The following is a 144,179-nucleotide window of genomic DNA, read 5'->3' on the forward strand; positions in this document are numbered from 1 at the left end:
TGCAGTTACTGTCCCGAGCTCTGAGATGTCCCGAACGCGGTGCCTGTGAAGGACACGCTGGCACCGAGAAAGCTTTATAAACATTGTTTTAAAATAAAAAGGAACACACACATTTGTCGGTTACTCTTATATTTTACAGTTTATTACTCGGATAACGGACAGGGCAAGGGTCACCTATGGTTTGGTATCTCCGTGGGGCAGTCAAGTTTGCAATCCGCGCAAACGCCACGTGCTCGGCGCGCGCGGGCAGCGAACGGGGGACCGGAGGGGCGGCTACAGTCCTCGGGAGAGGGCCGGCGGGGGTCCATGCAGGCAAGGAGAAAGGCACACTAGTCTCCAGGAGCACCGGCTGTGTGGCCAAAGGCCTCGGGAGCCTCGGCTAGGATTGGACTTCTTTCTAGAAAGAGACGTAGACGCGCCGGAACGCTGGGTTGCCGGCGCCGGGAGCTGGGCCAGGCCGGTGGCTAGACGCACACGAAGGAGGTGCGCGGGACCTGCGGGGGGCAGCGGCCAGCATAGGCCTGGCAGGCGGGAGGGCGCGGCGCGCGCTCCCCGCACCGCGCGCACACTCGAGCGCGCACACCGTGCACACCACACACACACACACACACACACACACACACACACACACACACACCGCGCACACTCGAGCGCGCACATTACACACACACACACACACACACACACACACCTGGAGCTCGTCCCAGGAGGGGTGTGGGGAGGAGAGCCAAAGCGAGTGTCTTAAAATAGAGAAGCAGGCGGAGGAGCGTGAGAAGCCGACAGGCGGGAGGAGGCGAGGAGAGCGGCGGGCACGCGGCGCGCAGGCTCCCGTCCGGGTGGTACTGGCGGGCTGGGCGCCGACGCCCCTCGGCGCGACTCCGCACCCGGCCCTGCAGGAAGCGCACGCTGATTGACAGTTGCGGTGTCCCAAAAAGGCGCGGCGAAGATGCAGATCTGCGGGTGGGTCTAGACGCGCGGCCGGCGCGCCGAGTGCCGGCTCCCCTCCGCGCCCCACGAGGGCTCCGCCGCCTCTTGGCTGTCGAGGTGCGGGGCAGAGACCCCGCTGGCGCGCCAACCCCGCGGCCCGGCTCACCATGCACTGCCACGCGGAGCTGAGGCTGAGCTCGCCCGGCCAACTCAAAGCAGCCAGGCGGCGCTACAAGACTTTCATGATCGACGAGATACTCTCCAAGGAGACCTGCGACTACTTTGAGAAACTTTCCCTCTACTCTGTGTGCCCATCGCTGGTCGTGCGACCCAAGCCTCTGCATTCTTGTACTGGTAAGACGCCCCGCTGGGGGACTGGTGGGGTGCGGTAACTCTCATTACCCTCTCTGTCCGCCCGCCCGAGGGCGAGAGGAAGGTCCCCGGGGTGTCCTCTCCCGTGCCCTAGCAGTGGACTAGATTTGTCAGCGGCGGGCATTGTATAGACGTCTGCAGCCCGGGAAGGGTTTGTCAAGGAATCGAGCACTAGGTTGGAAATGAAGGGAAGGCAGCGTACCCTAGGAGCGGGCCGCTGGAGCGGGAGGGCGCTTCCTCTTTCCCAGCGCCGCCTTGGTTCTCAGAAAGGTCAAACTCTTAATCGGGTTCAGCGCCTAAATCGTTGTTTCAGGAAGTGGTGTTGCTTCTCACCTTGAGTTAACTCCAACCTCCTGTCTTCACTGGGAATTTTCCAAGTAAATCGGTACCCCGAAGGCTCGCAACAAAATCGCCTTTGGGGGAAATAGTTCTGGAATATGTCGCACTGCGATGCACACTGAGAAGTTAGTTATAAGTGCCAACTCAACTAAACTAAACTACAATAATTGTAATAATAAAAAATTTCTCAAATCTGGGTTCCTTTCTTTACAAGAGGGGAGACCATTAACGATTATAAAGAGCACTTAATAAATATACTGAAAAAATTGTAGCTTTATGTAGAAAATACACCCAAAGGTATTTATTGAAGACTTTGAATGTGTTAAGGGAGGATTTAGACCATCCAGACGTTGGTGGAGTAAAACAAAACACACACACACACACAAACAAAAAGTTGAAGCAATTTTTATTTAAAAGTTATTGACTGTGCTTTCAACTCAAGGTAAAAATATGGTATTTCCAAACCAAAAGAACCTTTGAAGTTATGTTTGAATGGATGAAATAAATTAATTTAATTATACTTATATTGAAATAGTAAAGTAAAGCACTAGCAGTGTTTTTGAGAGACATTTTTGGAACGTTCAGGCCAAGAGCTGATAGGGCACAAAGCTTGAAATTCTTTATTTTCTCTTCGTTTCATCCCAGGGGGACAATCAATAAATACACACAGTTCTTTTAAAACCAAGTTGTTTTTTACATGTATGTAATTATAACATGAATACTATGTCCAATTACACTTTTATAAAATAAATTTGTCTGTAAGGTGGAATTAAGCCTAAGAGTCCATAATAAGACTAGTGATATTGAACCAGGAAATACACAAAACAAGAAACAAATATGAAATTTTAGAACAAGGTGGGTATCCTTGATATTTTTACATTTGTGTGACTTTCATGTGTAAACCCTGGGTGAGTAGTCTACATAGATATTGGATAGGGGAGGTAGGCTGAATCTTGTTTTAAACATAAATAATCACTTACTACAATAACTGAAATCCTTTTAAGGCAAAAGAGAGGATCTGTTTTAGTCAGAAATCTCAATGCACCCTGCAAGATTGTATACCTGAGGTCTGTAGGACAAAACAGAACAATTTCTAAACACCCAGGTAGAACATAGTACCGGCAATATTTTTAGTGACTTCATGCCACACATTAATTTGAAGACAGCTTTTCCTGGCTTTTAGCAGTAACAGAATTGGATCATAGAAGAAAACATGCCAGAAAGCAAGTAATAAATAGTGTCTGAAAACAAGGATCCAGTCATCAGTTGAGGCTAAGTTCTGCGTTTTATTGAACCTTGTGTGGGAAATAAATTAGAGGAAAATAAAATGATTCATGTGATGCTTTGTGAGTGTTAAAAGTGAGCTGCACAAACATCATGAACGAAAAGTTTTGCTCAGTTTTGTGCTTTTGATGTTCATTGACGGTTTGTGGGAAAGGGTTGCTGTTGGCAGTGGTTTTCTTGCCCTGTCATTCCAGCGCTTGCTTTCTTTACATTGTTCTTTTGAAAATGTGTTATAATTTTGCTCTAGTTGAGATTTAACATATAGAACCTGGGATTTGCCAGTGGAATTAAACCCATAAAAACTGGCTACAAAAGTCCACACTTTCAGCTCCAAATCTTGCAGTGGGTTTACGATTACAGCTAAAGCCTTACATGTATTAGATCATGGGAATCCCATTAGTGACTTCGCAAAGGTTTTGCAAATACCTACTTTCAAAGCATTCTTGTTGCTTTTAACCGTTATGTTCAGGATCAAAACCTCAGATTGGATGAACTTCATCTTTTCTTATTAATTAAAAGAAAAAAACAGTAAGTTCCTGGCACCACCCATCATCCATAATGAAACTATAATTTGTTTCTTTCTGCGTAGAGATAACTAGCCCTTTTGGTGGAACCAATGCATTAAATGTTCACATCAAGTGAAAGGAATAAATTGGAATTAAAGTTACTTAACTTTCCATCCTTTGGTTTTCTAAGATTTAAATAACTAACAGAAGTGAACTTTGTCAGATAAAATAATGAAAACTAAGATAAAAAAGTTATTGCTCTGCACTATAAGTACACACAATTAAGGTAGAAAGAAAGCTATAGCATTTAAAAAGCCTTTACATAACTAAGCAGTCCATATTGTTTGGATTTAGTAATTACAATGTCAATTCATAATCCTGAATCTCCTAGGGCAGAAGAACATGAATTCAGGTAAGCTAAAAAATGGAAACATTTGACATCAGGCAGATGGTCACCTGACAGTAATTTTTATTAGGCAGTCTAACCTTAGTGAAATATTTATCTTCAAAGAACTTATTCTTTATTCTTTCTGCAGGCCCTTATTATAAATGTGGCAATTTTAGCCTTAGAAAACTCTTTCTAAATCACAACAGATCTCTTAAATCACAGTATAATCATTGAGAAAAGGAATCCTTTCTTTCCAAGCCAATCTAAAGGACCATTTATTATTAAATTTAAAATAAAATTTAAAACACTTAAGTGTGATGAGAGTGAGCCACCATTTGAAAACAGGTTTGTTATTCAGACCATTGTTGAGATGTGAAATGTGTTTAGAATTAATTTAGTGTGTAACATAGTGGTCTTCTTTTTTAATTTGATATTAGTAACCTCATTCAGAGTGGAAATATATTGCCCCTTGAAAATCAGTAACGATCACGCATAAACATCAGCACATTGACAGTGATTGAAGGCCAAAAATGAGGTGCAGTTTATGGTATCATACATACTGTTTAACTCTCGAGTATATTGTTTGATTTTTCTATTGTGGTTTATGTATTTTGGTGGAAGAGGACCTTGAAGAAACCCGACTTCCCAGGGTGGAATAGGCTACAGGGGTATGGGCACAGGAAATTTTGGAGGATCTCTCCGTTGGATCTTTAGAAACAGAATTTCTAAATTTGGGGAGTGTTTCGGAAAAAAATGAATAACTTGCTTCACAAAAACAAGGATGTAACAGTTTACCCTAAGAGTTTTCATATGAGGATACTGAGAAATTAACCTACTGCAAATTATTTATGATTTATTATAATTATTTATATTATAACCAAGAATTACCCTAGATTTGCCCACACAAGTTTGGGGGGAGGTGAATGTCGCTGTTTGGACAGTTTTACAACCCATGACCAGTACATGACTTAATTACTCTGTTAAAGCCATGGACTAATGCCTTTCCCCTTCTCGGGCAGAATGGTTCTGTTGAATCTCCTTGTGGCCTTCTTCGGCCAGTCTTATTATATAGCTGACTGGAGGTAGAGAACTGGAAGGGACCAGAGACCAATCTCTCAAAAGAGAAGATACTTTTTTTTTTTCAGAGTCCTAGGGTCACATCAGTGCTTAAACAATTTCAGTCCACACTGCACACTGCTGTCCTCCTTGTTAGGGTACTCAGAAATCAGGAAGACTTTTCCAACTTGGTTACACACCCGCGATAAATTTGTGCAGTCACACCCAAGGGACATTCAACCAGCCAATTAAAAGGGGCATTTGGGGAAGGGTGTTTATCTTAGGAGGTGGCATTGAGAACATTTTATCCTTTGGTGGGTCCAAGAGAAACAAGTTCTTTGGGGTGGTGTCCTTGGGTTCATTTTTATCAGAGATTGGGTGTCATTGCAGTGAAAAATGAAATGAAATGTGGACATATATAATGATTTCTTTGGGAGGTAGGGAGCCAGCTACTGCTTCATGGAGTTGGCCCCAGTGGTTCCCCAAACTCAGCTCTGTCTTATCAGAAACCAAACCTGTAGGAGCTTGGGAACAGGGAGTTGGGCACTGGAATGTTAATGGAGAAATGTAAACTGGGGTTTGGGAAAATGATCATTATGAACAAGCATTTGCATTTCTGCCAGAGGCAAACAGGCTTTTATTAGCAATTACTCATAACTGCTTCTCCTGTTCCCATTGTAAGGGTAAATAAATCGAGGGATACACAAGATTCAGGACTCATCCAGGGTCAGACTATATTTGGGGCTGAGTTCTTTTGAGATCCTCAGCTGTTGTTTCATTACGCCTTAAATTTTGTAACTCCTTTGTTGAATAGAGAAGCTGAGGAGTTAGTTCTTTAACGACTCGGTTTTAACTCGTGAATAAGTTGATGAGCAGTTTCTTCTCTGGTTCTGATTTCTCTAATTAGCAGATTTAAAAATGATTAAAATTTAGTTCACAAGTTAAAATACCTCTCCAAATGCTGGTAATCTTCAGTTTCATTGAATTCGATAATTTAATTCAACAAATATTTATACTTGCTTGGTGATGGCCCTGCTATGAGTCATTATTTTCAAGTTTGTAAGTCTTGATTACATTTTTCTCAACTACTTGTGGAACTACTTCCAAGCCCTTCTGGGTTGTTCTGTCAACTATATGATGGGCAGTTTGGAATTGAAATAGGGGAACGTTATGACAATTTAATACTTTTGCTTACTATATGGAATTTTTCTTTGAACTCCACCTAAAGGGCGTTATCACCAGCAAAATTGTCATATCAATCTCGTTAAATACAACTCAAATGACAATGTATACATAGTAAACCTCTTTTACGAAACCAGTTTCCTACAGATATGCTAGTCAGTGTGTGTTTTGGTTGTACCTTTAGACTGAAAACAGAATTTGTGATACCAGCATGGACAGTGTAAAGTTGCTAGCTTTAACACAGTATACTTCAGGAATCCAAATGAAAAGGTCGTTGGGTTTAATATCTCCCAGGACTCTATATGAAAAACAATTAAGTATTGTAAAAGGCTGTTTATATTGTAAAGAGAAGTTAAAAGGAAGAAAGAGAGAGAGAGAGGGAGAAAGAAAAAAGGGAAAGAAAGAAAGAAAGAAAAGAATAAGGAAGGAGAAAGAGTGTGTTTTTTAAAAATTTTTTATTGATTGATTTTAGGGAGAGAGAAAGGGAGAGAGAGGGAGACAGACAGGAACATCGATCTGCTCCTGTATGTGCGGTGATCAGGGATCCAGCCAGTAACCTCTGTGCTTTGGGATCATACAAACTATGCAGCCGAGGTGAAAGAGTGGATTTTTTTTTAAACTCTTGAAGCTACTGGATCCAGCCTTATATGTGGCACAGTGTCCTTCAGAGTGGCTGTTGAGGCAAGACAAAGGTGGCTCCTGAAACTCTCCTGTCAGTGTGTAGACTGTATGTGGCTGGAGTTGATTTCACTGACACACATGCTGGGGTCCCTTAAGGGAGGAGGCCCAGGGCCTGAGTGCAGCCCAGCATGTAGCATTCACTGTAGAGGACTGAACAAATGGTAGCCCAGGAGCATTGTTAGGTACTATTTGCACTTTGTTTTGCGGTCAGGGAGGAAGAGGAGCAGAGACAGAGCTAGTTAGGTCACCGAATCTGAGGCCCCTTCATTTGTGTTAGGCCTGTAAACATCTGTGGGTGTTGTGAGTCTGCCCCCCCTCCCCGCTGGCCACTTGTCCTGCGGAGTGAAATAACCTACAGCTAAGTCTGTTGAGGAGCTCTTAGCTGGAATATGATTAGAGGGCTACAGTGATTTGGATGAGATATTTGGATCGAAACTTCACATAGCATTCTCTTTTAGGGAATACTATGTTGCATACCAGCATAGTGTGGATTTGGGGTTTTTAGTGTGGGGAGACGGACCCCACACTCACAGTGGGGCCAGCCTTCTAACCAAGAACTTCCACAGAGCCATGATGACCCACTCTGCTGCAAATGGCACATTTCTCTTGGAGGCACTATGACAAAGAGGAAAGGAAGAGAAGGACTGAGAATACTCAGGTGAAGACTTTTATGTGTGGGGGCGACCTTCTTTCCTGCCTGGCCGGTGTCTGCCTCCATTTTAGCTGCTCAGGAGGTTGGTGTGGTTGTCTTCCTCCACAGCATGGGTGACAGGATTAGAAATGACATTAGAATTTATTAGTAATGGGGTTCAAACCAAGGGCCTTGTACAAACTTGGTGGTATTAACAAACTAAATACTCTGGTTTAAAAAAATTTTTTTAACCAGAAAAACCTTTGTAAACTCTCAGGATTTAATTTATTTTTATTGCAGCTTCATAACAGTTAGAAAAAGAAATGTCTTGTTAAAATTAATGCTCTAAATAAAAAAAACACAGTTAATTTTCCATTACAGTGTCTAATTACTCATCATCACCATGGCGTTTTTATATGGCAATTTAACTTCTTGAAAGTGGAAACTTGGCACACGTTTAAGGAACAAAGCAGTGCACCTAGATAGATATCAGAAGATGGTCTAATTATATTTGGGCTCGGGTTGACTCTTACACATGACTGCTCTGAAGAAGACAGGCGGGTAGAGGGCCTCTCTCTTTAGTCGCTAAGGAAAGTCTCTGCTTTCTTTAGTGCCAGTTGAAATTGAATACGGAGGGAGATAATTCTGAACGTTAGATGATGTACAAGTACATGTGAAAAGGGACCCTGCCAGTCACCGACTGAAGCTGATGTCAGGACTACTTGATAGGCCTGGAGGACAGCTATATACGCTTTCTGGTTCCACTGGCAGAGTTCATAAGGATGAATGAACACAGCCTTTCTCCAAGGAAAGGTCAAGTTGCAACAGAATAGGAGCCAATGTGGGCCTATCTCAATGCCAGACTAAATATGTTAGGAGCACAAGCAGAGAAGCTGACGTGATTCCTTTTTATTGGGTCTCTCTGGCTTACCAACATATCCTTAGGAACTTGTTCTTCTAGATACTGGGGATAGATAAGTATTTTCACAGTATTCATTGAATAAGATTGGCTGCCACTTGGGTAATGTCAGTGTACTTTGGTCATTATTACAAAAAAACTTATATATGTGGTAAGTGATATACACGATGATTGTCCTTTAGCTTTTCTTATTCAAAGATCATGTATGACATGTGGGAAAATGGACTGGCCTTGGGCCTGGTGGAATCTCATGAAGTCATGGATGTACTTCCATTTTAAGAATACCTGACAGGTCCCTAAAACGAATTCACCTGCCAACCTCTCATCTTTCTCTTCCCAGGATTCTTTTCATTCTTCAACTTAACCAGTTCAGGCTCACGATCATTTCACAGAGTAGGTCACAGCACCCTGTGGATGGAAGGAAGTATAACTCCAGGGTTTAGTTTAAGCAATATCTAGGGCAGGAGTCGGGAACCTTTGTGGCTGAGAGAGCCATGAATGCCACATATTTTAAAATGTAATTTCGTGAGAGCCATACAACAGCCCGTGTACGTTACGCATTATTCAATAAAAATTTGGTGTTGTCCCAGAGGACAGCTGTGATTGGCTCCAGCCACCCGCAACCATGAACATAAGCGGTAGGAAATGAATGGATTATAATACATTAGAATGTTTTATATTTTAATGTTATTATTATTTTTATTAAAGATATGTCTGTGAGCCAGCTGCAGCCATCAAAAGAGCCACATCTGGCTCGCGAGCCATAGGTTCCCGACCCCTGATCTAGGAGAATTTACTCCACATTTCCCTAATGGTAATTTGCAAACAACTAAGAACTGATATGATGTCTTTGTGTCATGGGGACATAGTGTGGACAGGAAGAACTGCTGAGATGGCTCTTCCTGAGCCCAGCAATCCTTACTCCAAAGGGAACTAGTGCTAGAAATATGATACACCCTGAACCTTATTCATACTCATAACAATGACACAGATATTGACTTTTTTAGCGTCTAACATGTAATAGGCACTGAACTAGGTGCTTTATGATCAGCTTCAAATCATCCCTAAGAGATAGATATTATTATCTTCACTTTACTAATGGGAAGCTGAGATGTTAAGCAACATTCTCAAAGTCACGGAACATAGAAAATCTCTTACAAGCAATAAGAAAGAAGGCAAGTAGGAAAATGGGCAGTTTATAGAAATGAAGATCTAAATGGCCAGTAAACATGAAAGGATGTTCTGCCTCACTGGTAACCAGGAAAACACAAACTAATGTGAGATACCATTTCATACTCATCAGCTGGGCAAAAATGAAAGACCCCGACAATATTGATTAATGACAAGGTTGTGGAGCAATAGACATTCTCATAAACTGATAGTGGGAGTATTATTTGCTACAATTACTTTGGACAGGGGTGTGGCATTACCAGTAAACCTACAGATGCACACATATCCTGTAGCCCAGCACTTCACTTCTGTGTGTACACCTTGAGCAATCATTGTGTGTGCAAAAGCACATGTGTGTAAGAACGCTCATTTCCATGTTGTTTATGATATGAAAAACTAAAACAGTCTAACTTCTTTTCAGAAGGAAAAAAAGATAAATTGTGCTATATTTTTCATGCAGCAATGAAAATGAATGAATCAGATCTATTTGTGTTTGTATGGATCAATTTTAGAAATGTAATGCTGAGAAAAAAACCCGGTGTAGATTGACACAGTCTGATACCATTTATATAATGCTTGGAAACAGGCAAACTAATACTGTATATACTGTATATTATTTAGGGAGGCAAAGGCAGGGGATTGGAGAGGGCTACCCACTGGTTTTTATTTTCCTGGGTAATTATTAATTAAGGAAAAGACCTAATGTAAATATGGCCAAGCATTAAGATTTAACAAAGCTTGGTCATGGGTACACAGATGTTCATTACATTATTCTTTGTACTTTCCTGTATGTTTGAAATTTTCTATAATATAAACATTGAAAAATGATAGTATGGGAGAACCCCATATCCATGAAACCCTTGATCTTGTGGAACTTTTGATGGCTTTCTTAATAGCTTTTCTATCCTGAAACAGAAGCTTTTCAGTCTCACAGAGGGGAAATAAGAACACTTTATAGTTAGACACGCGTACAGCTCACACTAGAACGGCCACTGTGGCTTCTGAAATTAGTGTTTGGAGCTTACTTGTCTTCTCTGGCTGGGTGGGGGCATTATTTATCACCAAGATAACTGCTATTCCCCAGTAATGCTTCGGCATATAAGTAAACAGTTTCTGAATTGGGCACTAGGGCTAGAAAGAATTGCTGGGGAGTGTGTGTTTGTTTTTTTCCAAATATCTGTCAATAATCATGCAGGCAAGAGTCATTTGGTCCCCCTCCCCAGTTCCGAATGATATTTAAAACCACAATAAATTGTCTTTGATTGCAGCTTGCTTTTAAAAACCTCACCTGGCTTTTGAGACTGGTCCATTGCTATTGACAATTTAACTTTAAAAAGTTGTTAGGGACAGTTGTGAATACCAGAGATCTAAAAATGTTAAAACATAGCTTTCGAGCAGGGAAGAATGATGTTGAAATGGGTTTATAAACTGGTTGAGTTAATATTTTGTAACCACGATTGGATGTTAAACTTGGATGGGTGGCACCAGGGATTGTTAGGAAAGGATGAGAACCGTCACCATGGTAATCACACAGAGAGCTGTCTGTTCAGGGTAATAAATGGGTGTCCTGTGCTTTGGAAAAGTTCACCTAGGCCACATTACAGTGACAACTGAGGTGGCACATGGTTTGTTCAGCCTATCCTAACAGCTAAGACATTTTTTTTCTTCTCTGCAAAATACATAGTGCCAATTTAGAAATATTCCTTTAAGACATTTTGCAAAAAAAAAAAAAAAAAAAAAAAAAAAATACGGCCCTGTAGGAGCTCTGCCTTCCTGTGTCCCTTCGGAGGGAAAATATCCGTAGTGTGGTTGAAAGTTTGTACAGTCAAGCGTTTGCCACAGGGTTTCCCCCTCCCAGACCAGTCCTCTGCCTAAGTACACACGCAGGCCGGGAAGAAAGTGCTCAGTCAAAGCCCTTGAGGGCCCTCGGCAGACCTTTTATAGCAGTGTCGCTGTACTCTGGCGCTTGGCAGTGCACCACGCTCAGCAGGAATTGGTGACCACATCCAGGGGACTGTGGCCAAATTGGACATAGCTGAAAGGATGGTGGATCTATCAGATTTGTTGCCAGCGCACAAGCGTTCCTGGGTGGCAGGAGAGAGCCCTCTGAGCACGACGTGCAGGACGGCTAGGCTCAGTCCGTGCACTGAACCTTTCCTTGTGTCGCTCAGCCTCCCGAGTCCGTTCAGTGGAATCTTATTCCTCATAAAGCCAGGACGCTAGCAATGCTTGGGGCTGTGAGAGGAGGAAATCTTACCAAGAAAGACATCCAAAAGAGCCGTCGCGCGGCTGCCTAAGGAAGACAAAATGCAGAAGGACTGCTTCTGCCACCCAGGAACATCTTTCTGTTTGCGGGCAGCCTACCTTACGGCTTCTCTATGGGGCTACTTGGGAAAAGACAAGTGAGGATTTTGGATACTTATGGCAGCTTTTAGCAAGTTTCATTGAGGGAGGAAGAAAGACAGAGAATATATTTTTAAAAAATTCCTATCCAAGTCCTTTCTTTTTCATGACTGAAAATTTTATTGAATTAGTTGATAGCTCACCCCAGAGGAGACTTTTTTTGGGATGCTGTTGTTAATTTGGTAACTCATTATTGCTATTAGCACGTTAGACAGCTGTGTATTTTGGAAGCTTGTTTTCAACCCTCAATTTACAGGACAGTGTAAGGACCATCCTAGTGGAGTGCTTAAAAATAATTTTTTTTTAACTGGGACACTGAGCTTTGGCAGTGAGAACAATTAGCTGCATAAAGAGGATGTTTCACTTTTTAGGGAACTGAAGGTGGAAATGACAATCATTGTAAATGGTAGCTGTGTACCAGGCACAAGGTGCTTGTCCACATTGAGGCATTTAAACTAAGTGGAGACCCTAAATGAAGTAGAGCTATCACTGCTTTTCAGGTGAGGGAAGTGGAACTCAGGGAAGTTAAGCAATATCAACGAGCTTTGGCTGATACTCGATTGGTTAGAGCAGGGGTCCCCAAACTACCGCGCGAGAGCCACATGTGGCCCCCTGAGGCCATTTATCCACCCCCCGCCACATTTCCAGAAGGGGCACCACCATCTCATTAGCCAAAAGCAGGCCCATAGTTCCCATTGAAATACTGGTCAGTTTGTTGATTTAAATTTACTTGTCTTTATTTTAAATACTGTATTTGTTCCCATTTTGTTTTTTTACTTTAAAATAAGATATGTGCAGTGTGCATAGGGATTTGTTCATAGTTTTTTTATAGTCCGGCCCTCCAGTGGTCTGAGGGACAGTGAACTGGCCCCCTGTGTAAAAAGTTTGGAGACCCCTGGGTTAGAGCATCGTTTGAAAGCACAAATATTGCCAGTTCAATCCCTGGTCAGGGCACATACAGGAACAGATCAATATTTCTGTCTTTCTCTCTCTTCCTCTCTTTCTCTTTCCCTAAAATCAAACAGTAATAAAAATAAAAATAAAACAAAATAGCAATAAGGTCACATGAGTAAGTGGCAGAGTTGAAGTTGGAACTCAGGCCCGTCTCTTTCAACATACAGTTCCAGACTACCTAGAATCCCCACGGAAGTATGTCAGCCAGCACTCACGCCTGTCCCTTTTCCTGGTGGCTCCCTGCTATACGTAAAGCAAGGTCCACTGAAAGTGCCCACTTCATAGAATTAATTGGAACCTATTAACTCCTTTATACATATTTATAATCATTTAACGTGTGCAGGTTGGTCTTCCATTTCCTGTGCTGATTTGGATTTCTGAGTGATTCTAGAATAATTCTAACAATCAGCCCAGTCTTTGGAGGAGGTGAGGCAGTTGGGAGATTACAGACTTGAGGCTGTTTGGCTGTGTGACACTGAACTCATCTCATTGGCTAAGGATGTGTGCCCTTTACTGTGATGTTCCTGAGGCTCCTTAAGTCACAGTGCTCCCATGAACTGTGGTTCTCTGAATTAAAGCTTTTCCAGGGTAGTCAAAGGGAATTCCCATTTATTTATTCATTTATTGCTGTGAACCAGAGAGAAAAGGCTTAACAACCACAAGACAAATGCCTTGAGAATTAAGACTTGGGATATTTTTAATAAGATACTTGTTACTAAGTTTAGTGGGGGGGGGGGAGTCTAGCCAAGTGGTTTGGCATCACTTAAAGTATAAGATTAATTTTTCACATGATATCTAGTTGGCCTAGGGTGCTAATGAGAATCTCTATTTTTAAAAACCTTTTTCTATAATTGTAATGAAAAGTCAGGTTTGGGAACTACTAGAGTGTAGATATCCACTTAAAGATGAGACTGGTGTAATTTACACACCATGACTCAAGTGTATGAAGCCATTTCATGGAGTGATCCTAGTGTGTGGATTTTGAGTCAGATGGTCCCAGGTTTGTTTGCATTTTTTTTTTACCTGTGTGACCTTAGGTAAGTCATTTAATCTCTCTGACACTCAATTTCCTCATCTGTAAAAGGAAGATAATAACAACTACCTAATAGGGTTAGTCATGTAGGTTACATGAGATAATGTATGTAAAGCTTTTTAGCACAGTTCCTGGTGTATAAGTGCTCAGTAATTGATAGTCTCTATTGAAAATAATTATCTTATAATAATAACCTTATCTTGGTTGACTGAAGCACAGCCCTTCAGGGACAGATGACTATAATGGTGAAGTAATCTCAAGAAAAGTTAAATATTCTGGAAAAACCACTTTACTCTAGAGCAGTCTTGTGGGTTATGTCATTGCATTAGCTGCCGGTTAAGGCCGCTTGCATCCTGGGTGGTCTGTGAGCTGTTTAAGTTCAAGTGTCCATGAATATGTATGTTTTAGTCTCTCCACCTTTCTGCGTTAGAATGTGAATTCAGAATTTTTGTAAATTTGTAAATGAGTGGCATAAACAGGTCAGCACTGCAGCATCACAAAATATGCTTTGTTACTTTTTTTTTTATAAGAGTTGCTTAGAATTAATTACCCCTAAGAAACATTCCATTGTGCACCTGTGCATTTCAAGAACTTTTTAAGAAAAGTAACAGCATTTCTCGACAAGTTTAATTTCTTCTTTGAAGAGCAGAGTTAGGGATAGTCTTTCTTTTAGAAGAGAATATGGTGTGGAAAAGGGTAGCAGTTTGGGAGCTAATCATGTCTTACTATATTACTGGGTCTGTGATTCAGAAGGAATTGTAGATGAAGCTCTTATTTTCCGGCTTTCAAGTTGCTGTTAGGGCTAGTTTAGGACTGCATTGCTATTATTATTTTTAATTTAGAAATTATATTTAGTGGGGTGACATTGATCAATAAGAGTACATAGGTTTCAGGTGAACATCTCTATAGCACTTTTTTTAAGTGAGAGGAGGGGAGGTAGCGAGACAGATTCCCACATGTGCCCTGATGGGGATCCACGATCCCCAGCAACCCCCCTCTGGCGCAGATGCTCAAATCAACTGAGCTGTGCTTGGCACCTGAGGCTGATGCACTTGGACCAACCGAGCTATCCTCCGCACCCCGAGCCATGCTCGAATCAATCGAGCCACTGGCTGTGGGAGGTGATGGGGGAGAGAAGGGAAAGAGAGGGGGAGAGAGAAGAAGATAGTTGCTTCTCTTGTGTACCTTGACTGGAATTGAACCCAGGATGTCCATATGCTGGGCCGACGCTCTATCCACTGAGCCAACCGGTCAGGGCCTCTATAATGTTTGAATTGTTGATTGTGTTGTGTGCCTATTACCCAAAGTCAAATCATATTCTATCATTGTATATTTGTCCCTCTTTATTCCCCTTCCCCTGTCCCCTCCCCCTGGTAACCACTTCTTTCAATGTCCTTGAGTCTCAATTTCATATCCCACCTATGTGTGAAATCATATAGTTCTTAGCTTTTTCTGATTTACTTATTTCACTTAGTATAATGTTCTTAAGGTCCACCCATGTTGTTGTAAATGGCAATATATCATCATTTCTTATGGCTGAGTAGTATTCCATTGTATATATGTAACACATTTTCTTTATCCAGTCCTCTTATCTAGGAACACTTTGGTTGTTTCCATGTCTTGGCCACTGTGAATAATGCTGCAATAAATACAGCAGTGCATGTGTCTTTATGTACCAATGTTTTCAAGTTCTTTGGGTAGATACCCAGTAGAGAGATTGCTGGGTCATATGGTAGTTCTATTCTTAATTTTTTTGAGGAACCACCATACTGTCTTCCATAATGGCTGTACCAGTTTACATTCCCACCAGCAGTGAATGAGGGTTAGGATTGCATTCTAAGTGGTAATGATGACCATTCCGTGGAAGGGGCTGCACGGACAAGGGTTCTGCATGGACTTTTTTCCCAGGAATTCTGTTTCTCAACTAGTCATTGTGTCTTAGAAAGTCAAGTATCTGCTGATGTGATACTTTAATTGGTGAATCCGCTCCACAGAGTGAGAAAAATTCTCTCAATGAGACGTTCTCCCTTTACATGGTGTGAAGGGAGCCCCAATAAGTAGGGTGTTTCCTCTGCCCATTTATAGTGAAGATTCTGTAGGCAATCTCTAGTGACCTCAGCCAGTTTCCGTGGTAGGTGGGGGCTGGAGGAAGCAGGTGGGATTGGACATGTGGATGGGTCCTCATGGCTGCCCTGGAGCCATACTGATTTGGGTAGGGAGGACTGACTTGGTCCCCGAGTTCCTCAGAGCCATTGTTCAAATAGGACTCAGTTGGAGATATGGGCCTTTGGCAGCTTGTTGAGATTATTCTGTTAAACCTATGAATTCAGAGAAGCAAAGATGTTTATGTTCCAGTGGGGAGGGGATAGGCAGCATTGGGGGGTGGGAGGTGGGAGGTGGGAGATGAGAAGGAATGCTGGCAATGGGGAAAGAAGAGTCAGGTGAGGAAGCGACTCATTCTGCTGAAGCCCGGGCCTTTACATGCCGACTCAGCATTCCCTGTCCCTAGTAGGAAAACAGATTTTAAAATGAGAATGGAATATTTCATTCTGGAGGTTGTCCTGTGAGTACGTGCTAATTATCAGAGGCGTTCCTCACAAGTGACAGCAGTCAGTGACTTCTGATTGAGCAATGGCCTGCCCAGCCACACATGTAGCCCAATTATCATATATATTAATGGTGCAGTAAAGAATTTCATCATCCTGGGTAACAAAAGATCATTATTATTATATTGTAATACAGTAATCGTATTCATGGGTGCCATGTAGGCAGCTGCCTGTCCTTGATGTCAGGAAGCAGTATGGGAACAGAGGTCACGTGTAAATCTTGTCCGAAAAGCTCTCTTCGCGGGACCTCCCCTGACTCATTCCGTGCCCTTTCTGTGCCAATGTTCCTGCTATGGTGAAGCAGACCCACCTCCCTACTGTGTTGGGAAAGAGTGACTGATTAAGGAGTTTTAATTCAATGCTCTGAAAAGATAAAAGTGAGATGAACCATATGCAAAGACTTACATAAGGGAGGCTGGCATTGCCAGGGGAATGACACGTTGTGGGGTTTTTCTAATAACTAGACCAGAGGTAGGACAAAACAGGCTGCCACCTGTTTTTCTGCTGCCACAAGCTAAGAATGGTTTTTACATTTGTAAATGGTTGAAAAGAAGTCAGAAGAATAATATTTTGTGACATGAAAATTAAATGAAACCCAAACAGTGTTCATACAGCTCTGTAGGAGCCCAGCCACACCCGTGCATTCGTGTACTGTCCCTGGTGGTTCTTGTGCCACAACAGCAGAGGTGAGTGGTTTCAGTAGGAACAGTGTGGCTCACAAGCCTGACATAAATATTTCCTCTCTGGCCATAGGCAGGAACAGTTTGATGGCCCTTGAACTAGACAGACCATTGGAAACAGGGTTCCTCAGCTGTGAAATAAGGTTGTTAGTGACCCACAACAGAGGATGTCATTCTAGGCTACAAAAATACCTCCTTTGAATCTTCACAGACCAGGGTTCTGTTGTCATCCTGTGTGTCAAAGGCCTGAAAATGGGAGTATAGTGGGGAATTTTGCAAGGACTCTCTTAAAATGAGACCACGCTCTTAGTGCTGAGGATAAATTTCCAAGCCTTTCTAGAAATAACACAGGATTTCTCTGCAATGAGGGAGGGGTCAAAATATTTACAATAAAGCATTTGGGATTTAACTGAATTTGGGGGATTTTTTCTTTGCTGTTTTAAGCCTCGCTGGTGTGTTTTCCCAGAAAATGTGAGGATGACAACTTATGGGACCTTGGGAGTATCAAAGTGACCGACCTTTCATTTTAATATATTGATTTTACAGAGGGGGGAAGAACGAGAAGTAGTTACTTCACTATAGCTGTCCATTGGTTGCTTGTGTTGTGTGTGCCTTGACTGGGGTTTTGAACCGATGACCTCAGTGTTCCAGGCCGGCGCTCTATCAACCGTGCCACCACAGGCCAGGCCAAAGTGACTGACATTTTGCAGTTTGAGGTTTGAATGACATTTTATGTGCTTATTTCCCTTTAATGTGTTTCCTAAACCTTGAAATAATAGTAATAATAACTATGAGAGTTGTACAATCACATTCACAGCCCCACCCGGAGGGCTTGAATAGCTGGGTAGAGCACTTAATTGCTAGGGGATGTTCTGCTGGAGAAAGACATGTCTATTATGTGCCTGTTGGAATTTGTAGCTCTTCAGGGTCAGGGGCTACCAGACCTTTTGGGAAGGATGAAGCACGATTCTCTAGGTGCCTCAGTTGCGCTCTTGTTTTCATTGAGGCACTTGTGTCAGGGTGAGGCTTCAAGGATCTGGGGCAGCTTTTGAGCCAGTGAAACCCATTGGGGCGTGGGGATGTGAAATTAACTGGGTTCAGTATAACTTCGTATCGCTGTCGGATTTATCCAGACAGTATGCTGGGGTGAGCATCTTTTCAGATTAAGCCCTTACCACTAAAACAGAATTGGAGAGGAGTGTGCATATGTGGAAAGCAGGTTAACTTCAGGGGGAGAAATTATTGGTGTGCTAGGTAAGGTTCTACTTCAAAGAGAAGTGTGTGTGGTACATACTATGACAGATTTTCTTACTCCACTTATACTTATTATGTAACAGGAACTTTTCTGAATGTTACATTAATTAACTTACTGATCATATGAGATGCTATTATTTCAATCAATGAGGAAAGAGGTAGAGAGAAGTAGAGACCTCTTCTTGGGTGGGATAATATGGAAGAGGAGAAGAAAAATAACATTCTAGGCTGTAGAAAGATTCACTACATTAAGGAATAATCTCCAATTTTTATAGTGCTAACAACAACAACAAAAACTAAAAAATCCAGGTGTAGGAGCAGGAGAGAAATCCAAACTTTGTCACGCGTAGGGAACTCAGCTGCCTAATTTGGAGCTGAAACTCCTGAATAATGTCTTATCCTTAAAAGCATGGTGCTGAGTAAAGATGAGATCTGCCGCAATATTTTGTTGTTGTTGTTGTTAAGACTCATTAGATTTTCCTTACTTAGTTTTTTATTTCCAGGCTATTTGTCAAACCACCCACTCCTAGAATGATTAGGACAATAAAGTTCTCACATAGCTGAAGTCCTAGGGAATGTATTAGTGTCCAGATTTGCCATGAGAGTTAAGGGTGGACATAGTTCAGCACTTTATTATGCTTCCCTGTCTTAGGTACTGTTCTAGGACAGATGTCATTGAAATTTTTTTTATCTTAATATTTAAAAATTTTGTCAAATGAATAAAAATATTTATAAAGTCTATGTAAGCTGTAAAGAAGGATAATACAGTGGACATAGACACTGCTTCTGAAGTTGTTGTGTGCCTTCCCTGACACGGCCCTTTCCTCTCCCCATCGGAGAACCAGGGTCGCGGTTCTGTGTTCAGACTTGCTTTTCTCTGCAGCTTTACCATGTTTGTATCCCTGCCTCACATAAGGCTTAGCTTTGCTGGGTTTTGACTTTATGTAAATGATATCACACTGCATGTGTTTTTGTGACTTGTTTTTTTCACGTAACACTGCATTTTCAAGAAGCATCTGTGTTATGTGTAGCTGCGGTTCACTCATTCTCACTGCTGCATAGTAAGTGTCCAGTGTGTAAATATATCACAATATATGTACCCATTTCATTGATGGACTTCTGGGTTGTTTCCAGTTCTTCTTATAGATATTGCTGCTTTGAACATTCTTGATAAATTCCTTTTTAAAAAACCAACGATTGCCTGGCCTGTGGTGGCGCAGTGGATAGAGCGTCAACCTGTAACACTGAGGTTGATGGTTCGAAACTATGTGCTTGCTCAGTCAAGGCACATACGGCAAGCAATCAATGAACAACTAAAGTGAAGCAACTATGAATTGATACTTCTTTCTTCCCCCATCCTCTCTGTCCTCGCTGTAAAATCAATAAATAAAATCTTTAAAAAAAATCAATGATGAGGTTTCATTTAATTAATTTTTCTATGAAAAGGACAGTCTTACACTTTAATGAAAATTATAACATGTATTCCTTGCATAGGTAAATGTGGTTTTTATTTTGGAATACATACCACATATTAAATGGGCTTTTAAAAAAATTGTTTTAGTGGTGAATTTTCCCCCCAGAATTGACAGTAATGTGTTTATTTTCTAAATGAATCAAGGCATTTATTGTAAAAATCAATGGAAAATAAGCCTGCCTAAATAACGTTAAAGGTTTCATAAATATTTTAATAAAATAAACAAGTTAGAAAATACTAAATAATTTTAATTAGTATGTGAAGTATTTTCTTCTCTAAACTAAACATTAAGTAAGCTTTTCTCATCCAAAGCAACAAAATGAAAAATATTGTATTGTATCTGTAAGATGGTCTAGAGAAATTTACTAGTGAATAGTCACTTAATACACATAACTTGCCCCACTCTTGTTTATTTGTAGACTAGAGGAGAAATTTTAATTTTTATCATTTTTCAACTTAAAAAGATAGACCTTAAAAACCTTTTGAAATAATTTATGGAGTTGTGCAAAGGCACAGAGGTTTAGAACAGATAACAATCTATTGGCCACTAGCTCTTTTGACTGGGAAGAACACCATAGCCCAGAGTTACTAAATTATTTAACCAAGATCACAGTGAAGCCTGCTGGGCCTTTTATATACCATTTCTCTAAAACTGCTAGATAAATCTATAGTTTCATTTCTAAATTAGAAGACACAAGCTTCTTTTCTATTTTTGCTTCAATGCAGCTGAAACTTAGCATCATTTGAAAAATAAAGTCATTAAAATAATCTATCCTGACAGTTGGAGGTTTGATTTTGAAAATTGCTTTTCTCCACCCAGTCAGTTGTGCTGACCCTGAAGAGATTTTATTTAGTTCCCAGATCCTGGTTCCTGGCATTGCCAATATTTCCACTTGTCTTATGGCTGGCTGTCACCAGCTATGTTGGAAGATAGCACTGAGCTCGAAGGGTCCTGCTGTAGTGTCCATAAGGAGGAGGAGCACAGGCATCTTTTTCACACACCGCCCTGGGCTTTCCCTCCGAGGAAGCAGCAGCTTTGCAAAGATGTTAATGAGGCCATTTGGATTAGACTAGGTTAGTGGGCAGTGGGTTCCCTGCATTTAGCATTGCTTGTGAGGCTTTTAACATTCTTTGAATCTCCTCTGGTACTCTCATCACATCCCTGCAGTGCCACATCCAGCCCCCTCCCACGGCCCCCATCCTGAAATAGCCACGGCTCCGCAGAAGAAATTTACTTCCCTAATCCTCAGGAGCTGGGAAGCTCTGCCTTTGCCCAGGGTTGGGTTTTGACTTTGTTTCCCCAAAGGAGAATCTCTAAAAGTTTACAGTCTGTTTTGAAAACTTAGTGGGAGCGCAGGCGGACTTGAATTGCACCGTGTAGATTGAGTTTCCAGCTCTGCCACTTGCTGGGTGACTTCGGGCTAGCTGCTCCGCTTTTCTGGGTCTCTCTTCTTTAATTGTGGAATAGATAGACCAGCACTGATGCTCTGGGTTTGCTGTGGAGATGGCATGAACTGCTGCTCCTGAATTTCACTTGGACAAAAGGTTTCACCTCTGAAATCAATTGAAGAAAAAAGTATATATTCGACATGTTTCCATATGCTTCTACTTCAGAAAGCCAGGGGATATATTTGCAGGAAGCCAGAGTGATAATAGTTGCTAGATTTATAGCATGCAGAGCAATGCTGCACACCAGCTGCCCTCCCCTGTGCTCTGGCCCCACCAGGCCTAAGCAAGAGAGCATATTGTAACTTTTTGTTTGACTCTCTCTCCTGTGGAGCTCTGGGCTTATATCAGGCAAGATTTCTGCCTTATTTATTTATTTATTTTTGTGCTTCTAGCATCTAGCCTATTTTTGGCATATACTAGGTGTTAAAAACAGTAAAACAGTATGGTTTTCAAACACTGATCTGTTGAGAATTGTTTTTACCTGGTGTTTGTTTCCTAGGGACTATCCTGATCTTATACCTGCAGTTTTCAAATGTTGCTGCCCCTCTCCCCACCCACATACCCACCCACTTTTTTTTTTTTGTCTAAGAATTTATAATATGTGGCTTGCTACACTGTGTTAATGGACTTTATTATTTGGAATGGTGCTCAAGGGTTATAATCTTTAAATTTAAGGCCTTACTTATTTGTAGCAAAATGTCTGCTATTTTTTTTTTATTCCTTAAGTTTATATTGATTCTACTGCATCATACAAGATAATGGTTCATTTCAAGTTCATCTACAAGTTTAAAGAGTAACCTTATTTGGGTGGGGGATAGGAGTTAAACAGCAGCTGTTAAATAGTGCATAGCAACTCCTCACAATGGCTTAAACATGAAAAAAGAATCAGAGTAACAGAATATGCTGGAATTTGATGAGGACACTCAGTGCTATAGGCCATGGGATTTGAACTTGCAGTCGTAGACAATGACTACATCTCTTAAGGCCAGAGCACTTGAGTGTGTAGCCCCATGATGCCCAAGAGAAAGGGTGGTGGAGTTACTAGCAAGGTTCCAGTGCAGCTCCTGGACCTTTCTGTTCGCTTGTCACATAACAGTTGTTCTTTCTTCCTTTTACTTCCCTGTGATAGAGACATATACTCCTGCCACCTTCATGAACCTTCATGAAGTTGATGATCGGAATGATTGCAAGACCTTTTATAACTTTCAAAGATGAAAAATGCTGAGAAACTGAAGTCAGTCAGTCACCTAAGACATGTACCGGTATTACCCATCTTTTCATGAAAGAATGTGGCCTAAGTTAGTAGGGATTGAAAAATGCCCTAAAAATGTTTATAGCATCAATTGAGAGTGCTGACCTGTTGGAAATAAAATTATTAATGAACTCACTAGTCATTTTTGTGTACGAGAAATTGAACAGATGACTCTGATTATTTTGGATTTCATAAGCAACCAGATTCTAAACAAGTTTATCAGACACTTACAATGTCTACATTAAACACCTCAGTGAATTAAATGTAACCCTTAAATGATGGAGCGATCCACACTAAACTTTCTGATTAAGGCAAACAGAAGCTAATAACCCTATTGTTTCAGTTAGAGCTCATTAATAAAAAAATTATTGTGCATTTACCCCCTCCCCCATGTTGTGCTAAGACTAGAGACATGGTGGTGACTGAGCTGCAAAGTTCCTGCCCTCATTCTTGTGGGAGATGCAGATGCGTAAATGCAAAGTCACCAGTACAGCGTCACATGACAAATTCTGTGATCCAGAAGGTTGATGTGCTGAGGGACACCTGACCCCTACTGGGACTTGGGGTTGCAGTTAGGGAGGGAGACCTCTAACCTGGACTGCAGGATGAACCGGCAAGCTGAGCGATGCTCTAGTAGAGGCAGAATGTTGCTAAAACAAGTTCCTTATCCTGAAAGCTATAATGAACATAATGGAACATTTTTTTGATAGTTGAAGAACTCATGACCTTCAGGTAATTATTTTTATTACCAGTTTTATATAGTGTTATAGGTGTGGTTGAATGAAATTAGTAGAGTTGTGTTTCAAAAGCAAACCTGCATAAGGTCAACCCAGTACTTGTGTATTAGAAGGGCAGAGCAGACCATTCGGCTGAATTGTGTTTTTGAATCATGACTTATTGTGGTTTCATAAATCCATTCTCTTTTTCTCCCCTCTTTCATCATTGTTGTTTGAGAGGGTCAGGATATTATCTATATCTCTGGATGAAAGTAGGGCTTTGAGTTCTACCAAGAATGAAGGCTCATTTGATACATGGAGTTTACTTTTAATTTTACAATAAGCCCCTTGAGTGGCATGTGTAAGTTGTTTCATTTCTTTTGAACTTTTTATTTTGAACACAGTTATTATGCTCACTGGTGAAATATATGGAGGCTCTTAAGCAGGCGTCCCCAAACTACGGCCCGCAGGCTACACACAGCCCCCTGAGTCCATTAATCCGGCCCCTGCCACACTTCCGGAAGGGGCACCTCTTTCATTGGTGGTCAGTGAGAGGAGCACTGTATGTGGCTGCCCTCCAACGGTTTGAGGGACAGTGAACTGGCCCCCTGTGTAAAAAGTTTGGGGACCCCTGCTCTTAAGTATCAAAAAGGAAACTTAGGAAAATGCAGATATGATTTTGTACATAAAGATGTTTGCCTGTTCCAAGTAGATGCTCAATAAATGTTTGCTGAAGTAAATTTAATTGAGAGGTTAGCCATTCACAATTATTGTAAAGTGTTAGTATACTAGTTGCAACAGGTGATTATGTCATTGCTGCTTCCATTGGAATTAACATCAGGTGTCAGTGTTTTTGATTCTGGTTCATTTGTCATTTGTTAGGCAACTTCATCAGAATCCGCAGGGGAGGTTGGGTAGTGTGCTGGTTCACTTTGTGCAGGACACAGTGCAGCACCATTGGCAAAAGTTAAGTTCAATTTCAGTTCTGATACTTAAGAAATCTCAAGAGAGCCAAGTGACATGATAGATTGTGAGAGAAGGGGCTTATGCAGCCATGAGTTTTCTTGACCTTAACAGGCTGGGGATAACTGTGTTTGTTCCTTCCTAACACAATGGCTCAGAGAAAAATCACACTGGAAGACTTTACTTCCCTAACCTACCATTATGGGATTTCAGTTCAACTCTAAGGATATTTTCAGAAAGAGAGAAAACGTAGCCAGTTTTGTCAATAGCTTTTCAAGGAACATCATGAGAGACCTGTATGATGGTCCGTGAACCAGCTCATGTTCATCCAGTAGATGAGCTCATCAGTATTGCAATTGCAGCATCCAGGGCCTTGGCTCTGTAGGCCCTCCCGGAGTGTAGTTAGCTTAGTATTGTTAGTTTATTACTCTCCTGGAGAGACTGTCAGATTGACCTACAGGGGCAAAGGACATGTGGTTCTTTGAGCCAAGAGAACAAATTCAACTCTAAGCCAGCTGTTGCTTCTCTCAAATCTAGAGAGCTGGTGCTTTGATTAGAACCATAGAGATGAAGAGCACTTTCATTTGGCAGAGGAGAAATAGATGTTTAGGTCAGCTTAGAAAACATTCACTGAGCGCCCACTCCTTGCCATGTTGAGGGAGCAGCTACAAAGATGAGTTGTTAAAGGGCTTCCTGAGTAGTAAAAGGATGCTAACATAAGTCAACTTGAGGGTCCATGGAAAGCACTGTGGAAGGTAGGCCAGGTGGCACTGTAGGAACACATAGGGAGGGATTTAGCCCACTCTGCATAGGAGGTGGCAGGAAAAGGCTGGGGAAGCTTTTATGAGAAAACCCGAGCTGACTCTTAAAGTATGAATGGGGATTAGCTGTGGGAATGAGACTCGTGGGGATGAAGCTGCAGGCATTTGGGAAAGAGTGGAGAATATGACTCAAGGTAAAGGGGCTGGAGACAGCATGGTGTGTGTCTGGGGACATGGGCAGGTTGACAGTAGTAGAACGTGGAGCATGAATAGAAAGTGCTGCGAGGTAAGGCTGGAACGGGAGGGAGTTTTATTCTGTAAATTCTACAGAATCACGGCATGCATTTAAGCAAGGGAATAACAATCGGATTTGGGCTTGGAGAGAAGAATTTTGAAAGATGACTTCGACCAGGACAAGACTGAAGGCAGGAGGCCATCACCATCTATAGTGCCCGGTGGCCGAGGCCAGGCAGGTCCACACGGGATTCTGGCAGATGGTAGAGAAACTGCGGAGCCAGAAAGTGTTGGGCCATTCCTGTTTAATATAGTCTCACAACAGAAGAGGAGCAAACAGGCAGGGAAAACTACCTCTCATGGCCACAGGTGAAGGAACAGCAAAATCCCCCCGCACAGTGGTAGGCAGGCAATCCACCATCTGCCACCCTGCGGGCAAGCACCTGTACCCTTATATAGACTATACACATGTGGCCCTGCCTCATGCTCATGCACTGATCAGGTGAAGTACAAGCGAGCAAGCCTGACACAGCCATTTCCCCAACATTCCACCCCTTTAGGGTTCATCGTCTCACAGTCTACATGACAAATATCTTCCCTATGCAAGGAGTGAGGTACATTACAAAAATGAACAGACTATAGCAACAGCAGAAGTTTTACAATAATTTCAGAGGTGATCTTCCACATTGTCTCCTTGAGCACTCTGCCCAGGGAGTTAACTGGAAGCCCACCTCTAGCCCCCTACCCCATGGTAGGTGGGAGGCCCTGTATAGTCCAGGGCTATGTCCATTGAAGAAAATGCCCTTGGTGCATTTTCCTGGTGCAGATGGGAGCAGCTTCCTGGTGCAGGTGGGCCTCCACAGACACCACAATCCCCCCATCAAGGTCTCTTATAATACTGTCCACAAGCAGCATATCCATCCAGCAAGGGAGCCAGTGCCCTCCTCTGGTCGCAGTCCAACAGTTCATTACACCAATGGTCAGTCCACTATAGACAGTGTCTGTGCAAATCACCCAAGGTGAAAGTCCATTACAAGCAACTAGCCATACAGCTCTTTGATAACGGGCCTCAGCGACTTTCCATAAGCTCTCTGTTCGTTACCACAAGCCTCATACAAACCCCTTAACAAGCTTATGGGGCCTGGCAGGGTCAAACACATTCAAGGCCTGTGCTGCCTTGACAGTTTTCTTTGCTGCTGCCTCTGCTGCAAAAAAGCACCTACTATTTTCTGAGTCCAGTACCTCTGCACATTAGAAGGGGACCAGTGGATTGCTAATTTCACATGGGGCCTCTGGCCCCTGCCTGCCCCTGTTAGACAGGTCCCTTGGCCTTCCCCCATTCAAATGGGAACAATGGGTTTTGTGGATCCTCCTATCCCACAGTTGTCTCCATCATATAATCCTGCAATCATGCAACCCAAATGCCAGCCATTTTTTTGGCAGTTGCTGGGCTGCCTGTTTTTCCTGCTTTTTCAGCAGCTGGAACCTCTGTTCTGGCTTAAGCTGCCGCCAAAAAGTTAACAGAATTTTATTAGACTTGCCATCTAATTTCTCCTTATCTGCTTTAGCCGTAATCAAATTTACCCACATCTGTGTTCGGGTAACCTTTACAGACCTGTTTCTCTTGTTAGTCGGGGTGGGGGGGCAGCAGTGTTCATAACCTTATGGTCCCATGCTGTCTGCAGCTCCTCAAAATCAGCCACCATCCGTGTAAACACATTGATAGGCTGCCCCACATAAGGAATCAAGATAGCCACTAATGATCCAAAAAGGGCTGACAGGGTGCTACAGAGAATAAGGTCCCTCATCCCTGCCATAAGCACCTTCTCATCTGGCTCACAGGACCTTGGGTTGAAAGCAGCATTCCTCATACCTAGTTCCTGAGGGACCCGGGGCAGCTCACTATAGGACTGCCACTGACTCACTGCCCCTGGCAAGTCCCTAGCATTCTTCCAGACTGTACGAATGGCAGCCATCACCCACTCTAATAGGGCATGGTTTCCTGGGTTGTCGTGGCAGTTCTGAAGATGCTGCTTCAGGGAGTAGTGCATAGTAATGGCATCTAATATCTCTATCTCTGTTTCAATAACACGATGCCATCCACTGCTAGGACTCACAACTGCAGCAACTAGGCTGCCAGGGACTCAGAGGGTGTCTGCCTGAATTTCGCCCTCAACTGCATCTGCTCTGTCTGGGTGTAGGGCCAGACCACAGAGTGCTTCACTACCTGTGGAGGAGGTTGTTTCTGCCCCTGAGGGACTCTTGGCTGCTGGGTTTTTAACTTCTGGGTAACCACCATCCAGGTTCTGAGTCTGTGAAGGCAGTTTCAGCCTGAACCTCCCCCGAGAAGAGGAGGAATTGGAAACACGTGCTACCACCAACTCAGAGCCACTCCGCTGGCACGGATGCAGCTCCGTCTTCAGTGCCTGCTTTGGCTCCTGTGGCTACTGGCTCTTGGCCTGAAGCTCAAGCTCAAGCTCTTGAACCCACAGTTATTTTCTCTAATAACTATCGCTGTCAGCATTCAGATTCTAGGACAAATTGCAGCTTGTGAACCCATAATTCCTTCTCCAGTGATCACTCCAGTTCCAGATGCCATTGGTGTTCAGCCTGCATTTCATACCGCAGCTCTCAAACCCCATCAGCCTCCTTCTCCAGCACTTGTTCCAGTTCAGGTTTTCGCTGTTTCTCAGCCTGCAACCTGACATGAAGTTCTTGAATCTGCAACTCTTTCTCCAGTGACCATTCGAGCTGATGGTGTTGTTGACACTCAGTCTGCAGCTCATCCTGGAGCTTTTGACCTCAGGCAGCCTCTTGCATAGAGCTCTCGGTTTCTTCTCGCAGAACTATAAAAAACACCCAACCCACAGCCCCCAAAAGGACAGCCACAGGGAACCATATGCTACCCTTCAAGGGTGTTGGCAGCTCCATACCAGCCTGATCCAAATCCTGCCCACTATGCCAGATGTGATGCCGGTGGCCAAAACCAAGTAGGTTCACATTGGATTCGGGCAGACGGTAGAGAGAATGCAGAGCCAAAACACAGTGGGCCATACCCATTTAATAGAGTCTCACATCGGTGGACAAGCAAGCAGGCAGGAGAAAACCACTTCTCAGGGCCACAGGAAAATGAACAGCAAAATCACCCCTCACAGTGGCGACAGGCAATCCGCAATGCACCACCCGCCATCCCCATCTGTGCTGAGGGAAGGCATCCATAGCATTACATAAACTATACACATGTGGTGCTGCCACGTGCTCATGCACTAATCAGGCATAAGTACAAGTGAGCAAGCCTGACAACAGCTGTTTTCCCAACACCATCATCCGGATAAAAGCTGCTGAAGTAGGGTTGTGGTAGGAGTGGCCAAGGACAGCACTGTAGGGATCCCAGCATTTAATGGACAAGAGAGAATTAGGACCCTACTCAAAGCCCCAGTCAGAGAGGTAAAAAACAAAACAAAACAAATCCAGAAGAGTGTCAAGAAAAGGATTTCAGAAGGATGAAATGATCAACAGTGTTAAATGTAGCTGAGGGATGCAATTGACCTAAGACTGAACAGCAGTGCCCAGGGTGTGTTCTGTGGGCCAGCAACCCCAGCAGTGTCTGAATTTGTTAGGGACACAGACTCATGACCCACACCTGAGAGATAAGGCCTGGATGTGGAACTGTTTTTTGATGACCTGGACATGTTTGCATTGGAATGGAATCAATATTGCAGTAAATCTGGAAGTGAGTGATAAGTGAGAAAGTGGAGATAATGTAGTCTTGCCAGAGACTTGGTAAGGAAAGAAATTGTTGGAGGTGGATAAAAGTCACAGAAACATACTTTTAGCATGGCAGAGACTTCAGCATCTGTTTGTTAGCTTAAAAGAAAGTAGAAAGATGGAAGTTTATGATAAAGAAGGTGGATAAAGAAAAAACAAATATGTAGAAGACCTTAGTATCCTTACGTGGAAGAGTGTAAGTAGATGTGAATGATTGTACCATGGACGCAGTGAGCTGATTGCTGCCCTGGGGTCACCAGGCGTTGCTTTCAGTCCTGGCTCTGTTTCTCAGGGTTTCTTTGAGAGATATCTTTGTGCACTGATCTTAGTCTACTGCTTTCTAAGGCACAGACTTGGTTTGCATTCTCAGTCCCTTACCATTAAGTGTGTAAATTTGGACAATTTATTTAGATATCCTGAGCTTTGTATCTTAATCTCTGAAAAAGGCGTAATAGTACCTGCCACATAGCCTTGCAGATGAGAAAGTGTGTGTACTTAAGCACTTGGGTGTTCCATACTAGTACAGTTGACCTTTGTACAACATGGGTTTGAATTGTGTGGCTCCAGATATATATATATACATGGACTTTTTTTCTGGTTTTATTTTTTTTTAATTTATTGAATTTATTGAGGTGACATTGTTAATAAAATTATACAGGTTCCAGGTGTACAATTCTGCAATACATCATCTGTATATTGATGCATAGATTTTTTTCACCAAGAACCTATATACTCTTTTCAGTCTGCGGCTGGGAGTTCACAGATGCAGAAGGCCAGCTGTGTGCATTGATGTATACCATTTTATGTAGGGGACTTGAGCATCTGTGGAATTTGGTATCTGGGGGGGGGCAGGTCCTAGAACTAATCCCCTGATGATACTAATGTGACAGCTAAGTTTTGGAGAAGTCAAAAGTTGTACATGGATTTTTGAGTGCATGAGTGGTGGGGGTGGTGTGCTCCTAACCACATATGTGTTTGTTCTTCAAGGGTCTACTACATGTACAGACATGATAAGTGCTCAGCAAATGTTTGAACTAATGATTGGGTTGATGTAAAAATTAGTGCATGACTAGGTAGGTCCTTTTAATATTGGAATGTTGCATTTCCCCATCTGTGAAAAAGGCTATTAATAGTACCTTCTCATTTATAGGATTTTATAAAGACAAAAATGAGCTATTTATGAAACACTTTTATGAAATTTAATGTCTGAGAAGATAAAGGAGACATTTCAATACGTGTGTAAATATCGATACTTCAGCAGTCAGAGGATTAACTGATTGGTTAAACCCTTTTGGTTCTTAGTAGATCCTGTAAAGGAGTAATCAATCAGTTAATTGATACATCAACACCTGCTAACTGAATGTCTAAAGTATGTAAGATAGCATTCTAGAAACTGAAGGAGATCCAAACAAACACTGATGAGAAGTTTACAGTCAATCCGTAGATAAGATATTCCAGGAAGGAAGTGATTCTGCCAAGTGAGGAGCTCAAACAATACAGAGTAAAGAAGTTGTTCAGAGGAAGGGGACAGCATTTGCCAATCACTTCTTTATGCAAACACACGCTATTTGGAGAAATTGGCATATACTAAGACCAGTGGCAGGATGCTAATGGGGTTTTTGGAATAAGGTGTCACAGTCCTGGTGCTGAAATGGCCCCACCTGTAACTCCGCTGCTTTACATACAGAGCTCTGGGTTCCAGCGGCTTCCTTGGCTTCTTTAGGCTTCTCAGCCAGGACTTAGCTGTTTGGAATGGTAGTCACAGTCAGTTGTTTACTTTGAAATGTTTCTTCATCTCCTCTACTTCTTTTTTTTTTTTTTTTTTTTGTATTTTTCTGAAGCTGGAAACGGGGAGAGACAGTCAGACAGACTCCCGCATGCGCCCGACCAGGATCCACCCGGCACGCCCACCAGGGGCGACGCTCTGCCCACCAGGGGGCGATGCTCTGCCCCTCCGGGGCGTCGCTCTGCCCCGACCAGAGCCACTCTAGCGCCTGGGGCAGAGGCCAAGGAGCCATCCCCAGTGCCCGGGCCATCTTTGCTCCAATGGAGCCTTGTCTGGGGGAGGGGAAGAGAGAGACAGAGAGGAAGGAGGGGGGTGGGGGGGTGGAGAAGCAAATGGCGCCTCTCCTGTGTGCCCTGGCCGGAAATCGAACCCGGGTCCCCCGCACGCCAGGCTGACGCTCTACCGCTGAGCCAACCGGCCAGGGCCATCTCCTCTACTTCTTGCCTACAGAATAGGAGGAAGAAATGGAAGTGGACAGAGCAGGGCAATGCCAAAGACTTCACTTTAATCATAGGAATTGTAGACTGAGCCCTGCATTGTCTTCTTGGAAGGAGTGGTGGTTAAGGGCTGTCTGAAATCTGGGTCGGCCTCTGCATGCCATCCCAGTCCATCCAGGAGGCTGCCACTGGCTTCTCGACCTTCAGCCATTTAGTGGCAGCCTCCGTTCTTAGATCACTGTTTCCCAGCATGCCTTTGGCCACAGTGCTCACTCAGCATGGGTGCTCCCCAGGCCAGCGGTGATTGTGCAAGGCGTATCCCCACTATCACATGTGGCCGTTCATTTTCTGTTACCATTTCACTGACTGGCATTTCCTGCTGTAGTTCTGATGTGGAACTGTGGGTACCTAGATGTGAAAGCAGTAGCCTAGCCTCCACTCTGGTTCGCTGAAATAGCTCTTGATTGCTTTCCCTGCAACTGAACTTTGGATCAGATGGTACTTTTCCGAGGGCACACAGAGGTCTGTAGAGGTAAGGATAGCACCAGAACAGGCTTAGGATGGTACCAGGAACCCACTCTAAGAAAATGTTTGACCAGAGTTTCCATGAGAGATAACCTAGTATCCATTTCACCTGAGATTTCTGAAGGAGAACAGTTGAGACCCATAGCTTCACACGTTGCCATTTTTGTTATAGTTTTGACGGCTGTTGCCACATCCTTACATAAACCCCAGTGAGACTGGAGAGGGCACGGGAGAGATTGCAGACTGAGTGGTGAACAATGCTCCATTCACAGGTTACAAGGGCAGTCCTGTCTCATGTGCCAATCAAAATGGTGCTGGGAATAGATGTCACTTGTATATCTGGCTTCAGGTGATTAGAACCAATTAAGAGGGTGACACATAGGAGAGACGTGGAAAGAAAACACAGAGGGCGCCAGTTTGTTTTCTCTTGTCCCAAGAGAGAAAACGAGGGTTTGTCATCTGCTCCCCTGGGTCACTTACAAAGTTGGTGGATAACTTTAGTTTGTCAGTTGACCTTTCCGGGCTCTTCTCCCCCTTTGCTCATACAACAGTGGTGATGCTGCCTGCTCTGTGAGAGGAGCGTTGCCTTCATAGCCAGGTGGGAGATGCTTTTCTCTTTGCAGAGCCTAGCTGTTATTTCATGTCTCAGTCGCGGGAAAACACAAAGCCCGTCCATTTGGTGTGAGCAGTGAAAGGAGGATTTTAACAGGTGCCATTGTAAGCTTGCTGGTGGATGAGCCATTCCGAGGGCACCAGTCTCGTTTTGATCTCTGCTCAAATGGGAGGCTTTAGTGGAATACCCTCTCAGGCTGGGAAGGGGACTCTTTGATCTCCTTTGCCTAATAGGCAGAACTCTCTTCTCTGTTTCCTCTAAGGACAAAAATAAACAGAGAAGCTAAGTTTGTGAACAGCTGCATAAACAATGCAATTTGGAAGTATGCAAAAAAAATATGTGGGTTATATATACATTTATACATATATCCTCTTGATCCATGTTTTGCATCCTTGTGACCATCACTTGATCTGAGAGAGATTTCCATCGGTGCAGTGAAATCCAGACCCTTAATGCTCGGAGGGGTTTAAGGCCTCAGATCATTTGGGCAGAAGCATTTCTCTCTCCTGGATGGGGAGCAGTTCTGAGATGTTTCAGAGATAGTATAATACAACAGCCCTCCTTAATATCCTTAATATGCAGAGTAGGCTGCCCACACTCTGGAGGGGATATAACTTGAGTAGGTAATTTAGTGGAGGTGATGGGTTTACACTTAGATGTTAGAGTCTGTAAATCTAAAACCCGATTCCTCTTCTTTCCTGTGCCTTTCTCTCACAAGGAGAACTCTCTTCTGACATCTATCATTTATTTAATGGGACCACCACCCTCCTTCTCACAAGCACGACATTCTAGAGGAGTCTTGATTTGCCTCCTTACATTATATTCTCCACCTCATATCAGTCTTCATAGCAGTGTATTGTATTTCCCCATGTATAAGACACTCCCATGTATAAGACGCACCTTAATTTTGGGGCCTGAAATTTGAAAAAAAAAAGTATTACATAAAGTTATTGAACTCAAATTTTATTCATCATAAAATTCCTACAACTCCTCATCACAGTCAAAACTCCATCAGCTTGTCCTCATCTGTGTCAGATGACAAATCACTGTCTTCATATATTGCCTCGTCCTCAGTTCCATCTATGGCATTTGAAATGCCACAACCATTGTATAAGACGCACCCAATTTTTAGACCCCAAATTTTTTTAAAGAGGGTGCGTCTTATACATGGGGAAATACGGTGGTTTCTCTTTCATTGTCTGTCTCTTCGTGGGCACTCTTAGTTCAGACCATTATTACCAGGGCTCATGTGACAGTTTCCTAACTGATAATAAAACTACACTTAAAGATGATAAGTGAAAATTGTCTTGGTAATGCATATGATATAGAATGGAAGGCTCAGACATCCCCTTTAGGCTCTTGGGAGAACACAGAAGAAACAATGACTTTCGAAAGACAACTAAGATTTAAAAAAGTACAGAGAACTCTTTTTCACATTGCATGCTAGGGTCTGGTTGTAGTCCGTGACTTTTACCCCCAGTTTGTCTCGCATGTTTCGTCTCCACACCTCTGCATGTGTTCCCTCTGCCTAGCAGGCTGCTGTGCCTCCCCTGCCACGGAGTCCTCTGTCATGCAGAGAGCAGCACATCGCCACCCCCCACCTCCCCCAGCATTCCGGGCGGAAGTCTTCACTTCTTCACTCCCGCTGCTGAGTTTCTAGTCTTTATTCCCATTTAATTGAATGCCTTGCTCTATAGGTATGTATGTATATTACTTTCTATCTCTTTACTAAATTATGAACTGGACAAAAGGTGTTTTTAAAGTTTGTTACAGTGTATAGCATAGTGCCTCGTGTATGCCAACTCCTAAATAACTACTTAAAAAAATAAAATGGATGGTATAAAACTGTGATAATCACACATTCATCTAATATCCCTTGTACCCATTATTTTTTTCCTGCTTTACTGAGGTAAAATTGACAAATAAAATTGTAAGACCTTTAAGGTGTACAATGTGGTGATTTTATGTACGTATACACTGTCGGAGGATTTCCCCATCAAATTAATTAACACGTCCATCTCTCACATGCCTACCTTTTCGTGTGTGGGGGAACATGTAAGTTCTCTCTGAGCGAATTTCAGTTATGCAATACAGTGTTCTCAACTATAGTCACCACGCTTTCCTTCAGACCTCCAGACCTTGCTCATTTTATGGCTGAAAGCTGCTACCCTTTTAGAAACCTCTCCCTATCCCCCCCAACTCCTGGCAAACATTTGTCTGCTCTCTTTTTCTATGTGTTTAACGTTTATTTTTGGATTCCACATAGAAATGATACTATGCAGTATATGTCTTTGTTTGTTTCTTTGTTTTGTGTGTGCGCCCATTATTTTAAACAACCATTTAAGGAGCTCTTCATTAATAAAAATCACCAAAAGATAATTTAGTTATCACAACAATCCTCTGGCATAATTATTACTTTTGCTCTCATTTCACAGTGTAGAAAAATGGGGCTCCAAGAAATTAAATAATTCCTCCAGGGCTATCCAGCTTGTTCGCGGCAGAGTCTGAACCGAAATTCAGATCCAACTCCAAAACTCACACTCACATTCCTGGGCCGATTGTTCCTCAGGCGTCCTACCTGGAGGTACAGGTACAGGTACAGGTCCTGTTCCCACAGCTGTCAGGCTTGTTAGGCGGGGACTGAGTCTAAGCAACAGCCGCAAGGCAGTGAGATGACTGAGGAGCGATACCTTGATACCTTTCGTCAGAGCACTGTGGGGCTCTGGGGGAGGGGATGCTGGGAAGCGCGCCTCACAGCGATCAGTGGACTGTGTCTGAGAGGGGGCTGTGAAGAGAGTGAACACGTGTTTTTCTCTGTGCTGTGCAGCCTCATCGGAGAGTGAATCCATAATTGTTCTTTCTTTCTTTTTTTTTAATTTGGAAAATTAAATTTAACGGAGTGACCATTGATCAATAAGAGTATAGTATAAGGTCCTAATTCAGGTTAGCCTGCATTTCATGGTAATCAAATGCATTTACCCTGTTTTTCATTTTTATGGCTTCTGAGGTAATAAGTATTCTGTAATATGCATGAAATTGACGATAATGATGATGATGAAGCGAGAGGTGACCGTAAAGTCAAAGTCACCTATACAACACTGTCATTCCCCACTCTGGAATCACAGATTCTAAATCCAATTTTCCAGGCAAAGGCCCCTCCAATATTCGATGGCAGCTTCTTATCCCCCTGCTAAGCCACATCAGACCAAACTCCTCTGTCTTCATTTAACACATTTGATGAACCTACCTGGACTGTCTATTTTGCACAGGGACACAAAGATAAAGAAGGCACTGCTTTTAACCTCCTCTGTCCCCAGAAGCTCATAGGCTAGTTCTATCAGCAGTTCATGAGGTAACAATGTTTCTGACTACCCTGTTCTCATGACCCTCTCCTGGAGACTCACATCTCACTTAAAGGAAGGTTTTAACAATTTAACCCAGCACTGTATGCACAGTTTGTGTTTGGTACTTGTATTAATGAAGCCTTGGCTTGGATTGGCTCTCTTTGAACTGTGATCAATTGAAATCCCACCTTTTACCTATCCTTTTCCCACAAACAGCTTTTAAAACAGATGATTCCTGTGTTATTTATTTCATGTGTTTATTCAGTAAATTTTGAGTATCTGCTACATATTCAGCACTCTACTAGGTGCTATTTCTAAGATACATTTCTGGACTAAGAAGCAGTTTGGAGTCCAGCTCAGCCTAGTGGGAAAGAAAGAAATAAACAGAAATGACTACTATAGTGTGATAAATGTGATGGTAAAAATGTATGCAAGATGCTGTACAATCACAAAGGAGGGGCATTTAGCTCTCTCTTGGAGTGGAAGGTGGAGGAGAGGGTCAGAGATGAATACCTGTAGGATTTGTTATCTCTATTAAACCTTGGAGCACAAATAAAAATAAAACATGTGAAGAAGGAAAACCAGACAGACCAACGTTTACAGGAGTGTGTGTATGTTTGTGAGGGGAGGTGACTAGAACAATAGGTTCTATGATAAGAGAGAGGAAGGCAGGTGTAAGGGTTTGCATGCCATGTTATAGAGATTCGTTTTGTCCTGAGAGCCATTGAAGGATAGATCCTAGTCCCCTTTATCCATAGGGTATATGTTCTGAGACCCCCTGTGGATGCCTGAAACCAGAGATAATACCAAACCTTATATGATGTTTTTTCTTATACATACATACCCACAATAAAGTTTAGTTGATAAATTAGGCACAATAAGAGATGAACAACAACTAATAATAAAATAGAACAATTATAACAGTATATATACAGTTGACCCTTGAACAACATGGGTTCTAACTGTGTTAGTCCACATATAAGCAGATTTTATATATATACAGTGGTCTCTCCGTATCCCCAGGTTTCACATCCCTAGGTTCAACCAGACACGATTGAGACATTCATGGTAGGGAATCTAAGGATGTGGAGGGCCAAACTGTATATATTTTGCTATACCATTTTATATAGTGGACTTGAACATTAGCGGTGATCCTAGATTGAATTCCCCATGGATACCAAGGGATGAGTGAGTTTAGTGGGTATTAAAAGTTATAAGTGGATTTTTTACTCTGTCCACTCTCTGATATATACCCCTAACCCCACATTGTTTAAGGGTCAACTGTGCTGTAATAAAAATTATGTGAATGTGTTATGTCTCTTTCAACAAACTAGCCTGAATTTCTTTTCTTCACAATTTCAGGAATATTTGTTCTTACTATGGCAACCTCAGCATACAATATCTTTTCTTTCCTTATTAAGTCCAGAACTTTTACTTTTCACTTAAAAGAAGCACTTTCTGGCTTCTTTGGCATACCTGAATTGCTAACATCATTACTCCTGCTCTTAAGGACAGTAAAATAAAGGTGACTTGAGCTCATGTCACTGTGATACCAGGACTGTTGATCTGATAACTGAGAGGGCACCCGAGGGACTAACGGGCAGGTGGTAACATACAGCTTGGAGGGCTGGGCGGAGGGATGCTTCACATCCCGGCGGGACGGAGCGGAACAGTGTGAGATTCCATCACACTTCTTAAAACAGCACACAATTTCAAACTTACGAAGTGTTTATTTCTACAACTTGCAATTTTATATTTTCAGACCATGGTTCACCGTGGGTAACTGAAACCACAGACAGTGAAGCCATAGATAAGGGGGTCTACTGTATTTATAATGTATTGATTTAGCCATTCCAAGCTTTAAAAACTCCCTGTTATGTCAGGCAACCTATCCCTTTTTTGTGACGTAAGAAAATTGGAAAAGAATACCTCTTCTACTTTCTGGACAAACTTTAGATGAAAATATTTTAAAAAGGAATTATGAAAACAAGGACTGAGGTCTTTAACTTGCCCTGGAAGGTAGCCATTAAACAACACTGAGTGTGGATGGTTTTGCAAAGCCTGCTTCAGCCTGCCTGACCTGGCTCTTGCCTGCTCTCCAAACTCCTGTTGTGTTTCAGACACATCCTCTTTGCTCTTCTTGGAACATATTAAGCCTTCCTGTTTCTGGTCCTTTACATATGCTGTTCCACTACCTGGAAAATTCTTTCTATGTCTGTTTTTTTTCTTGACCTTCACATTTTTTTCTAAAAGGTCTCTTCTTCAGGGACTCCATGGACTATATCTCAGTCTCCTCACCTCTCAAACCTCAACCTGTCTTTCAGAGTATTTTTAAAAAATGTTTATTTTATTGATATGAGAGAGTAAGAGAGAGATCAGGAGAGAGACAGGAACATCTGTTTCTGTGTGTGCCCTGACCAGGAATTGAACCAGCAACTTCTGTGCTTTGGGACAATGCTCAAATCAACTGAGCCATCCAGCCAAGGCTCAAAATATTTACAAGTTGTGATTCTATATTTGTTTGCTTGTTTATTGTATTATTTGTTTATGTAAGCTCTCTGAGAGGAGAGACTATGTCGATTTTGTCTACCACAGGTGCTGTTAAATAAAAAGACTTCTATATAAATACTCATTGAATATGGTTGAACATGAACCCTAAGAGATGGGCAGTGACCTTTATTCTCTCAAGCTTATAAAAGGAGAGTCTAAACACTATTCAGAATCCAGAGTGATGACTATGTTTTCAGCAAGCCAGAGTTAAAACAAAAATTTTTTTTCCAGGTACTTTCTTGGACAGGCTGAGATAGGTCTGTAATACAGCAGATGTCACAGTCTCTCTGGTTGTGCTATGTAACCCTTCATGTTAAGCCAGGAGTCCATCAAGAATATCAGAGAGTGAACATAAATGAGAATAATACGGACACGATGAAGTTATGCAGCAAATAGCCCTCCGTGTCTTTGGGGGAGCTGTACTTATGTGGGCTATGGGCAAGGTGGAATCAAAACAGTGAGAATTGGGATGAGGCTCATGGAAGGCAAAGTTCTCCGACAAAATGGATTTATTCACTTAGATTAGAGACAGGAAGACTGCAAACTATCATGGTCCATAAGCATGTCAATCAGCAGATTGAGAAGGACTTGGTGACTTGTAGTTTGTGCTTGGTTATGAGTTACAGCAACTCTGGCTGCACAGTAGAGTCACCAGGCCCCACCATAGGCCAGTCCCGTCAGAACTTCAGGGGGTGGGCCTGGGAATTAATCTACCTTAAGAGCTCTCAAGGTCATTTTAATTTACAGCTGGGATTGAGTCTCACAGGCATGGAGTGTCTGTGGAAGATAATCAGATATAGGGCAGGACTCTTGCCCTTAAGGTGCTTGATTGGAACTTGAAATTTAATTCTGAAAACTTAAGTGATAAGATGAGGTATGCCATATAAGTAGTTTATAAAATATATGTAGACAAGCTTGAAATAGAGAGTTGTCATGCTTGGGGTGGTTAGGGACTATTGAGTGCCAATTCCGTGCCCAGCCCTAAAATAAGTTCTGAAGGAGTCTTAGAGGACAAAACAAGAAACTTCTATTTTAGATAGAGGAATACATGACAAGCTTGGAAAAAAAACAATTATTTGCTGCTAAGTTATGATTGGAAATGCAAGTGCACTAAGAATTTGAAGAGGTATCCTTAGATATACATATTTGGAAAAAGTATCTAGTTTCAGGTGGAATTTGAGTTTTGCCTTAAAGAATTAATTTTATACTTGAAAAGGCAAACAGCAAGGACATCCTCCCCCCAAGGCGCCATGCTAAACACTTTGTGTGGATTATCTCATTTAGTTCTTGTGGTATCCTTATGTCTAAGCTATGTGTTGTTATTATCTATGCTCGGCAGGTGGCAAAACCAAGGCTTATCAAGGTTAAAGAAATTTGTCAAAGGTCACATAAGTTATTAAGTGGTGGAAACCAGGGCTGTGTGGCTCTTGAGCTGGGCTTGTAACCACCACTGACCAGTGTAAGCAAAGGAGGAAGGCCTAAGTGGACAGAGTGTGTGTCTTATACATTGAGTACGCAGCAGGCTAGGTTGAGTAGGTGTTTGTTTGGAAAGGTGAGTTGAGGCCCAGTTGAATTTGTCAGGGGTTTTGATTGCTGTTTCATGGAACTGAACTTGATTTTCTAGACAATGAGGAGTCCTTTAAGCTTTTGGAGGCAGGGTGTGCAAGGATGAAAAGTATTTTTTAGGAAGACTATAAAGTCTGAAAACATGGAGACAAGTTAAAAAGATGGTCAAACTATAAAAGCTGAAGAGCCTGATGAGGTCAGTGACAGTGGACCGGGGAAAAGAGGAGACAGGTGTAGGGCACTGTGGAGAACAACTGTGCTTCATGCCAAGATAGCAGGGAATGTTGGAATGGACAGTATATTCCTCAGGGGTATTTCGGTTTAATATCTGTTTGAATTTCCTTACATTATATTATGGTAGGGAGGTGTGGGGTGTTGAGAAGGTATATTCCTCTTTTAAGAAAAAGACAATTGGCCCTGGCAGGTTGGCTCAGCGGTAGAGCGTCGGCCTGGCGTGTGGGGGACCCGAGTTCGATTCCCGGCCAGGGCACACAGGAGAAGCGCCCATTTGCTTCTCCACCCCCACCCCCTCCTTCCTCTCTGTCTCTCTCTTCCCCTCCCGCAGCCGAGGCTCCATTGGAGCAAAGATGGCCCGGGCGCTGGGGATGGCTCCTTGGCCTCTGCCCCAGGCGCTGGAGTGGCTCTGGTCGCGGCGGGGCGACGCCCCGGAGGGGCAGAGCATCGCCCCCTGGTGGGCAGAGCATCGCCCCTGGTGGGCGTGCCGGGTGGATCCCGGTCGGGCGCATGCGGGAGTCTGTCTGACTGTCTCTCCCCGTTTCCAGCTTCAGAAAAATACAAAATTAAAAAAAAAAAAAATTAAAAAAAAAAAAAAAAAAAAAGACAATTGATGATTTTTCTGAAATTGTTTAAGTTCTAAATTAGATCTAAGCTTGTAAAGACCCTATGACCTTTAATTTAATTCACTTCTGGATATTCAATTTAGGTCCTGTGACTAAGCTATTTTGTATGGCTCATCTAAGTGCTTCTGAGATAAAGGAAGTATGTAAGCACAATCTTTGAGCCTTTTTTTTTTATTCAGCGAGAAGAAGGGAGGCACGGACTCCTGCACGCTCCCTGACCAGAATCCACCTGGAAAGCCCACTAGGGGGTGATGCTCTGCCCATCTGGGGCATTGCTCTGTTTGTTGCTCAGCAACCAAGCTCTTCTTAGTGCCTGAGGCAGAGGCCATGGAGCCATCCTCAGCACCTGGGGCCAACTCACTCCAATCCAGCCATGGCTGCAGAGGGGCGGGGTGGGGGAAGGGAGAGAGAGAGAGAGAGAGAAGCAAGATGGAGAGGGGTGGAGAAACAGATGTGTGCTTCTCCTGTGTGCCCTGACCAGGAATCTTACATAGGACATTCACATGTCAGCTTGATGCTATACCACTGAGCCAACCAGCCAGAGCCAATCTTTGATTCTTTTTTTTTTTTTTTTTTTACAGAGACAGAGAGAGAGTCAGAGAGAGAGATAGATAGGGACAGACAGACAGGAATGGAGAGAGATAAGAAGCATCAATCATCAGTTTTTCGTTGCATGTTGCAACACCTTAGTTGTTCATTGATTGCTTTCTCATATGTGCCTTGACCATGGGCCTTCAGCAGACCAAGTAACCCCTTGCTCGAGCCAGTGACCTTGGGTCCAAGCTAGTGAGCTTTGCTCAAACCAGATGAGCCCACGTTCAAGCTGGTGACCTCAGGGTCTCAAACCTGGGTCCTCCGCATCCCAGTCTGACGCTCTATCCACTGCGCCACTGCCTGGTCAGGCCAATCTTTGATTCTAATGTGAGACTATGGTAATATTTCTCAGCATGCTGGGAAACTATTTCTCATTCCCCTGCTTTCTTTTCTGTGGTGTTAATTACAGCTGCTAGCTTGGGTCTAGATCTTCCTTTAACAACGTGGGGTCTTTCTCTACTGAAGATCTCCAAGTTCTGGATGGGAAATTTCCACTAATCCTTTTATTAGGCTTGCACATGCTGTATTGATAACTGGATCTTCCAGTCGCATGTGATCCCTACGTGAGGATGACAGCAGTGGGGAGAAGCAGGCAATGAGTCAGTGTCTTCTTGTAACTCCACTGTAACTATTATCATGTGCTAGCTAAAGAAAGACCCTGCACCTTGATTACAGGCATCCTAGACATGTGAAAATCCTACTTGAGCTTGGTATGAGAAATTCAGATGCATTATTACTAATGATTTTCATAATGGCTAAAGACTCGAGGCCAAAAATAATTAGAATGAACAATAGAGCTGTCAGTGTAGTTCCCAAATGATCAGAAGGCTATTAATAAATGGGCTTATTGTTCTTTTTTGGCTCCAGGGCATTAAACATTTCATTTCATAAGGCATGATAAGTAGGACAATATTACTCATTCATACCTTTATTTAACACTGTAATTTTAATTTATTTTACTTTTACTTTGATATTACATCTTTTATTTTTTAATTTAAAAATTAGATAATCTCTCTCTCCCCCATGAACTTTATGAACAGAAATGGTTTTGGTGCTTTGTAAATTTCTCAGTTCATTCCTTAGGGTAAGCCCCATCATTAAGCTCTTAATAAATAGTGAATGGTGCTAATGATGGCAATGACAAGTTTCAAGTGTGAGGCAGACTGATGCCTTCTGTGACTTCACTGTGTGGGGCTGGGCCAACCATTTATTTTCCCCACAGACTTTTTCCTCTTTTAGACCCAAAAGCATCAGGAAAAGCTTTTCACCTTATTTTTTTAATTAATTAATTAATTAATTAATTAATTTATAACAAAACCTGAACAATGTCATGGGAAATGCTCTCTTAAAGCTATTCCAGGCAGCAAGCTTTTCTTCCTACAGCTGTCCAGAGATTTTGGATAAGCAATGTTGGTTGCTTTGCTGAGCCCATTGTTATAACTTGTATATTAAATGCACCTCCCATCACCTTCAGCATACCTTCCTTCTTCTCAGGAAAGACTCTATGGTTGCAAACTGTTTTCCAGATCACAGAGCACGGGGTTAGCAATGTTTGGGCTCCTTCCTAAAACTAGATTGTTCAGAGTCGTAAGCTGATGAATGAACACATCCTTCATTGCACAAGATATCTTTAGACAAGGCATTTATGAAGACTTGGTTTAATAAACTCCTCTTCTCTTAGCTCAACTTGCCTTTGTACCTGTAGGATGCTGGCATACCATTTTAAATCCTGTCCGAAGCCATAGATGACCCTAGATGTTTTTGAAAATAATAGGTGGTTTAAGTTCCTACTAACTTCTTTAAATATTTCCATGATACTCTTCTTTGAGACTACTTATTATGGTGTCTGACATCACCTGGGCTTTCAGCTCCCATCTTAGGCTTCTCAGAGTCCATACCCAGAAAGACCCACCAGTTTCAGAGATGTGGACCCTTTTAGGACCTGCTGCCCACTATCTATCTTTGTCTTTAATAGGTAGTGTTGCATTAGATGGTCTGGCTGTGCTCCATGTGGGCACCTGAAACGCAAAGCCTTCTGTTTGGTCTGCAGGTGAGTTCAGGGCCAGGGGCTGGCATGGAGGAAAAGGCCAAATGTGCTTTCTAACTCTTGAGGCTGTGATTCTGGGGGTTCTGCCACTTCACCTCTATGTTTGGGAATCATGCTGCAGTGTCTGCACCCTGGATTGTTTACCAGCCTTGACAGATGGGTGATGCTCAGTGGTTTTTGTGGAGAGAGCAGGGTGTCATTAGGGGTGGAGGAGGGAATGTTGGTCAAGAAAGATGAGCAAATGTTAGTGTGCAGAGAAGTGGAAGAAGGGTGCTGGGGCTCGGAGCTTTGGTGGACAACATCCTGCAGAACCTTTGCCAGAATTACTCAGGAAAAGTGAGATAGCTGTATTACTGATTGATTTTCTTGGTCTGGGAAACCCAAAGGATTTTGAAATTATGAATTGTACAGATCCTTGGTAGTTAAAAATATTGAGAAGGGTTCTGGTCAAGGTGGCGGTATAGGTAAATGCAGTACTCACCTCCTTCCAGAACCATGTCAGAATTATAGCTAAACTACAGAACAACCATCATTCAGAAACACCTGAAGTCTGGCTGAACAGCAGTCCTATAAATAAGGATATAGAGAAGAAGCTACATCGAGACTGATAGGAGTGGAATGGGCCGGTCTCACACCCACGTGTGACTGATGAAAATCAGGAGGCATTATCTGAGCTGAGGAGGTCCCCTTTGAGGAGTGAGGGTACCAGCCCCACACCTGGCCCCCCGCCAAGGGTTTCTGTGCCGGAAAGAGAAGTCTCTATAACTTCTAGCTGTAACCAGCAGGGATTGATGCTGAATGAGACAGAGGCTGCTGGAGTCCCAGGAATTTCTTTTAAAGGGCCCATGCATGGACTTGACTCTGACTGTCTCACTCTGAGCTCCATCCAGCACTAGGGCAGTAGTTCCAAAGGCACTGGGGACATACAGGGAAAAACTGGATTGTCTGGCATCAGTGTGAAAGCTAGTGGGGGGAGGCAGCTTTCTCCCAGACAGAAATGCTGGCATAAACCATTGTTCCTTTTCTAAGCCCTGCCACACTGAGCCAGCAGGAGGGTGCCATATCTGAGGCTTCATCAACCTGGCTAACACAGTTCTCTCTGCTCTGATGATTCCCTGAGACCTCACCCATTTCAACCTGCAGACACACAACTTGTTTCCAGTAGCTTTTCAGTAGAAACAGCTTGTCTTGACTCATGCTGCAGACTTTCTCCTAAAATCTGCAACATCTGGCCTCCATCTGCCCTGTACATCTTGTTAAGTGGCCCCCGCATGGCACTACTGGCAGTTGACCTTGGTTAACAACTTGGCCTCTCATGAGCATTTCCACACTCAACCTGAGTAGAAGAAATCTGAAGATCACTTTGTACCTCATGCTGGGTGGCCTCAGGCATTTGCACCTCCCAGGAGGTCCCAGAGTCAGAATACCTCATGGACAGCTTCAGATCACATCAAAGCATAACCCAACCACCTTTACCAGTGACACAGTCAAGGGACAGACTCTGGGCACCAGAACCATGCTGTAGTAAATCCTGCTTCATGAGGTAGACCCCTGCAAAGCTGATTGTTCTACAGTGGTTTTAGCCAGTATTTGAAGCCGGCTGGCCTGTTGATAAATTCCTTCAATTGAAGTACCAACAGTGATTAAGGCTCATCTATAGCAGGAGGATGTACACAGTCCATACGAGAGATGCACCTGGAGTGCTCAGCTTGGGTGATCAGAGAGGCAGTGCCACTGGGCCCTGCAGGACACCTGCTACACAAGGCCACTCTGCCAAGAACAGGAGGTGTAGCAGCTCTACTTAATACATAGAAACAAACACAAGGAAGCAGCCAAAACGAGGAGGCAAGGAAACATGTCCTAAATAAAGGAATAGAAGAAAACTCCAGAAAAGAACTAAACAAAATGGAGACAGTCTACCAGATGCAGAGTTTAAAACATGGGTTGTAAGGATGCTCAATAAATTTAGGGGAAAGAATAAATGAATTTAGTGAACAAAGAGATAGAAAACATAAAAATGGAGATAGAAAGCAAACAAAACCAGTTGGGAATGAAGAATACACCAACTGAAATGAATATACTATAGGTAACCTCCAGTGCAGTGGATGAGGCAAAAGATCAAATTATAGATTTGGAAGATAAGGAAGCAGAAAAAACCCAATCAGAACAGCAAAAAGATAAAAGAATCCCCCCCCAAGAGCCAAGATGGTATAATGAGCCTCTAGGACAACTTCAAGCACACCAACATTCACATCATGGGGGTGCCAGAAGGAGAAGAGAGACAGCAAGAAATTGAAATTTTATTTGAAAAAATAATGACAGAAATATTTCCTAATCTGATGAAGGAAATAGACATACAAGTTTGAGAAGTGCAGAAAGTCCTAAACAAGGTGAACCCAAAGAGGCCGACACCAAGACACATCTCAATAAAAAAAGGTTAAAGACAAAAGAGAATGTTAAAACAGTAAGAGAAAAGCAGTTATTTAAAAGGGAGCTCTCATAAGACTGATACTTGATTTCTAAGAGAAACTTTGCAGGCCAGAAGGGACTGGCATGAAATATTTAAAGTGATGAAAATCAAAGACCTACAACCAAGATTACTCTCCCCAGCAAAGCTATCATTTAGAATCAAAGTACAGATGAAGCACTTCCCAGACAAGAAAAAGCTAAAGGAGTTCATCATCACCAAACCGGTATTACAAGAAATGTTAAAGGGTCTTCTTTAAGAAGAATAAATCAAAAATATTAATAATAATAAAATGGCAATACATACATATCTATCAACAATTACTTTAAATGATGAAGCCTTGCCATCTGCAACAACATGGATAGACCCAGAGGATATTGTGCTGAGTGAAATAAGTCAGAAGAAGACAAATGCCATTGATTTCACTTGTGTGTGGACTCTAAAAACAAAATAAACAAGCAGAAGAAAAACAGACTCATAGATACAGAGAATATTTTGATGGTTGCCACGTGGGAGTGGGTTTGGAGGATAGGTGAAAGAAGTGAGGGGTGTAAGAAGTGTAAATTGGTAGTTACAGAATAGTCATGGAGATATAAAGTACAGCCTAGGGAATACAGTCAATAACACTGTAATAACTATGTATGGTGTCATGTGGGTACTAGATTTATCAGGGCAATCACTTAGTAAGTTACATAATGTCTAATCATTGGGTTGTACACCTGAAACTAATATAATATTGTATGTCAACTGTAATTGAAAACTAAAAATTATTTAAAGCCAAAAAATAAAAACTGTAGAGTCCATCAGTTATACTTGGAGTTGATACGTTGAGACTGATTATATCCCCTTGAACTCTGACCAGGTAGAGGCCCTAATCAGTAAGTGAGTGGGTTAACAAGGTGTCACCACTAGTTTATATTTGATTACTACCTTCGAAAAGTAACTACTTGATCCTGACCTCTATTAACTTCATTATTAGCCTAAAAATGTAAAAGACCAATTGTGATCTTCCTCTCCTCTGTGAATTTCCCACTGAGATTTTGCTATGGTGTAATCTGGCTGCTGATTAGGCTATTTTGGGAGGCTTTTAGAGTGTCCTGGTATTTGTACTTAAAAAGACATTTGGATACTTCTGCTAGTCCTTTGCTAAGTTGTGGGCTAATACTGTGGACACAGCCAGATCAGAAAGGGACACTGTGATGCCCTGACTCCTCTTCAGTTCCGTTCCCCAGGACAGGGAGGGTGCTGCTCTTGGAACAGCCTCATCCCGCCCTTCACACGTGTGATGAGAGGGAAGGCAGGAGCTGGCCTGAAAGGAATTGAGTAGACAGCAGGATGGGTAGCCAGTGGGGTTGGACCATGAGAAGAGAACCCTAGCCAAATTGAAGGATCCCATGCCTGTAGGGCAAAGTGCATGTTTAAGTTCTGTTTTGGGACCTAAAAGTTTCTCTTGTTGAAAAACCTCTTTTCTGAGCTGAATCTGAATAGCAGAGAGGAATACACATTGTAGTTGTCTGAGGGATGTGAGCCCATGGCAGTCTCCCATTGTGTCTCTGCCGTTAGTTATATGTGGTGTGGGAATTGGTTTTGTAATGTTGATGGCAAGAAGGTAAATGTTTGGGGAAGGACCGTGCTGGTCCAGAGGTCCCCTGTTAGATAGTAATAACACCTACATTTCTTTAGCCTTTTTTAGTTTATAGTAATACATATATAAAGTGAAATATGTTGATTAGCACATTGACATTTTCATAATTTTCCATTTTCTAATTAAATTCCAAAACCTTGTTCTGATATCCATCCCATTCAGTAGGCAACAGATCCTAATGTTTATAAATATATACTTATTTTTAAAATCTGTGCTTTAAGCCCTGACCGAGTAGTTCAGTTGGTTAGAGCATCATCCTGATACACCAAAGTTGTGGGTTTGATCCCAGAGTACATACAAGAATCAACCAACGAATGCATAAATAAGTGGATCAACAAATCAATGTTTTTCTTTCCTCTCTCTCTAAAATCAATAAATAACAATTAAAAAATAATGTGTATTTTGAAATAACCTTGGTAATATTCTGTATTACAATTTACTGACCTTATTTATTTTCTGTTGATAGAATGACAATTTTTGAGTCTATAACTCTTGAGCTCAGAGTCTCCTAAGGAGAAGGAGTATTTGTTTTTGCAATGGCTTTTTTAGAGCTCTTGCTAACTTGTTACCAGCTGGGGAAATAAGTTTGACTAATTAAGGGAAACCCATAGCAATATTAGTATATATCCCTAGAAATAATGGCTGAAAGTTCTATAAAAATGCCTCTTAATTCTCACATGGTCAGTGGGGTAATGGCTAATGGAAAATGAGAAAAAACCTGGGCATCTGGTTACAAATCTAAGTTTTTGCCCATGTGTGTGGCTTGGCTGTTTTTTGGTCTCGGTAATAGGGTCATTACTTCTGTGTTAGATGGATTTCTGAATGTCATGTTGTTTCAACCGCAGCTGTTCCCCAGGAAACATAACTACTTGTTCTCTTTTCTTGCCTGGACTAAAACTATAGTGCCATCATTCTTCAAGCAGAGCAGAGCCTCTCAAACAGCATCTCCTTCATCTTTCAGAAATCTGTGAACTTCATTGGATTTGCTGTATGTGGAAATATACATACCTTTTTTTGTTTGTGTTTATATTTTTATAGATTTAAAATTTCTACACTAAAATGTGTTGCTTTTTATTGGGAAAACATTAATGTGATTTAAGAAGAAACATATATTCTTTACCTGTTTTTTTTCTTTTGGGAATTGGGTGCTGTGCCATGAATATCATGGGGGCGTTGAGGTAACTATTAACTCTTCTTATGCAATATGAGCAAATACCAGTGCATAACTCACCAGCACAACCTGAAAGAAGCAGAAGATTCTAATGAGGTATGACTACCTCAACTATCTGGAACACTGGAATATAAGGAAAGGAAATTCCTGGTAATTGTGTTTTAACATTTTGGAAGGCAAGATAGTCCAATTAAAAGAGCATGGCTATGCCCTGGCCGGTTGGCTCAGTGGTAGAGCGTCGGCCTGGCGTGCAGAAGTCCCGGGTTCGATTCCTGGCCAGGGCACACAGGAGAAGCGCCCATCTGCTTCTCCACCCCTCCCCCTCTCCTTCCTCTCTGTCTTTCTCTTCCCCTCCCGCAGCCGAGGCTCCATTGGAGCAAAGATGGCCCAGGCGCTGGGGATGGCTTCTTGGCCTCTGCCCCAGGCGCTAGAGTGGCTCTGGTGGCAACAGAGCGATGCCCTGGAGGGGCAGAGCATCACCCCCTGGTGGGCAGAGCGTCGCCCCCTGGTGGGCGTGCCGGGTGGATCCCGGTTGGGCGCATGCGGGAGTCTGTCTGACTGTCTCTCCCCGTTTCCAGCTTCAGAAAAATACAAAAAAAAAAAAAAAAAAAAGAACATGGCTATGAATCAAACAAATTTCTGTTCAGATCCCAGATATGTGCCCTAGTCATCAGATACTTTTTTTTTGAGGAGTGTGTGTGTGCGCGCGCGCGCAAACCAGGTGTCCCCAAACTATGGCCCGCAGCCGCATGTGGCCCCCTGAGGCCATTTATCCGGCCCCGCTGCACTTCCAGAAGGAGCACCTCTTTCATTGGTGGTCAGTGAGAGGAGCACTGTATGTGGCGGCCCTCCAACGGTCTGAGGGACAGTGAACTGGCCCCCTGTGTAAAAAGTTTGGGGACCCCTGGTAGGCCATGGTGCTGTTGGAAGGTGTTTTTTTTTTTTTACTTTGTCCCCTCCATCTGTCATTGCCTTGAGATTATGGGTGGAATTGAAGAGACATGAAATTGATTTAGTGACTTGTTGAGCCTCTCTTCTTTTGGAAAGATTGATGTTTCCTAAGGCCCTTAATTACAACAGGGTGAGTTTATTATTATTATTTATTTTATTTTATTTTTTTAATGAACAAATTAGTGCCAATATTTCAGGCTGAGTTGTAATAGAATCAAAAGTTTACCTTTACTTTCCTCTCTCTTCTCTTTCTAAATGTGTATTTTAGCCCGATTTAGGAGAAATTTCCAAGCAGAAGTCTTTCAGATTGCTGGTAATAGGTTGTATTACCATCTCTGATACATCACTGATACTCTTAAGCTTCCTGCAAAATAGACACCATGAATACAGCCACTATGGAAAACAGTATAGAGATTTCTCAAAAAGTAAAAATATATCATATAACCCAGCAATCTCACTTCTGGGTAATATCTGAAAGAAATAAAAACACTACCTAGAAGAGATATCTGTACTTTCATGTTCACTGTGACATTATTCACAATAGCCAAAACATAGAAACAACCTAAGTGTCCATTGACAGATGAATGGATAAAGAAAACATGATATATATATATAATTATTTATATATACTTTATATTATTCAGCCTTAAAAAAAATGGAAATCCTGCCATTTAAGACAATATAGGTGAACCTGGATACCTGGATGCCATTATATTGAGTAAGTCAGACACAGAAATATAAATACCACATGATCTCTCATTTATATTAGCATCCTAAAAAAGTTAAAATGAAGAGACATTGGTCAAAGGGTACAAACTATCAGTTATAAGATGAATAAATTTTAGAGACCTTATGGTACAGCATGGTGACCATAGTTAATAAGGTACTGTATACCAGAAATGTACTAAGAGTAGATCTTAAGGGTTCTTCTGACCACAAAAAGGCAACTGTATGAGGTGACGGCTATGTTAATGAGCTTGATCGTGGTAATCATTTTACAATGTGTACGTATAGCAAATCATGTATACCATAAATGTACAGTTTTGTCAGTCATGCTTCAGTGAAGCTGGAAAAAAATTTCAAAAGCCCAGAAACTTCCCTGGTAATATTTACTGTACTTTCTCAGATTATTAAAATCATATTGTTTTTAACACTGGGTTGCAGAGTGAGAGTTAATAATTTTATTTATTTATTTAAAGATTGTATTTATTCATTATAGAGAGGGGGGAGAGAGAGAGAGAGAGAGAGAAGGGGGGAGGAGCAGGAAGCATCAACTCCCATATGTGCCTTGACCAGGCAAGCCCAGGGCTTTGAACCGGCAACCTCAGCGTTTCCAGGTTGACGCTTTATCCACTGCGCCACCACAGGTCAGGCTAGAGAGTTAATAATTTTAAAAAATGAACCACATGAAGGAGGAAAATAAATGTGTGAGGTCAAACAGTGCTCTGCATTTTGGTGGCTTTTTCCCAGAAAGGCAATACAGTGACTTGAACAGATCATTTGGCCTTACCTCTGGAGGTCTGAGCTCTGGTCCTGGGTCAGACTTCAACTTTCTGTGTGACTGTGTAATTTCCTGTGCCTTATCCATTAAAGGCTGGGTTAGAATAAAATAATCTCTATGTTCTGTTGTTCAGTATGCATCATTTGCTATAAATCACAAAACCTCAAAGTGTTAATTTTGCATAGTGATATTTATTCAAATGGAGTCTTTTGCTGTTAGTAGTTATGATCTGGATCATCCTATGGGGATATCAGATGAGTAAATAGTTTATCACTCCACTTCCTTGTGGAGATTTAGTAGTGCTGGAGAAGTTTGCATGTATGTGTTAATACTGTTGTTCTTAGCACACGCCTTTAATTCAGCTACTGCTTGTTCAGTTAATATCCTGTGCAAAGATGGTAAGAACATTGTGGAAGATGAAGTATAAGGGAAAGACCTTACAATTGAGTTGAAAAATGTTGGCGAGACACCCTGTCTTTGATGGTAAGTGTTCATAGAATCATTGCATCTTGGTACCAAAAAGGGACGTTAAAACCAACTAGCTCCACCATTTACAGATAAGGAAAATTTAGAGGAAGCGACTTCCTTATGGACTGAAAGGTAAGCAAGCTTAATGGCATTAAAGGTACAGTGGATATTAAAGACAGGTTTGGCTCAGTGCAGTAAAGGGGAAGACCTTCTTGCTGCAGGCAACAACTGTCTTTGGTCATGGTTACCAGTTGGGTAAACATGTTCCACATGATTCACGTTTGTTGTGTTGCAGAATCTTATTGCTGGTATTTCAACTATTATCCCTTATTGCCTACAAGAACAAGACTCAAACATGAGTATATATTGATGTCCGCTTTATAATTTCCCCAATACTTTTTGGGGATACATGATCTGCCATTTGATCGTAATGGCTTGAGAAAAAGAAGAAAGGGAGAGGAACTCTTTCATTCTATTCAACTAGATCCTTCCACCAAATACAGAGCTTCTTTTTTCTCCTCTCTTTTGATGGGTAGATTCCTTCAAAGTTTGAGTTCTGGCAATATAGTTCTGTGTCTCCTGATTGCATTAGCTGCATAACCTTTAGGATAGACTTTTATTAGAAAATGAAGGGATACTTGGGAACACGCTTTCGCCTTTCCCTTCCCCCATTTCTTCCCCCAGAGGCGTTGCTTTTGCCTTTCCCTCTCTTAAGCTCCAAAAACCCTTCCTTTATTTCTATAACTTGTTTCCTGAGCCTATGTAGCCCAGCTGGCTCACTTCTACTTCTGTAACTTTTTTTTTTGATATTTTTTTCCCAAAGTTAGAAGTGGGGAGGCAGACAGACTCCTGCATGCACCCAACCGGGATCCACCGGGCATGCCCACCAGGGGGCGATGCTCTGCCCATCTGGGGCGTTGCTCTGTTGCGGCTGGAGCCATTCTATCACCTGAGACAGAGGCCATGGAGCCGTCCTCAGTGCCCGGGCCAACTCTGCTCCGGTGGAGCCTTGGCTGCGGAGGGGAAGAGAGAGACAGAAGAAGGAGAGGGGGAGAGGTGGCGAAGCAGATGGGCGCTTCTTCTGTGTGCCCTGACTGGGAATCGAACACCAGGACTTCCACACACTGGGCTGATGCTCTACCGCTGAGCCAACCGGCCAGGGCCTACTTCTGTAACTTTTTAAATAAACTTTTTCTTGCCTGGTCAGATAGCTCAGTTGGTTAGAGCATCATCCTGTTATGCAGAGGTTACTGGTTGGATTCCCAGTCAGGACACATACAGAAACAGATTAATGTTTCTGTCTGTCTATCCCTTCCACTCTTTATAAGTCAGTTAAAAAAGAAAAACCCAAATGCCAACTTTCTTTTATATTTTGAAAAAGAAAATAAAGAAATATCAGGAAGAGGAGATTTAACCATAGAAATCATATGACTTCATGATACATCCTGATGAAAATGCCCGTATTATGCCAGTTATCACAGCAAAGGGCAATGTTTGATTATTGACTATATTTGGTGTGTGTGTGGGGTGTCTTCCCAGACACTGGTTTGTTTGAGAGGGCTCCTGTTTAATGACTTGCTTTCCTGTTCCAGCAGAGAACTGACTCTTCCCACTTGTCCCCATTCGGTGGGATCAATTTCAGCATCAGAAGTTCTTTAAGTCTTCAGTGAAGCACAAATGCCTTCTTTAGTTATTTTATCTGGTCTTGTGATTTTTGTTTTGCTTAAAAATACATATTTTTTTTTACATTTAATATTTGGCAAATTTGTATGCTTTTACCTGTTCCTTTTTATTTTCTATTTGTTTTTGATTGAAATCTCAGCTAAAGTCATTTTTCAAACCTCAATTTAAGTGAGCCCCTTTCAGGGGGATCCTGACCACTTATACTTGGTTCAGTCCTCTTGCTGACTGCTTGTGTGGCGCCCTGAGCTACTTTCTTAACCATCTTCCATCCTGGGCAGACCAGAGGTCGGGCGAGGACCCGGTATGTTGTGTGTACAGTTTTATCCCCACTTCTTGGCACAGTATCTACACTAGATATTCATAATTTGTTAAATTAAATTGACTTTGTATTCTCTTTTATCCCACTTTCTTTCTAATTCTTTGCAACTAATAATATATGTATTTCCGATGGCTTTAGGTGACCCCTGTGTTTTGGTTGTTCAACCCCCGCCGGGGTCGCGACCTACAGGTTGAGAACCACTGCTATAGGGAATATGTTTAAACTGGGATCAGAATATGTCGGGAGAAGAAGGACATTAAACTGGATTTAGAAAATTACATTTGGGCAGAAGGTGTTCTGAGTTTGGTGGATGATCCTCATCTGGGTAATCAGGAGCTTGCCTGCGGACCCACAGGGCCACTAGCAGAAAGGTAGTCAAATTTCCTGTGTTTTTTTTCTGGAACCTGTGCCCAGTGTCCTGACGTAGCGCATATTTCTCAGCCTGCCTGGAGGAGAGTCCTGTGCCAGGAAGATAGTTCTGGGAATGTCACAGAAGGGGGGAAGTTTCCAAAGTCAGGTCAGAAGATTTCACTAGTGAGTAATCTTGTTGAAAATTTACCGTTCTTGACATTCTTTCCAGCTATTTTCATTGATCCTGTCCTCTTTAGCCTGTGCTGCCATGGCTGCCTTGCTTATAGGTTCTGTCTACTTTTTCATCCCCATTGGTGAAGATGTACCCCTAAGCCCAGTCCTTTATCCTCTGTTGGTCTTAAAGTCTTTCTTCTTTGGAGACGGATTCCCTTCATTTCTGGTTCTGTGTAAATGTGCATCCCCTTCTCAGAGCCCTTCTGCTGGGGCACCACTTGTAACTCTCTCTGCTTGGGAGGTGCCATTTCTTGGGTGTTTGGTTGTCATCTCAACCTAAATATGCCTCTGTAAGTCTTATCTTTTCTCCCAAAAAGTTCTCGCATGGCAGAAGTGCTCTGATCTCATTAGCTACCACTAGAGTCCTTGAGTCTTCCTATGCCTCCTATATGTCAGCCCCTATTCTACTCTCCTACTTCAATCTAGTGGTTTTCCAGATACAAGTGGTTCTTCTTGGTAGTGCCTCTGGAATCCATCCCCATCTTTCCCCTTATAACCCAGCTCCTCCTCTTTTCACAACTGTACTCTAAAGAGCAGCAATTTTCAACTGGCCTGCTGCAAGAATTTTAAAAGCATGTCATACCTGACTGTTTAATTAGGGTCACTGACCTCTTTTCCCTTAGATTGTCAAATTAAACCTCATCTGGTGTGAATGACCCAAAATTATACCTTTTTTTTTGTCAGATCAGCAAAAAAAAATGTATATTTTGGTGTGTCACAGAATTTTTAGTAATTATAAGGTCTACCGGAAAGTTCTGTCTGTTTTTGGAATAAAACAAAATACAAATTTTTCTTACCGTCAATAAACTTTATTAAATAATATATTTCCACACCAATCTTATCTTCTGAATATGGTCCGAAATGGTTTGCTGAGCTGAATTAAGCCTTTCTGCGATCTCCGATGTTGTCAGAAAAGGATCTTGCTCCAACATGGTCTTAACAACATCGTCATCCATCCAAGATGGTCGCCCAGAACGTGGCTTATCAGAAAGGTCAAAATCACCTGTTTTGAATGTTTTGAACCATCTTCTGCATGTCCTATCAGAAATTGTACCTTCACCAAACACTTTCAATAAATTTCTACATGCTTCTGTAGCATTTCTTCCTTGTTGAAATTCGTATACAATACAGTGGTGTAAATGAACTTTATCAGTAGCCATGGGTACACTATCGCTTCACACATAAGACTAACGTGAATCAGCTTTGTTTTAGTTAATTTGCTACGTCAGTATGTATACATTAAGTGATAAAAACAGAGAGGCACACACGCTCCAAATAAACATGCGCTTACGTGTCGAAACTTGTGATAGAAACGGACAGAACTTTCCGGTAGACCTTATAGTTTATGTGTGTCGTGAGATGAGAAAGTTTGGAAACTGCCGCTGTAGGGCACAGCTGTCTGTCCTGGATTCCTACGGTTTGTATGCCACACAGCATTTGCCACATGCTCTATTTTTTTAATTTTTACCTTTTATTTTAATGTCTCATGTAATAGCAATGGCTGAGACCAGGCAGGTTCACATTGGATTCAGGCAAACGGTAAAGGAACTATGGAGCTGGAAAGCATTGGGTCATTCCCGTTTAATAGATTCTTGCAACAGTGGACAAGCAAACAGGCAGGGGAAAGCCTCTTCTCCTGGCAGCAGGTGAATGAACAGCACAACAACCCCTAGTAGTGGCGGGCTGGCAATCTGGGGAGAAGCACCCATAGCCTACTGCTGCAGACCGGTGCGGCTAGTAATTGTCCAGGTCCTGAGTGAGAATGGTGTGGAATGAAGAAATAAAATTAGAAAAAAGGATGGGATCAGGTCTCTTTGCAACGCCAAGATAGCTTGCAAGAGCCGAGCAAATCCTCCTGGTTTGCTTTATTATATAGTATAGAGCCATATGCAAATAAGAAAGTCTCCAATAGGAAGTCACACATCTGAGGCATAAACAGGAATCCATTTAAGGTGTAAACAAAAAGCCCCCCACCATACATAACTGAAATCAACCAACATCAGAACAAACAAAGAGGAAGGGCATGTAAATTACCTCTGGCAACTTAATCACGCAAATGAGGTGGGGTGTTGGGACAAGTACAGATACTCAGCTTCATAGCCAATCTGGAGGTGTGGGGAAAGAGCTTAATCTTTGGTTAAGCCTTAAACTGTGAGGGCTTTGCCAGCTTGCAGTCTTTCACAGCCTAGGCTATATACAGGTGACCCTGCCACATGCTCATACGCTAATCATGGAAAGTGCAAGCAAGCAAACCTAACACAGCTGTTTCCCAACAATCCACCCCTTTAGGGTTGCTCACTTCACAATCTACGTCGGCAGGTATCTTCCACTATGGCCCCTGTGTGGGAAGTGAGGTACGTTGCATAAACAAAAAACAGAACAGACTATAGCAACCAAATTACAAAGGCACACGCTGTGACAATAATTACAAAGGTGCCCTTCACAATGTCTTTCTGAGCACTCTGCCCAGGGAGTTAACTGGAGGCCCACCTCTAACCTTCCCCATGGTAGGTGGGAGGCCCTGTATAGTCCAGGGCTATGTCCATTGAAGCTGTAAAGTGTCCTTGGTGCATAGCTGCAATTGGATGAGAGCAACAGCATGGTATAGGAGGGCCTCTACAGGGGCCAGGTACCCCTATTAGCATCTCTCATTATTGTCCACAAACAGCGTTTCCATCCAGCAAGGGAGCCAGTGTCCCCCTCCTGTCACAGTCTCTGCTTCAAGAGTCCATCACCCACTCAGTGATCAGTCCACAATACACAGCCCAGTGTCTGTGCAAATCACCAAATTAAAGGTCTGTTAAAGGCAAGTAGCCACACAGCTCTTCATTAACGGACCTCAGCACCTTCCATATGTGCTCTACCTGTTGCCACAAGCCCTATCTGAACCCCTCAGCAAGCTTACAGGGCCTGGCAGAGTCAGTCACATTCAAGGCCTGTGCTGCCTTGACAGTTTGCTGCTGCTTCTGCTGCTGCAAAAAAGCACCTATTATCTTCTAAGGCCAGCACCTGCTTCACATTATAAGGGGGCCAGTGTGGATTGTCAATTTCACAAGGGACCTCCAGCCCCTCACCCATCCCTATTAGACGGGTCCCTTGGCCTTCCCCCTATATTAACTGGAACAACCTGTTTTGGGGATCCTCCTCTCCCACAGCTGTCTCCATCATATAATCTTGGAACTGTGCAACCCAAACACTAGCTATTTTTTTGGCAGCTGCCAGAGCTACCGGCTTCCCCATCTTTTTCAGCACCTGGAACCTCTGTTCTGGTGTAAGCTGCAGCCAAAGTTCTAAGAGGACTCTATTAGACCTGCCATTCAGTTTCTCTTTAACTGCCTTGGTCATAATCAGATCTACCCACATCTGTGTTTGGGTAACCATTACAAACCCATTCTCTTGTTAGTTGGAGGGGGCAGCATGGGCAGCAGATCACACAACCTTATGATGTCATGCTGCCTCCACATCCCCCAAATCTGCCACCGTCTGTGTAACCATGTTGATGGTCTGCACCACATAGGGGCTTAGGATAGCCACTAGTGACCCAGAAAGGGCTGATAGGGCACTACAGAGAATAAGGTCCCTCGTCCATGCCACAAACACTTTCTCATCTGGCCCATGGGACCTCATGTTGAAAGCAGCATTCCTCATACTTAGTTTCCAGAGGGCCTGCCACAGCTTCGTATATGACTGCCACTGACTCACTGTCCCCAGCAAGTCTCCAGAATTCTGCCAGACTGTACGAATGGCAGCCATCACCCATTTTAATAGGGCATGGTTTCCTGGGTTGTCATGGCAGTTCTGAAGATGCTGCCTCAAGGAGGAGTGTATGATAATGGCGTCTAATTTCTCCATCTCTGTTCCAGAGAGCATGATGCCATCTACCCCCTATGTCCCACAACCTCAGCAACCAAGCTGCCAGGGACTTGGTGGGTTTCTGCCTGAATTTCACCTCTAACTCCATCAACTCTGGGTGTAGGGTCAGACCACAGAGTGCTCCACTACTTGCAGAGGGGTTTGTACCTGCCTCTGAGGCACTTTCAGCTGTTGGGTTTTTACCTTCTGTATCACAACCAGCTGGGCTCTGAGTCTGCTAATAGCAGTTTCATCTCGAACCTCCTCCTCCTCCTTAGGGAAGGAGAAGTTGGAAACACCTGCTGCTGCTGACTCAGAGTCCCTCCACCGCCACAGATGCACCTCCTTCTTCAGTGACCACTTTGGCTCTTGTGGCTGCCGTCTCTTGGCCTGAAGCTGAGACTCGAGCTCTTTGAACCTGCAATTGTTTCTCTAACACCTGCCGGTGCCAGTGTTCAGCTTCTTGGGCAAACTGAAGCTCTTGAACCTGCAAATTATTTGTCCAGTGACAGTTCCAGTTCCAGGCACCATTGGTGTTCCACCTGCATTTTACACTGGAGCTTTTGACCTCACGCAGCCTCTTGCACAGAGCTTTTAGTTTCTTCTCACAGGGCTGTAAAAAACACCCAGCCCATGGCCCCAAACAGGGTAGCCACAGGGAACCATATGCTGGAGAACAATGGCCACTCCTCTGTCTCACCCTTCAAGGGTGTCAGCAGGTCCATAATGATCTGATTTGAATCCTACCTACTACAGTAGATGCAATGCCAGTGGCCAAGGCCAGGCACATTGACATTGGATTCGGGCAGATGGTAGAGGAACTGCTGAGCCAGAAAGCAGTAGGCCATTCCCATTTAATAGATTCTCGCAACAGCAGACGAGCAAACAGGGGAAAACAGCTTCTCATGGCAGCAGGCAAACTAACAGCAAAATGGTCTCTTGCAGTGGCAGGCAGGCAGGCAATCTGCAATCCGCCCTGAGGGCAAGCACCCCTAGCCTTACATAGACTACACAACACTAATCATGCAAAGTGCAAGCGAGCAAGCCTAACAGAGCTGTTTTCCCTACATCTTGTTACTCCAATTAGATAATTGGCTGCCTGTGAGCAGAGATATGGAACTGTTTCACTTCCTGTCTCTAGCAGGAAGCACAAAGCTCAATAGTTATCTGGTAGAGTTCACTGACGTTGGCATTGAACCAGAGGGTTCTCCTCGTCAACTTTGTGCAAACTGTCCCTGTGTCACCAGGAGGTTAACTTGAAATTGTGAGGCACAGGTACAAGGCAAAGGGATGGATTAGGTTAGCACAAGTGTTGTGGCTCCTTAGTGAACAGAAGCATCCCTGAAATTTTTAAAATTAGTGATTTTTGAGGGTTTGAAAAGAATTAATGCCTTTTTGGTATAGTTCTAAATTGTTTAAAAATATTTTTTCATAATTATTGTCCAGTGTTAGCCTTCAACAAGCTTGTGGAGAAGCATTATTATTGCCATTTTATACAATATAAAACAGAAACTTGAAAGTATAGTTTGAGCAAAGCCAGTAGAGCCTAAAAATGTCAAAACCACGTGTCTAGCTCTAATCTTCTGATTCCAGGTGAAATCAGTTTAAGTAAGGCATAGGGTGAGACACTAGGACAGTGATGGGCAATCTTTGGGGCTTGGTGTGTCAAAATTTGCCAAAATACTGAGCATAACTTGGGTGGTGTGTCACTTTGAGAAAAAAAAAAACATAATTTCGTGATATTTATAGTTTAAATAACAAAAATGTATAATTGTAATATATAACTGTATTTAATAAACCAAAAACTAATTATTTAACTTACCTGCTTAGTGACTTCTTTGTTCACCTCTCAGTTGGTTTCTTTTGTTGGTCTTGATATTATTTAACTTGTGTGGGGTGCCGTGAACTAAGATAAGTGAGGGGGACGGGGAATTCTTTAACCTGCCTATTAGTGGCTTTTTTGTTGCTAAATTTCATTGGCTAAATCTTCAATTGAAGGTTCGTATTTTGTACACTTCAAGCCCAAACAAGCGCTACTGACTTCATCTGTCAATCTGTTTCTTTTGTTGGTTTTGATATTATTTAATGCTGAGAATAAGGTCTCACAAAGTATGCAGAGGGGAAAAATTGAAGTCTAGTAATTGGTTCCAGGCACTCCAAATATCCTGTTTGTAGTGGCACTCCTCTTGATTCTCCAAGCTGCACCTTTCCAGATTCTCAAGCTTTGACCTCAAGTCGACAAACACCTGAGCCCAGATGCTGTCTTGAAATTCTGCAAGTTGCATCTTATGTAAATTAAGATGGCTGCCGCTATTTCTAATGGCTGGAAACGGCACCCATAGCACAGGCCCTCACCTCTCCCAGCCTCCCCCTCACTTATCTCAGTAATGATGGTCAATTAGAAATCCATGACACCCCAGAACAGTAGATTGGATGATGGTTGCTGTGGTTATGTGGTTGCTGGTAATGGCGATCACAGGGCCCCCAGAGATGCGTTCCCTGAGGCATTGGCATTCCGCTGCTCCCTGCTCAGCCGGCCAGAAGTGAGGTCAAAGATCCCCTAAGGGCCTAACCGGAAGTCCCAGAACTAGATGCTCTGTGCCGGAGTTCTGTTGTTTGAAAATAGCTACGTGTGTCAGTGCTGACACACGTGTCATAGGTTTGCCATCATGGCACTAGGAAGAAGCACTTTTTGATTTTTGTCCTATAGAAGTTTGAAATCTAGTGAGCAATAGTAAACACATTAACTCTTATACAAGATTCCAATTAAGTAAAGGTGAGTAAGGGCACAAACATGGAGGTAGGAGTGATTAATTCAGTCTTTGTACTAAACAACAGCTGCTCCGGGAAGCTTTTCGTCAGTGAGCTATTATGAGGTGTGGATGAAAGCAGTTGTGGGTGTGTGTAGATAGCAGAATGGGCAGGAGGAGAAAGACAATGCCATTTCCAGTGTGCTCCTGGCTGAGGGAGATGTGGAGTGGTGATGGCTAGAGGGTGGATGATGACCACATTAGGGTGGTATGGCACTTAGGCGGATGGGAAGGTCCGCAAACTTATCTGCCAGGCTAGCTAATTTGATTTCACTTAGCTCCCAGTGTAGCCTGGTAAAGTTTTTGTGGGCGTCTGCAGTTTTGATGACACTGCAGGTTGAACGTGATAAGACTGAGCTTGTCTCTTTGCAAAATCAAGACTCTGAAATGGTGCTGTGATGGTGCAATCGGTCTACCAGGCTTGCTCTGAGGTCCTTTGCTTATTTTCCAGATTTTTTCATTTCCCCAGATCCCCCTGCTTCATCTCTTTTATTTTTCAAACAAGATTTTTATTTAACTAGATGTTTATTCCAGAGTCTACGTTATGGCAGTCTTATGGATTTTAGAATAACTTTATTCCTTATGTTTCTAATTCATTTATATTTAACTCATCAAAATGCCCCCCTCCCTTTGGTGAGGTAGTTAATGGCTAGGATGTTTTGTAAGCCTTCAAGTTGACCTCTTAAAACATTTTTCTCTTTTCTTTAGTCATACGAAGCCATAACCTATAAAGACTGCATGGATTTCATTGACTCTTGCTAGGCTAGAAACTTAAGAGCATCGCAAATTTAATAGCCCACTCAAAGACTCTTTCCTTATGTTTCCTTTCCTCCCTCCATCTTTCGCATGTATACAGATGGTCCATTAGACAAACAAAATTGGACTTTCAGCCTTGTTCCTGCTCACCCACAGCTCAGCCTTGCTTTAGTCTACTTTCAGCGTAAGGCGGGGCAAATTAATTTTAATCCCTCGTATCTGTTTTCCCTGCAATTTTTTTAAATTGACTTGGGTCCATCTTATGTTTCACCAACTTCAACAGAACTCGTAAGCCATTCTGTGACTTTTTTTATACAGGTCTGGAAAATCAAAGCAGTTATTTCTGGAGTCCTGATAGTTCTCGGGGGACGTCTGGCCAGGTTGGCCCTTCCGCTGATTTCCTTGAGCTTTCTTGTGACTGGCAGTCTCAGTACATAGCTGTAAGGGCATTGTAAGACCTCTATTTGGCAAAGAAAAACTGGCAAATTCTAGTGTTGCTGAATATTGCTTTGCACATGAATGCACAGATGATTAGAAGATACGCATGCGTAGTTCACAGGTATGTCTGCTTTCTTGATCATTTATCCACTTTAATTTGGCATACTCACAGAGTATCAGGCAACACAAGTGAAAGGAGGAAAAGGAACTAAGAGCAATTAAATGCACTTGACATACATCAATGTCTTTAGTCCTCACAATAACCTATAAGAAAGGACTATTATTAGCCCTACTTTAAGAAGAGGGAACTGAAACCAGGAAAGTTTTGGTAACCTGTTTAAGGTCACCCCACAAGTCACTGGTAAAGGTCCTATTCTTTCCACTACCCCAAATTACCAGCCTGTCTGCTGCCATGTGAGCCTGTGGGAATAATTGGGTGTGGGTGGTTTATGACTTTTCCCAGCAAACAGCCAGCGCTACCCAGTTGCTCCACTGAGTCTCTGTTTCAGGTTAGCTGAATACGTCTGTCCCCATGTCTCTGTGTGCACCGGGTGTCCCTCTGAAGCTTCCTGCAGATGCACAGATCACACATTCCTGGAACATACGTCAGTCAGGCAGGCAGCTTGGAGATTCTTATCCACTCAGACCTTTGTCCCTCACCATGTCAACCAGAAATGTGGGTGTGGAGGGTCCCTCTGGGGACTGGGACGTTGGAGGAATGGAAGAGAAGCCTACAGGAGATGTGTAGAAGCAAAAACCCCTCTGGAGATTCTGCTCCAAAGTTGAAGTGCAGCTTGGCTGGGTGGACGGGCTTCTGCAGCGAAGGACCTGCAGTGAGGATGTGTGCTGCGCTCTGGGCGAGCTTGGCCACACCCTTGATCTCACAGTTTCAGGGTCAGCGCGATGGAAAATGTGCTGTTTAGCCTACCAGACGCCCCACATCTCCTCAAACTCCTGCCGTGTCTCTCGGCATCAGCCTACCACTAATGTACTCAGGTTTTCTGATCTGAAACAGATTCTCTGAAGGGTCAGACCTTTGGCAGGGAGGAGTTATGTGATAGCCATCCTACAGCAAAACAGTGGGGAGGGGGATTGGTTGAAGAAAAGCACTGTTAGAAAGCGCACACATTGCAGTCATGTTTACACTCCTTGTGTCAAACCAAAGTATGTTTGCTCAAACAATGTCTTTGGTTTATTACAGTCATTACTCCCTCTCAGTAGCCGCTAATGTGCTTGAATTTCACAAGTGTATATGCAAGATCCAAGGGTAGCAGGCAGCTGTTTTCAGTCAACATTTTCACACAGTGAGAATTCTCAGGAAAAGAGAAAGACATACTTAATACATAGTGTTATATATTATCTGCCTTCTCAGTAACCAAAGTACCCCCTAATGTATTCACTAATTTATAAATTCCCCCTATCTTCAAAAACTAAATTTGATTTTTAGCCAAAATGTAAATATGTGGCTGGACTAGCCCGCAGTAGTTTTGTGCCAGCACGGAATGGGGGTGTGCCAGTGCTTTGTGACGTTAGAGCTCTGGGCCAGTGCTGTTTTGCAGGAAATCAGGTCATGTATTAAAACAAGAAAAGACAGCAAGCAGCTGGCTAAAGTATATTTTGTCTCAGTTTTCTGCGCCCCATTGGTTTGCCTTTAGGGAGGCCTGCTATTTTGCAGACATGCATGACCCACCCTGACTCTTGTTCCAGCCATGTTTGCTCCTTCTGAACCCCAGAAACATACATCACAAACCCCAAACCCACACAGCGCCTCACTGCAATTATATTTATTTACCATGGTGGTCCTCCTGAAACCCCCAAACGTTGATCAGCATCACAGTGGCCTTGTGTGTGTGCCCCCAACATCAGCAGGTGCTCTCAGCTAGGGGGGAGACTGCAGTTTTGCCACAATTTGCATCAGAACCCTGGGTCAAGGGTCCTGAAACTATAGACTTCAGTAAAGCCTTAAATCACTGTCATTAATCAGAAGGTTTGTGTGTGTGTGTGTGTGTGTGTGTTTAAATGAAGGTTTTCATTAAGTTTAAGCTTTATGGGCCCAAATTGCATAAATATCTGAAAGGTGTTTTAAAATAACAATGGTTGCTTTCAACCTACCAGAGGACAGGATCGTCAAGGGAACCGTCTTTCCCCAAATTAATCTGTAAGGTTAGTGTAATTCTAATCACATTTTAAGTGGGATCTGCTTTTTAAGACTCTAATGACTGGATTCTAAAATTTAACTGTGAAAATATGTTAATGACAATAGCCAAGAAAGTTTTGTAAAAAGAATAAAGAGGGGGGAGTCTTGTTGAACCCAATAATAAAACGAAAAAAAAATCCATAATAATAAGTTTACATATGAGTTCTGCAGAAGAGAGTTCAGAGACCGACACATGTATACAATATAACCCAACTATGTCTAGGGCCACATATGGCCCAGCATATGTACAGAATTATAATCAAAGACAACAGAAATATGACCACAGACGCCTTAAACATGAAGATCTTTTGTTTTTCTTAAAGGAATATATTTATGAAATTTACACATAATTAAAATAATTTTCCGGTATCCTCTGTGAGTAGCGATCACTCTCCCCAGTATTGCAGGCTCCTGGCAGCCTCTGAAAACTCCGCCCTCTCTCTGATCTGGGGGTTTCCCAGCGCTGGTCTCCCCCAGCCTCTTCTCTACCACCCATGCCTTCATGTAGCAGCCCTGCAGTTGCCTTCTCTCACTGTGACCACCTGCCCCGAGGGCAGCCTTGGAGAAGGGTTCTTCTTTCCCCAGTTTGGCTGCTTTTCTAGAGAGTAGGAGATTCTCAGAATTCTGGTGACTAAAATTCCCCAGCTGATTCCCAGAATTCTGATGAACAGAAATTCCCAACTTCATTCCTTTGGGGACTTACTGAATCTTAAAGCTGACATTTTAAGTCAATGGACCAGTTATCATATGGTTTTGGGATTATTTGCTATGCATTTAGGAAAAACAAAGTGATATTTATATTTTACAAAATAAACACTACTATGTGTGTCAATAGATTAGCATCCATGTTACTATATTTGGAACACATGTATGTTTGTATACACATAGGAACATTGTGAGGTTTATCTCTACAATTTGAGGTCGGAAACTGTGAGGGAAGACTTCTACTTTATATATTTCTGAATTGTTTTAAATTTCTTTAATAATAAATTGTGTTACTTTGGTAATAAAAACAAAATAGTGGTTAAGATATTTATTGACTATTTTTTGTTTTAATTTATATTCAGTAGAAACTCGTTATTTTAGCGTATGGTTATAGCTTTTGATAGATGTGTAAAATTCTGTAACAACTATCACAATCCAGATACAAACAGTCTCATCATGGCACCCACTTTGTGTTACTCCTTTGTGTCACATTTCCCCTTCCCCAAACCTCTGGCAACCACTGATCCCTCCGTCCCTAATGTTGCCTTTTCCAGAATGTCGTGTATATGGAGTTATACAACCTTTTGATTCTGGCTTCTTCCACTCTGCGTGGAGCATTTGAGATGCATCCATGCTGTTGCATGTATCAATAATTTGTTCCCATTTTATTCCTGAATAGTATTCGTTTGTGTGTGTGAACCACAGTTTATTTATCCATTCCAACTGAAGGATTTCTGTATTGTTTCCAGTTGTTGGTTATTACTAATAATACCACTATAAACATTTGCATATAGGTTGTTGTGTTTCCTATTCACTTGGATTAATACCTAGGAGAGGGGATTGCTGCATCATATAACATATAGTCTCCAAAGAGGCTATATACCCTTTTGCATTCCCTCCATCAATATATGAGAGTTTCAGTTGCTCTGCACCATCAACAGCACTTGATATTGTCAGTTTATAAAAATTAAATAAATAAATAAATAAATAAATAAATTTCCCACCTCATCTTGCTCTTAGTCTAGTCTGCCCATCTTGGTAACTGGCATTGTCGTTCTTCTACTTGCTAAGGCCAAAAGCACAGGCATCACACAACACTCTCTTCCAGACCAGACATTCAGTCCTACGACAAATTTTTCAACCCTAAATGTAAAGTACACCCCGAATCTGACTGCTTCTCCCTACCGCACCTACTGCCCCTTTGGCCTGCGACACAGTCGCCTCTGGTCCAGAATATTGCCTTGCCTCCTGACTGACTTCTCTTCTTCCACACAGTAGCCATAGGGATCTTTTTTTTTTTTTTAAGAGATGAGATGGGGGAGGGGGAGGAACAGCAAGCATCAACTCACAGTAGTTGCTTCTCATAAGTGCCTTGATCAGGTAAGCCCAGGGTTTGGAACTGAAAACCTCAGCCTTCCAGGTTTATCCACTGCGCCATCACAGGCCAGGCGCCATAGGGATCTTAAAGTCATAAATCAGATCATGTCCTTCCCCAACTCAGATCTCCTCAATGGTTTTGTTACATTCTGAATAAAATCCAAATTATTTGCTCCAGCCTACAAGGCCCTATATGATCTGACTGTAGCCAGTTTCTCCAAATTTTTGTTTCCTGTGATCTCCCCCCCCCCCACCACCACTTACTCACTTTGCCTTTTGGCTGTTCTTTGGACACAAGCTCAATTTCACTTCAGGGCTTTGCATGAGTCATTTCTATGCTTGGAGTGCCCTTGCCTGTGTCACCTCGAGGCTCTCGTCTCCACTGGGTCACTTACCTGCCAAATGTCACCTTTTCCACAGAGGCCTTCCATTGACTCCCTATCTAAAATACCCGTTTGATCATCACAATCTGTGGTATTTGTCTTAAATTTATCTCTACTTGGCATTATGTATTTCTTTCTTTACTGTCTACTTTTATGACTGAAAGGTAAGTCTCATAAAGGTGGGCCTTTGTAGTAGCCACTGCTGTCCCAGTAAGGGCTGGCTCCCCCAGCCCTTACAACAGAGGATAGCCCACAGTAGATGCTCAGTAAACGTTTATGGCAAGATTGCAAACAGGGTTAGCTTGGTACATGTAGATTTCATTTCACCCCGTTTTGTATCCACTCCTAGAGGTAAGTACTGTGAACAGTTTGGTGAGTACCATATTTTTCACTCCATAAGACGCACCTGACCATAAGACACACCTAGGGTTTTAAGGAGGAAAATAAGAAAAAAAATATTCTGAACCAAATGGTGTGTTAAAATATTTAATAAAATACTGTCTTTTTTGCTCCATAAGACACACAGGCATTTTCCCCTTCACTTTTTTGGGGGAGGAAAAGTGCGTCTCATGGAGCGAAAAATACGGTAAATTCCAGGACTTCTTTTAAAAATGCATTTATAAATGCAGGCACACAGTTGGTTTTCTGTTTGTTTTGTTTTTTGTTTTTGTTTTTATGATACTGTCCGTTGTTCTAATGATAGTTTATATATAGTATATCTATCAGTATATATAGATAGTTCTTTTTAACAGTTACATTGTAGGCCGTGCTATAGATGTAGCGCAATTTATTTAACCATTTTCCTGTTGATAGATATATGGGTTATGCCCCCCTTTTCAGTGTGATAAACAAGGCTGCAGTGAATATGCTTGTACATAAATCTTTGTGCCCATAGCACATAGGTCTCAAATTGTGGAATCGCCTGGTCAACAATTTGATAGATACTTCTTTTGTCCTTCTCAAAAACTATGCTGTTATACACATTCACCAACAATATATGAGTGCCTATTTCCCCATATCCTATTGATACTAAATATTACCATATTTCCAAAATATTTTTCAATGTTAAGCAAACAATAAATAAATTTAACTCTCTTACAAAAGAGAAAGCTGAAACTCTGGTGATTTAAAGCCTCTCTTAAAAATAGGTAACTAGACGTAAGACAATTTGACTTTGGGTGATGGGTATGCAACATAATCAAATGTCAAAATAACCTGGATATGTTTTCTCTGAATATATGTACCCTGATTTATCAATGTCACCCCATTAAAATTAATAATAATAAAAAATTAAGAATTAAAAAAAAACTTTAGGTAAAAAAAAAAACAGGTAACTAGCCACTTCCTATTTTGATAAACTGTTAGATTTCCAGATTATAAGTTTGCCTGTATAGTAAAGAAAGACAGTTTCTTTGGAAACGATAGCAGAATAGATGATTTGAGACGAGAAGCATCTCCTGTCTGTATAAGAAACTTCAGAATCATTTTTCAAGAAGTGGCGTTTCATCATGTGCTCTGGGAGACCCAACACCACTGGCTGCGTGTCTTCATTTTCTTGCTGTAAAATATCATTCCCAGATGCTTTGTTTCTTTCTTTAAAAGAGTCTGCCACACAAAACCTCAACTTGTTAGCATTGGCTGGAGCATTACTGGAAGTCATCGCCCTTGGTGATTTACTCTTTAACAACGCTGTGGTTTTGACTGAGCCTTACTAGAAGCATAGTCAAAGAACAAGAGAAACCATCTGTTTTGATAACTATGCCCGTGTCCAAAACAGAAGCATAGGAACGAATAAGAAGAGAAATGCCAGCCCTGAGGGGAAAGAACACCAGCAGCACCCAGTGCTTCGTGGTAATGTTTGCTGGTTTGAACCTGGAACCAGTGTGAGTGTTGTTGTCTCAGGGGCTTCCCGTGCCCTGGTAGCCAGTGGTCACTGGACTGAGCCCCAAGGGGCCGCCCTCGAGCCTTCTCGATTTTCATCAGATATCAGGATGGGCTTGGGATGAGACATACATATGTGACATCTGTGGGTTAGAGTTTGAAGGATTCTTTGAAATGATCTACTTTTACTCACTAAGTAAATGACACAACTGAGACCCCAGAGTTAACATGATTCACACAGCTAATGGTCAGCACATTTTAAACCTGATCCTGTTGAATCATGAAAAGGAAGAACATTTTTACTTGAACTTTAAAGACATAGCATATTCTTGGACAGAAAAGTACCCTTGCCTTGACATTCCTAAAGCAGGAGTGTCACATCACTGGTACATTTGCCACCCTTCCGCCCTCTCCCGCCTGTCCATGGCTGACCTCATTGATCAACCTCAGCCTTCTTTCCCCAGCCAAGCTCTAGCCCAGCCTGAATATCCTCCTTAACACAGGACTGTAGGCCAGTAGTCACAATGTGTCTGGGTTTTCATGTGAGTTAGCTCGTTTTTGCCCCCCTCTTGTCTCTGTGTAAGTCAAGACGAGGTGCTGAGAGCCCTGGACTTGAGCCAGAAGAATGTGGTTTGACTCCCGAATCTGCTTGTTCTGAGCTCTGTGATCTTGGGGAACTCACTCAGCCTTTCTGGGACTCTCTCCTGGTCTCTGAAATGAGGGAGTTGACTTAAATAACCTTTAAGCATCCTTCTAAATCTGAAAAGCATTATGATTCGGGGTATATATAATAGACTTTTCAGGAGGCATTTGCAGTTACAACCGTCTATTTTTACAAAGACCACAGGTAGATCTCGGGCAGGTTGTGTATTACAGATCTGTCTTGGCTTTCCTAAGTATGTGTTTCCAGTGCTTTCTGACTACTCCTCTTCATCTGCTCAGCCTATTGACCCCTATTTCTGAAACCACAATTTAAGAGTTCAAAAGAGAGAGAGGAAAGAGTCACTTGAAACCTAAGGAACTGCAGGGCCTTGGCCGGTTGGCTCAGTGGATAGAGCATCAGCCTGGCATATGGATGTCCTGGGTTCGATCCCCAGTCAGGGCACACAGAAGTGACCATCCGCTTCTTTTCCTCTCTCTCACCTCTTTCTTTCTTTCTTTCTTTCTTTCTTTCTTTCTTTCTTTCTTTCTTTCTTTCTTTCTTTCTTTCTTTCTTTCTTTCTTTCTTTCTTCTTTCTTTCTTTCTTCTTTCTTTCTTTCTTTTCTTTTCTTTTTTGTACTTTTCTGAAGCTGGAAACAGGGAGGCAGTCAGACAGACTCCCGCATGCGCCCAACCAGGATCCACCTGGCACGCCCACCAGGGGGTGATGCTCTGCCCATCCGGGGTGACGCTCTGTTGCGACCAGAGCCAGTCCAGCGCCTGAGGCAGAGGCCACGGAGCCATCCCCAGCGCCCGGGCCATCTTTGCTCCAATGGAGCCTTGGATGTGGGAGGGGAAGAGAGAGACAGAGAGGAAGGGGAGGGGGAGGGTTGGAGAAGCAGATGGGCGCTTCTCCTTTGTGCCCTGGCCGGAAATCGAACCCGGGGCTTCCGCACACCAGGCTGATGCTCTACCACTGAGCCAACTGGCCAAGACTTCTCTTGCCCCTTTCTTTCTCTCTTCCCCTCCCATGGCCAGTGGCTCAGTTGGTTCCAGCATCAGTCCCAGGCGCTGAGGATAGCTCAGTTGATTCAAGCATCAGCCCCAGACTGGGGTTGCCAGGTGGATCCTGGTTGGGGCGCATGAGGGAGTCTGTTTCACTATCTCCCCTCCTCTCACTTAAAAAAAAAACAACCAAAACCAGCACCCTCCTACCAAAAATCTAAGGAACGGCAGGAACCTCTTCTTGGCCGTGAGGGTTTTGAATGTTTGCACACACCAGGCTTAGCAAATCTGCATGTTTCCTGTGCACCCAGCCATTACAGGTCTTGAGTTGCTTCTCCTTCCCCTGTCTCCTTATGATCTGGGGGCCTCCAGTCAGACAGTCTCAGCCAGTGGTCCTCCAAGGGCCCCTGACCTCCTTCCACCCTTGCTCCTTGGATGACCTGCCTCCTTGTTTGTCTTCCAGGCCCTGCTTCCCTTCGGGCATATCCTCTCCTCTCGGTGATCACCCGACAGCCCACAGTCATCTCTCACCTGGTCCCCGCCACACCCGGAATCGCCCAGACGCTGTCCCGCCGCCCCACTGCTGCGGAAGTCGCCTCTGCTGAGGCCCCGGGTGGCGAGGCTCTGGGCAGCAGCGAGTCAGAGACGGAGCAGCTCACTCCCCGGCAGAAGAAGCCCCGCCGGAGTCGTACCATCTTCACCGAGCTGCAGCTCATGGGCCTGGAGAAGAAGTTCCAGAAGCAGAAGTACTTGTCTACCCCGGACAGGTGAGGACATGGGGAGAGGGGTGTCCACAGTGAGCCCCTTGAGGAGGGGACATTCCTTTGTCTCTCAATATGGGACACACAGGCACAAGGACAGTTATAGAGCTGCAGGACACGATGGTAGGACTCTAGTCCGTGGCTCACATCGTCTCAGCCTTGATTTAGGAGAATCCACCCAAGTGATTTCGTCACACTTGGCCCCATAAGAACCTGCCTGTTGCTGAATTTGACTCCTCGCTGTCTGCCCATATTTTCACTTAACTACTCCAGTACAACAAGCAAGGTACAGGTTAGTAGATGGTGGCTTGGGCCCTCAGCTGCGGAGCTGGCTTCGGTTTAAAGTCACTCACACTCAGTATCAGAGGCAGCGGGACTAGGTCTGGATTTAGGATCCATGAGCTCAGTCTCCTCCGCACTCTCCAGCTCCCACCTGGTCCAGTCTGCTGCCTGGCTCTTGATGGACAGGCCAGCCTGACTGGGTGGGGAAGGCTACTCAGAGGAGGCAACATTTATGAAGAGCTTTGATTGAGGAGGGAGAGGGCATTCCACAGGGGGAAGACGTATCAAAGGCACAGCAGCGTGCTCACTGGGCATGCTGAGGAAACTGCAAGTGGTGGGACATCTCCAGTTCAAGGTGTGAATGCGGCATGATGGGAGACGAGGCTGCAGAAGTGAGAAGGGCCCTTTTAATGGGCCAGAGGCCACCCATCAGCAGCCATTAAGAGCTGGAAGTGCCATGGCCAGATTTATGTTTTAGAATCCTCACATTGGTGGCACCATAAATGATTGATTAGAGTGGGAAGACATGGAGCAGGGAGCCCAGGGAGTCCCATGATGCTCACTGAAGACTCGAATGAAGATGGTCATAATGGGAATAGAGAGGAGAGAACAGGTTGGAGAACAGTTTTGAAGATGGAATGGGCAGAATTGTCACTGTGTGAGGAAGAGAAATGAGCGTTGAGATTTTTGTGATTCCTGGATCGCACCACTGGGGAAATAGGGATACCATGAACTGAACTCGGAAGGCTGAGGACAGAGTGGGTTTTGCAGAGGAGTGAATGCTGTTTGGACATGAGCATTTGTGGTGCCTTCAGGTGGACAATGGAGACAGGTCTGTGAACCGGGGATTAACAGATGGGATCTCTAGGTGTCAAACAGCTATTTGGATGCCCCCAGCATGTAATGAAGAGCCTCACATACTGGGGCAACCAGGTAGAGGGACGACCGGTTTTTATGAATCGCATGGTGGTATGTTGAAAGGCCTTCAGTGTGCACGGGTAGAAGTTCAAGCTTCCTTTCTAGAAGTCAGAGAATTCTTTAACAGAAATGTGAGTTCCTAGGAAACCTCCGAGGGCTTCCTGATACCTGCCCAGGCACCTCTCAGGTGACCTACATGGGATTGATTCACTTGCCCGGGGAGGAGGACATCATTTGTCTGGCATCGAAGCTGCGCCTTAACCTGCCCTCTGATGTTCCTCACCTCTGTACGTGACCGGGGCCATGAGCGCTCCCTCCTCCCACAGTTCTCTCCCTCTTCCTCATTGTTTGTTTCCCCAGTCTCCTAGGTGACCCCATTTAAAGCGAATATGCAGGGAAGTGAGAATTTGTAACGGTGGCAGGTAATGAGAGAAAGCTGATGACAGTGAAGTGTGTTTCTATAACCAGAGTGAGTCAAGGGTGCATTTTTCCCAAGTGAGCTAACCCCATTTGCTAACGCGGCAGCAACAGAACCTTCCACTGACGAAGGCACCTGCTGGCCTCCGGTGAACCAGCCCGAAGGCACACTGGGAGCCCGGGGAGGACCTGTCTCTGGGGAGGCCTGGGGGACCGGAAGCCTGTGGGGTTGCCCCTGGGTTCTTGGCTCTTAGTGAATGGCTGCTTGGGAAGGAAATGCTTCCTTCGTGGGGAGAGCTCAGTGCTGTTGACACTGGGTGTATGTTAGTGCTTTTGCTGAGCGTGCTATAGTTTATCAGTGCTATTGGTGCTGTTAGTCTCTTTCAACAAAACTGTCAGCTTCCAAATATATGTGAATGTAGATATAAGACAGGGTCTAAAGTCCTCTGAAGGAAGACTGTTCTTACTATTGGAGATTTAAATTGTGCGCTCTGGTCAAAGCTGAGGGCTGGGCAGCTGAGCCTGGGAGTGCCGAAAGCTAGCACCTGGCACCTTCACTGCTGGTACCCATCAATGCCTGATGGTGAGATGTTGCTCATTGCCCCTCAGGCAGAGAAAGCTGCAGCTGAGACCTCACATCTGAGAAGCCCTGTGGCTCAGGCCTGTGGCTGTGCAGATCTGTGTGAGCTAATAGACCTCTGGTCCACAAATCACAATCCTTAGAAACCGGGAGCTTCAAAATTGGTAGTCACTGCATGAGCTGTATCCAGGGCGCTCGGCCTAAGTTGCTGTTGTAGAAGTCCACACTGCCTCAGTGACTAGGATTGGAACCACGGGGAGGCAGCTAATGTTAACTCAAGAGGTAGTCCTTCAGTTGTTGCCCGGGTAGATCTGGGGTTCTTAGCAACATAGGTGAACAGTTACAGCCTTGGGTATGGAGGTTGGGAGCCCAGTTCCTTTCGAATCATTTCATGTTTCATTCCGGTGGTTTGCTGCTCCTTGTGACCATAGCATCCCTGCATTTTCTTCACAAAAGCCTGAGCAAGAGCCTCTCTTTGATTGCTCTAACTTGCGCGTACAAAAGGTAGGTGGAGGTGAGCCACTATACAGGAGGAGGCGTACAAGTCAGATGTAAGGAGATTTGAATCCCAACTTCACCTCTTACTCTAGAATTATCTACCAGATTTCTTTCTGTGCAGGGCCAGAGAGGAAATGTTTCAGGCTTTATGGACCATGTGGTCTATGTCACTATTACTCAACTAGGAGGGTGTAGCAGGAAAACAGACAATATGTGAATGAATGAGCGTGTCTGTGTTCCAATAAAACATTTATAAAAACAGGTAGCTGACAGGATTTAGCCTTGGTTTCCGAGAGATTCTAATCTCTTTGAGCCTCAGATCTCTCATCTGTGAAATGGGGATAATTATACTTATTTCAGAGTAGTGGAAAGAATAGGTAAGATAGCACAGGTCAGGGGCTTAGCTATATAGCCTAGGACACTGTGGGACTCAGGAAGTGGTTGCTGTGTTGTTGGGATTTGCTCCAACTGCACACTTCCTAGGAATGGCTTTGACACTCGACCTTTCTGAAGGCTATAGAGAAATGCAGAACTGTGGTTAGCAGTAGAATGGGAAGCAGGAAGGGCTGCAGATTTAATGTTGGAATCTGGCATTATGATAATTTAGGGAAGCTGCAATGAGTCAATCTATCCAAAAGTATTTTTGAGCCCTAGTTCTGGATTTAGAATATGATAGACACTTTAGTGGTTATAAAAGAAGCAAATGTACTCTGCTCTTGCAGTTGAGTCAGGGAGGCGGAAATCATTGAAATGCAACAATTAAAGACCAACTGAAAACTTAGAGCCACATGGGTGGTAGCTGACCATCATGGGAGGGTGTAGAGGTAACAACTTGCGTGACCAGGGCAGGGGGTGGGTTGTCAGAAGGCTTACCTGCGGGAGGTGGGACTTGAGCTGGATCTGGAGTGATAAGTGGAATTCCTATAAGGAAAATATAGCTTTATCTTTCCTTCCCAGATTGGATTCTGGGTCAGAATCTTCATTTTGTGTAGAATCGGAGTAAAGACTGTCAGGATAGAAAACGGACTTTGTAATGAAGGCTCAGAAATTCTTTTCAGACCCAGTATAGACAGTTCTTGGATATGGGCATCTGTTTCTAACTTCCCAGAGTTTCATCCATAAGATTTTTGAAAAGAAAGCAAAGCTTTTTGAGGAAGAATTGGTTTAATGGGGAAGGTCTGAATTATTTTCTTCCATTGATTTAAGAGAGAGAGAGAGAGAGAGAAAGGGAGAAAGAAGGGAGAAAGATGGAAAGGGAGAGAGAAGCATCAATTCACTGTTTCACTTAGTTCCGTTGAGTTGCGCACTCATTGGTTGCTTTTCATACGTGCCCTGATTGGAGATCAAATCTGTATCTTCAGTGCACTGGTACAACTCTTCGTCCACTGAGCCACCCGGCCTGGGCTGGGAGGTCTGAATTTTGACAGATTACCAAGTACCAGTTAACAGGACCCTGTCTCTACTGCCCTTTTCTTTTCTTCCTCATCTTTCTTTTGTGTCTTGTTCCTTCTAGGTTGGACTTGGCCCAGTCTCTGGGACTCACTCAGCTGCAGGTGAAGACGTGGTATCAGAACCGCAGGATGAAATGGAAGAAGATGGTAAGAAAGAGAGAATGTGTCTAACCATGTGCCTGTCGTAGCAGGACAGGTTCTTCCCGCAGGGCTGGGGAGAAGGCAGGAGGGAACGTCTGGTGGCTTGGGCTCCAGAGACTGGGAGGCCTGTCTGGGCCGGCTGGGAGGGAGGCTGTGTGAACAGAAGGCTGAGCCATACCTCCTGATCTGGATTTCCTGACCAGAAGGATATTCTTTTCCACAGTTTCCTTAGAAATAACAGAAAATGAAAGCCCACAAGCTTCTCAGTTGCTAGATTTAATCCCACCTGCTAGCCTTTTCAAAGAACTTCCTTCCCCCTCCCACCAGTAGCCAAGAATAGAAGTCAGTACTCTTTGGTTGTGATGACATTTGGGGCACATCTGTTCCTATAGCTGTGTGTCCTCTGATGAAATGATGGTCAGACTGTAATGGCATTGGAGTAACCTGGGTAACAGGTAAGAATGACGAACTCTAGCCCCCCGCCAAGATCCTGATTCCCTGTCATAGGAAGGGGGATGGGTAACAAAACATTCAGTGCTCTCTGGTGCACGGGGTAGAGTGAATGCCGTTTCCCGAATACTGATCTAGGGCCCAGCCAGTGAGTCGTTCCATCTTTGGTTTTTAAATGAACTTACTAGAATAAATATCACTAAGAGGAATAAACATCTACAATTTGAGGGATTCAGTTTCATAGTAGCTTATACCCCTTAATGGGGAAGGTCCGAATTGTTACATCCAGATTTTTAGAGGCAGGTTACATCCAGATTGTCCAAAGTGGTTGAGTGTTTTGTTTCCAGTTTTGTAAACCACGGGGACAAGGTCAGAGCCCAGAGAAGAGGCAGGGTGGGGTGAGGGTGGGAAGGAGCTGTTCTGTCCTTTAGTGACCAGGTACAGCGGGGCCTCAGACAGGGCCTTGCTCGCATCCTTGCCGAGTCTTGCCGGCCCTTTCTCCGCTCAGAGGGACCAGGCAGTCCAGGCCTGTCTGGGTGATGTTCTAATTTGATAACCCATCTGATCACAGGCTACATTTTCTGGTGCTTTAAGGACTGGACTATGAAGTTTTTCACCTTTACCAAATAATTAAGGTTATCCCCCCGACCTAGTTAAAAAAACAAAATTAATAGATATTTTAAAATAGGTAATAGATATTAAGACGTTTTCTCAATTTCATGATTTTTGTATAATAATATTTTTCTCTTCTTTTAGAACAATTTTTAACTGATTAATTTGAGAAAGAGAAAAAGAGAGAGAGAAACATTGCTTTGTTCCACTTATTTATGCATTCATCAGTTGATTCTTGTATGTGCCCTGACTGGGGATCAGACCTGCAACCTTGGTATATTAGGGTGATGCTCTAACCAACTGAGTGACCTGGTCAGGGCTAATAATATTTTTTTCATAAAATTTTAGTTTTTGGCCTGACTAGGCGGTGGCGCAGTGGATAGAGCATTGGACTGGGACGCTGAGGACCCAGGTTCAAAACCCCGAGGTCACCAGCTTAAGCACGGGCTCATCCGGTTTAAGCAAGGTTCATCAGCTTGAGCACAAGGTCGCTGGCTCAAGCAAGGAGTTACTCGGTCTGCTGTAGCCCCCTGGTCAAGGCACATATGAGAAAGCAGTGAACAACTCAAGTGCTGCAACAAAGAATTGATGCCTCTCATCTCTCTCCCTTCCATCTGTCCCTATCTATCCTTCTCTCTGACTCTCTCTCTGTCTCTGTCAAAAGAAAAAATTAGTTTTTGTTATGCCTGCTAACAATGAAATATATAAATAGATAGATAGATAGACAAACAAATTACAAAAGAATATTTATGGAAAAACTAAAAAAAAGCCAACAGGCCACATTTATTATATATCCTGAAAGGAATTTCTGGGCAACTCTCATAATTTCTTCTGGGGGGTGGGGTAGTTCTAACTTTGAGGATGGAAGGATTTTCAGCTGCAGGTGGCTTGGCTCACGCAGTGCCCTTGAGGTGAGGCGGAGATGCCAGTTACGTGTACTGACATATATTGCATGAATCAACAATGCAATTAGTGTCTCTCATGAACCATGCCTTCTCCTAGGTACGATAGGAAGTAATGAAATAAAATGTAACCCTTCATGGAATTTATGCTCTAGTTGGAGAATCAGTGTCCTGGAAGCAGCTGGAGAATGACATTATAATTAAAGACTGGTTGTTTATTTAAAGAGTTAGTGCCTCCTGGGAGTTCAGAAGAGAGGTATGGGGGATGGCTGCAGGGAGAAGCTGAAACTGAAGGAGGAATGGGATTCAATTAAATATGTAGTTACCCCAAAGCTCCTGGAATGTGAAGACACCTCTGAGACTTATGGCGGGAATCTCTTGGGAGACTGATCTCTAAAAGAATCAGATTTGGGAGTTAGAAACACTGAGCTGTGTTCCCGTGCTGGCCCCTCCCTGGCTGATGTGGGGCAAGTCCCTTCACTACTTTCTGTGCAAGTTCGCCACCCACCTCCTTCCTTGTCAATCATCAGTATCAAAATCATTGTCTCCAGAGTGGCAGAGGCATTGTTCAAATTGGTTATCAGCAATCTTTTCATGAGTCAGATGAGCAACGAACTGACAGCTGCCGTCTCTGCCAGCACTCCCAGTGCCCGTGGGACGACGTATGTGCCTTGGCCTCTGACGTCACTTGTTTTTCACCAGCCACTGCGCGCCGGCACAGTCGTGGGGCGGCTAGTGATGGTTATCAGTGTCCTATAGAACAAGATGGGAAGATCTTAGCAGACTTACCCTCTGAGAGCTTCCCACAGGCCAACTAAATTCAGGTCACTTGAGGAGACAAGAATGTCAGGTTTGCAGGTGCTTTTAGCAGTCATTATTGAGCACAGGCAATCAGCCGCGAAGATAAGATATCAACCATCCATTAAAAAAATAACATTAGAAAAGGTATTCAGTCAAGTGGGAGAGAGACGTACCTATAAACAAGCAATTAGTCAGAGTGAGCAGGGCCATGGCGGAAAGGCCTGCAGGGCTCAGAAGCAGTGCAGAGAAGGGAGTGCGCCACAGAAGGGTGCCCTCTACGCTGGTCTTAGTGGATACGTAGAAACGTGCCAGGTGAAGGTGGGAAGCGTGTCACAGGCAGGAGAAAGGGGCAGAGGTATTCAGGGGCACTGGAAGGACTTCTGAATGCTGGCACTGACACGTGAGGGATGTTGTTCCGCTGTGGGCCTGAGTCCTGACTCCTCTGGAACAGCAGGACATTGTTGGGATCCTGATTGCTCCATGTGTTTTCCTGGTGAAACTCTCTCAAGGCTGTCCCTTCAGGTACTGGGAAGGATAAGAAAAGGTAATTGGGTAATAAAGATGTCTCAAGGCTAGTAACCTAATTGGAACTGGAAAAAGATTAGCGCTTGATTCTCAGAGCTGTTCACGCAGCTGCCAAGGACAGTGCTGCCAACACCGAGATAGCATCTCTGACTAGTTTTTACCGGTCAGCGTTTGTAACCTATAGCGGGTTGGGTAAATCTCATCTTGCACAGGAGATGGGACGCTCTATTCCTTTTCTGTTTGGCGTTAGTTCCAGTAGGACTCAGAGTGTTTTGCAACAGGCTGACAGAGCTCCATTATCAGTGGTCTTTCTCCGCTCTGGAATACAATACAAACAGAATTCTGCTCTGTGAGGGGGTCCAGATGGATACAGCCTTCCTCTCCTGGTCACAGAGCTGGGTGGGTCACATGCCACGTGCCATCATCATCTTTTGCACTGAAGATCTCCTGATAAGCAACAATTCTGTGAAATTGCTACCAGTTGCTATCTATGTAATCTTGGACAGGTTGCTTAACCTCTGTGTACCTGTTTCCTCATCAGTAAATACCTAATATGTACCTAATAAGGGGGTAGTATCAACTGAGCTAATCCCTGTAGAATTTAGATCAGTGCCTGCTGCATAGTGTATAACCAAGAAATATTAGCTGCTCCTCTTCTTATTATTTAAAAAATTATTTACCTGTTCATGAAATTCACATCTTGAGAGAATCCAGACTTTTGGAGGCCAGCTAGGTTCCTGGGACTCTGGTTAAGAGCAGTCCTGGGTGTTTGTCCTTTCTCACTTCCCAACGTCAGCTTTCCCTCATCAGTGCCCTAGCATCTGGGCTGTGGTATATAGCAGGACACCCCATCTTCAAGTGGAGCAAGTCTGCTAAGCAGGGTCTCGGGAGGAGATTTATGCTAGAGATTCCAAACTCGCTTCTCAGATCCTTGGGAAACAGTCGTCAGCCCTCTGGCTCTCACCTTCCCTATAAAGCTGCAGATCAAGATCAAGTAAAAGGAGCACCAAGCACTCCAGGTAATGAGCCTATGGCCTTTGGTCTGCTGGGAGATGGGGCAATTGCAAATACTGGAAAGTCAGAAATAACAGTGGCACATTTTACCTGTCTCTCATACATTGTGCACAGTGGAATACTGGTAAGAGTGTTAGATTCAAGTCTTCAGGGATTTTGTGTTCAAATCTTGGTCCTGCCCTCAGCTTGCTCGTTGACCCTGGGGAGCCACTTCTGCCTGCTTAGCTCAGGTTCTTGTCTGAAGAATGGGGGAGAGAGGGGCAGGCAAAAGGCCCCTCCGTACACTGACTTTTGGGATCTCTAGTCAGACTGCCTTTCCTCAACTTAAGCACCTTGGAATGGAAGCATAGGCCTTATCTTGACATCCTTAAGCAATAGGACATTAGGGTGTTTAGTTATAGAGCTCAGAGGAGGGCTGTCAGCAGGCATGGCTGATAGAGGTAGATAATGTGCTAGATGTTCTTCTGAGAGACATGTGACCTTGTGTGCAATGGGTCATCTGGCCTCTCAAAACCAAGGAGACTGAATTGGCGTAATCAGGGAGTAGGGGTCTTGGGAGAAGGGCCACAGGGTGCATGAGAATGTGCAGCTCCTGGTGTGGGGTGGTTGTGAGGTAATTGCACATGTCAGGTGTGCTGGAAGGCAGGGAGCCAGAAGCCGAGTGCGGAAAGCAGCCAAGAGTATAGTTATCTCCTAATTATTGCTTGCACTGGAATGTTTTATTCCATTTAGAAAATGGTGTGATTGTTTTGAATTTGTGTGTGTGTGTGCGCATGTGTGCTCTGTAGGAGAACAGCCGGGTGAGTCAATCCAAGCTGTGTGGGTGGTGTTCTCTAATTGCTAGGCTGGACTTTCTTTTGCCAATTAGGTGGCTTCCTTAGACCTGCCCTTTTATAAAATGATTACTACACGGGCAACTTAATTTTGTATCACCTCTTTCATACAGAGTGGAGCTGCTTTCAACATGTAGATTCCATCTTGGCACATTCGGTGCTTTCAACAGCCTGCCCTGAAATCAAACTCAGATACTGGCTTAAGTGAAAAAAAAGTATAGGGGTGTCTTCACCCGAAAGCTGGATTCTGTCAGTCAGCATCCATACCTTGTTAGAGGTCCCCTTCAGATCTGTGTGTCCGGGCAGAAAACAGAGTGGTCGAGCAGATTCCCAGCTAAAAGGAGGGGTTTATTGAGAACTTAGGGTTTTCCTCATACTGTACACAGAAATGAACTCAAGATGAATCATAGGACCACATGTGTAAGCTGAAACTATAAATCTTTTAGAAGAAAATATGAGTAAATATTTATTACCTTAACTTAGGCAAAATCTTCTTAGATATAACACCAAAAACACCACTAACAAAAGAAAAAATAAATTGGACAACAACAAAATTAAAAACTTTTGTGCTGTGAAGGACATCACCCAGAAAGTGAAAAGACAACAACAAAATGGGAGGACATATTTGCAAATCCTGTATCTGGTGAGAGACTTGTATCCAGAATATATAAAGAACTCTTACAACTCAAATTAAAAGACAATCAAATGTATAAATGAGCAAAGGATTTAAATAGACATATATTCATATACAGCTGGCACATGAAAAGATTCTCAGCTTCATTAGTCAACAAGGAAATGCAAATAAAAAACACAGTGATACCACTTCTCACCCCTGGGACTGCTGTAATCAAAAGACATAATAACAAGTGTCAGCGAGGATATGGAGAACTGGAATCCTCATATACTGCTGATTGGACTGTAACATGGTCCAGCTGCTTTGGAAAATAGTGTGGAAGTTTTTCAAAATGTTAAACATAGAGTGACCATGTGAACCAGCAGTTTTAGTTTTGAGCATATCCCAAAAGAAGTGAAAGCAGGAACTTGAACAGATATTTGCACACCTATGTTCATGGCAGCATTATTCACAAATAGCCAAAAGGTAGAAGCAAACCAAATGTCCATCAAGTGTCCATTAAGTGATGAATGGGCAAACAGAATGTGGTATATCCATACAATGGGTATTACTTGGCTATATAAAGGAATGAAGTACTGATACCACGTGCTATAGCATGGATGACCTCTGAAAACATTATGCTAAATGAAAGAAGCCAGTCACAAAGGATGACATTATATGATGCCATTCATATGAAATGTCCAGAATAGGTAAATTTATAGAGACAGGAAGGAGATTAGTGGTTGCATAAGGTTGGGAGGCTGGGGTGGGGAGAAATTGGGAGTGGCTACTATGGGCATGGGGTTTCTTTTTGGGGGTGATGAAATGTTCTAAAATTGGATCGTGGCAATAGTTGCATAATTCTGTGACAATACTAAAAATGACTAAATTGTAAACCGTAAGTGGATGAAATGTATGGTATGTGAATTATATCTCACTAAAGCTCTAGTTTTTTAAAGGACGTTGTTTATCAAGTTACTGCCTTCATTCCCACAATTGAGCATGGGAGTACTCTGCCGCTGTTTCAGGAAGATGTAGTCCGCAGACATGTAGTGACTACATAGATAGAGTTAGCTGGAAGTTAGGTACTTGGAGTGCAAAAAGCAAGGAGTAGAGGCAGGATTTACCTTCTAGGAGCTTTTGTTCAAACAAGGAAGAGTAAGCTAAATAGGCAAGTAGCAAAAATATTTCTCACTCCTCCTTAACTGTTCTAGTCCTTCTCTCTAGCTGCCCAGAAAATCGGCAGCTACACCAAGCAGCATGCAGAGTCAGTGGAAGAAGGAGTGCCTGTTATATTCCAAAGTGACATAAAAAATATTTAAAAAATTATTCTGATTTCATTATTCTGTGTAAGTCAACCATTAGGCTAATAAATGTGCAAGTTCTCTGAAATCAGCAATGACCATTTTGCTCTTATTTTACTTGCTTTATATATTTCTTTAACACCATGGAAAAGTTTGCTGATAATTGTTCAGTAATAATTGTTGACTGAGTGGGATGGACAGGCAAATAGGCATGAAGCGACTGTCCTTTATAAAAGTCCGATAGAGCAGGGGTAGTCAATCTTTTTATACCTACCGCCCACTTTTGTATCTCTGTTAGTAACAAAATTTTCTAACCACCCACCGGTTCCACAGTAATGGTGATTTATAAAGTAGGGAAATAATTTTACTTTATAAAATTTATAAAGCAAGTTAAAGCATATAATAATAATTACTTACCAAGTACTTTATGTTGGATTTTTGCTAAGTTTGGCAGAATAAATCTTTATAAAACAACTTTTATTTATCTTTTTATTTATACTTTGGTTGCTCTGCTACTGCCCGCCATGAAAGCTGGAACACCCACTAATGGGCGGTAGGGACCAGGTTGACTACCACTGTGATAGAGTATAGGGTGCTCATAGGGCATATTGTGCAGGGCATTTAACTTAAGACTTGGGGGATCAGGGAGGCCTCCTACATAGAGCACTGTCTAAGCAGAGTTAACCAGATAAGCGGGTGTGAGGTGTATTCTGGGCAGAGGAAATCTGCCATTCAGGACAGGTCTGGTCCTTCATATACATACACATCTGTCTGTCACCTTCACCATAACTCTGTGAGATAAGATATTATAATCTCCACTTTACAGATTAGGAAACTGAGGCCCAGAGTCTTTAAAGGACTCTCCCAAAGACAAAACTGATAAGTAGCAGAGTTAGAATTTAATCTAGTTATCTCATTGTCAGAGCCAGAACACTTTCTACTAGGCTCTACTACTTCTTTGAACAATATATGACTATATATTTTGACATCTTTATTCTTTAAAATTTTTTTCAGTTAGAGTTGACATTCAATATTATTTTATGTTAGTTTCAGGTGTATAGCATAATGGTTAGACGTGTAATTTACTAAGTGGTTTACCCAATAAGTCTAGTAGCCACCTGGCACCTACACAGGTACAACAATAATTTTTACTCCATTTCCTATGTTGTACATGACCTCTCCTTGACTGTTCTGTAACTACCAATTTGTAGTTCTAATCCCTTTACCTTTTTTACCCACCTCCCATCTAGTAACCTTTAGTTTGTTCTATCTGTGAGTTTCTTTCGGTTTTGTTTGTTCATTAATTTTGTTCTTTAGAGTCCATATATAAGTAAAACCATATGGTATTTCTTTTCTCTGCTTGATTTATTTCACCTAGAATAATACCCTCTAGGTCCATCCATGTTGTTGCAGATAGTAATATTTTATTGTGTTTTTATGGCCAGATAATACACCATTGTATGATATATATGTACCACATCTTCTTTATCCAATTGATGAGCACTTAAATGAGCACTTAAAAGGTTGATTTTATGTCTTGGCTACTGTGAATAATGTTGCAATGAACATAAGGGTGCATATATTTTTTTGAATTAGTGTTTTGGATTTCTTCTGATAAATGCTCTAAAATGGAATTGCTGGGTCATATGGTAGCTCTATTTTAAATATTTTTAGGAGACTCTACAGTGTTTTTCATAGTGGCTGCACCAATTTGCAACCTCGCCAACAGTGCATGAAGGTTCCTTTTCTTCACATCCTTGCCAACACTTGAGGCTTGTTGGTATCTAATTGTGGTGTTAAGTTGCATTTCTCTGATGATTAGTGATGTTGAGCATCTTTTTATATGTCAGTTGGCCATCTGTGTCCTCTTTGGAGAAATACATGTCTTTTGCCTATTTTTTAATTTGATATTTTTGGTGTTAAATATATGAGTTCTTTATACATTTTGGATATTACCCCCTTATCAGATGTATCATTTGTGAATATATTCTTCCATTCAGTAGGTTGTTTTTTGTTTTGTTGATTGTTTCCTTTGCTATGCAAAAATTTTTAGTTTGATGTAGCCCTATTTGTTTATTTTATTTTATTTTTTTGGTTTCTTTTATCTGAAGAGATATATCAGAAAAAATATCACTAAGAGCAGTGTCTGAGAGTTAAATACCTATTTTTTTCCAGTAATTTTATAGTTTCAGGTCTTACATTTAAGACTTTAATCTATTTTGAGTTTATTCCTGTGTATGGTATAAGAAACTAGTCTAGTTTAATTTTTTTTTTTTGCATGTATCTGTTTTTTCCAACACCATTTACTGAATGGGTTGTCTTTACCCCATTGTATTCTTGCCTCCTTTGTCATATATTAATTGAGCATTTAGGCATTGGTTTATTTCTGGGTTCTCGATTCTATTTTATTGATCTATAGGTTTGACTTTATGCCAATAGCTTGTTGTTTTGATTTCTATATACTTGTAGTATAATTTGATATCAGGTAGCACGATGCCTCCAATTTTGTTCTTTCTCAAGATTGCTGTGGCTATTCAGGGACTCTTGTGGTTTTATATAAAATTTAGGATTATTTGTTTTAGTTCAGAGAAAAATGACATTTGTACTCTGATAAGGATGCATTGAATATATAGATTGCTTTTGGTAGTATGGACATTTTTAAGATGTTCTTCCTATCCATGAATTAACATGGTATATTGTTTTATTTATTTTTATCTTCTTTAAACTCACTTTCCAACTCACTGTCCCTCTGCTGCAGCCCTTGGTGAGTGTCCACGAACAAGCAAGTCTGTGGATGGGCCCTAAGAGGATGCCTGGGTTTCCAGCAGTCTTCCATCTCACCTGAATGGACAGATCCTTGCTGATTTTCACAGCCAGATGTCTGGGATTTTCCCTTGCTAGCACTGGTGCTCCTGGCTGGGGAGTCCGATTTTAAGCTGGGACTCCTTGCTTCCCGGGACACTTCTGCAGTCACTGTAGGGCCAGCCCATTTCCCCTCACCACCCCTCCTAGCAGTTTTCCTTATATCTTTAGTTACAAAACTTCTGTTCAGCTCTTCTTCAAATGTTTCTCTAGGTTGAAGGTTTAATTTTAATTTCGATGTGATCATGGGAGGAGGCAAGCATTTAGCTGCTCCACAATCTTGACTGGAAATCTTGACATCTTTGTTCTGATTACAGAAATACTTATACATGATCATTGTTGATATATTACAATTTAAAAAAATATCCATAAATCCATTATCCTGTCACTAAACAGGGTGGTATATAGTCATCAAACCTCCAAATTGAAATATGCTTATGACCTGTTTTTCATGTAAAAATATTTGTATTTTCCATGTTATTAAACAGTGTCCTGAATACTAATTATAAAGGTTACCAAGTGTTCTATCTTTGGGATATACTTGCAATTATCGACCCAGTCGTGGTAGAAAATTTAGGGTAGTTCTCTTCCGTATTTATGATGAATATTTTGGCAGATCAGGTTTTGTCTTTGATGACTTTCTTAGGCTAAATCATTAGAAGTGGAATTTTTGTGTCAGAGTATGCACATTTTAAAACTTTTGATGTGAATTCTCAGATTGCCCTTTGAAAAGGTTGTACCAATTGTACTTTGACACTGGAGTATGAATGTTATTTTCCTGCTTGCTGCAAATATTTTTTTTCTTTTAACTTGTCGACTTTATTGATACCACATTAATATTTTAATTTTCATTTCTTTCCTCATTATTGAAGTTGGATTTTTTTATGTTTATGACCCTTTTATTTAATGCCAAAATATACATGATATTGACTAAAAGTGCATTGAGCATTTAAAGGACGAAGATGTCTTTGCAGCCTGGAAGTGACAGGTTGCAGATATTTTTTTGCCCAACTCTGTCACTTCTGGGAAAGAATGACATAGGTGCTTTTGAGTGGTAAAGTGGAGGGAATTATTTCTTGGATTTAATGACCATTTTTCTCCCATATAGGTTCTTAAAGGTGGACAGGAAGCACCCACAAAACCCAAAGGTCGTCCCAAGAAGAACTCCATCCCCTCCTCAGAAGAGATCGAAGCTGAAGAGAAGATGAACAGCCAGACGCAGAGCCAGGAGAGCCTCACACCCTCCCAGGGACAGGAGGAGCTCTGTGACACACAGGAACCTAAAGCATGCAGTGTCCGCTTAGAGGTGGCAGAGCCCCCAGGCCAGCCACAGGAGTCACCAGTAGCCTCTACTGAACCCCCACCATCAAGCTAAAATAAAACTCTTTGAGGGGAGACTGGGGAGAAGGGAAAGAGAGAAGGCAGGCGAATAGGGAGAGAAAAACTCCCCAAAGCCTGATAAGTTGAGGGAGAAGAAAACCACCTGTCTCCCTCCCTCCCACAGGTCTCAGTAGCATTTTCATCGCAAGCATTTGAGGAAGACTTGCTTGCCATAGGCCTTTCTCTTCCTAAAAGGATAATTTAGCCACAGGATGCCCTTAAAAAAGGGAGACAGTGCCTTGGAACTGCCTGCCCCAGCTGGGGCTCCTGCTGTGGGGCTGGGCACGAGCCCCCCCTGGCGCGGTGGAGAGTGCCCGCGCTCTCTCCGTGCCCGCCTCTGTCATCCAGTCATCAAAGCAAAACAGTATGGAGGACGTGGGCAGCTTGTCCAGGCTCCTTGCTGACTCAGCACTTATTTCTGTAGTTTTAAAAGAGAATTTAATGTTTTGGTTGTTGTTTGGTAGGGGGGTTGGTGAGGGTGGGCTAAAAGGAGGTGGGGGAAGGGACTTCTGAGTTATTATCATTGTTTCTGAATAAAGTGTGTTTGTTTGAAGACACGTGTGCCTTGGAACCCATTATAAGATTGTCAGGTGACTTAAGAACTGATAAGCCTTGTTTTTCTTGCTTCATTAAGTTGCCATCCTTGAAGCTGCAATGCAGATATGTTAAGATAACTTTTATTTTTTAATTAAAAATAAATCTTTCAAAAGGGCTGGGTGTATTGTTTCTTCTGGGGAGTGCGTTAAACTCTTCCTGAGTGTGTCTTATGGGAAGGGACGCAGAGAGAGAACCCAGCTCCCTGGGCTTTAGTCTCCCAGCTAGAAAATAAAAGATCGGGCGCAGCCAGTGGTGTCCCAACGCAGAAAGCATGTGGAAGACACACCAAGACACCTTTGGGTGAGGAAGGAGCCGGGCAGCTGGGGCTCTGCACTCACCTCCCCCCCCCTCCCCCCCACACCACCTTATGTCAAGTACTGGACATTCTGGGCTTCTGACTTCAAAAATTGGTTTACTTTTTTTGAAGAAGTATTCAAATTTATTTGTTTCAATAATCAAACTCTATAAAGAAGTCTTGCTTTTCCTCCTGCCCTCTCTACCCTATGCCCTCCACCCCTACAGGTAACCATTTTTTATTGGTTTCTAGTTTATCTTTACTTAGTATATATACTTGGATGATGGGCCCTGCAACTTTTAAAAGATTTGAGAATTACTTGGCTAGATGTGCTCTGTGATTTTAAATTTAAAACGATGTCCCATTTTTTCAGAAGACCCCAAAAGAGGCGGGCTCCTAAAGTGAGAAGGACGCTGACTCATCTGATTGGCCCAGAGGCCTGATCCGACAGGGCTCATCATGACCGGCTTGCCTGGTGTGCCTGTCCACTTGTGATGGGACAGTGCTCATCTTGTGGACTGTCCATCATTAATTACATGGCAATTCTGCCCAGTGGGGGCTCAGGAAATATAAACTGACATTAATAATGGCCTGAACTAGAAGGCAAAACCTGTGACTGGTACTGTAAAACAAATATAATTCTTTTCAAAGTGAAACGGGAAAGAACTCGTTTTCAACAGCCCGACCACCTGCTTCCCCTCTGTTAGCGTGGAAGGTCAGGAAGTGACTGCCACCTTGACCTGGCTACCGCACCGCTGTGCTTGCTTTCGCAGTCAAGATCAACAAAGAAGAAGCAGTGTTTGTTGGGTTTTTTTCTTAACTCTTGTGAATAGACAAAGGAAGGGAGGACTTGGCCTTCAAGAACCAGTTTGTGCAGACCACACCCAGCCGTCTGTGAGGTTCTCGTGCAGCGTGCAGAAAGCTCTCCTTCACCTCTAGTCCACTCCATGTGCGGTTTTATAATCGGCCTCCCAGGTGGTATCACAATGCGCAAAAGTGGGGACACAGTGGCCAAAGTAAGCAGGTAGATCTAGGCCGATCGAGTCTCACTCCTGAGGAATTGCTCTGTGCTATTCACTCCCTCGTCCCGGCCCCCAAAGACCTTTCATTTGGATTCTTTTTTCCTATGATGGCTTTTGGTCTCTTGGCCTAGACTCTCATATTACCCTTGTTTGAGGTGTTCTATACTAGCTGTCATTGCAGATGTATGTGTGCAGTTTTCCTGAGCCTGGGTTCTGGGCACTGTTTCTGACTTCCAGCCCTGGGTTCTTGGCCTGTCATCTTTTGTATTGTTTACTACCCCTAGGAATTGGAAGGATTTCAGTGGAGGGTTTAAGATCTCATATTAGCTTTCCTTCTGCTTTGGAAGCCCAAAGTCAAGTGCATTTTATAAGCCTTAGTGCACCGTCCTCCTGCCTCAACTCTACATAGCTTTGCCCTGTAACTCAGGAAGGGTCAGGCTGGGCGTTCCAAACGCCAGTGGGTACTAATTTGGCACCAAGCCCTGCTCTGTCCACCTCAGTCTTTCTCTGTTCCTTCCAGTTCTCAAGACGTGAGACAAGCAACCAGAAACCAGCTCCACAAATGTTCTGTGCGTCGTGGTAAATAGGTCGTTCTGTGCGGCGGCGGGAACAGGTGATCCAGCGGCCCTGACACCCAGGAGACCCTCCTCAGAGCCCAGTTTCCTCACTTCTCAACTTCCCTCTCGTTCTCCCAGGGTCATCTCTACCTTTTCAGGCACTGCTAAACCAAAGCTTTCTCTCCCTTCTGTGGCATCCAGAATGGTGACCCCTGAGGATTCAGGGTCTTATTTGAGGGTCTGATCAGTTGCGTCTTTTGGAAGTTTCCAGAGGAAGGGGTGGCAAACTAACCATATAATGAAGCTGACCACAAGGAGGCCTCCTCTCCCAAGCTCTCAGTGAGGATTGGAGAGCACTTTTCACAAGCACTTTTAGCTGTTGCTGCCCCCTCGGCTTGTGAAATGGGCTGTTTCTTCTGGTTTTCCAGGAAGCTCATGAGTCAGAGAGAGGATGTCTTTGCCTGGATCTTAGCTAGTCCGGAGCCAAGCCGCGAACCAAGCCCAGGGCCAGATCCCTCCAGAGGCCCTTTGTCATTCTCGCCTCCCAGACAAACAAGCCTGCTCTTTCAGGAGGGTGCTGGGAATGCTTTCAGCCTCTGTCTCTCCCTGTAGTTCAACTTTGTCCTGACGCAGGGATAGGGGGCTTCCTGGGACACAGGTGAGGCAGCAGGGCACAGCCTCTGCTGAGTGCTCGCACCTTCTATGTTAGAAAGTACAGACTCCTGGAGCAGGCCTGGCCTCTCACTGAGTGTCCGGGGTGCCTGCCTAACAATGAGTTCTTTTTCTGGGTCCCTGTGCCCTCTGATTTGCCTCTATATGGTCCACAGAGGTTTGCTGAGCTTCAAACCATTAGTGAGGAAGGGAGACTTGTGCCCTCGAACTAGTCTGAATAGATCTTTCAGAAACCAACCTTAACCAGACTGGGTTTACATGTTTCTCAGAGACTGATCAGTTCTAGGACTGCCTTCGGGGAGGAGTGTCTGGGGATCCTTCCCCTCCACAGGTGCTTAAAGTTTCCCTGGCTGCTCACCACCTTTGAACCTCCCACCCAGCAGTGTCCCCTGGCCTGGCTCGGGCCTGGGCTGGCGCTGGACAGCCAGGTAGGGAGCTCTTTCCTCAACAGATTGTGCCTTGTTAGCACAAGGTGTTCACTCAGCAGAAAGTCAGCAGGGACTTTGCAGGACGGATTCAAGACCATCCCAAAGGGTTCTCGCCACATCTCCTGCCCGGGTCTGTGCCAGATGCCTGCCTGCTCCTCTGGCAATTTTCTGTAGGTGCCGCCTAAGGTTTAACCCCCATCATACTTGAAAGATCCTTTGGACGGTGGGAAGTACTGGGGTGAGAGCTGAAATGGCTTGCACGAAAAGCGAACTCGTTCCTCAGGATTTCTGTGTGCTGAATCGCCTGTTTACCTAAAGCCCGAGGGCTGCTGGGGCTCTGTGCCTGTGCCAGTGCCTCCATTCTGCCCGGGGCCACCGAGCGCTGGTCTCGCAGGCCCAGAGCTGTCTCCCTCCTCCCGGGAGCCTTCAGTCCTGCTCCGCGGTGCTGCGCCCCACCTGCTCTGTGCCTGGGACATGGCGCCTTTCTCCTGCCCGCCTCAGTTCCGTCCCTTACCCTTCTCAGCATGAACATTTGAAGCCACCCCTTCCTTAATTAACATTGCCTCTTCTCCAGTCTAATCTCACCTATTCCTCAACGCAGACTCTGCTGCTGTCACTGTGCTCCCGCCACATTTCCACAGAGGCAGGGATTTGTTTTATTTCCCTGTCAGAGAGTAAATTTCTTGAGGCCGTCTTTCAGTTTATGTGTCCCGAGTTCCTTCCTCCTGCTGAGGACCCGAAAGGCCCGCAGGCAGGCACTTAGAGGCTCTGGCTGCTCCTGGCTGCTGCTGACATCTTGTTTGGATGTCCAGCGGTTTTGTGCTCCCAGCAGTAGGTTAGGTACAGCCCACTGTCGTGGAGCAACTTCCCTGGTCGTTGATCACTATTAGGGCCACGCCCTTTGGCGCAGGGTTGGGGTGGCCGGCACGTTCAGAGGCAAGAGGGAGGGCAGAGCAAAATCTCTGTCATCGTAGTCAGAAACATTCCTGTCACTCACGGGCAGCAGTATGGGGCCTGTTTCCCCAGGGGCAGGCGGGCAAGGGCGATGGGGAGCCCATACTTGAAGGCCCCCATGGCCAAGGGTCACTGTGCCCCCACCTGGCTAATCCTTTCGGGAAGAGGTATTGATGGGGCTCTGAAGGAAGGCGTCCTCAGAAGGTTCTCCTCCAAGGTGTCACAGCGTGCTGCAGGGTCAACCTGGGAGGAAGACAATGCCCACTGACGCATTTGTCTGAAAAATTAAAATCCCATCCAGGCCAAAGTCATACTTGGTAGCTGGCAGCACATTGGTGGGCTGTGCGACTGGGTTCAGGGGGCAATATTAGGAGGTGGCTGAGGGGAGGTGAGTTGACTCTGGAGAGGGGCTGGGAGGGCAATGGCGGGAAGGTCACAAATCTAAAATCCTGGGCTGGGCAGCAGCCAGAAGCATCCTTCCCACCCGCAGAGAAGGAGCCTGGGAGAGATAGCAGTGACTTGAGAGAGGGCCCCAAGCCATCTGGGGTCAGCATCTCCTGCCCTTGGGAAGCAGCTGTAAGCAGTGTTAGCCACAATTCAACAAGTATTCCTTCCACACCTGTCTTGTGGGGAGCACTGTACTAAGGAGGGAGGGAAGAGGGGGCGCCGTAATGTGTCCCCACCCTAAATTCGCTAGAATCTTCTTGGAGAAACTTACACTTCAGTAAGTTTGGAGCAGAGGCAGGGATTCCAGCTAGGTTTTTGCGGTATTTACACCTGCCCTCACCTGTGAGATGGCGTTCTTTTTGGGCAAGGAAGGTGATTCATGGAAAATACCTCCTTGAGCATGTCCTCACCAGGCTGGGCCCGCTAAGAGAGAGCTAATGTCTTAGGTCTCTTGTGCACCTGGAAGGGTGATTAACACTGGAACAACAGGTGTTTGCTAAACACACCTGAATGTGCCTCTAATCCCAGATTGTCACCCAAATCCTGGGTGGAGGGTATTTGGGAAGGGTAGAAAGGTCCTGATAATTCCATTTGTAATCTGGGTGTGGATCCTGAAGGGAAGGCAGTTGGCCACCAGCCTGTTTCTGCTTCTTTGCATTTTGTTTTTGCCTCACCAGTGGGCAGTGGGCGCAGTGACCTTCCCTGCCTCCTCACCTGCTTCCTGTTTGTGCCCATCCGGCCCTGCTCCGGAGAGGTCTTTCTGGCTGCGCTGCTGCCAGCCTCAGGTAAACCCAGGTCAGCGATGGCAGGAGGGACAAGGCAGAGCAGAGGCGCATGGCTGCAGGCAATCCCGGCTCTGACTCCTCTCACACCTGACCTCCTTTCTTCCCCAAACCCTCTTCCCTCCTGTTTATTTTTGTTGCAGATTTATTAGACGCACAGTTAAGTGCCCATTTAGCTCTGCAAACTGTCATCACGCCTGCTTTATGAATAAGATCATTCACTGACAAAAGCCTTTAAATATTTTTTTAAAGAGAAGGTAGGGAAGAGTGGGGGAGAGGAGGGCAGGAAATAGTGCCCCAGGTCAGTGAGGAGGCCAAGAACAACCGAAACCCAAGGACTGGCCTCTCCTATAGCTCAAGAATGTAACAAGGGCCCTCACAGTTGCCTTGAATCACCCTGTTCGTCAAGATGTGTGTCATCCCTCCTGCAGGATGCTGGGGTCTAGAGTTCATTCCTTTGTCTCAGCTGCCTGGGAGCACACCACCGGGCAGGCTGAGCAGCAGCCGCGCACCTGCTCAACATGGTTGCCAGCACCTCGAGGCACGGCAGGCTGAGTCCTTGCCCCTTGGGAACCCTCCTCCTGCTTCTTCCCAGGCTTTCCTCCTTCTGGTGGCATTTCTTCCCAAGGACCTGGCTCCTTAAACACACACGTGCTTCTGCTGAAAGTTGCAAGACCCTGGTGCGGTGTCTTTTTATGTCTCTGATTATCACCAGCCCTGTAGTAGGGATGGCTTATGTCATCACATGTAGTCATCTCAGCAGCCCTCGAAGTAGCCCTGTTACCATCTCTGGTCAGAGATGCAGGAGCTGAGACAACGCGGTGGAACAGCTGGCACGGTTCCCTAATGCAGCGGGGCGGACACCTTCCCATCCCTGCCTGGCCTGTGCCTACTTGTGAGAGGGCAGAGTTGACCAAGCCTGGTCTCGGGGCGAAGCACTGAGAGAGACAAACCATGTGTCCCTCAGCTTCCCCTGCACGTGCTCTCGCACCTGGTCACACACTGTTGTCACTGGGGCATCTCTTACAAAGTGGGATGCAGACAACAGACCCCAGTGTCCCCCTGAGTGTGAATGATTGAGCCCTTCATCTGTCCAACCAGACCAGCAACAACGCAGGACCCCATCCACCTCTTTTACTGTGTACGGTCCGGGAGCTGGGGCTGTGTTGTCATCTTTTCCTGCGGTAACCTTGTAAAGGAGTGCAAGACTCTGGAAGAAACCGGAGGGAGGGTTGTATCTGAAGCACAGTAACAGAACAGTGCCCTCGCTATGGAGTGGCAAGCAGTTCCAGGGGACATTAGCTTTTACCCCAGAGTAAGAGGATCACAAATGGAAGCTTGTAGAGCCTGAGTAGACGCTGCCTGCTGTGCTCAGTCCTCCCATCTACCCTTGCATGCGGATGCAGCTCTTTCTCCGCAGTTCTTGGAGTGACTTTTGCGGTCTCAGCGAGGCTTGGAGACCTGGCTCAGGACCCAGAGCCTTACCTTCTGCCCCTCGGAGGCCCTGGAGCTAGTCTTCCTTTTCTTGCTTCTCCTTCTCCTCTTCCTCCTCCTTGTCTTCTTTTTGGTTTCTCTTTCAGCTATTTATTTCCTTTTATTTGCTGTTTGTGTTCAATGCAAAAAATGCCATAATATAGGAAAGTCACTATGAATCAGAGCATAGTTACACAATACAATGTGCAATCAAAACACGTTCAGCATGCAGATATGAAGCAAGGAGCATTCATTCGCTTATAGAAAGCTGGAGCTGTGCTGGAGCTGGGTGTTTCGTATTGTTTCTAAGGATGGCAAATATTTGCTTTTGTTATCAAGGCGACTGTGCTTATCTGAACCCTGGAACACCAGTGTGGTCATGGCAATCAGAGAATTCAATGAGTGCATAATTCTAAAAAGGCTTCTGCACACGAGGCAGCTGTACAAGACCTTCTTTCCAGAATCAACCAAGTTATAAACTGTCATATTCCGACTGTTTAAAACACTGGCTGATACAGAATGCGCTCAAATATTTCCAGAAATAACATAGAAGAGTTTTTGTGAGCTCAATGCAGGTGAGTTTCCAACGATCAATTTACTTTATTTTGGCTTCTTTCCAGATTTACAAATGTGTGCTAAAAGTGGATCTTTTGATTTTTTATGTATTGTCTTACACAGGTTGAAATAACAGGCACTAATTTAAAGTTATTTGGTGCCATATTCATTTGTTAAAAGATTTTATTTATTGATTTTACAGAGGGATGGTGGTGGAACGAGAAGTATCAACTCATAGTTGCTTCACGTCAGTTGTGCATCGCTTGCTTGTTGCTTGTCGTATGTGCCTTGAGTGGGCAAGCCCAGGGTTTTACACAGGGGACCTCAGCGTTCCAGGTTGACGCTTTGTCCACTGTGCCATCACAGGCCAGGCTGGCATCATATTCTTGTAGATAAAAGAATCTGACTCTCTTTTGGTGAATGGGAATATGTGAAAGAACGCCCAGCCTCTAATCTTTTTAGCATACAAGCAAGATTTAATACTTGTCCTTGGATATGGGGTAGTTCCCAGTCAGTCATTGTCCTGGCACAGGCCAGTTACTTCCAGCAAGTCAAATGCAAAATCCTGAAGAAAATAATTTAGACCCCGAGACAGCAGTGAGGGCTTAGCAATGGAACACTTTATCTAGAGCCCATCAGTGCTAAGCTCGTGCCGAGAAACAGTGTGCAGAGGACTTACGGTCGAACCCGGAGGCTCCTTCCGCTGTACGCGTACAGAGAAACATGGACGCTTTTCATACTGTCTAATAATTTTACAGACTCATAACTTAATGAGCCAAAGTGAAATCTGAGTCTCCATTCCATACTCTATTCTTTTATCAGCGATTTTCAACTGGGGAACTGCAAGAATTTTTTTAAAAAAATGCAGCACTTGACTATTCAGTCAGGGCACTGACCTCTTTTCCCTTAGATTGTAGAATTTAAAAAATCACAACAGCCAACACAACAATAGCCATCCAGAGTGAATGAATCAAAATTATACTTATATTTTTTGTCAGATTGGCAAAAAATGTTAGTATATTTTTTAGTGTGCCACAGAATTTTAGAAATTTGTTTATGTGTGCCATGAGATGAAAAGGTTGAAATTCTCTGCTGTAGATCACGGTGAAAGCTTTCCTTTTAATTTCCAAGGTGGAGTTTTAGATGTCCCCATTTCCTCAGCCATATTTAATAAATTCACCTCTCTCTTTTCTCTTGTATGAGAAATTTTATTCGCCAGATTTAACACTGACACCCACCATCCAGTTTTATTTTTCAGATGCTCTTCAAATCAGTCACATTTGAGATTCTTTAATATTTCTGTATCATAATTTGTGTCATTAAAATTAAGGAGTGAAATTTAGTAAATCTGGGAAGGATATCTTGATTTTTGATTTCTATTATTGCCATTCTGACTTCAAGAAACAGCCATCTTACAATAGCAGGAGGGAAAGGGGATGGGGTGGAGGCAAGGCAAAAGTGGGCAAAGGCCATGGTCATGGGACAGAAAGACTGATTGGGCAAGGGTGCCTTATGTGGTGCCTCTGATTATGATGTTGTTATATTGAGTTGTACCCTTGAAGCCTGTATGGCTTTGCAAAATAATGTCATCCTAATTAATTCAAATATAAAAAATTTAAAGAGAGATAGAGAAAGAAAGAAAGGAAAGAAGGGAGGGAGGGAGGGAGGGAGGGAAGGAGGGAAGGAGAGAGGGAGGGAGGGAGGAAAGAAGAAGGAAGAGCCATCTAAATTCCTGAAGATGGAGCAGTGTAGCTGACCCTCACCCAGAGCCCAGTCTTCACGCCTAAGCTGAAGAGCTGGTATATCCCTTAAGTCTCTTTTCATCTCTTTTTTTCCATTTGCAATTTATTATATTTTATTTTTATGGAATTATAGTGATTTTTTATATTTTAAAATATATTTTATATTTTTCACACTTCCCAAATTTTCTGCAATAAGTATATATTACATTTATCCTCAGAAAGTTGTTTTGGAAAAGTCCTTGTGCCTGGATGGAAAGGACTGTTCATGGAGATTCTCAGGATCCCTGGGTTCTGCTCTCTTGTCGGGAGGGCCTGGGTGTAGTAATTCTTTTAGGATAGCTACTTACAAGTAAAGCAAAGGGGAAACAAGATATGCATGTGTCCCCTGAAAGTTGCTGCCACCAATTGAGCCACCAGGATTCTCCAGTTTAGGGTATGGTGAAAGGATGTAGTGTTTCCATTAAGGTTAAAGTGATTAAAATTAGTAAAAACTCATGATGTATTTTATCTTTCTAAAAAAATGTTTCCTAGCTCTGCCTTTTGAAAATAGATAAAAATAACGGTTATCCCAAAGTCAATGAAAACCCCTGCACTAAAAGGAACAAGGACTCTGGAAATGGCTCATTCAGGTCTGGGGCAGGAATTACAAAAGTTTCGTTATGAATGTGTTGTTGTGCCAGAAAGCAGTGAAGCTATCAAACACCATTAAGTCATGTCAAAGGACATAGGGGACTAACTTGAAGATGCTTTCGTTAACCAAACACGTCAGTAAGAATAATTGTAATGGGTTGAAATACATCAAAATTTTTAAATCCATGTGTTCAAAACTTAAAAAATAAAACTAGTTCATCACCTTTGGAGAGATGCTAAGAAACTAATTTATGATTTCAAAAACATAAATAAAAGGAAAGCAAACATTTCCTCTCTATGAACTATACCTCTAGGAAATTAAGCAATTATGGAAGATAGTAAGTGAATAAGGAATGATTAATTCAGAATGTCACTTTTCAGAACCTTATTGAATAAATGAGTCTGGGTGACAATAGCCAATGTATAGGGTAGCAGAAAAAGACACAAGCAAACATTATGTATGTCTTTATGAAAGTACACACCACTATGGCCCTGGTCAGGTGGCTCAGTGTATAGAGCGTTGTACTAGCTTGTTGACTGGGAATCCCAGATTTGGTCCCCAGTCAGGGCACATAGGAGAAACAACCAATGAATGCACAACTGAATGGTACAACTAAGTGAAATGATGAGTTGATGCTTCTTTCTTTCTTTCTCTTTCTTCCTTCCTTCCTTTCTTCCTTCCTTCCTTCCTTCCTTCCTTCCTTCCTTCCTTCCTTCCTTCCTTCCTTCCTTCCTTTCTTTCTTTCTTTCTTTCTTTCTTTCTTTCTTTCTTTCTTTCTTTCTTTCTTTCTTTCTTTCTTTCTTTCTTTCTTTCTTTCTTTCTTTCTCTCCCTCTCTCTCCCAAAAAATTAATGGAAAAAAAGTACACCCCACTACTTGTGAAGGAGTCTTGCAAAAGAAAAAAAATCAACAAATTTGATCAAGCTCTACATCAAAATGTCAATTTTCAGGAAATAAAGGAATGAAAAACATGTTCAATGATGCTCTTGTGATGAAATCAGCAACATCCAAATAATCTTCCCAACAACACAACATATCAACATAGACTTTTAAAATTTGATCCCCAAATCACCTCAACAGTCACACCATGAATCTTGTCACCACCCCAAACATTTCTACCTTGAAAATGAGTAATTCAAGCATTTATTTCTGAGGTCTGATTACTGCTTTCAGTTCTTCCTTTTATTTTTTTATTTTTATTTATTTATTTTTATTTTTTATTTATTTATTCATTTTTTTTTAGAGAGGAGAGGGAGAGACAGAGAGAGAGAGAGAGAGAGAGAGAGAGAGAGAGGAGAGACAGAGAGAGAGAAGGGAGGGAGGAGCTGGAAGCATCAACTCCCATATGTGCCTTGACCAGGCAAGCCCAGGGTTTCAAACTGGCGACCTCAGCATTTCCAGGTCGATGCTTTATCCACTGCACCACCACAGGTCAGGCTATTTTTTTTTTTTAGGCGAGAGGAGGGAAGATAGTGAGGCAGATTCCCACCTATGCCCCAACTCAGCAACCCTGTCTAGGGCCAATGCTCAAATACTGAACTATTTTTAGTTCCTGAGGCTGATGTGCTCTAAGGGAGCCATTCTCAGCATCCAGGACCACGCTGGAATCAATTGAGCCTCTGGCTGGGGGAGGGGAAAAGGGAAAGAAGTGAGGAAAGGAAATGGGGAGAAGCAGATGGTTGCCTCTCTTGTGTGCCCTGACCCGGAATCAAACCTGGGACATAAGTATACCAGGCCACATTCTACCCACTGAGCCACCAGACAGGGCCTCCTCTTCTTAATTCAGTGATTTCCCCTACAACTATCTTCAGATGCCTCAGAACTTCCATTCCATAGGTTTATTTTCTCACAATTAACTTTCTTCTCCTTTCTCCTTTTCACTCCTATTCACCTCAGATTCATGCCCCATTAATAATCTGAACTCTCTTCCTATTTATCTTTCTGTCATTGCTGTCTAGCAAAATTTCCAACTCCACGTGAATTGAACTATTGACTTCTTCCATGTCTGCAGGAGGGCATCAGGTTGCTGCTGGAGGAAATCCACAGGAGATGGGGGGGTACCACTATCTATTTATGCCGGGCCACCTCAATAGTTCCCTCAACACTTTCCAGAAACCATCCTTCCTTTGCCTAGACATGTCATATTCTATCTGCAATGTTTATTTCAGACCTTCTTCACCTCACTCACAGCAGGTGGTTTTGCCTCTAAATTACCATTTAAAAAAGAAGCTATTAGATGGAACTCCCTCAACTCCTGTGACCACGCCTCTGGCCATCTGTCCCCAGTCTCTCTTTTATCTTTGTTGTTGCTGAAGAGGTGTCCCTATTCCTATACAAAACTACATCCTTGGCCTGTGTTTTGGATGCCCCACCTCCAACTTTTGGAGATTTACCATGTGGAGTACATCTTTTTATTGCCTCCTCTTCAACCTCTGCATCTATTGCATGTGTATTATTTTAAATACATAGCTTTATTGAAGTATAACTGACATATAATAATCTTTACGCATTCATAGCATGCAATTTGACAAATTTTAACATAAGTATGTAAACGTAAAAGCCATCACCACAATCAAAATAGTAAACAGATCCATCAACCCAAAAGTTTTTTTCACACCCCTTCTAATCCTTTCCTCCAGCCCTTCCCTGCTGTTCTTCCCAGGCAATCACCAATCTGCCTTCAGTCACTGTAGATTAAGTTGTATTTTCTAAAGATTTATATAGATGGTAGCAAATGGTGTGTATTCTGCTTTTGTTTGCCTTCTTAAACCTAACAAAATTATTTTTCAAATTTATCCATGTTGTGTATACATAATTCATTATTTTTTATTGCTGAATAGTATTCCAATGTGTGTAAAACCCAAAATTTGTTTATCCATTCACTGACTGATGGGTATTTGGGTTGTTTTTAGTTTGGGGCTATTACAAATAAAGCTGATGAGAAATTAATATACAAGTCTTTGTATGGATGTCTGCTTTCTTTTCTCGTGGGAATATACTTAGGAAAGGTTGGATTAAAGGATAAGTAGGTTTAATTTTTTTTAAAAACTGCCAAATTGTTTTCCAAAGTGGCAGTACCATCTTATATCCCAACCAGCAGTGTGTGAGGGCTCCAGTTCCTCTACATCCTCAACAACACTCGGATGATCACACTTATTCTAATAGGCATTCTAAAAGCCATGTCATGGTTTCTCACTGTGGTTTCAGTATGCATTTCCCTAGTCACTAATGATACTGAGCATCTTTTCATATGCTTATCTGCTATCTGTATATTTTCTTCTGTGAAATGTCTGTTCTAACCTCTTGTCCATTTTGAATTTGGTTGTTTGCTTTTCTATTGAAATTTTTTTTAGTTCTTTTTATATTCTGCATGCAAGTCCATTATCAAGTATATTCTTTGCATATATTTGTCTCTACTTTGTACCTTGTCCTTTCATTCTCTAACACTGTCTTTTGATAGGCAGAAGATTTTAATTTTGATGATGTCAGATTTATTGATTTATTCTTTTATAGATTGTACTTTTTGTGTCATATCTAAGAAAGTTTTGCTTAATTCGAAGTCACAAAGATTTTCTCCTGTTTTTTTTCTAGAAACTGTATAGTTTAAATTTTCATCCTGGCCAGCAGAGCTAATAGCTTAGGTGAAAAAGCCACAATCCTTCATCTCATCTTTACTGAAAGGTCAGTTTTTTCCTCAGCTCACATTTTCTTGTAATATTTATCGCATACAACTATAGTAGCCAATACACACTAACCACTGGACTCTTCCCAGTTCTTGCCCCTGGAGCTGCACACTCAGTACCCACGGGCCTGCCTTCCAAGTTATCACAGGCACTATTTTTATCAGATATTTTGCCATTGCAAATACATTTCTTCACTTTCATTATCTGTTTCCTCGCTGCCTATTATTTCACTGCTAAACCAATGTCACATATTTTGGTGTGTGTGTTTTTTGTTTTGTTTTTTTGAGATGGCAGGACTCTTTTTCAAAGTACCAAGTTTTGTACAAGTCAGAGCATGCTAAATGCTCTAAAAGACAACCTCCAAACTTTTGTCATTTAACACAATTAAATTTATGTTTTGTTCATGTAGTTGTCCAATGTGTATTATTCTTAGCCAGGTTGTTCTTCTCTGTGGCTTTCCTCCAAGCTGAGCCTCAGGGACCTCGTCTTAGGAGCTCTGCTATTTCTTGTGCCTCTCCTTACTCTCTGCATCCAGCTGGCTGATGAGGGGCAGAGAACACACAAAAGTTTCAGGCCCAGAAGTGGGATATGTCCCTCTGCCTAGAGTGTCTAGAACTAAGTCACATGCCATGTCTGATTAAAAGAAACCCAGGAAATGTAGTCTAGCTACACTCCCAGGAAGAAGAAGAAATGGGTTTGCTGAGCATCTAACCTGTCTCTGCCAAATCAAGGGTGATCTTCCTAATGATTACAGCTGTCAGGAAATAAGACCACGCTGTCACTGACAGTTCTCAGGGGCCACGTAATCATCCATCTGATAGAGCAGAGGTGATTCTGTATTGGGTTGAAAGTTGAACTAGATTATCTTTGAGGCTTCTTCTAATTTCATGATCAGAGAAGACTAAAAGTCAACTAATAGCCACAGCAAGAAAAAATAACCACACATCATGCTCCCATTTGCCTTTCTCTTCTTCAGGCCAGTTAGTTGTGTAAGGCGGGCTTTCACCGCGATTAGAGGTGATAACAAATGTTTGGTAAGCCTGGCTAGATTTGTGAGTTTCTGATATACTTGAGGAAATATGAATACTCTTTTATTTATTATCATCTATAATTAGACCAATATATTTACCTAAGTGAATAATTGCCTTTGGGAATGAAAATATAAACTAAAGCACCATAAGTGAAATTGCTAATTACCAGCCTTTGTCAAACCCTTGGCCATGGCATTAACATCACCCTATGAATGACAGCTGCAGTCTTTATACTAACCTATAATTATGAAATGTCAATGGGTCTCCAAAAAGATTTTCTTTCCCCATTCCAAGAACTCAAGGGCCTGTTCTTCTTTAAGGAGAGGCTTTATAGTTACAGTCCTCACCTCGATTTCTCTTTTAACAAACTTGCTTTGTCATGTAAAACCTTGATCATTTTATACTCAACCATTAGCAGCACAAGAAAATACTGCAAAAGGGAGAAGAAATGGAAGTAGTTACTACTGTATTTTTATAGTTTACAATATACTATATATGTATATATAAAATATTTTAATATATATACAATATATTATATATATTATAAAGCACATTCATTTTTTTGTTATTCAACAGATATTGATTGAGTTTTTAGTTATATCAAGCAGTGCATCAGGCACTAGAGTTTAATCTGAGTAGGATATAGGTCTTTCCCCAAAGAGCTCTTAGTCTAAGTAGAGGGATATAGGCACGTAAAATACTGTGTTGGAAATCTCTGCAAAGTACAATAGGTCACAAAGGACAAAGTGATTATTCCCAGTGAGGGGATCAGGAGGCTAATAACAGAGAAGTTTCATAGAAAGGGTAATGGTTGAGCTGAATCATTCAACTTATCTAATTTTGACAACATTCCTATTAGGATTCCAATTAGGCAGATTGTATTTCTATTATTCAGACAAAGAAATCGAGGCTCAGTGAGTTCACATGATTTGTCCGAACAAAGTTGGGGCTTGAATTTGGGCCACCTGCTCTTTCTGCTGCACCACACTTACACAGACTGTACATAGGTTGTTAAGTTATACAGACACAGCAGAGTTTCAGAGCCCGATTCTATAGCTCAGCCAATAATCTCAGCCAGTGATGCTGACATCCACCTCTAGCTCCTCATCAATAGGTTAGTTAATTTCTCTCTTGAGGAGACAAAGCTCTTTGGGACTGGTAATGCCCACCCAGGCCACCTCCTCACTGTCACGTGGGCTCCTTCTCCTCCCCTCATCTGGATTCCCATTCATGGAACTCAGCCAGGGTTCCAGCTTCTCTGTGAAGTCCTCCCCATGTCCCTGGCCCTGCAGAGCCAGCTTCTGCTCTGACTTACCCTAGCACTGATTGAGACTTGAATTTTTCTCCAGTTGATGACTTTTACTCTGTGCACCGCCCACCTCTTCCAGGTTGTATTCCCTTCAGGTGGGGACTGTCATAGAGTGTTCCCCCACCCCCGCCCCAGTATCTGGGCCAGGGCTGAGCCCATGCTCAAGCTCCACCAAGTAATGCTTATGGCGCAAAGGTTTTATCCAGGAGATACAGAGGGCAATGTCCTTTTCTTCTGGTGTTTTCAAATATCCTTATTGAGCAAAATATAAAGTTGGTAGTGGACAATGAGTCCTTCCATTGTGTGTATGTGTGCACGTGCATATGTAAATCATGTTGGTCTGTGAAATCCAAAGGTCTAGGATCCATTGCTCTAGTGAGTCTTTCTTAAGTGTGAGGGACAGAAGAACCATGCAGGCGTCACCAAACTACGGCCCGCGGGCCGCATGCGGCCCCCTGAGGCCATTTATCCGGCCCCCCCGCCGCACTTCTGGAAGGGGCATCTCTTTCATTGGTGGTCAGTGAGAGGAGCACTGTATGTGGCGGCCCTCCAACAGTCTGAGGGACAGTGAACTGGCTCCCTGTGTAAAAAGTTTGGGGAACCCTGATCCTGGGCTTTGTCTCAGAACTAAGGAACTAGACAATGAAGGGCCAGAGAACCGTAGGCCTATAGGTCATTCTGATTGTAGGTGGTATTTATTTTTTTTATTTAATAACAATTTTATTTTTTTAGCGAGAGAGAGAGACAGAAACAGAGACAGACAAACAGAGAGACAAGAAGGGAGAGAGAAGAGAAGCATCAACTTATAATTGCGTCACTTTAGTTGTTCATTGATTGCTTTCTCATATGTGCTTTGACTGGGGGGCTGCAAGCCGAGCCAGTGACCCCTTGCTCAAGCCAGCGACCTTGGGCTTCAACTCAGTGACCTTGGGCTTCAAGCTAGTGACTTTTGGGCTCAAGCCAGTGACGGAGGGATCATGTCAATGATCCCACACTCAAGCTGGTGACCCCATATTCAAGCTGGTGAGCCTGCAGTCAAGCTGGTGACCTTGAGGTTTTGAACCTGAGACCTCAGTGTCCCAGGTTGACACTCTAGCCATTGTGCCACCACTGGTCAGGCCATAGGTGGTATTTAAATTATGCCTCAAACAATTGGAAAGGTTTCAGCATGTTTTCAGCATATAATGATAGAGGGAGGGAGGGGCAGAAAAAAGCTTTGGAATAAGAAAAATGTGAACAAAGTTGTGGCAGTTGAGAAGCAAGCTTTTGGAATGACAGGTGGACCACATGGCACATATGACCCATAGAAAGGAGCAGTGGGGTTTCTAGCCAGAAAGGTAGATGGTGGCTACAGTGTGACAGATTTGTACCTTATACCAAAAATAGTAGAACCTCCAAGTGAGAATGGGGCTAAGAAAAGAGGATTACTGCAATCCTAACGTGCAGCAATCACTGTCATTGGGTGAATAAATAATGTCCCATGTAAGTATATATTATTCTAAATGATATATTTGCTGGCTGGATTAATAAGATAACTTAATATAAAACTTTTCTTGATTATTAAGTAGCTTTTGGTTATTTTTTAGCCAACCATAAAATACAATTTCCATGATGTGAGAAGTTATGAATTTTTAAAAACCAAATGATTGAGAAGAGCTCACGGAAGCTAGGGGGATCCCTAGAGGTGCTTGAGAAAAGCAATGGGTGTTCGGGGCCTACAGAGGAAGGGAGCTTTTGCAGGTGGAGACCCCAGTGGGGAGCCAGCCCAGATAGCTCTGGGATGAAGTAAGGAGGACCTGCGTGAAGATGAACAGTGGTAGGTTTGACATCAGCATCATATTTCACGGTCTGGCTATGAGTCAGTTGCTCCCTGATCTTCGTACATGTCTGTCCTTTATGAACCCATCCAAGCCCCCATGTCTGTGCTGAGTTATATATCCCTGAGACAGGAGATGTGCCTCCTGCTTCTCTCCTTGAATAGTCCTGGGAGAGTAGCTGGAATAGTAAGGTTTTTGATGAATGCATCTAGCTAAGGATAGCCTTTCATTATAGTCCTTCTGGCTTAAAAATATCCACCTGAACATTGAGATCTATTCCTCTGGATAAAATTATAGTCCTGAATGAACGATGGTAAAAAAAAAAAAAAAAAAAAATGAGCCAAACAATAGCCTACTAATAACTCTGAGAAAGATCAGATTTAAAGAGGCAGCAATACTTTAATCCCAGGTGATACTGCTTCTGCTGCAAACTCTAGAGTCCACATCACCATACAGAAGAGCCTGGCTGAGGCCGCCAGCCAGCTGATCCCCAGAAGAGGCAGGGAACATTAGCTGTTCCAAAAGTGGACATGATGGGCCAGCTACTGGGGGCCAGGTAGGGCTGGATCCTGTAATTTTAGCCACAACCTATTTCTCTTTTGGGAGCAATTGGTGAGATCAAGATGCAGAGAACCCTAATCCTATCTTGGCACAGAAGCAGTCTGACATTTGCCAAGAATTCCTACCCAGAAATTCTGCTTTACAAATAGAGGAATCAGTTGGCAAGATTGTAGCAAGGGTCACTGAGGCATATTGCATGGTAACAGAGCGACAAAATTTCCAGGAGGGAGGGGCATTCCTGGCAGCAGCTCTAGCCTTCCTGTCTCAGGCAAGACCATATTGTGGCCTTACTTGGTTTCTTTCTATATTATATCATCTGCACCTGCATTTTTTTTTTTTTTTTCATTTTTCTGAAGCTGGAAACAGGGAGAGACAGTCAGACAGACTCCCGCATGCGCCCGACCGGGATCCACCCGGCATACCCACCATGGGGCGATGCTCTGCCCACCAGGGGGCGATGCTCTGCCCATCCTGGGTGTCGCCATGTTGCGACCAGAGCCACTCTAGCGCCTGAGGCAGAGGCCACAGAGCCATCCCCAGCGCCCGGGCCATCTTTACTCCAATGGAGCCTTAGCTGCAGGAGGGGAAGAGAGAGACAGAGAGGAAAGCGCGGCGGAGGGGTGGAGAAGCAAATGGGCGCTTCTCCTGTGTGCCCTGGCCGGGAATTGAACCCGGGTCCTCCGCACGCTAGGCCGACGCTCTACCGCTGAGCCAACCGGCCAGGGCTGCACCTGCATTTAAGTGGAAGAAAGTAGTATATGGATACAAAATCTAAACTGGGATTTTTACTTATCCTTAATGTTCAGAGATCTTTGGGCAATTGATATTGTGTGTTTTTGCATATTAACTCAAAGCTGTGCACTATGGGTAACAGGGGTTATGAATGGATATTTAAATCAGTTATGAACACTAATTAATGAACACTAATTATTTGTGGTCATCCTACAACTTTCAACTCCTCCTTACATTTTGGTAACCTGCCATACTATAAATCCTTTCTTCCCAAGAAAGAAGCCAGAAAATTCACAACTGCAGACCTCTCCCAGCTTGGTGTAGTCATATGATCCAGGTTCTGGCAGTTGGCCACATTCTCATGAGACTTGGATTCAGAAGTAAGAAGTATGGGGAAGTAGCCTCATGTGAGTGATCAGTCTTTAAGCAGGCATGGTAGCAGAAGTCTTGAGATATTTGGGAGTTGCGTTGGTGACATTCTTGGCTGTAAACTGTTGTGAGATAAAGTGGTTGGACATTGTTTCTGATTGCTTACTTTCAGTGTCTGCTCTCTTGGCCTTTAGGAGATTCAGTAAGTTACCTAACATTATTAATCCATTCTTTTTTAGCTTGAAGTACAAGGATAACTTTTGCTTTTTGTATCTAGGTCCATACATGCTGTCACAAATGGTAATATTCTATTCTTTTTCATGGCCGAGTAATATTCCATTGTGTATACGTACCACTTTTTACACTCATTTATTGATGAGCACTTAGGTTGTTTCTATATATTGGCTTTATTGTAAATAATGCCGCAATGAACACAGGGGTGCATGTATTCTTTCAAATTAGTGTTTTGGGTTTCTGTGAATATATATCCAGAAGTGGAATTACTGGGTAAAAAGGTAGTTTTATTTTTAATTTTTTGAGGACTCGCCATACTGTTTTCCATAGTGGCTGTACCAATCTGCATTCCCACCAACAGTGCACAAGAAACCTACTATTCTAAGGAAGAAGCCACCTACCATGCCGGAATGTGATCTAGCATGCATGAATCAGGGCCACTCTACTGGGACTGAATTCAGAAGTAAACCATAAGGGAAGGTGGCTATATATTATCTAGAAAGCATGCTTGGTGAAGTTAGCTGATTCTTCACTGGTGGAAGTGGCAGAATTTCTGGTATCTGGTTTCGGGATTTGTAAGGCAGCATTTGCAGAGATGTGTTTGCTAGAGAAGCTTTTGAGTGTGGTTGTTGCCCAGCCTCAGATTCTAACTCTTGGGTTCTTTTCGAAGTTCGGTGAGCTCATAATATCTTTTAAAAATTATGCACATTCCATTTCTTTTCTGCATATACCGACGAGGTGGATCTTGTTGTTTGCAAACACAAATGCTGACTGATACAACAACAACCCTTCTGGCAAGCATTTTAAACAGCCCCCACAGTGGAACTAGAGTTTTATGACCTCCATAAAAGTAAGAAAAAAATAAAGAGAAACATTGTCAGAAAACAAATAAACAGTAGGAGTTTCAGAGTATATTCAGAGTTCAATAGACACTTAACACAAATTTCCTAACCATCTGTATAAATTAGGCTTACAGGAAGAACAGATATTCACTGAGGCTCACCAAGATCATCTACCACTAAAGAGAGATACTGGATATAATAAATCTTCAGTCAGATATCTGTGTTTTGCAAACTTTTTCTCTTAGCTCATAGCTTGTTCATTCATTCTCTAGAAGATACCTTTTGTTGAGAGAAAGACAGAGAGACAGACAAACAGACAGGAAGGGAGAGAAATGAGAAGCATCAATTTGTAGTTGTGGCGCATCAGTTGTTCCTTGATTGCTTCTCATATGTGGTTTGACCAGGGGACTCCAGCTGAGCCAGTGACCCCTGCTCAAGCCAACAACCTTTGGGCTCAAACCAGACACCATAGGGTCATGTCTACCATCCCACGCTCCCACGCTCAAGCCAGCAACCCCGTGCTCAAGCCGGAGACCTCAGGGTTTCAAACCTGGGTCCTCAGTGTTCTAGGTCCACACTCTATTCACTGCACCACCACCTGGTCAGGCTAGATGGTTTTAATTTTGTTGAAGTCAAATTTTTCAAATATTTATTATATGATTATTGGTTTCCGAATCTTGCTAAAGAAATCTTTACTCATCTTTTAGTCACACAAAGATATTCTCTTAAGTTTTCCTCTATCAAGTTTACAGTTTTAGCTTTTATGTTTAGGTTTACGGTCCATTCTGAATTGCTCATTGTGTGATAGGCAGTAGGAATGCATTATTTTCCATATGGATATACAGTTAGTTGTTCCAGCATGGTTTGTTGATAAGACGTTCTTTTCTCATTGGATTGGTTAACATCTTTTTGAAAATCAAGTTACTATATAAATGTGAGTTTATATCAGAGCTCTCCACTTTGCTTTATTGATCTATTTGTTTCTCCTTATACCAGTAGCACATAGTCTCAATCATTATAACTTATAATAAATTAGGAAGTCAGATGGTTTGTCTTTTGACTTTGTTCTCCTTTATAAATTTTGATTTTTAAAATTAACAAGTAGTGAAGGCGAGTTTGTTAAAAAGTATGGTTCTATTAATTTTAATAAATATGTAAATATATGTAATCATCACCACACTTGGAATATAAACAGTTTCACCTTTTCCCTACTTCTAATCACTGGCAACCACTAATCCATTCTTTTATTTTTTAGAAAATGTCATATAAATAGATCATACCGTTTGTAAACTTTTGAGACTGGCTTTTTTCAACTCAGTAAAATGCTTTTGATATTTAACCAAGTTGTTACATGTATCAATGTCATTTTTTTTCATTTGCTGCCTAATATTTTATTTGATGAATGTATTGCAGGTTGTTGATCCATTTACTTGTTGAAGAACATTTGTATTGTTTCCATTTTTTGGCAATTATAAATAAGAGCTGCTATAAACATTCATGTATGGGCTTTAGTGTAAATATATTTTTATTTTTCTAGGCTGTTCTTTAATATGATTGCTTTGGATATTCTAGGGCTATTGCATTATCACATTAATTTTGGAAACAGCTTGTCAGTGTATGGAAAAGCCCTGCTTAGATTTTGATTAAGATTGCATTGAATCTCAGATAAGAAAACCTACTTCAGAAAAGGAACCTTAGCATAATCACCTTAGCATTAGCCAGTAAGACTCCAAGCAGGAACTGTTAGCTGAATACCCTGTGCCTCATTGTTTGTAAATTGCCTGGCAAGTATTTGCCTGCCATGTAAATTGGTTACACTTTAGTGTAACCTGTAAATTGTTTACACTTTAGTATGCCACAGTTTCTTTTCCTCCACTAATTACCTTATTTTATTTCCTATTAAAGAAATTCCATGTGGGCAGCAAATAAGAATAGGTACCATTTAGTGATTACCAGCCTTGTGCCAGATGTTTTGTACACATTATGATTCTCCAACAACCCTACGAGGACTATTAACATTCCCATTCTACAGATGAAGAAATTAAGGCTTAGTTAAATTAAACAACTTGATAAGATCATATTAGCATATTGGACACAGTTAAGATTTAAACTCAGGTATAGCTAGCTTAAAACTCCATGGTCTTTCCACTCGACTACATTTTCTCTCTCTTTCCCTCCCACAAAGATGAAGACAGTGTAGATGTAATGATTCTGGATTTGGAAAATTTTCTGAAGAATACTTGGCTTCTGGTCAAGATGGAAGCATAAATAAACACAGTATTCACATTCTTCCACAACCACATGAAAATTACAATTAAACTATAGGACAACCATCATTCACAACCACCTGAAACCTAGCTGAACAGAAGTCCTACAACTAAGGATATAAAGAATAAACCACATTGAGATGGGTAGGAGGGGCAAGGACATGAAACAGGCTGGTCCCACACCCACTTGTGGGGGATAAAAACTGGGAAGGATATGTCAGTTGTGGAGGTCCACCCTGAAATTTCAGGGGTCCTAACACCACCCTAGGTCCCCCAGCCTGGGGTTCCAGAGTCAGGAAGAGAAGTCCCATAATTTCTGGCTATAAAAACCAGTGAGGACTATGGTTGAGTGATCAAAGGGCTGCTGGAGTCCCAGGAGTGCCTCTTAAAAGACCTGTACTGGACATACTCAGACTTACTCCCTCTGAGTTCCAGTGCTGGGGCAATAGCTCAGAAGGCACAACAGACATACAAGGAGAACTGAATTGAATGGCAATAGGTTGAGAGCTGGGGGCAGGTTTCTCCCAGACAGTGTTCCTTTTCAACACCCTTCACCACCACCACCACCACACACACACCAAGCATGCCATATTTGAGTCTTCATCAACCTGGTTCACCACACCCTGGTGATTTCCTGAAACCCCACTTCATACAACTTGCAGACCCACCCAAGCTGTTCCCAGTGGTTTTTCCATTCGAACAACCTGTCTTGGCTTTTGCCTCATATATTCCTAAAACCTCTCAAACAAGCAGCATCTGGCCTCAGCATGTTCCATACTTCTAAGTGGCCCCAGGCTTGCTACTAGCAGCAGCCAGCCTCGGTTCCCAGTTTGGCCTCTCCTGGGTACTCCAAGCCCAGCACAAGTAGCAGCCATCTGAAGATCACTTTGTAGCTTATGCTGGGGGACACTGTAAAGATCATATGTGGCAGCTGACCTTGGTTTGCACTTCCTGGGAGGCCCCAGAACCAGCACACCCAGTGGATAGCCTCAGACAACTTCAAAGCACTTCCCAACCACCTCCACAAGCTACATGCTCCAGGGGTGGACTCAATGAGCACCAAAGCCCAGCTGAAGTAAGTCCTGCTTCATGGGGTGGTCCCCTAAACAGGTGATCCTTCACAGTGGTTGCTGCCAGTCCTTGCAGCTGATTGGCCTAGGGGTAAATCCCTCCCATTGAGGTGCCAATAGCAATCAAGGCTCAACTACAACAAGAGAGTATACACAGCTCACACAGGGGGGCCCACCTGGAGTGTCTAGCTCTTGGGTGAATGGAGAGACAGTGTCACTGGCCCCTACAGTAGTATCAGGCCACTCTATCAAGTTCAGGTAACATAGCAGTTCTACATAATACAGAGAAACAAAGAAGTCAGCCAAAATGAAGAGGTACATGTTTCATATGTCCCAAGTGAAAACACATAGCAAAACTCCAGAAAAAGAACTAACAAAATAGAGACAAGAAATCTACCAGATGCAGAGTTCAAAACTCTGGGTATAAGGATGCTGAAAGAACTCAGAGGAAGAGTAGATGGACTTAATAAGAACTTCAACAAAGAGCTAGGGAACAAAAACAACTAGAAAACATGTTTAAAAACTTATCAGAAATGAAAACTACATTACAAGGAATCAACAGCAGAGCAGATAAAGCAGAGGATCAAATCTGAGATTTGGAAGATAAGGAAGCAGAGAACACCCATCAGAACAGCAAAAAGAAAAACAATAAAAAAAATGAGGATAGTATAAGGAGCCTCTGGGACAATGTCAGGTGTACCAACATTTGCATCATGGGGTTGCCAGAGGAGAAGAGAGAGAGCAGGTAATTGAAAATCTATGTAAACAAACAAACCAAAGAAAAATTTCCCTAACCTGGTGAATAAATAGAATGTAAGTTCAAGGAAGCACAGAGAGTCCCAACAAGATGAACTCAAAGAGTTCCACACCAAGACACATCATAATTTAAATATCAAAGGTTGGAGACAATCTTAAAAACATCAAGAAAAAAGCAGTTTGTTACCTACAAAGATGCTTCCATAATACTGTCAGCTACTTTCTCAACAGAAACTTTGCAAGCTAGAAGAGATTGGCATGAAATACTCAAAGTGATAAAAATCAAGGACCTACAACCAAGATTACTCTACCCAGCAGAGCTATCATTTAGATTTGAAGAACAGATAAAAAGCTTCCAAGATGAAAAATAACTAAAGGAGTTAATCACCACTAAACCAGTATTACAAGAAATGTTAAAGGGTCTTCTTTAAGGAGAAGAATTGAAATAAAGCTCTAAATTGGAATAATAAAATGGCAATAAATGCACATCTCTCAGCACTCGACCCTAAACAACAAAATAAATGAATAAGCAGGACAGAATTACAGATACAGAGAACATTTTGAAAGTTGGCAGATAGGAGGAAGGTTGAGGATATGGGTTAAAATGGTGAAGGGAATAAGTACAAATTAGCAGTTACAGAACAGTCACAGGGATGTAAAATATAGCATAAGGAATACAGATTTATCTGGAGGAATCACTTAGTAAGGTATATAATATCTAATCACTGAGTTGTACACCTGAAACTAACATAATATTATATGTCAATTTTAATTAAAAAATTAAAAATTATCTAAAGTAGAAACAAACAAACATACAAAAAGAATACTTAGGACTGGCGCTAAAAGTAAACCTGATTCAAGTGTTTTGATTTTTTTTTTTAACTTGACTGGTATATCTTTGTGTGAACTATTGAAAGAAGTCAGTAGATGCCCCCACATCTACGTACAAGACGGGTCTTTTCTAAGTTGGTTAGGCTGACTTGAGACCAGTTTAGACAAAGTGATTCTCAGGAAGCTCTCTGGACCCTGGTGTCAGACTGAACTCTCTTTGTGCTCCCACATGAATGAGCACATGTACAAGAATCAATGCCCGTCACCCTCATTGGGGTGTGAGTTACGTCTTTCTGTATCTTTGGATGCCCAGTACCTAAATCAATAGTACATGACACTGATTTGAAAGACTAGATGAACAATGTTTTGGCTTTACTGGCTTGTTCTTTGAAACTGGAAAGGGAGAAAGATTATGCAGTTTCTTTTAGGATTATAGATTATACTACTAAGGCTATATCTTTCAATGGATTCCCTTGCTTCAGACTTTTGAGTCAAACAGATCTAAGTTCAAATTCCTGGTTCTTCCACTTACTGAGTGAACAGATTACTTAAACTCTCTTAGGGTTGCTAAAAGGATTAAATGAGAGAATACATATAAAGAATTTGAACAATGTCAGGGATAGAGTACAATGCCAGTGATAGAGTAAGTGCTCAATTAAGAGAAGCCATTATTACTGAGGTGATTCCATAATTCTTTTTTTCTTCCAAACCCAGAGTAAGTTTCCATTGTCCTCTCCTAAATATTTTTCACCCTTAACATGCTCTTATTTAAAATAAATCTGTTTAATAAATAAACTTCTTATTTTGAGATAGTTATAGATTTATGTGTAGTTGTAAAAAATAATAGAGATAGATTCTGTGTATTTTTAACTCAGTTTCCTGGATAGTAACATTTTGCAAAATCACAGTATCACCACTGGAAACTAATATAAAATAATATTGAATGTCAACTGAAACTAAAAAAAAATTATTCTACAATATTATATATTTTAACCTGAATTTAGGAGAAATCTAAGAAGTGATTCCTATTCAATATGTGTTTTTGTCATTAAATATCAACTTTAATTTCTGTATATGGGTTAATCTACTTTTGTTGGAAACATTTTTTCATTCTTGAACACATTTTATTCAATAAAGTAGACTTTCCATTCTTAAAACAAATCATAGTATCATTAACAAGATATTGACATTGATACAGTCAAGATACAGACATCTCCATCACTACCAAAGTCCCTCATATTGTCCTTTTATACCCATATCTTTTCTCTCCAGCCCTCACACCCTGGCTTAACTCCTGGCAACCACTAATTTCTTTTCTATTTCTCTGATTTTGTCATTTCAAGAATATTATATAAATGGAACCACACCATATGTAAAATGATTGACTTTTTCATTCAGAATATTTCTCTGGAGATTCATACAGGTTGTGGTGTGTATTAATAGTTCCTTCTTGTTGCATTACTATACGGTATGAATATACTACAATTTGCTAATCTAATCACCTGTTGAAGGGCATCTAGATTGTAGTTTTTGGCCATTATGAATAAAGCTGCAATAAACATTTGTGCACAGGTTTTGTATAAACATGTCTTCATTTCATTGATACAATGTCCAGAAGTGCAACTGCTGGGTCTTATGGTAGTAGCAAGTTGGTTTCTTTACCCCCAGCTCTATTGAGCTATTATTGACATATAATATATTATGGACATATAACATAAGTTTCAGGTATACAATATGATAGTTTGACACAAGTACATATTGTACAATGATCACAAGATTTGTTAACACCTCCATTCTCTCACATAAATATTTTTTGAGAGTAGATTTAAATTTAACTCTCTAAAGTGTCAAGTATAGACAACATTGTTAATTATAGTCACCACGCTATACATTAGATTCCCTCAAATTATCCACCTTATAGCTGGAAGTTTATATGCTTTGACCAACATCTCTCCATTTTCCCCACCCCACCAGTCTCTGGTAACCACTATTGTACTCTCTATTTTTATGAGTTTGGCTTTTTTAGATTTTTCAAATAAGTGAGACTATATACTGTCTTTCTCTGTGTGACTTATTTCATTTAATATAATGACCTTAAGGTTTATCAATATTTTCACAAAATACAGAATTTTCTCCTTTTGACGGTTGAATAATATCTTTATTCGTCGATGGATGCTTAGGTTGTTTTTGTCTCTTGGCTATATTGTCATTAATGCTGCAATGAACACAAGAGTGCAAATATTTCTTTGAGTTTGTGATTTCATTTCCTTCAGATGTATACATAGAAGTGGGTTGGCTAGATCATATAGTCATTCTGTTTTTAATTTTTGAGGAACCTCCATACTCTCTTCCATAGTGGCTGCACTAATGAATATGCCAACCAATAGTGCACAAGGGTTCCCTTTTCTTCAAAGCCTTGCCAACATTTGTTGTCTCTTGTCTTTTTGATGATAGCAATTCTAAGAGGTATAAGGTGGTTTTGATTTTTATTTTCCTGTTGATTAGTGATGTCAAGCATCTTTTCATGTACTTGATGGCCATTTGTATGTCTTCTTTGGAAAACTGTCTATTCAAGTAGTTTGCTCATTTTTAATTGGATTATTTGTTTCTTTGCTATTGAGGTGCATAAGTTCGTCATATATTTTGGATATTAAGCCCTTATCAGATATACAATTTGAAAATATTTTTTCTATTCTATGAGTGTGTGGCAGTCCTGGGTTTGATTTCTGGTCAAGACACACAAGAGAAGCGACCATCTGCTTCTCCAACCCTCACCCTTCTCTCTTTCTCTCTCTCCCTCTCTCTCTCTCCTCCCCCCTTGCAGCCATGGCTTGATGGTTGAGTGTGTTGGCCTTGGGTGCTGAGGATGGCTCAGTGGCTTCTGCCTCAGGTACTAAAAAAATGGCACAGTTGTTGAGCAACAGAGCAATGGCTCAAGATAGGCAGAGTACTGGCCCCTTGTGGGCTTGCTGGGTAGATCCTGGTTACGGTGCTTGCAGGAGCCTGTCCCTCTGCCTCCCCTCCTCTCACTAAAAATAAAAAAAATTTACTGAACTTGTTTATTAGTTCTCACAGTATTTTTGGTAAAGTATTTAGGATTAAAATTATTTTTTAATCTTTTAACTTTTGTAGAGTGAGAGGAAGGGAGAAAGAGATAGGGGAAGAGAGAGAGAGAAGCATCAACTCATTTCATTTAATTGTGCAGCTATCAATTGCTTCTCATATGAGCTCTAATCAAGGCTCAAACCAGTGACCTTGGGATGGATCCAGCAACTTCAAGATACAGTTTGTGACCTCAGGATCTGTGACGCTATGATTGAACAGGGACCTTGGCACTCCAGGAAAATGCTCTATTCACTGTGCCACCAGCCAGGGCTAAATATTTTTTTCTTAATTTAAGTGTTTTTTACTATAAACTTCTTTCTGAGAACACTTTGCTGCACCCCATAAGTTTTGGAATGTTTTCTTTTCATTTTTGTTTGGTTGAAGATGTATTTTATTTCCATTTTGATTTCTTCTTTGACGCATGCTTTTTAATTTCCATGTGTTTGTGAATTTACCAGTTTTCCTCCTGTTGATTACTAGTTTCAAACCATTGTGGTCAGAAAATATTCTTGATATAATTTTAATCTTCTTACACTTGCTAAGGCCTGTTTTGTGACCTATCATATGCTCTCTCTTGGATAAGAATTTATGTTTGCTTGAGAAGAATGTGTATTATGCTGTTGGGTGGAATTTTCTGTCATTGTCTGTTAGGTCCACTTGGTCTAAGGTACAGTTCAAGTCCAATGCTTCCTTACTGATTATCTCTCTGACTTGTGTCCTATACTTTGTCTACTTTTAAGGCAGATTAGAAGATATTCTAACTATTGTAACACCGCTGCCACCTTCCCCATATTTTCTACTTCTTTCTTTTTTTCAGTTTTATTCAAGTATTATAGAGAAATAAAACTGTAAGATATTTAAAGTCATACATAATAGAGATTTGATATATGTGTACATTATGAAAGGATTCCCATCATCTAGTTAGCATATGCAATCCATCACCTCACATATTTACATCATTTTTAGGAGAACATTTAAGTTCTACTCTTGAAACAAATTTCAATTATATAATACAGTGTCATAAACTATAATCAACATGTTTTATACTTTATCTTTCATTTATAAAGACGATATCACCCTGACCAGGTGGTGGCACAGTGGATAGAGCGTTGGTCTGGGACGCAGAAGACCCAGATTTTAAACCCTGAGATCACCGGCTTGAGCGCAGGCTCACCAGGTTCACCAGCTTGAGTGTGGGATCATAGACATGACCTCATGGTAGTTGGCTTGAACCCAAAGATCGCTGGTTTGAAGTCCAAGGTCGCTGGCTTAAGCAAGGGGTCACTGGCTCAGTGGGACCCCCCTGGACAAGGCACATATGAGAAAGCAATCAATGAGCAACTAAGGTGCTGCAACTATGAGCTAGGAGTTGATGCTTTTAGCTATTTCATGCCATCAGGTTATAAAATAATGTTATTCATAGACCTGTCATGCTTAGGCTATTGAGAAGGAAAAAGAATGAGGTAATAGAGTTTTACACTCTTCAACATAACACAGGCTTTCTTCATTCTGACTGGATTCAAGCCCAGTTAGATGAGAATAGGTCTGCCATACACCAAATCACCAGCCCTCAGTCGGCCTTTCTCTAGCATGTTTGATGATTTAACCTTGCTGGGATGTCTCCCTGGCATCTAAGATCAGAGCAGCAGATGAAGCTCCCTCAGCTGATTCAAGCTTATGTTGTGAGTCCCTAAGGCCCCAAGAAAGATAATCCCAGTTGCCCAAACTTGGATATTTTCCTACCCAAGTATCTATTAAATCTTGGTTTTGTTCTTGGCTCTAGTGTTATAAGCAAAATGGTCCCTGCTCTTGAGAGGTTTACAAATGGTTGGGAATTGGACATGGAGATAAGCCAGGCAGACACAGGCAGACTTTTTTTTTTTTTTTTTTTTTTGAGAGAGAGAGAGAGAGAGAGAGAGAGAGAGAGAGAGTGTCCAGAATGAGGAAAAAGATGAGAAGCATCAACTTATCAACTTATAGTTGCTTTCATTTTAGTTGTACATTGAACATCTCATACATGCCTTGACTGGAGTTGTGCCAGTGTCCCCTTGATCAAGCCAGCAACCTTGGGCTTTTCACGCCAGCTACATTTGGGCTTAAGCTGGTGAGCCTTGGGATCATGTGGAGGATTCCTCCACTCAAGCTAGTGACCGCATGCTGATGAGCCTGCACTCAGAGCCAGCAACCTTAAGATTTTGAACTGGTGACCTCAGCATTCCGGGTCAACGCTTTATCCGCTGTGCCACCACTAGTTAGGCTCACAGGCAGATTTTTATATGGAGTAGGTATAACTATAGTATTTCATTTAATCCTCATGAGAGCTCCTTTATGTAGCTATTATAAATCCCATTTTACAAACAAAGATACATAGTTTAGAGAGAGGTGAGTAAACTCTCCTAAGACTAAATGAAAACATTACAGTACCAGAATTTGAACCCTCTGGAGCCAGCTGATTTCACAGTTTATGCTCTGAATGCTCCTCTGTGCAGCCCCTTCCACTCTAGCTGCCTCTTGATCGTGAGAACTTGTAAGTGATGGAGAGCATAGTACAGCTATATAAGCTTTATGTCCTATTTCCTTTCTTATGGCTAGTTGTTTTGTATCCTAATCTTATTGTCACCATGTCAGTGCCTGCTTGAAGAAGGGAATGTTATATGACCTGTCCTAGGGCAATGAAGAGCTCCATTGAAATACTCCTGAAATACCTCAGGCTTACAGAAAGACAGAGTCCACTGTGTTTGAGTGACCTCAGGCCATGAGAGTTATTTTCTTCTGAGCATTCAAGGGAACAATATAAGGTCTACAAATGGATTTGACCTCTTTCTCCACTGGGCTTCTGGATCTAAAGTGATTGATTCCAGAGTGTTACATGGACTAAGCAGGTTGGTGTAGTGGAAGAACATGATTTTGATTGAATCTTGGTTTGAATTTGTCTTTGACCCAAGCACGTGCCCTTTTCTGTACTTTCAATGGTCTGCCTCCGGAAGGGAGGTATTACACGCATGCCAACCGGATAATGTGCGGTGAAGACCCAATCAGAGCGGGAAGGGAATAACCAGGGCTTCCTTTAGGAGGTGAGTTTGAAAAAAGATTTTGAAAGTGTTAAATCACATTTGCCCTGGGAAACACACAGATGCCATTACCCCAGAGGCCACCAGCAAGTCCTCAGCCATCGGCACCCTCACAGAAGCCTCTGCTCCACCTGAACTCAGCCTCGTTGGCTCCCACTGTAGGCCTTTGGGGAGAGGCTGACATTCACTAACAAAGAGATTTTTTGAGAGCCCAGAAAGAAAAGCACAAGCTGGACTCTCCATCCGTCTGCTGGCCTGTTGTGTAAGAGCAGGAGGGGAAGCTGGGTGGCAGGGGCAGGGCAGCTCACAGTGGCCGCAGTCAGGCCCCGGCCGCGGAGGAGCCAGCTGCGTCAGGCTGGGCCTCGCCCACAGATTTTCCCTGAGACCAGACAAAAGAGGCCTAGAGAGCAGGAAAGGGGTGGAGGCCTCAAATAAAAACTAATTAACACTATCTATTTTTCTTTCTTTCTCTAAAGGTAATCGCTTAATCCTAAGAGCTGGGATTCATGTGTGCCCTTTGGTCTAGAACCACAAACGGAAGAGTCAGAAGGACTCAGTCATGCTCAAGGTCTCACCTATTAGATTTCCTTCCTCAATGGCCCTTTGTGTGGCAATCTCCTGTGAAGTGAAACAGGCCTTCCAGGCTCTGACAAAGCATAAGGCAAACATGGCCAAGGGTAGCCATCTATATGACCATATTAAAGAAAGAGAGAGAAAGAATGGGAAGGGGGATAAAGAGAGATCATTATCTTAATAGTACAAGCAATGCTCAGCAATGTTCTTCATAGTATCTTACACATAGCCTCCACATAGTATCTTAGTGAGATGAATGTGAATCTCTGCTTAAAGGCTTTTGTTTGTTTGTTTTTATTTTTGTTCTATATCACAAGGACACTAATCACAATCTGTAAGCATTGTCTAGCGAAGAGGTAACAATATGTCCCAGCACTGGAAAAAACACTGGTGACTTTTAAGACACTGATTGAACTTTTTAACAGTGTATTGCTAAGAGATTATCAAGCATAATCTATGCTTGTATTTAATTTTTGCTTTCTTGTGTGATTTTAGAATGAACATCTTGGTAAAATATAACTACTCTATGAGCCAAGCTACCCCTTTCTCCTGGCAACTGCATCCTCACATGGCTATTACAGGAGCTGCCATGTTCTCTCCTGACCCAAGATAAGCCAACAAATATCTTCTTCTCCAAGACTATTAACTTTGAGATCCAGATGATAGAAGCCATGTCTTCTCTTGTGGGTAAAGCTGTTAGATGCTAAACTAAAGAGCTATAGTTTTCAGTACATGGCAAAAGCTACTTCGCTGAAAGGAATAGACAAGATATAGAGAGAGGTGACCTGAGATAACAAAGACTAATTTAATGGTACGTGCTCCTTATCACTGGAGGGTCATAAGCAGGGGCTGGATGGTGGTGGTCAGGGGAGGAAACTATTTATATTATTTGGGTGTCTCTTTTTTTGGTGCTGATCTTAGACACACGAGGAAGGATCTCTACCCTAGTGAAGGTTACACTTGAGTCTGTGTGATCCTAAGGAGTGTGAGGATATATGAGGGAAGTAAATGTGGAGAATAAGAATGGCCTTTGGAGGGAGAAGAGGTAAAAAGAAAGAATGGTGGTTGAGGTTGGGATAGAACCAAGTTAGTTGGCCCAGGGGATGAAGTAGAGTGAATTAAAATTTAAAAATTTAGCTTAATAGCTAACCTAGGCTGGACAATTAAAAAATGGAGGAAATCATGCCTCAGAGAAGTTAATGACCTCAAAGTTATGCAGCTACTAAAGTAGTAACCCCAAAACTTAGATTGCAATACATGTGATTCTAACATTGATGCTTACCAAACATCTGGTCTAATTCCATTTTATAACAGATAAGGACTATAAAGCTTTAAGAGGGGAAGTGAAGGGGTACAGCTCATGGATAGAGCATTGACTGAGAGGTGAAATGACCTGCCTAAGGACATCAGGATATCCCAGTAAAACCAATCCTAGAATCACCACAACTCAGTCAAATACTTTTTAAGGTATTTGCATTCATTGCATCCAATTATAGTCAGAAAAGAAGGGGGAAGTTACTAAAGTCTTACAAGGCTCTAAAAGAGTCTCCTCCCTCATATATGTCCTTATTAATCTCCTTGGTAAACTAGGGAGGATATTGACAAAGTGTCACTGGAGTGTGAGACACTTGGAAAATACAAATCCTTCTATTAGGAGAGTCCAAGCAATTACTTACTTGTCAATTTAGGAAGGCAGGGCAGGATTAATTTGAGCTCAAAGGATTAAAGTAAAAATACAGGTGTAATTATTATTATTATAGTGATAATCATTTATTAATCTAAAGATTATATATAGATATTACTCCACCCTGAAATAAGTTACCTGTAATAATAAGAAATAAGCCAGTGGTGAAGGTGGGGATGAGGAGGAGAGAAGTAATTGGCACAGTGAGGGACAAAAGGTAGAAACCTAAACTAGAGAAAGAAAACATGCTAGTGATGAAAGATTGAAGAATCTGACAGGCAAGAAATTTTATAATAAGATAACTATTTCTGTTAGGGAGGATCTTTTCTTTTTTTGCGTGTATGTGTATTTTTTTGAAGTGAGAAGTGGGGGGCGGCAGACAGACTCCGGCATGCGCCCAACTGGGATCCACCCAGCATGCCCACCAGAGGGCGATGCTTGGCCCCTCTGGGGTGTTGCTCTGCTGCAACCAGAGCCATTCTAGTGCCTGAGACAGAGGCCATGGAGCCATCCTCAACACCCGGGCCAACTTTGCTCCAATGGAGCCTTGGCTGTGGGAGGAGAAGAGAGAGACAGAGAAAGAGGAGAGGGGGAAGGGGGAAGAAGCAGATGGATACTTCTCCTGTGTGCCCTGGCAGGGAATCGAACCTGGGACTTCCATATGCCAGGCCAATGCTCTACCGCTGAGCCAACTGGCCAGGGCCAGAGAGAATCTTTTAATGGAGCTCAAGTTTCTCATTTTGCTTATTAGAAACTAACGACAAGAATGTTAAGTAAACTATATAAGATCACATAGCTTGTCAGTGACAGGACTTGGACTAGAACTCAGGTCTTTTTACACTTAGTTCTGTGCTATCTAATAAAAGCCCACAGGAATGCTAGACATTGCACCAAATTGGAGGGGGAAAAAAAAGACCGGAAGAAAAGATGTTGATATAGGTCAAAGGAGCTATTCCGGGAGAATCTAATGCCTATCTTTGTTTTCTATTGACATCCTCCCCCCAACACAATTCAGAATAATATCAGAGGAGCCAAGTGCAAGGAATAGCCTTTAAACCTTCATATCTGGGACTGCTCCAAATCAAACTGGTTTATGGTAACAGTAGAGCAATTGTTGGCCCATGGAAAGGTCATGTAGAGCTTTTAAATCTTTTCAGAAGTGAGAATTCATATAAATGGAGAAAGAATTAAACTATATCATGAACAAATGCCTTCAAGTCATTGTGCACATATTATATACTAATTTCACACCATTTTGCAACTAACTCACAACAGCTCCATCCATCCCACAAATATTTGTTACCTACTGTACTATGTATCAGGCAATGTGTGAGGACCTGGGGGTTTATTGCTAAGCAAAGTAGGTATGATCCTTGTCCTTAAGGAGCTTCTGATCCAGTGGTTAACAAACATTAAATAAAAGTTCTGTGATTAATTACTCTTAATAGAGTTGAAACTATTAAAGAGAAATACTCAAGGAAGTAGGGCAAATGTCCTTTTAAATGCTTAGTTGAGCTTGCATTGACTTAGCAAAATCTCCAGATTCTCAAAGCAAAGAATAAAGTATAAACAAGATTGGAAAGTATAAACTGACACTGCCTGGGGCTCGGAGTGGGAGTAGGGTACAGAGGGCAGAAAGAACAAGAGTCATTGTTTCAGTAACCACGGAGCTTAAGTTGAAATGTAATAACAGGACACTCACTTGTTTACACTGTTAGTGAAAGGATATGCTTTAAAAGTTTCTGCCAGCAGATAAAGAGAGATGTGAGCACTTATTTGTCCCAGCCTGGGTTCTGGTGGAGAGGCACAAGTCCCTCTGAAACTTCATAATTACAGAGCTTAAAAGAATTTGGAATTTAAAAATGCATGACCTTGGGGGAGAAGTCAACATAAAGGCCATTCCAGTCATAGACATGACCCCATGGTCGCTGACTTGAGCCCAAAGGTCACTGGCTTGAAGCCCAGGGTGGCTGGCGTGAGTCCAGGGTTGCTGGCTTGAGCAAACGGTTGTTCACTCTGCTGGAGCTCCCCGCCCTTCAGGGCACATATGGGAAAGCAATCAATGAACAACTAAGATGCCTCAATGAAGAGTTGATGTTTCTCATCTCTCTTCCAGCCTGTCAGTCCCTGTCTGTCTCCCCCTCTTGCTAAACAAAACAAAACAAAACAAAAACATAAAGGTCATTTCAGGCTGATATCTTTGGCAAAAGCCAAAACAGAATTTCCCTGAAAGGGCACAGGCTCTTCCTTTGACACCTGCATAAATATAGATATAATGCAGATTTACACAGATTTTCACAAATCATAACTGAAATGACCTCAGAATCCAAAATTACCAAATACACAAATGAGGAAGTCATTGAAAGCATTAAAGAAAAAATATCAGACCTAATTAACAAGATTAGACCCTTAAAGTTTTCAGTAATAGAATTGTAAAACCCCATAAGATAAATATGTTTAAAATTACCAAAGACGTAAAATCAGTATTGGGAAACATGGGACATAAAAATGCCTCTAAAAATCTAGGTAATTTGAAAAGGTACTAAGTAAAATATTTTGAAATAAAAAATACAATCATTAAGATAAAAATGAATTAAATAAGTTAGAGGCAGCTGAAGAAAGAATTAGTAAACTGGAAGATAAAGTAAAAAAAATTAAAATAAAATTCACAAAGATAAAAAAATGGAGAATAAGAAAATGGGACTAACATGTGGAAAATAGACTAAAAATTCCAATTTATGTCCATTATGGGTTTTAAAATAAAAGAATTGAGAAAATGAGAAAGAATAATAAAGACAATTTTCTAGACAAAGATATGAATTCTCAGATATAGGAAGCATAATGAATGCTTAGCATGATAAAACAGAAATCTACACCCAGACACAATGTAATAAAACTATAGAACACAAAGTCAAATAATATTTTAAGACAAAATTATATTTTTAACCAGAGAGAAAGACAAAGAGAAATATCTTAAACAGAGAAAGATAAGATACCTTCAGAAGAATGGCAGGAGGATGGACTTACACAAACATTAACCACTGGCAATGAAATACTACCTTCAAAGTGATAGGAGAAAAGTATCAGAATCCTAGAATCCTACACTCAGTTAAAGAAAGTATCATGTATCTAAACATAAGACCTGAAACAATTAAGTACATAGAAGAAGACATAGGTACTCAACTCATGGACCTGGGTTTTAAAGAGCATTTTATGAATTTGACTCCAATGGCAAGAGAAGTGAAGGCAAAAATTAGTGAATGGGGGACTACATCAGACTAAGAAGTTTTTGCTCAGCAAGAGAAACTGATAACAAAATAAACAGAAAGCCAACTAAATGGGAAATGATATTTTCAAACAACAGCTCAGATAAGGGCCTAATATCCAAAATATACAAAGAACTCATAAAACTCAACAACAAACAAACAAACAATCCAATAAAAAATGGGAAGAGGATATGAACAGACACTTCTCCCAGGAAGAAAAACAAATGGCCAACAGATATATGAAAAGATGCTCATCTTCTTTAGCTATTAGAGAAATGCAAATCAAAACTGCAATGAGATACCACCTCACACCTGTTCGATTAGCTATTATTAGCAAGACAGGTAATAGCAAATGTTGGAGAGGCTGTGGAGAAAAAGGAACCCTCATACACTGTTGGTGGGAATGTAAAGTAGTACAACCATTATGGAAGAAAGTATGGTGGTTCCTCAAAAAACTGAAAATAGAACTACCTTATGACCCAGCAATCCCTCTACTGGGTATATACCCCAAAAACTCAGAAACAGTGATACGTAAAGACACATGCAGCCCCATGTTCATTGCAGCATTGTTCACAGTGGCCAGGACATGGAAACAACCAAAAAGCCCGTCAATAGATGACTGGATAAAGAAGATGTGGCACATATACACTATGGAATACTACTCAGCCATAAGAAATGATGACATCGGAACATTTACAGCAAAATGGTGGGATCTTGATAATATGATACGAAGCCAAATAAGTAAATCAGAAAAAACCAGGAACTGCATTATTCCATACGTAGGTGGGACATAAAAGTGAAACTAAGAGACATTGATAAGAGTGTGGTGGTTACGGGGGGGAGGGGGGAGAGGGAGAGGGAAAGGGGGAGGGGGAGGGGCACAAAGAAAACAAGATAGAAGGTGACAGAGGACAATCTGACTTTGGGTGATGGGTATGCAACATAATTGAACGACAAGATAACCTGGACTTGTTATCTTTGAATATATGTATCCTGATTTATTGATGTAGCCCCATTAAAAAAATAAAACTATTAAAAAAAAAAAGAAAGTATCATGTAATAATGAGAGTGAAATTAAGACATTTTCTGGTAAATAAAGACAGAATTTATCATGAATAGAAACTCACTAAAAGAACTTTTAAATTGTGTAAAAACAACAACAACAACAGAAACTGAACTAACTAACTAAAACAAAAAAAGTAAGGGAAGGAACATTGAGCATAGAAATCAGTAAGTTTTTGATCAATATACCTTACAATGACTACATAAAAAAGGAAAAAGGACGATGATCCATTAGGTAGGGTGTAAAAACAGTGAAATTAAAATATTGCGTAATATGACATATAATATGCGAAGGTGCTGATGATGGTAGCTAAAACATTGTATTCATATAAAATATTAATAGAATTACGGCATAAAATTTATAAACCAATAATAGAGTGATTGGAAAGGAATAAAGAAAATTGAATCAATCCAAAAGATGGAAGAAAAGGAAGAAAAATATCTCAAGATAACTAGGGGTCAGTTTGGGGTGTGAGGGTAAAGGGAAGAGAGAGATGAAGTGAAGTTTTATGTCCTTTTTATGCTGTTCAAGTTCTCACTAAGTTTCTTGAGCATCCTTATAACCATTGTTTTGAACTCCGCATCTGAAAGTTTGCCTGTCTCCACTTTATTTAGTTGTTGTTTTTTTCTGGAGATTTCTCCTATTGTTTCATTTAGGACCTATTTCATTCTCTCATTTTGGCTGTTTCCCTGTATTTGTTTCTATATATTAGGTAGAGCAGCTGTCTCCTAGACTTGGTAAAATGGCCTTGTATAGTAGGTCTCCTATAAGGCTCAGTGGTGCAAACCTCTCTGCTCACCTGAAGTAGGCACTCCATGTGTGCCTCGTGTGGGCTGTCCTTTTGTAGTTGAGTCTTGATTGATGTTGGCATGTCACTAGGAAGGATTTATGCCAGGTTGATTGGCTTCAAGTACTGGCTGTAGCTACAATGGAGGAGCTCTTGTTCAGGGGTTGACCTTAAAGAGCAGGATTTGCTTCAGTGAGGCTTTGGTGCTCACCGAGTCCACCTCTTGAGAGTGTCACTTATGGAGGTGGTAAGGTGCTGCTTCAATGTTTTCTGAAGCTGTCCACTGGGTGTACTTCCTCTGGGGTCTCCCAGGATGTGCAGGGCAAGATCAGTCAATACCTGTGCCCTGTCCAGGGCTACCCAGCATGAGTTACAGCGTGATCTGTAAATGGCTGCTACTTGTGCTGGCCTTGGAGGTGATCAGAAAAAGCCAAGCTGTGAACCAAGGCCAGCTGCCAGTAGTGCCAGGTATGGGGCCACTTAGCAAGAGTATGGGGCATGCTGAGGCCAGATGCTGCTTGTTTGAGAGATTTTAGGAAAGCCAGATACATGAGCCAAGAGAGATCTTTTGTATGGAAGAACAACTGGAAACATCTTGGGTGGGCTCACAAGTGGGTGGAGTGAGGTCTCAGGGAATCACCAGGGCTGGGCAAGCAGCTTTAGCCAGGTTGTTGGAGACTCAGAGATGGTGTCTGCCTGCCAGCTCTGTGGGGGCAGGGCTCATAAAAGGAACAATGGCATCTGCCAGAACTTTTGTCTGGAAGAAAGCTGCCTTTTCATCCCTTACCTTGATGCCTAACAATTCATTTCTTCCCTATTTGTTCTTGGTGCCTTTTGAGCTGCTGCCCCAGCACTGAAGCAAAGAGCGAGTGAGTCTGAGTAAGTCCATGCATGGACCTTTTAAGAGGAATGCCTGAGACTCTAGCAGCCCTCCGTCTCACTCAGCCACAAATCCTGCTGGATTTTACAGCCAGAATATACAAGGATGTCTCTTCCTGGCGCTGGCAACCTGGGCTGGGGGTACTTATGTGGGGCTGGAACCCCCTCGTTCCTTAGGGAGAACCTCTGCAGCCGAGTTCCCTCCTGATTTTTTTTTTTTTTTTTTTTTTTTTTTTTTTTTTTTTTTTACAGAGGCAGAGATAGACAGGGACAGACAGACAGGAACGGAGAGAGATGAGAAGCATCAACCATCAGTTTCTTGTTGCGCGTTGCGACTTCTTAGTTGTTCATTGATTGCTTTCTCACATGTGCCTTGACCGCGGGCCTTCAGCAGACCAAGTAACCCCCTGCTGGAGCCAGCGACCTTGGGTCTAAGCTGGTGAGCTCTTTGCTCAAGCCAGATGAGCCCGCGCTCAAGCTGGCGACCTCGGGGTCTCGAACCTGGGTCCTTCCGCATCCCAGTCCGACGCTCTATCCACTGTGCCACCACCTGGTCAGGCATCCCTCCTGATTTTTAACTGCGCATGTGGTTGTGGGACTAACCTATTCCACCTCCGTGTCTCCTAGCTGTCTTGATGTAGCTTCTTCTCTATATCCTCAGTTGTAGGACTTCCATTCAGCTATATTTCAGGCATTTTAAATGATGGCTGTTCTATAATTTAGTTGTAGTTGTAATTTCGATGTGGTTGTAGTCGGTTCCAAGTACTGCATTTACCCACACCACCATCTTGACCAGAACTCCCTAATATTCCTTATCTCAATGAGGATCACCTAATGCTCATCCTGAGCATCTTCCTCTCCCTCACTTCCATGTCCAATCCATCACTAATCCTGTTAAATATCTATTAAATCGCTCTGGGATCAATTGGATTTTCTCCATCTCCACTCTCAACACCCTAGTCCTAAGTCCCACCAGCTCCTAGTTGGATCGTTGCAATAACCGCCTCCAGACTGGCTCCTGCGCTGAGATGTGGTCTGCACACTGTTGTCATGACAATATTCACCTCACCCTCAAATGGGATTTAGTCTGGCCATTCCTACCTCAGCCCAGCATACTCCTTTTCTTGAGAGTCTTCACTGGAGTTTAGTACCTCTTGTGGACTGCTGGACATGCCTCCCATTTTTATGCCATGCTTTCTTCCTCTTGACTCTCTAACTCTCGCCTCACTGACATCCTTCCACTTTTTTGAATGCATGTAATCTAACCTTTGCACATGCTATTCTCTGTCTGATATTGGTCTTCACTCTTAAATCAAGCACCATCAGGCCTCCCCTCAACGTATTCTTACGGTACCATGTACCTCTTCCGGGAAGCACTTACCGCTGAAGTGGTTTTACAGGATTTGTCCTATGATTAAAACCTGTCTCCCCCTGCTATATTGTAAGTGTGGTAAGGGCAGGAATTCTCTGATTTTGTCACCACTTTGTCTTTGATTCCTAATGTGGAGCTTGGTGCATGTATCAGATAAGATGTGCCACCCAGATGTGCTGCCCGTCGGGGGCAGAGCCAGCAGCCATCCTGTAGCTGTCAGCAACTGGAGTCTGCCTTCGTTGCATACAATGGCATCTCTGAAAACCATACCTTTTTTAGAGACAGTCCACATCTGGTGACAGAGTAAAAGCAGGGTGTCATGGCTTAAACGATGGCCCCCAAAATATATGTTCATGTCCTAACCCTCAAAACCTGTGAATGAGACTTTATTTGGAAACTGGGTCTTTGCAGGTATAATTAAGTTAAGGATTTAGAGATGAGATCAGTTTTGGACTTAGAATGGGCCCCAAGTCCAATGACAGATGTCCTTAGAAGAAAAAGATGAAGGGAAATGTGAGACTCAGACACACAGAAGGCAAGGCCATGTGAAGACAGAAGCAGAGACTAAAGTGGTGCTACCACAAGTCCCAGAATACCTGGAGCCACCAGAAACTGAAAGAGGCAAGGAAGCATTTTCCTTGAGAGCCTTTGGAGAGGGCACGGTCCTGATAACTGCCTGATGTCAGACGCTGGCTTCCAGAACTTTAACTCTTTGTGGCACCCCTGGGAAGCTAATGCACAAAGGCATAAAGGCCTATATTTGGGGCACCGTGCCATGACGCTGGTGAGCTATTCCTGTACAGAGTCTACTGCTGGGCCCTAAGTTTCTGATACCTGAATCATGCCACTATTTCTTCTCCCCAATGATGCTTTCTTCCTTTTTTTTTTAAACAAATTTTGATCTCTAATAAATATCTCACACTTCAAACTCTGTCTCACTAACTGTTTCCAGAGAACCCAGCATAACACATTATAATAAGATATTTATTAAATGAACAAATTAAAGAAACAAGGAGTTCCTGAAAAGCAAGAATTATGTATTATTCATCTCCACAAACTTAAAGCTTAGCACAGTATCTCAGATATAATATATGTTCAATAACAATTTGTTGAATGAAAGAAAGAATGCATGAACATATAAATAGATTGAGTTGAATCGACAGATCAAAATGAATTTTGTAAAATGTGTCTGTGTAATTCTTGTGAGCCTACACTCAGGATAGAAGGCAGGGAGGGAGGAAGGAAGGAAGTGAGAGAAGAAGGGAGGAAAAGAAGGACGATTGATTGATTGTTGCTTGCTGTGTCATGAACTCAGCTAAGCATTGTCATCAGGCTTTTGTGAGGATGGGAGTGAAGAAGACAAAATTCCCATGAAGGATAGCTTTTCCCCTTGAGGGAAACCTTTTTGTTCTTGAAGAGTTCAGACTCCTTATAAACATGCAGAAATAATTTCACTACCCTGCCCCCAGCCTTCTGACATAAATCCTTATGGATGAACATTTTTAGTGTAAAGAGCAAAAGTAAAACAGAAGGAACATGTTTAAACAAGGCAGTGGAATGTGAGTAAGAGAGAAAGAATTGCCACTATTTTCAACAGTTGTAAAGTCTCTACAAAGGAGGTGGGATTTCAGAACCACTTCCCTTCACAGAATGTTTCAGGGGTGCAGTACCAGAGAGGTCATCCACTGCCGTGCCTTCTTTTATAGATGAAGAAACTAGCACTGCTGAGTGATAGTTGTCTTCCCACAGAGATAGTCATAGCCTCTCTGCTTGTCCCAGTATTCTACCTTTGACATCAACTCTGACCTCAAACTCCAGACATAGACCCTGCTGCCATCTTAGTCTCTTTCCTTAGACATTCGGGGACAAGAAGACTGCTTTCATTGCCTTCTTGCTATCACTCTGAGCTTCAAGATTCTTTTATGGAGATTCCTGACTTACTCAAATTCCACCCCTGTTCTGCTTTCCAGCCTCCCCCAGGTAACCCAGGTATCACCATCCTTTCACGTGACTTTCCACTTTAATCTCTCTAGTAACATGCTGCCCTGGAAAAGTATGACCTTGGAGGCAGACAGACTAGAATCTGAATCCTAGCTCTACCATTTATTTGGGAAACTCACTTAGTTTCGGAGTTCACCATCCTAGACAATAAAATGAAGATAGTAGACTTTGCCTCATATAGTTGTAGGAAAATTTTGGTATAATCTTTCCAAAGCACTGAGCCAGAGACTGATTATTTTTTTCTCCCTAAATATGCTAAAAACCCCATTCATTTTGTCAGTAATCCCTTGCTTTCTAACTTCCTCTTTCTTTTACTACATTCCTTCCTTTTTCTTTTTTCTTTTTTTGTATTTTTCTGAAGCTAGAAACGGGGAGAGACAGTCAGACAGACTCCCGCATGCGCCTGACCAGGATCCACCCGGCACGCCCACCAGGGGGCGACGCTCTGCCCACTAGGGGGCGATGCTCTGCCCCTCCGGGGTGTCGCTCTGCTGCGACCAGAGCCACTTTAGCGCCTGGGGCAGAGGCCAAGGAGCCATCCCCAGCGCCCGGGCCATCTTTGCTCCAATGGAGCCTCGCTGCGGGAGGGGAAGAGAGAGACAGAGAGGAAGGAGAGGGGGAGGGTTAGAGAAGCAGATGGGCGCTTCTCCTGTGTGCCCTGGCCGGGAATCGAACCTGGGACTTATGCACGCCAGGCCGACGCTTTACCACTGAGCCAACGGGCCAGGGCCACTTCCTTTCTACTACCCAATTAAAATTTATTGAAAAAAAAACTTGAAGGTTCTAACCATATCTTTGCCACTAAATTAGTAGCGAGATTTTGAGCAAATCACTCGTTCTCTCTGTGCTTCAGGCATGACTCTGGAAACAGGAGGGGATAAGGAGATGTGGAGGGTGGATCAATGAAAGAGAAGGGGAAGGCAGTTGGACAGAGCAAAAGGTCATATAAACTGCATAGTGATGACCCAGAGCTTTCTTCCTCAGGGAACACAAGGACTGAGCATGCTGCACAGGGCAACAAGAGAGCTGAGTCTGTGGGATGGTTCCAAAATGGCCAAGAGGGGCCCACAATGGGAGGACACAGAAAGTTTAAAGACGGAGACTTTAAGACATCTCTTCCTGTTATCAATAGGCCAAAGAGACTCAATAGTCAATAAGGTAACAGAATTTTTTATTTAGGAGTTAAATTTAATGGGATAACATTGATCAAGAGTACATAGGTTTCAGGTGAACAGCTCTACAGCATTTGAACCATTGATTCTGTTGTATACCCATCACCTAAAGTCAAATTATTTTCTGTCACCATATAGTTGTCCATCCTTACTCTCTTTCCCCATCCAACTCTTCCCCCTGGTAACCACTTCACTTATTTTTATGTCCATGAGTCTCAGTTTTATATTCCATCTATGTGGGATATATATTGGTCCTTCTTTACGCCCTTTCTTCCTCCACCCAAGAGAATATTTTAACTACATGATAGATAAACTTGATACAAGTGACATATGGGGAACTCTATACCCAATACACCTCAAGATACACAATTTTTTTCAAAATAACATAGAAAATTTAATCAAATAGATAATATTCTGGGCTATAAAGAATTGTCAGTAAATTTCAAAGGATTAAAATCATTCAGTGAATATTCTGGCCACAGTAGAATTAAGTTTGAAAGCCATAACAGAAAAATAATTGGAAAGTTCTGGTCAAGATGTTGGTGTAGTAGGTAAATATGAATCCTCTCACAACCACATCAAAATTACAACTGAACTACAGAAAAACTGTCATTCAGAACTGCCCGAAATCTGGCTGAACAGAAGCCCTACAACTAAGGATATAAAGAGGAAACCGCACTGAGATGGGCAGGAGGGGCAGAGTTGCACTCAGGCTGGTACCACACCTATGTGTCGGGAATAAAATTTGGGAGAGATATCTTTGCTGCAGAGATCCCCCCGAGGAGTGAGGGGTCCCAGCCACACACCAGCCCAGGGTTCCAGAGCCAGGAAGAAAAGTGCCCATAACTCCTGGTTGTAAAAACCAGTGAGGATTGTGGCTGAGTGAGATGGAGGCCGCTGGAGTCCCAGACATTCCTCGTAAGGAGCCTCCACCCAGATTTACTCAGACTCACTTCCTCTGAGTTCCAGCGCCGGGGCAGCAACTCTAAAGGCATTAGGGACATATGGGGAGGAACTGAACTATCTGACATCAGGATGAGAGTTGGAGGGGCAGCTTTCTTCCAGACAAAAGTGCTGGCAAAACCCTTGTTTTTTTGCTAAGCCCTCCCCTCAGAAAGCCAGCGGGGGGCCATATCTGAGGCTCCATCAACCTGGTTAACACTGTTTGCCCCACCTTGGCCATACCTGAGAGCTTGCGTCTCTCAACTTGTGGACCAACCCAAGCCATTTCCAGTGGCTTTTCCATACAAATGGCCTGTCTTGCTTCATACTTTCAACTTTCTTAAAATCTCTCCAACACTGAGCATCTGGCCTCTACATACCCTGAACCTCTTGCTGAGTGGCCTGAAGCCTGGCACTAGTGGCAGCCAGCCTTGGTTCATAGCATGACCTCTCCTGGGCACCTACAAGTCCAGCAGCCACCTGCAGATCACTTTGTAGCTCATGCTGGGTGATGCTGGGCAAGCCACAGGTAGTAGCTGATCTTGGTCTTCCCCTCTCAAGAGGCCCAGAGCCATCACACCCAGTGAACAGCTTCAGGTTCTGTCAAAGCACGTCTCAACCATCTCCACAAGTGACACACTCAACAATCAAACTCCAGGGCCCCAAGCCCCACTGAAGTAAGTCCTGCTTTGTGGGGTGGGCCTCAGCACAGCTGGTTCTCCATAGTGGTCACAGCCAGTCCTCACAGCTGATGGGTCAGGGGGTAAATCCTTCCCATTGTTGTGCCAACAGCAATACAAGCTTAACTACTACAGGAAGTTGTGCACAGTCCATATGGAGTGCTTGCTCAAGTGATCGAGGAGATTGTGCCACTGAATCTCACAAGACACTCACAACATATGGTCACTCTACCAAACCTGGGCGACATAGGACTCTACCTAAGATATAGAAACCCACACAGGGAAGCAGCCAAAATGAGGAGGCAAAGAAACATGCCCCAAATAAAAGAACACAACAAAATTCCAGAAAAGAAAGTAAAAAAAAAAAATTGAGACAAGAAATCTACCAGAGGCAGAGTTCAGAACACTGGTTGTAAGGATGCTCAGTGTACTTAGAGAAAGAGTAAATTAACTTGGTGAAGACTTCAACAAAGACATAGGAAACATAAAGATGGAGAGAGAAAAAAAAATAAAAAGAAGTAGTCGTAAGTGAAGAATACACGAACTGAAATGAAGAGTACACTACAGAGAATCAGTAGTGGCCTCGATAAAGCAGAGGACCAAATCAGAGATTTGAAAGATAAAAAAGGAGAAAATACTCAGTCTAAACAGAAAAAAAAGAAAAGAAAATGAAAATACTGTAAGGAGCCTCTGAGACAACTTTAACTGTACCAACAATTACATCACGGGGGTGCCAGGAAAAGAGAGAGAGCATGGAATTGAAAACCCATGTAAAAAATAATGACAGAAAACTTCCCTAACCTGGTGTAGACAATAGACATACAAGTTCAGTAAGCACAGAGAGTTCCGAACAAGTGAATCCAGAGAGCCCTCAGAAGGACATTCGTAAATAAAATGGCAAGGATTAAAGATGAAAAGAAAATCTTAGAAGCAGCAAGAGAAAAGCAGTTAGGTACATATATCCAAGATGGCAACAGTCTAGGTGGATGTTCTACCCACCTCCTCCCAAGACCAAACTGGAGTTACAACTTAATTTAATAACAACCATCTTGAAAAACCAACTCAAGACTATAGGAAGAGGAGTCTTATAACCAAGGATTCACAGACAAAGCCATATCAAGAGTGGTAGGAAGGGCAGAGACATGAAAAGGGCTGGCCCTGCTCCCAGGAGCTGAGCCTGGGTTCAGGAGGGATATCTCCTATGTGTGTGTGTGGAGGGCTTTCCCCTGAGAAGGGAGGGACCTAAACCCCAAGACCGGCTCATCAGCCCAGAGCACCAGAGCTGGGAAGAAATGCCCACATAGCATTTGGCTGTAAAAAAGTAGTGAGTTTTCTGTCTGCCAGAAAGAGACAGGAGTCTACGGAGACTCAGACAGCCTCTTTAATTTTTTTTTTATTGATTTAAGAGAGAGAGAGAAAGGAAAGGAGTGGTAAGAAGGGGGAGAGAGAGAGAAAAGCATCAACTCATTGCTTCACCTAGTTGTTCCATTGAATTGTGTACTCATTGACTGTTTCTTATATGTGCCCTGACCAGGGGTCAAACTCATAACCTCTGGTACACCAGGTTGATACTTTATCCACTGAGCGACTGGCCAGGGCCCAGGCACCCTCTTAAGGAGCCGATGAAAAATCTATTTCACAGCTGCTTGCCTGGGCTACAGCAGAAGGAGGGCTGAGCAGCCTAGTGTTGTGTGAGGAGAGACGGCAGTTGGTGGCTCTGGGGAGAGACACAGGGGGACAGCTACCAAAACCCCTGTGCTGAGTCATTCTCTCATACTGCAATTGCCAGCATTCTGGGGCAGAACACTCCCCTCCATGTGGCGACAGCCTAGGAGCAGGAAATTTGCCCATTGCAGAGATTAGGCCTTGCTGAGGAACCAGCTGCCTTGACCAGGGAGTAGAGGTCTAGACAGACTCAAGGAGTGACAATGTTTCAGTTCTGTGGCTACCAGGCAGGAGCTATTCCCTTCACTTTCCTGTAAATCTGACTGGTGCTTCCCCCTCGTGACAGTGTCAATGGAACTACCCTCCTATCTGCCAGTAGACCTGTACTCCAGGCTCCAATGCCTGACATGCCCACTTCCTAGTGGCTCCCTCTGCTGAGGCCTGGGCAAAATTCAGGACAGACTGAGACAGTGCTGAGATTCAAATGACTTAACAACTGATTCTCTGCCTTAAGTATTTTAAGTATTAAAAAAATGATATACCAGAAGGTAGTTTATTACAGTATTTCATGCATTTAATACTTAAATAATAACATTAAAAGAGGTACACAAAACTAAATTATTTTATGAGTTTTAAAATATTAATGAAAAATATCAAATAATATCTGACAAAAAACCAATAAAACTGTTATTTAAGCTATTTCCATATTGCTTCTTGATTGGCGTCCTCACTTGTAATTTTTTTCAACTATGAATGAAGTGAACATTACTACGGGGGCTTAGAATATGCTGTTGCATAGATGAACATTAAAAAAGAATAAGGAATGTAAACTTGTGATTTCCACATTAAGCTGCCCAGGTGCCCACCTTAGAGAGAACTCTGATTACAAGTGCCATTTTAACAACTGGTTTGCTGAATGCAACAAAAAATTAGGTGTCAGTTCTGCTGAACCTGTGCAAACTAGCTGAATTCCACCACTGGACTGAGACCTGTGATGCTGTTGGGGGGTAGGGGATATATCCACCACATCTCTGAAGCCTGACTCACATTTTTCCCTCAAGAGAGATCCAATAGCCCCATACTCCCTAATCCACCAGATACCCTGTCAGTGACAGAGCCTAATAGGCAGTCAGCAGGCTGGGGCAGCCAGAGGTGGATTGCAGTGTGCCTTAGACTATTGCTGACCTGCCCATGGGCCACATGCTGGTAAAAACTGGCCTTGGTGTGCAGATTGGTCCTTCCTATCTGCACCTAAGCCCAGCAGAGCTGCCACAAACTGTGGATTACTTGTAGCTCCAAACAGGTGGCTGAAAGCCAGTCACAGGTAGCATCTTACATTGCCCTGAACCAGGTTTTCTCTCATGAGTTCCAGGACCAACATAACCAGTAGCCAAATTCAGGAAACATCACAGCAGGATCTAATCAGCTTTGCAAGCAGCATATCCAAAGGGAGATACCATCAGGCACCGAAACCAGCTGAGGTAAATTCTGTTTTCTGTGGTCAGCACCTGCACAGCAGCTTGCATGCTTTGGTATAGATAGAGCCTCACAGTCAGCCAGTGTGTCTGTACAGCAAATCTTTTTTTTTTTTTTTCCCCCTCTGTCACCTTCTATCTAGTTTTCTTTGCGCCCCTCCCCCTCCCCCTTTCCCTTTCCCTCTCCCCCTCCCCCCCCATAACACTTTTATCAATGTCTCTTAGTCTCACTTTTATGTCCCACCTACATATGGAATAATGCAGTTCCTCGTTTTTTCTGATTTACTTATTTCACTTCGTATCATGTTATCAAGATCCCACCATTTTGCTGTAAATGATTCGATGTCATCATTTTTTATGGCTGAGTACTATTCCATAGTGTATATGTGCCACATCTTCTTTATCCAGTCATCTATTGACAGGCTTTTTGGTTGTTTCCATGTCCTGGCCACTGTGAACAATGCTGCAATAAACATGGGGCTGCATGTGTCTTTGCGTATCAATGTTTCTGAGTTTTTGGGGTATATACCCAGTAGAGGGATTGCTGGGTCATAAGGTAGTTCTATTTTCAGTTTTTTGAGGAACCACCATACTTTCTTCCATAATGGTTGTACTACTTTACATTCCCACCAACAGTGGATGAGGGTTCCTTTTTCTCCACAGCCTCTCCAACATTTGCTATTACCTGTCTTGTTAATAATAGCTAATCTAACAGGTGTGAGGTGATATCTCATTGCAGTTTTGATTTGCATTTCTCTAATAACTAAAGAAGATGAGCATCTTTTCATATATCTGTTGGCCATTTGTATTTCTTCCTGGGAGAAGTGTCTGTTCATGTCCTCTTCCCATTTTTTTATTGGATTGTTTGTTTGTTTGTTGTTGAGTTTTATGAGTTCTTTGTATATTTTGGATATTAGGCCCTTATCTGAACTGTTGTTTGAAAATATCATTTCCCATTTAGTTGGCTTTCTATTTTGTTATCAGTTTCTCTTGCTGAGCAAAAACTTCTTAGTTTGATGTAGTCCCATTCATTAATTTTTGCCTTCACTTCTCTTGCCTTTGGAGTCAAGTTCATAAAATGCTCTTTAAAGCCCAGGTCCATGAGTTGAGTACCTATGTCTTCTTCTATGTACTTAATTGTTTCAGGTCTTATGTTTAGATCTTTGATCCATTTTGAGTTAATTTTAGTACAGGGGGAGAGACTGCAGTCCAGTTTCATTCTTTTGCATGTGGCTTTCCAGTTTTCCCAGCACCATTTATTGAAGAGGCTTTCTTTTCTCCATTGTGTGTTGTTGGCCCCTTTATCAAAAATTATTTGACTATATATATGTGGTTTTATTTCTGGGTTTTGTATTCTGTTCCATTGGTCTGAGTGTCTATTTTTCTGCCAATACCATGCTGTTTTGATTGTCGTGGCCCTATAATATAGTTTGAAGTCAGGTATTGTAATGCCCCCAGCTTCATTCTTTTTCTTTAGGATTGCTTTGGCTATTCGGAGTTTTTTATAGTTCCATATAAATCTGATAATTTTTTGCTCCATTTCTTTAAAAAATGTCATTGGAATTTTGATGAGAATTGCATTAAATCTGTATATTGCTTTGGGTAATATGGCCATCTTGATTATATTTATTCATCCTAACCAAGAACAAGGTATATTCTTCCATCTCATTATATCTTTTTCAATTTCCCTTAACAATAGTTTATAGTTTTCATTATATAAGTCCTTTACATTCTTTGTTATGTTTATTCCTAGGTATTTTATTTTTTTTGTTGCAATTGTGAAGGGAATTATTTTTTTGAGTTCGTTCTCAAATGTTTCATTGTTGGCATATAGAAAGGCTATTGACTTCTGTATGTTAATTTTGTATCCTGTGACCTTACTGTATTGACTTATTGTTTCTAGTAGTCTTTTTGTGGATTCTTTGGGGGTTTCGATGTATAGGATCATATCATCTGCAAAAAGTGATACCTTTACTTCTTCTTTTCCAATATGGATGCCTTTTATATCTTTGTCTTGTCTGATTGCTCTGGCTAGAACCTCTAGTACCACATTAAATAAGAGTGGAGAGAGTGGACAACCCTGTCTTTTTCCTGATTTAAAGGGGAAAGCCTTCAGTTTTGTGCCATTTAATATGATGTTAGTTGATGGTTTATCATATATGGCCTTTATCATGTTGAGATATTTTCCTTCTATACCCATTTTGTTGAGAGTCTTAAACATAAAATTGTGTTGTATTTTATCAAAAGCCTTTTCTGCGTCTATTGATAAGATCGTGTGGTTTTTGTTCTTTGTTTTGTTGATATGGTGTATTACGTTAACCGTTTTGCGTATGTTGAACCATCCTTGAGATTCTGGGATGAATCCCACTTGATCATGATGTATTATTTTTTTATATGTTGTTGTATTCGGTTTGCCAGTATTTTGTTTAGTATTTTAGCATCTGTATTCATTAGAGATATTGGTCTGTAGTTTTCTCTTTCTGTGCCATCCTTGCCTGGTTTTGGTATGAAGGTTATGTTGGCCTCATAAAATGTATTTGGTAGTATTGCTTCTTCTTCAATTTTTGGAAGACTTTCAGTAGAATAGGAACCAAGTCTTCTTTGAAGGTTTGATAAAATTCGCTGGTATAGCCGTCAGGGCCTGGACTTTTATTTTTGGGGAGGTTTTTAATGGTTTTTTCTATTTCTTCTCTACTAATAGGTCTGTTTAGGCTTTCTGCTTCTTCTTGACTCAGTCTAGGAAGGTTATATTGTTTTAGGAATTTATCCATTTCTTCTAGGTTGTTGAATTTAGTGGCATAAAGTTTTTCATAGTATTCTACAATAATTCTTTGTATATCTACGGTGTCCGTGGTGATTTCTCCTCTTTCATTTTGGATTTTGTTTATATGAGTTCTTTCTCTTTTTTCCTTGGTAAGTCCTGCCAAAGGTTTGTCAATTTTGTTGATCTTTTCAAAGAACCAGCTCCTTGTTCTATTATTTTTTTCTATAGTTTTTCTGTCCTCTAATTCATTTATTTCTGCTCTGATTTTTATTATCTCCTTTCTTCGGCTGGTTTTGGGTTGTCTTTGTTCTTCTTTTTCTAGTTCCTTAAGGTGGGAAGTTAAGTGGTTCACTTGGGCTCTCTCTTGTTTGTTCATATATGCCTGAAGTGATATGAACTTCCCTCTTATCATTGCTTTTGCTGCATCCCATAGATTCTGATATGTCGTATTGTCATTTTCATTTGTCTGTATATATTTTTTGATCTCTGCACTTATTTCTTCTTTGACCCATTCATTTTTTAAAAGTATGTTGTTTAGTTTCCACATTTTTGTGGGATTTTTTTCCTCTTTTTTGCAGTTGAATTCTAGTTTCAAGGCTTTATGATCAGAAAATATGCTTGGTACAACTTTGATATTTCTGAATTTGTTGATGTTGTTTTTGTGGCCCAACATATGGTCAATTCTTGAGAATGATCCATGTACACTGGAGAAAAATGTATACTCAGTCACTTTGGGATGAAATGTCCTGTAGATGTCTATCATATCCAGGTGCTCTAGTGTTTTGTTTAAGGCCACTATATCTTTGTTGATTCTCTGTTTGGATGACTGATCAAGAGCCGTCAGCGGTGTATTGAGGTCTCCAAGTATGATTGTATTTTTGTCAGTTTTTGTTTTAAGGTCAATAAGTAGCTGTCTTATATATTTTGGTGCTCCTTGGTTTGGTGCATATATATTAAGAATTGTTATGTCCAACAACAAACAAACAACCAATCCAATAAAAAAATGGGAAGAGGATATGAACAGACACTTCTCCCAGGAAGAAATACAAATGGCCAACAGATATATGAAAAGATGCTCATCTTCTTTAGCGATTAGAGAAATGCAAATCAAAACGGCAATGAGATACCACCTCACACCTGTTCGATTAGCTATTATTAGCAAGACAGGTAATAGCAAATGTTGGAGAGGCTGTGGAGAAAAAGGAACCCTCATCCACTGTTGGTGGGAATGTAAAGTAGTACAACCATTATGGAAGAAAGTATGGTGGTTCCTCAAAAAACTGAAAATAGAACTACCTTATGACCCAGCAATCCCTCTACTGGGTATATACCCCAAAAACTCAGAAACATTGATACGTAAAGACACATGCAGCCCCATGTTTATTGCAGCATTGTTCACAGTGGCCAGGACATGGAAACAACCAAAAATCCCGTCAATAGATGACTGGATAAAGAAGATGTGGCACATATACACTATGGAAAACTACTCAGCCATAAGAAGTGATGTCATCGGAACATTTACAGCAAAATGGTGGGATCTTGATAACATGATACGAAGCGAAATAATTAAATCAGAAAAAACCAGGAACTGCATTATTCCATACGTAGTTGGGACATAAAAGTGAAACTAAGAGACATTGATAAGAGTGTGGTGGTTACGGGGGGGAGAGGGGAATGGGAGAGGGAAAGGGGGAGGGGGAGGGGCACAAAGAAAACAAGATAGAAGGTGACAGAGGACAATCTGACTTTGGGTGATGGGTATGCAACATAATTGAACGACAAGATAACCTGGACTTCTTATCTTTGAATATATGTATCCTGATTTATTGATGTCACCCCATTAAAAAAAATAAAATTATTAAAAAAAAAAAAAAAGAATTGTTATGTCTTCTTGATTCAGTGTCCCCTTAGCCATTATGAAATGGCCATTTTTGTCTCTGAGTACTTTTGCTGTCTTGTAGTCGGCGTTATCAGATATGAGTATTGCTACGCCTGCTTTTTTGTGGATGTTATTTGCTTGGAGTATTGTTTTCCAGCCTTTCACTTTGAATTTGTTTTCATCCTTGTTACTTAGATGAGTTTCCTGTAGGCAGCATACAGTTGGATTTTCTTTTTTAATCCATTCTGCTACTCTGTGCCTTTTTATTGGTGAGTTTAATCCGTTTACATTTAGTGTAATTATTGACACTTGTGAGTTCCCTATTGCCATTTTATAGATTTCTTTCTGTTAGTTTTGTGTCTTGTTTGATCCTTCTCTTTCATTTTTCTATCTTTTGTTTTTATTTGGTTGTATTCCATACATCTTTCCTCTGTTGCTATCTTTTTTATCTCATGTGCTTCTGTGGTGGTTTTTTCAATGGTGGTTACCTTTAAGTAATGAAAAGGGTTCCTACCCTGTTCATTGTAGAGCACTATTTTGTGAGTACTTTTGCACTCCATTGTCCTTTGCTACTGTAAATCTCCATCCTCTCCCCCCCCCCCCACTTTCTTTTTGTTGTTGTCACACTTTAAATTTGGTCTTATTGTGTTCTTCTTGGAGCTTTTAATTGTGGCTTTTTTTTTCTTTGTATCTGATTGGAGAACCCCCTTTAGTAATTCCTGGAGTGGGGGTTTTCTGATGATAAATTCCCTCATCTTTTCTGTATCTGTGAATGTTTTTATTTCTCCTTCATATTTGAAGGATAGCTTTGATGGGCATAGTATTTGTGGCTGAAAGTTCCTCTCTTTCAGGACTTTAAATGTTGGGGTCCACTCTCTTCTAGCTTGTAGAGTTTCTGCTGAGAAATCTGATGATAATCTAATGGGCCTTCCTTTATATGTTGTATTCTTCTTTTCCCTGGCTGCCTTGAGAATTTTTTCTTTACCATTGGTTTGTGCCAATTTCATTATGATATGCCTTGGAGTAGGTTTGTTTTGGTTAAGACCAGGATATCAGGCCGGAAGTCTCACCCTCTGAGTTAAACCCCCTCCCGCACAGAAAAGTTGCTGTGTTGGAATTGGCTCTCGCTTTCTCCCCGTGTGTGGCTCCCTCAGGGCACTGGAGCAGCCCGAGATTCCACTTTTGGTCCACACAAAGGCCTTTGACTCTGCCCCTCTGTGGGATAACACAGGCTCCCACTCCTGAGGTGCTGGGAGGAATCTCTTGCCCACTATCTGCGTGCGCCGACCAGGAGATCAGGGAAAATGGCTGCCCCACTTGTCTTTCTTTGTCTGGGTTTGACACAAGTCTTAGCTTGTATTGACTGGGTTGCTACAGGCACAGTTTTTCCTCGGCTTGGATCTCCGTGCCAGAGCCTGGTTCGGCCGTTTGTGCCGTGGCCTGGATCTATTCACCCCCTTTACCCACCTTAGTTTCTATATTCTCAGTTCTCAGTGAAAGCCTCCCTGTTAAGGTTAGTGAGGAAAGCAGAGCATTTCTTACTCCCTATTTCCTTCGGGGTTTGATTATATATTTAGCCAATTTTTCACTCGACCATACCTTTGGGTGTATTGCGAAACATCTGGAGGCTCCAAGGATAGGTTTTTCTGTTTCTGGTTGAAGATCTTGTTGAGTTTTGGGGGAGATTTATCGGTATCGCTTCCTACCGCGCCATTACACTGACGCCATCTCTCACAGCAAATCTTGATGAACATAAAGGGAGAGACTGACAGCAATACTGTCATAGTAGAGGATTTTTAACAACCCATTGACATCAGTGGGTAAATTATCCACACACAAAATCAATAAGGAAATGGCAGCTTAAAGTGATACATTAGATCAGCTGGATTTAAATGGTATCTTCAGAGCATTTCACCCCCAAACAGAAAATATTTATTATTTTTAAGTGCACATGGAACATTTTTAAGGATAGACAACATGTTAGGACACAAATCAAGGCTCAATAAATTTAAGAATATTGAAATCATGTCAAGGATCTTCTCTGACCATAATGCTAAAAATCAATCACAAGAAAAAGCCAAAAAAACACAGACATGGAGGCTAAACAACCTGTTATTAAACAATGAATGGGTTGACAATAAGATCAAGGGACAAATCAAAAGATATTGTGAAACAAAATGAAAGTGAGAACACAACAACCCAAAATCTATAGGACACAGTGAAAGCAATCCTAAGAGGGAAATTTATAGTATTACAGGTCTATCTCAAGAGACAAGAAAAATTTCAAATGAACAATCTGAACATACTCTTAAAGGAACTTGCACAAGAAGAACAAACAAAGTCCAAAGTGAGTAGAAGGAAGGAAATAATAAAAATCAGAGCAGAAATAAACAAAATAGAGACTAAAAAATACAAAAGATCAATGAACTCAAGAGCTGATTCTTTAAAAAGATTTTTTAAATGATTGAAAATAACTTTAACTAGAGTCTTCAAGAAAAAGCAGAGAGGACCCAAATAAAATCAGAGATAAAAGAGAAGAAGTAACAGCAGAAACCAAAGAAATACAAAGGATTGTAAGAAAATATTATGAACAACTATATGCCAACAACTTGGACAATCTGGATGAAATGGATAAAGTCCCAGAAACATACAATTGTCCAAAACTGAGTAGAATCTGAATAGATAGATTATAGCCAATGAAATTGAAGCAGTAATAAAAAAAATAAATCCCAGCAAAGAAAAGTCCTAGGCTGGATGGCTTCACTGGTGAATTTTACCAAACATTTAAAGAATTAACACTTTCCTTTCTCAAACTATTCCAAAAATTTCAAGCGAAGAGAAGACTCTCAAGCTTATTTTACAACTTCAACATTATCAAGTTCCAAAACCAGAGAAAGATACTACAAAGAAAATAAAACTATAGATCAATATCTTTGATGAACATAGATACTAAAAACCTCAACAAAACATTAGCAAACCAGATCCAATAATACGTTAAGTTGGTTATACACCATGATCAAGTAGGATTTATTCCGGGAATGCAAAGTTGACATAACATTTCAAATCAATAAATGTGATACACCATATAAACAAAATAAAGGATAAAATAAAGGATAAAAATAACATGATCATATCAGTAGATGCAGAAAAAACACTTGAGAAAATTCAACACCAATTTATGTTTAAAGCTCTCAGCAAAGTGGAAGGATAGAGCAAAAAATAACCAAAAAAACTCACCACAACAGTATTGTGGTTGACGGGAGTGGGCAGAGGGAGTGAAAGAGGGTATAGAAGAATAAATGGTGATGGACAACAAAGCCTTGACTTGGAGTGGTAATCACACAATATAGTGTACAGAGATGTGTTGTAGAATTGGGTGCCTGAAATTATTATCTTAACTAGAATCATCCTAATAAAATACAATTAAAAAAGAAAAAAGAAAAGCAGTTAGTTACCTACAAGGGAGCTCCTATTAGACTGTCAGTTGATTTTTCAACAGAAACTTTGCAGGCCAGAAGGGATTGGCATGAAATATTTAAAGTGGTGTAAAGCAGGAACTTACAACTAAGATTATTCTACCCAGCACGGCTATCATTTAGAATCAAAGGACAAAGAGCTTTCCAGATGAGTAAAAGCTAAAGGA

At 42.3% G+C, this 144,179-nt stretch overlaps 1 protein-coding gene across 1 annotated transcript; it reads left to right on the plus strand.

Annotated features, from left to right (window-relative positions):
* Positions 1–585: 585 nt before the first annotated feature.
* On the plus strand, positions 586–87,213 carry BARX2 (BARX homeobox 2). Its single transcript, XM_066365225.1, has 4 exons — positions 586–1,281; positions 70,622–70,925; positions 75,128–75,212; positions 86,231–87,213. Exons 1-4 carry the CDS (start codon positions 1,095–1,097, stop codon positions 86,495–86,497), a joined length of 843 nt encoding a protein of 280 aa, XP_066221322.1. The 5' UTR covers positions 586–1,094; the 3' UTR covers positions 86,498–87,213.
* The last annotated feature ends 56,966 nt before the right edge of the window (positions 87,214–144,179 follow it).

The sequence above is a fragment of the Saccopteryx leptura genome, chromosome 2, assembly GCF_036850995.1.
Source record: "Saccopteryx leptura isolate mSacLep1 chromosome 2, mSacLep1_pri_phased_curated, whole genome shotgun sequence".
Taxonomy (NCBI): Eukaryota; Metazoa; Chordata; class Mammalia; order Chiroptera; family Emballonuridae; genus Saccopteryx; species Saccopteryx leptura.

Coding starts and splice junctions, on each gene's coding strand:
- BARX2 (XM_066365225.1), top strand. CDS start 1,095: ATGCACTGCCACGCGGAGCTGAGGCTGAGCTCGCCCGGCCAACTCAAA. Junction 70,926..75,127: donor TACTTGTCTACCCCGGACAG/GTGAGGACATGG, acceptor TGTTCCTTCTAG/GTTGGACTTGGCCCAGTCTC. Junction 75,213..86,230: donor GGATGAAATGGAAGAAGATG/GTAAGAAAGAGA, acceptor TCTCCCATATAG/GTTCTTAAAGGTGGACAGGA.